The sequence below is a fragment of the Anarhichas minor genome, unplaced genomic scaffold, assembly GCF_050575085.1.
Source record: "Anarhichas minor isolate MPS153535 unplaced genomic scaffold, ASM5057508v1 ptg000025l, whole genome shotgun sequence".
In the NCBI taxonomy this organism is placed as follows: Eukaryota; Metazoa; Chordata; class Actinopteri; order Perciformes; family Anarhichadidae; genus Anarhichas; species Anarhichas minor.
In genome coordinates this window covers 12023033-12162865 of record NW_027466471.1, presented here as the reverse complement: position 1 = coordinate 12162865, position 139833 = coordinate 12023033, and the positions used below count along the sequence as shown (strand labels likewise).

Genomic DNA, 139833 nt, shown 5'->3' with positions numbered 1-139833 from the left:
GAAAAGGAACCTAAAAGTGCAAATAGCAAGAAATGCATCTTTTCTTTCCCCGCTCACCTTCTTCACAGGGGCTGAACCGGCCTCCCTTATTACATTAGTCATGGTTCGTGTTTTCTCAAAGAGCTCGTCTCATCTGGCCTAGATGTGTGTGTGAGAGAGAAATGTATAAATGTGAAAGCCTGTACTTAGAGTTATATAAGCCACCTATGAACCGCCTCAGAGGCACGTGTGTGTGTGTGTGTGTGTGTGTGTGTGTGTGTGTGTGTGTGTGTGTGTGTGTGTGTGTGTGTGTGTGTGTGTGTGTGTGTGTGTGTGTGTGTGTGTGTGTGTGTGTGTGTGTGTGTGTGTGTGAAAGTGTGTGAGCAGCCAGTCAGATGGGTCGTGGCAGCGCTACTGTTGAATCTAGGTTTGCCGTATTGATTTGTGTTCTGTCTGGCCTGGATGTTTTCACTGAACAACACATCTTCTGTGGGTTTGCTCACACATCATGGAATAATCGGCTACATTTCCAGTTCAGATTTTCTCTGTTTGTTTAGATTATAGTGCTTATACAAAGTACACTCTTAGTCTTTGTAAAACATTCTATTCAACTCTGTCCCTTTATGTATCGAGGGAGGTAAACAACAAGTAAACAAAACATTAACAACTCAAATTACCTTTTTTAACTCTTTGTGGGCAGGCCGAACACATCAAGATGTCAGTAGATAGTTAGGGCGTTACTGCATTTTACTATTATAGTTTAGTGAGGGTGTAATCTCAGTGAGATGGGCTTTATTTTAAGATAGAATATTGTGATGTTATGAGTTCTGGATGAGCTTTATATCCGGTCCAATCTCATCTCCTCCTACATCTTTAAAATGATACTGTCAGCCTCATCATTGCCTCCCCTGTTCTCTTTTCATCTCCTCTTTGTTAAGGACACAAATGTCCCAGAGTAACCAGACGCTTCTTTGCCTCTTAAAACAGGAAGCATTGCCCCCCCCCCCCCCCCCCCCCTCTCCCCTCACGATCGGCAAACCCTTAAAGAATCAGGGAGAGGGGGAGGCAAACTCCTGAGAGCAAGTGAGCGAGTTAGCAAACACACAGGAGCAGGGCGAGCCGACGTCTGTTAAGCAGCTGATCGGCCACCCAGATAGAGAGGGAGAGGGTGAGGGGAGGGGAGAGAGGAGTGACTACTGATGCTCCAGTAATCTGTAATGTGTGAGTCAGTGCAGTGGAGAGCAGAGCAGCAACAGCAGCAGCAGCAGCAGCGTGAGACACGTTTCCCCCTCATGAGCGTCAACAGCGCAGAAGGGCAGGATGAGAAAGCAGAGCGGTTAAGCAAGAGGAGGAAGTGAGCAAGAGAAAGCAAGACGGACAGAAGCTGACGTTAGGTGGGAGAGAGGAAAGAAGACAGGTCCACGGCTCCTTTTCGAAGTAGAAAGGACTGTGGAAGATCTTTGAATCTGTCTGACAGCAGCCACAATCGAAACGAGCCCAGAGGAAGAGGAAGTTTTGCTATTTAATCTTGGAGGTGGCAGCAGGTTCAAAGACTCAACGTGCTGCAGGGATGTCCTGGTTGTCTCCGGTCCAGTGGGCCAAATGGACATGGTCAACGGTGACTGGGGGTGCTGGGGACGAGGGGCAGCCCAGATCCAGGGATGACGGAGAGGACAAGTAAGAGAGGCTAGGCCACAGCATTTGTGTATATGTGTGTGAGAGAGAGAGAGAGAGAGAGAGAGAGAGATTATTGGGTCAGTGTAAGAAATAGAAACAGAGAATATCTGTAAAGGAATGGGTGATTCTCTGTATTTGCTTTAATAAACAGCACTAGATTGATTGTGTTCTTGTGCGATGACTGCAGATTCCCCTGAGTCACACTGACAGGTGGTGGATATATACACACAAAGAGAGCAACACACACACACACACACACTGATGTGGTTGTATAATGCTGTGCATCCCAGTGTCTTGGTCATGCTGTCATTGGCTAAAAGCAGATTCTTAGTCAAAATACAGTTACTCCATTTTTGTTTGTCAGCCTCTGCTTTGTGTGTACCATCCTGTTTCTTTATGAGGCACTAAACCGGAGGATATGACTGTGTCCAAGGCTTGTTTTTATACGTGTGTTTATGTGTGATGGCTGTTTGGCAGTTGGGGAACAGTTGCTGAATGTTGGGGGATGGGGGAAAAGCCACAGTTTCCAAAGCTTTTGATTTCTTTTTCTGTCCATCGCTAGTTTCTAAGTAACCATCCAGGGACGTGATTCAGTGTGTGAGTGTGTGTGTGTGTGTGTGTGTGTGTGTGTGTGTGTGTGTGTGTGTGTGTGTGTGCAGGGTGGGGGGTGGGTGGGTATGTATATTAGGATTAGCTCTGGCTCCAGCGTGCGTGAATGTGTTTGTGTGAACTGGTATCAGAGATGGAGTGTGGTTGTGTTTTGGCACTGAGAGCTTTGTTCCTTCTCGTGCTGTTTTTCATTAGAGTGCAGACGTTTTGATGTGTGTTGAAGCGGCTGGGAACGGGTACACACACACACACACTCACACACACACAAAACCACATTAACTCTCACTCCCTGTCTCTCCCTTCCTTTTTGTCTCTCCACAGTTTGGGCATAAATTTAGGCTGGGTGTCTAGGCAGCTGACACAGCAGACCAAAAACTGTGTGTGTGTGTGTGTGTGTGTGTGTGTGTGTGTGTTTGTGTGAATGAGTCGTGTGGGACACAGTGTGTCCTTGTTGAGAGGCAAAGGATGCAGGTGGCCTTGTAGGACTTCACTTCCTCTACCTTCCTCCGACTTCCTTTAAAATCAAAGCAGCTTGTTTATGTTTAGCTGCTTTGAACTCTCACTGTCACTTTAAGAAAACAGAAGATTGATATTTGAATATATGCTTATTTGTGAGAAAGAATTTAAAACTGCAACACACAATCCAGACTTTCACTGTTATATGTCCTTTAGTAGCATTTATATGTCGTTATTCAGACTGATCAACATTTTCAATGCCTCATTGTTCTCAAAGACAGTAGACTGTTCTATATGTAGCTTTAAACCAGACATGACTTGTTTTATCACATGCTTCATGAGAAGACTTCATTTTGTTTTATGGATCATATTTGTCAGTTACAGCACATTTTCTATTTCGAACAGGAGATTTGTTGTATTTTTCTTTCCTTGTGGATGGTGTTTTAAGGTCTTCTTGTCTCTCCTCAGTTCAGACTCGGAGGGGACCTTTGGGACTCCTGACGCAGAGTCTCCAGGTGTTGTGAAGCTGCTGAGCCAACTGGACAACTCCAACCACACAGGTGAGACGGCTCCGTGACCCGGGGCTCTTACTGGTCAAACTCTGTCACACCTAAACGATTGCTTTGGATATATATTCTCAGGCTATAGGCTTGGTTTCAAGCCTCAATACCTTTTGGTACCAACTGAAATGTGTCTGCACCACAGACGATCCACATCTACCGAGTACTGAAGATTGACATTGTTTGTTTATTCTCTGATCAAATAAGTCTATAATGTGTTTCATTTCGGCAAAGTACTCGTATCGCTGCTCGTGTTTAGACTTAACAGAGTAATCTAACATTAGGCTGAAAAGAGCAGCCGAGCTGTAATCACACCCGACACTGGTGTCACAATGTCCAAAAGTCCAATCCAGCAGATTGCTTTAAGCAGATAGCTTTAAGGCACAAAGGTGTGTTCAAGGGCTGGTTCATGCAAATCACAAACTATGTTCTACCTTTAGTCGTACCTGATCGTGGAGATAGTTTTAGTTGTGCAGTATTTGAGATATTTGGCTTTAAGATTCAGGTTAGGGTTGTTTTTTTGGGGGACGTTAAATGTAAATTAAATTAAATGTAACCATCCTGTCAGACACACTCTACGTATTCGGTTGATTGATGAGCAGCAGATTAATCCCCCCCCCCCCCCCCCCCCCCCTCCACTGCCCTGCTTTCACCCACACGTTACCATGGTAATAGATCATGTGGGGTGCATCTTCTCTGCTCAAAGCGATGCTTTTATTTCACTGATGTTTTTTTGTGACCGCTGCTTCTCCGTTGTCATTAAAGTGACTGAATTTGACAGCTACTGTACGTGATGAAGTTGGACTCAGACACGTTTTAACCTCAGCATATGGGAATAACAGGGAGATTAATGTGATTATTAATGAGTCTGGTTTGCAGACAATAACAGTCTCCTTTCAATGCTAAACCAGTCACATGCTCTGTACTAAACATGTGTTGGTTTCATAAATAAAAGATTGACTGTGTGGAGTAATCGATATTCCGGTTGAGTATAATTAGACTGTAACGTCTCAGGGGGAAACCCTCACTGTTAATAATAACAACCACAGGCTACAATTAAACTGTGCTGTTGAACCAGGACATAGCTGAACCCGTAGACCGCTTCTCTCTCTCTCACTTCTCTGTCTGGTTTTCCTCTTTTTCGTAGAGCTGTGTAATAAAGCCTGATGTTGTCTTTGTTGCTAGGCCACGTGGTGGTGTGTACTCTGCATGACTGGGTGTGGTTCCGCTACATCTGTTCCCTTTCTCCAAAGGGTGTGTGTGTGTGTGTCTGAAAGTACCCAGATTTTGAGCAGAAGCTTACATAAACTTGCATCAATCCAATGTATGATGTAATAACACTCTAGACTTCAGTCATGACAAAGGTGTGAGAAGCTGTTACCTGCTCGAAAGTGAAACCACAACGACTTCATCCACGTTTTGAGCAAGTTGAGAAGGATTACAGAAGAATATAGGAGAGTCTCTCTAGTTGTATCATTCTGTGTGAGCTTTACAGTGTGAGTGGGTGTGTTTGTCCCGTGCTTCAGCAGCAGAGTGACTCAACAGAGACCAGCCTGCTGCTGTGGTCGTTAGCTCGCTGTTAACGGGATGTGTGAGGACACAGGATGTGAAGTGCTCTGAGAGGAAGCCAGTCGCCATTTTAAGTGTTCTAACAGGAGAAGAAGAAAGCCATCAATTCAAGTTTAAATCCCTGAATGACAGATACAATCAATAAGTAGCCACAGGATGGGGATGTTGAAGTAAGGATTGAGATCTGCTTGTCACTGGGTCTGCCCTGCTGTGGATCTCCTTCTGACTTTCTGACAAGTGCTTCTCAGTTGCCTCCCTCTGAAACTCAGTATTGTGGTGAGCCCCAAGGTTCTGTCCTGGGTCCTTTTCTGTTTGCTTGGTATAAACTTCCCTTTGGACGGATAATAAGTCATTTCAAAGGTATCTCCCATCACTGCTGTGCAGATAATAGTGCCATTTACGGCCACAGCAGGCAGCTATTTTCCGTCATATTTTTCATCCGAAACCGAGGCGTAATTATGGACAAGGCACCGACTCCTTAAGTGTTTCATTCATTCTGGATGTTTCAAACTGAAAAACATTGCAAAACTCAGGCCCATTGTGTCCTCTAAAAGGTTCTATGTGACACCGATGTTGCTCACTCTCATAGCTCTTCAGTGTGAGGCACCAGCCTAGATCTACTGCAGTCCTATGTCACCAGCAGGTCTCTGATCAGGCTCTGTTGGTTATTCCTCGCTTCAGACTGTTTTTATAAGTCTCTATTATGTGTCTGTTGTCTCATTTCTTTTATTTGTGACCTGCCCTTGAAAGGTTCTATATAAACTTAGTTACAAACTCACATCTCTTCTGTTTTCACAGTTCTTCCTGATGTCACAAACCACTTTCTGGACAAGAACTCCAACCAGGATGTGGGCCCAGTTTCATCCCGAGAGGTTGATTCCCTGAACAACCTCACCGGCTCCTCACCAAACGACCGCAGCTTTGGTTTGGACCAGAACCTCAACCTGACCCTCAGCAGCTATCCCGGTCCTGGAGGGGGCCTCTCGCCATCCAGCCCTCTGCCCCAGCCTCAAGCCCTCCGGCCCCCATCGTTGTCCTTCCTTTCCCCGCTGAACAAACCAGATCCTTCCGAGGTGGACGACCAGGCTCCGGTGACGTCTGACTCCAGCCCGGACTCGAACTTGATCTCCAGTCATGACATTTGTGTGGATCCCGACTTGCTTAATGGCAACATGAACTCCAACACACAAAGCACAAAACTGACCTGTGAGACCAACGGCACAAGTATCACGTGAGTAAAACACAGAAGTACACAAAGACCTCTTCAGCAATCCGTCAGTGGCTGAAACTGAACTAATATGACTCACAGATTTATTTTCAAGCTGAACAAACAGCGCTCTCTCTTTTATGGCCGCAGGGGACATTAATGAATGCTCGCTATTGTGCACAAGGAACCTGAAGGAATCAAAGTGTTCCCGTTACGACCGACTGTGTCGGCCTGTTGTGCATCTTCAGATGTTGTTTGTCTCCTGCACGGCCAAACCATTCCTCACCAGCGTTATTATCGTTTTAAATGTTTTACTTTTAGTTATCATTTTATTTTAGAATTTCACTTTTTTAGTTCAGTTTTCAGGATGATTTGTTTTTGATTTGCTTGCATTATTCCACAGAGGCAGATTTTCAGTGTTCATAGCTGGATGAAGTATTTTTAACAACTATTCTTTGCTTGTGGACAGAAAATGTTCTTTGAATGGTAAAGAGTCAAACAACGCCCTCTTGTGGTGTTTTTCTGTTCAGTTTCCTTTTAAAGAAGAATCACGACCCAAAAAACAACACAATTGTAATTATTGACTTTTTGTGATAAATACAGCAATTAACTACTGACCACATGTTGTTAGAAGAACCGTTGCTTGTTTGGTAATTTTTCAATGTGCACAAAGATTATTTTTATTTTCAAAGTAAATGAGTGGTTTGACACGGACAACATAATACTAAATACAGAAACAGGCTCTTGAATTACATATGTAATGGGTTGCATCTTATAGGCCAATATACTGTGTACAGTATAGTACATTTCCATTACATTACATATTGTCCATATCACAGCTTGATAAAGGTCAATGTCTCGATGCAGTTTATTGTATTGATACTTGTAGCCCATTTGTCTTTTGTTGGAGGGTTTGCCTGCTGTCATTTCCGTGTGATGGCTATCTTTCTTTGCAGCCACAAATATTTCAGATGTTCATCCTTAGTGACAAGTTTGTTCACAATTTTTCCCAGATAATAATCAATCAGATAATAAACAATCAACTTTTGTTCCCAATACTTTCATTATCTCTTCACAAATATCTTGCCAATATAAAATATCAAAGGACAAGCAGGAAATACTTGATTTTTAGTTCAAAGCTCTTATCATAGTACTTACTGTGACCTGTGTACTTTTAGTCTTTTTTTAATTTACCTAACTATAATAACCCTGCACTCCCCTTGTGTTTAACCCCTGTCCCGTCCTCTCCTGTCTTTCCTTCGAACCTGTCATTCTGTCTCCCTTCTCTCTGTGTGGCATCAGGACTGCTGAGCAGGTCCATTTCCTCTGTGTTCTGTTGTAAGTACTGTATAACTGTGTGTTTGTAACCTCAGTCCTTGTTCTTGAAACAAGTCCAGGTCCAGGCACATCTGACCTCAATTTTCCTTCAATCACAAACTGAAGGTGAACAGTTGGAGTAGCTTTAGAAAGTAGAGGAGAGAGAGTGTTAGTGGAAACCCCATAATTCCCTCTAGCGCTCTGAACAACTGCTCTTGCTCTCATTTCAATTTGGCAACAATCTCTTTCATTAATCTGCTTTTTGTTCTGCTTAATTCAGCACTTAAGGCAGATCATGCAAACTCAGCGCACACACAGAGCAGAGCAACGAGGTCTGGCTGTAAGGCTTTCTGTCTCTCCTGCTTCTTTTTACACACATGCAGATTTATGATCAAGATAGTGTTGACGCTGATGTAGTTATTGACTTTCATTCACAGGAACTCCTGTAAAGTGAAGCAGACCGAGCCGATGCAAAAGGACTTCAGCGGACAGGTGAGAACTGATAATGTATGTCCTGTATCGTGTCGTAGTATTGGCTCTAGAACAGCTTCATACAGTCAGCGTGGCTGATTATCTGATTATCTGTTAAAGGAGGACCATCATGGAGACCACGCCACAGACGAGGAGAAGCTGGCGAACAGTACCAGTGTCAAACCAGACAAGGACCAAAGCGGTGAGTAATCAATGAAGATTGATTTGAATGTTGTGCCACCCGGTTACGGTGCTTCACCGAAACAGTAGTGAACAGCTCATTAACAGTTAGATCTCTACAGAGATCAGATAACTGGAAGTTAAAGTTTAGACAGCATTCTTTAGCTTCGCTGTATCAATACCGGACCGTGAGAAGGTTCATCTTTGCCCAACAGTTACACACAACATTAATGTTTAACGAGCACAGTCCAGTTGTTCAGAGCAACAGTACGGTTTGTCTGTTGTTTTGGTGTGATCGGTCAGATTGTACGATCACACAGGTGCCTTCAGGCTGCTTGTGACTCAGCTTTAGTTTCTGAGCGGTCTGATCTGAGCGGGCCGCACTGTTACAGATGGTGCGTAACTGCATCACGTGCAGTAGCTTGAGGTTTCGTTGTTTCTAAACGGGGCGTGATGTTTGTTATTTTTTATTATGAGCATTAGTATTTTTCCAGCATTGTCCAAAGACAAAGATGTACTGAGCTGATATTTGCATGAGTGCCTTGACACTTCTGTTGATGTCTTAACTAGTCATTTAAGCTCATTGTTTGTTCTCACTTAAGTGATTTAAGTGAGTTTATTTTAACGCAAGACTTAAGTAAAACTACACATTGAAAAGATTATATTGTGTTTTGCAAGTCATGGGAATACTTTTTGCAGATCGTACATCATTAATCAGCAGTGTCTATGAGCACGTGGTTATCGAGTGATATTTATAGTGAGAAATACAACTGGAGAACTGTTGTAATACTTCTCATGTACTGCCACCTGTTGACCATGATGATGAACCATATTACATTATCGGCCACAGCATCTCTGAACCTTCATTCTTATTAACATGAGTATCACTTTCTTCCTGTTCAAGACTGCCATGTGACATCAAAACCTGAGGACTCAGACTGCTGCTCAGTGGTAAATAAATACTACAATAAGTCATTCATGTCCTCTCCCCTATATGTGCTGCGTCAGGCCCATATACAGCCTATCTGTTTTCCATAGTGGTACTCGCATATCTGTGACATTTGTCATCTAAGCAAGAAATGCAACTACAGTGTGAACCAGTGACCACTAGATGGAGATGAAGCGCTCTTTTCTTCGTCAAACTAGAGACAGCGCTTTGGTTAAACTAAACTGTTCCATCAGTTGCAGCAGAAAAACAGCTTTGACAAGTCTGGATGTGTCCCAGCATTACATGTCACTGTTGAATTTGGTGATATTTACTCAGTAAATGAAACATTGTGCAGGTAGAGTGTGTTGTGACTGAAATATAAATAGTTTTGTGTTATTATTATTATTATTATTATCTAAAGCTGCAGTATGATCACCAGTCTGATATGATGGCCGCACTGTGCTGTACGACAGCAGGAGGTACTTAGTGTCTGCCACCGTGTTCATGTACTCAGGTGACAGATGGATTTAGATTATCATTCAGTCATAATCCAGGGAAGGACATAATGAGAGAGGAGAGAGACGGGAGAAGAAGGAGAAAGGATTGAGATTTGTAAGAACACTGATTGAAAGGCAAGAGGGTGAAAAATGAGAACGTGAGAAGTTTGAGAGATGATGATGAGTCATAATTTGCATAAATGTTCCTTTTTGTTTGTTTCTCTCATTAGTTGATCATTCGAACTAATTGATGATACAAACTGTAGCTAATAACATGACATTTGCATTGGCTTTTCTTAGCACCTACAGTACAATGGGTTTGTGCATTTTATACTTATAAAAGGAAATATTTGAAGACAATAAATAACACCAAACTAATGATGAGAAAAACTGGATGAAAAGGGGAATTTGTTTTAGTGTAAAAGGCATGGTGTTATGGTAGTATTGTTGAATTCTACATGTGCTTTTGTCATGAATACTCTGTATATTCTTAAAGTTTGGGTGGGCTTTCCCGCCATTAGACTATTGGATGTTCGATAACACTGATTTTCTTCTGCCTTCAGCAGTTTGAAGACCCATGCAAACTGAAGAACAAGCCAGCGGGAAGTGAAATGCAGAAAACAGGAAGTCAGGTCCTGGACTCCATCTGCATCAGTGAGGCAGAAAAACATGCCGTTCTCACCCTCATTAGAGAGGAGGTACACTCATCCAACATGACATATGACATCCGTGTGTTTGTTTTCTTTACATGCACAGTTCTGCTCACAGGAGGCGTCTCTTTTCAGATCATCACTAAAGAGGCGGTAGCCAACAACTGGAAGAAAAAGTACGAGGACAGCAGACAAGAAGTCAGCGAGATGAGGTGAGACAATCTGTTGCTTCATGCTTTTTACTCAGCCGTCACTGATTGATTTTGATGGTGGTCACGTGAGGTTTTGATAGATCGAAACATTCTGTCTACAGCCTGTCGTAAGGTTGAGTAAGGCTTGTGTGTGTTTTGTCTTATTACAGGAAGATTGTTGCAGAATATGAGAAGACAATCGCTCAGATGATCGGTGAGTAGAAATGTTAGAATACAATCTATTTAAAATTGTGTGGTCAGGGCTGCAGAGCAGACATCTATTTTCCATGTAACCGTTTATTTCAATGGTGTCTCTAATGAGTTTAGTGCCACTGTGTGATTTGTGTCATCTTGTACTGTGAGTCTCCTGTTTTACTGAGTTATGTGCAGTAACTTTCATCCACATTCTCTTGTATTGGGAGCGACAAAGCAACAATTTAAAAAAATTATGTTTCACTCAAGTCCTTTCCCTTTGTTTGTGAATGTATCCCTGTTTAACTGCAATGTTTCATGCCGTTACCAGACATAATACCATAAATACTCCGCAATAATGTCTTCTTCTTCGCTCTTCTCAGAGGACGAGCAGCGCAACAACCAGAGTTCCCAGAAGGCTTTGCACACTGTGACGATGGAGAAGGAAGCCGCTCTGGCAGACCTGAACTCCGTGGAGCGCTCTCTCTCTGACGTGTTTCGGCGTTATGAAACCATGAAGAGCACCCTGGAGGGCTTTAAGAAAGTAAGCGGTCATAAGTTCATGTCCAGATAACTGCTCAAGGAAAGTGTCGGTTTCAAGTGCTGAGGTGATCAGCCGATAGTAGCACAAATTGGAGGGCTCTAAAAGGATTACGATCAGAATAAGGTTGGAAGGTTTCCCTCTGATTAGGGCAGTGGTCGCCTAGAGGTGAGAGCAGCTGGGGTTTACATTGACGGTCACTAGATAAACCTGGCCCTCAACTCAACAACTACATTCTCTTACTCAACAGCTGCCGCAGAATTAAACCCCTCGATTGAAGAAGTTAACCCCAAAATCTTGACCCCCCCCCCAGTTGACTCGCAGCTGGATTAGAGCAGCAATAACGCTGTGCTTGTTGTTTCTTTTCCTCGTACAGAATGAGGAGGTGCTGAAGAAGTGTGCTCAGGAGTATCTGGCCAGAGTCAAGCAGGAGGAGCAGAGATACCAGACACTTAAACTCCATGCTGAGGAGAAACTAGACAAGTATGTAGAGATTGAAATGAAGTCTAATTTTCCTGTCAAGTCAGTTATAACAAATCAAAAGCTTTACAGATTTGAGATCATGTTAATTTCCCTCATCCCACGCATCTCTCAGGGCCAATGAGGATATTGCTCAGGTGCGCGCAAAGGCGAGCTCAGAGAACATGGCGATGACCGCCAGTTTGAGGAAGGATCAGATGAAGAACGAGTCTCTGGAACAAGCTCTGCAGCAGAAGGTAACAGTCATCCTCATCTTTCTGCACGCTGATTCTACATGAAACTTTTTACATGAAAGCCCCAATAGAACATATTTACCGTATTTGTACACTATAGCATAGAGAGATGTATTAAATGTACATATGCATCCTTTGTTGTGTTGTCATAGAATCAAGAGATGGAGGAACTCACTAAGATCTGTGATGAGCTGATTGCCAAAATGGGAAGAATAGACTGAGAGACACTCCCTGTGATCAGCCAACTAGCGTCCCTCCGGTCATGCCTAACAGCGACGCCCTGTGCATGCCCCCAGCCATCTGCCAGCCCTGCATCACAGAGACTGCTTCTATACAGATGTCTAAAGTAACTTCATGTATACTAAAATTGCACTACATGTGACCTGAATCAAAAAGGTTCTCTACATGCTAATAATTGTTGTAGTTGGGACTCTGTTATGTGTATGTGGTCACGTTGTTTTGTTTGTATTTTTGCCCAGTATGAGGCATCTGGACCTCTTGTGCTTTCGCCCTTCATGCCAGTGAGCAACAAACTTCTTGTGACTCAATTTAAATTCCCAGCAGCTTAACGGCTAAATTTCCAGCAACTCCTGGGAGGACATCATGCAGGCGGGGGTTGTTTAAGAGTTACATTTAGGCATACAGTATATTTCGCTTTGACAAGGATTGTTTTGTAATAATGCAACGATCCATGAAATGTATTTTTTTATAAAGTGAACAAGGATTTTACTACGAAAGAGCAAAGCTCAGGGGTATTGTGTGGGGCAGAACGAGGTCAGGGTCAAAGTCAGGGCTGCACAAGAACTGTAGGAAAGGATTAAGGATTGTTTGAGGAAACACAGTAGAGCTCAGAGGCCTTGGTTTGTTCAGGAGAGACATTGAAACCAGACTGCGTTTGGACCACATGTCAGTAAAACTAACGCTGCAAATAATTCAAAGCATTTGCTTTATCTGGATTCTGGACAATTCAAGTAGCTGCGGAAAGTGTATCAGTCACAAGTATGATAACTGGACAATCATAGACTTTACTGTAATTATATAACTTAGTGGAATTGTCTTGTCTGAAGTCAGTAAAGACACAACTTTATGCTGAAGAGAAACCAGAACAACTGGAAAACATTAAAGCATAGTGACTCTATATTTTGGTTAAATATATTTGAATCTATTATAAGGAAAGCAAGCACTGCAATATGTCAACAATTATTTTCTTCTTAAATCCTCACTGTGTCACAGAGTGTCCACTGATCACATGTACCTCCAACCAAGAGAACTAGAGTGTTAAAGAGCTTTGTACGAGGTTTCTGTCTGTTGCTCATGTGTGATGAAAATGTGACCTCTCATGCCTGTATTTACAGCACTGCACCAATTATTCAGCAGATAAATCTGTTTCTTTGCATGATTATTTTCATAGCTTCGTATTTCTCAGAATGCAGATTGTTTTCTAAACACACCAGTCAAACTAGTTGTGTAGCTATGACTTAGGAGGCTGTGATTTAGTAACTGGGTATCAGGTATCGGGTATCAGCCACAGTTTCATGTTTCATGTTTCATGCCATTCTAATTTCATGTTGCATCTCGTTACTCAGCTGGTTTGTCTGTGCTTTACAAAGTATTGTTTTGTCACTTTAGCCCCTTTCTTTGATTATTGTTTGTACATTAGAAATGAGGATCTCACACTTGTGTTGACACTTTGAGGACTAACAGTGTGTACATTTGCCTGAATAAACATAAATATAATTTGTTCTACTACAAGTTGTTAATGTTTTCTTTTACTTGTGCTTAAGCAGTTTTCATTATTACCTTTACCACAGACTCAAAGCAGAAAAGTATACATTCTCACAGTGTGTGTGTGTGTCAGTGGGATGTTATCAGTGTGTGTGTCATGGCCTCAACTTTAGCTTCAGCACACACACACACATTCAAACACAAACAAACGCACTCCTACACGTCCCAGCTGAGGCAGTGATGTGAGAGACTGCGTTCTGCATTCACTATTTGAAAACTGTCTGTAGTTACAAAAGCAGTGTTGTAGAATCAACACTCAAAGAAATAAACTCAAAATCCTTACTGACCTGTAACTGTGTCACCCTGTTATAGCTTGCTCGGTTAAGTCCATTAACACAGGCTGCTGGCTGTGCAGCATAGATGGAGATTACAGAGATAAGACCGTAATGCCCTCAGACACCTTCCTGTGCCTAAACCCCCTCAATTCTCCTCCTCCACCTCAACCCCTCAGTGTTCCCTCCATCAGAGACTCCTCTCAGCTCATCCTCTCTTTCTCTGGACTCTAGAAGACACAGTGACAAGCGGCCAGCTGCCATGAAGACTCCTCTGGCCCTGCTGCTGCTCATCTCTCTGGCATGCCACAGTAAGTTTTTACAACACTGATGCCAACATTGGATTTTGGGGTTTCAGTATTGGGGAAAGATTTAGTTAGTTAACAGCAGGCAGACTAATTGCTGAGAGTTTACCGAAGCACCGTGACCCAGGGGATCCAGGATTTGTGGTTCCAAAAAGCAGATACTGGTTGAAGATTGTTGATTTACGCAGCAGCAAAGCAGTTTTAGCTTGAGGTCTGCACAATTTGGGACATTTTCCATACCATACCAATCTATCACAGATTTAAACCTGCGAGGCTCGAACGATGTTCATGTCGTGGCATGGTGGAACAATCTATACACACTACTAGTGCAATGCAACAGGTTGTTGTGACATACAGCAGCTTTCATTGTGTGCAAATGTATCCCTGTCACGAATTTGAGGAAGGGACTGACAGCCTCCACTAACTGTACCTGCAAGTGAGTGTGCCTGTGGCGAAAGCATGTGTGTCTGCATGCTTTCGCCCACCTGTGAACATACATGCTTAGTCTCAAGTCAGGTGGTCTCTCCTGTTCTGTCTGCAAAGGCCACGCCCTCAAATGTCACACATGCGTGGCGTCCAATGAGGACGACTGCAACAGACACGGCTCCGCCTCCTGCCCTCAGTATGCTGATGCCTGCTCCACCATCACAGGACCCAGTGAGTAAACAAACACACGCACACACACATACAAACACACAACCAGGAAAACTTGCAAGGCAAGTATGATTTGGTAAAATAAAGCATCACTAGGGGTCGGCGTAACGCTTACAACCAACTGCATGTGTGTAGAAGCAGTTTAAAGAAGTCAGTAAAGCTTACAGTAGTGCACATCCATTGACAAAGAAGTGGGTTAAAATCAGTATTAAAACCCACAAGGAACCAGTATTATGAACTGTTGAATGCTTTGCAGATACATGGCCTATTTTTTCTTCTGTCGATACTCTGTCTTCTCCTGTTTGTTTATGTGTGTGTGTGTGTGTGTGCGTGTGTGTGCGTTAAGAGCAGAAGAGTGTGGTAGGGAGTTCACCGTGGTCACAGCGTCGTACCAAATTAACACAAGTGGTCAGTCTTCAATCTCTTCAGAGCAACTAAACTGTGAGCGTCTGCCGGCCTCACACATCCCTCGCTCTGTCTCGCTCTCTTTCCAGACACCGTGATGAAGTCGTGCACCTACAAGGCTTTCTGCGACAAGGCTCATGGCGTCGGCTCGGGAGCCAAGATGGAATGCTGTTTTGGCGATGACTGTAACGGGCCCCACCGGAGCCACAGCCATGGGGATCACCACCGCAACAGCGCAGGGGCTCTGGCCTCCAGCCCCGTCCTGCTCATCACGGCCCTGCTGCTGCGTGTGGCCGTCAGTCAGCTGTGATTCATCCGTCAATCCTTCCAGTCATTCGCTAGGTTGTCCATCCACCTTCTCCTCTTTGTCACTGTGCCCCTCGGGGATTTTCAATGCAAGTTGAATCCAATGGATTTGAGTGTCAGAGAAAAGTGTGTTTCTGATGACTGTGTTGGTGCAGGGAAGGTTGTCCGTCAGATAAATACAAGCTTCAGCACCTTTGATTGTGTTATTATTTTATTATCATCAAACACTTGAATAGTAGCCTCATCATCTATGGTATTAGCTTATCTAGAGTGTTCACTTGCAGATGATCCAAAGCTGTAAATGCTAACCTGTGAACCTGAGAGTGTTTGTGGTGAATAAGTCTGCACAAAATAAAGTACGCCTTTTGTGTGATAGCCGCCCAGTGTGGTTTAGCTAGTGTGCAGCTCGCTTGACGCCATTGAACCACATTATTCACATGTGTCAATGCCATGAAAACCAGACAGAAAAGTATGTTAACTCCACAATCTTTAGAATTTTGTAATGATGTATTTGGTACTTTGTGCATGCAAGCTTGTTTGCATAAAGATACAATCACACTCGTATTGTGGTGTGTGTACAGTGTGTGTTTGTTAAGATCATCTTGGTGTGACATTTGATAGAAATCTGTGTTTATGTAAGCGTCCCTGATGTAAAAGCATGCGTACAGACGAGATAAAGTACTCTGTGATATTCAGCAGAAACACATCTGTGGAAACCTCAGGACTTCCTTCTTCAACTGTGTAACTTGAATCCTGTGCAGTCGCCACAGGATATGAAGTCAGTGAGGTAGGTCTCCCTCCTCAGGCAGGTCATATGACGTGCAACCACTTCCTCTTAACAAGAGGGCACAGATTAACCAAAAGAGAGGGGGACAGATTACAGCATCACTCCTGTAAATGCAGACACAGTAATTGTTCAGCAGAGAGGAAGATTCTACATGTAGACCATTTTAGACCATATATATTTCAAATTGTTGTTTTTAGCCACAACTACATACACAGAAATCAACAGGATTTAGTACTTCCTCAACAAAAACACCTGGCAAATGTTGAGGCGGCTTTGGAACAACATTATGCAATGCACATAAAAAATATAATCGCCCAGTAAAAAGGGAATGTTTGTGATTTTTAAAATCTGCTCAGACAATGTCACAGAGTTTGGTTTGGTGACTACAGTCAAGATTTGTAACAGTGTGAGGGGAGATTTCTAAAATCCTGCTGTGGCCCTGCTATTGGTGGAGCATTACATTTTGGTAGTCCTGTTGCTATACTTTTTGCAATTTTAAAAGTACACTGCTTTTGGCACATCATATTGCACCTGTCACACTCACCTCCCATGGTTGGTATGAATGACACTATTCTTCACTGTGTACCTGTTTATCCAGGTTTACACTCCCTTATTTTATAGCTGCTCATTTATAGGCACCAACTGATTCGCTGTATTTGTGGGTGTGTGTGTGGGTGTCTGACAGTTCTCCAGTTGCCACCTGACAGTAGAAGAGATAACATATCGTATGCAGTTGCAGGAAGAAATAAACTGCGCACGTTGATGTATTTTCTAAATAAAAGCCTCTAAAAAGAGCATAAACTGACAAAACTAAAGTACGGATGGGGCCTTTACTGAATCGCTGATGTTAAAATGAAAACGCGCAGAGGTGAGTTGAGCTGTTAGTTCCTCGTCTTATGAGAGATCAGCAGCAGAGGAGAGGAGGAGGACCCGGCCGGAGCTCACAGGACGCATAGATCACATCCGGGGCTGGTTTATTCTAATAACGAAACGTCCAACCCGGAAAAAAAGACAACTCTTCTGTAATCCGATCACTCAAACAAACAGATGAGAGTGTGAGAGCCTGATGCACACCGGACCGGCTTTGACGATGTACGCTGTTTGTAAAAGTTATTAAAACTTTGTTCTGACATGCTCGTTATTTACCAAACGCGGGTGTCTCTGTGCTTGTGAGCCGTGCGGGGCGCTGGCTGTGGCGCAAACTGACTTCACTGCGGGTAAGTAGCCAGCCGACAGTAGCACTTTGTGACTGCGTGTGTCATTGTCTGTGTGTGTCATTGTCTGTGTGTGTGTGTGTGTGTGTGAGTGTGAGTGTGCGGAGGGTTCAGTACTGTAGGTGTGGCAGGCCGTGGAGTCGTTGGATCTGGTGAGTCAGTGCAGGTCATCTGAGCAGAACTAATGTGGCGTCCGTCAGGTGTCGCTGAGTAATTCTGCCAGATCACGTTTAAACGTTTCACTGCGCGCTCATATTCACGTTATAGGCCACGTGCACGCCCATGGTTTTCAGTGGCGTGAATGTCGTTTCTGCACTGTGGTCAATAATGTGAATATCCAGCTGTCATGAGAGAGCAGTGGAGAAAGTTATTAATCCACTACTATTGAAACGTGCCTGTCACAACTTCCCATAAACCTTGTTTTGTTCCACTAACAAATCCAAATATATTCAGTTTTATGTTCAGATTTTATGTATTTTATTTCTATTTCAAGCTACTTTATATGTTTACTCCACCACAGAATTCGGAGGGAAATATTGTACTTTTTACAGCCAGTAGTTACTTGTTACTATTGGGGTGGGGAGGGTGCCCTGTGGTCCTCTTTTTAACAAAGGTTAGGCCCTCTGCAGTTTATTCTTTTTTTTTTTTTTGACAAACTCTCCCCTTGACTTCAAAATACTTTGTCTCCTCACAATAACCAACAATGTTTGTACAGTCCCTAAACATGCGAGGCCTTGTTACAGAACGTATCTCAAGCTGTTAAAATAAGCTTCTACAGCATTTAAGTAACACTCGCATGTGAATGCATCAACCAATAATACTCCATCACTGTCAGTGGGGCTGGGCTTTTAATGGAATCATATCGTATGGAGGTATTGTAACACACAATTACGTTGTCTAATCAATAATAAAAAGCACGTACTAACTCAAATTAACTTAGATTTTGCCCATTCTTTAGAACTTCATAGAAGTACATAACAAAATAGCTCGAGTAGGAGTGACATCAGTTTAAATCAGTTTCTGTTTCAGACAAGAGGTTTAACGTGTCCACGAATAAAGCAGATGTGTAAACTGAGTGGAGGTGGGTTTCACTTCACTGCCCTGGATGTGCTTAAAGACAATGCCGCTGTGATCTGTACACTATGTTCTGCCCTCATACCTAAACTACATTTACATTCCTTGGTATATATATATGTGTGCTATCTTGTTACAATTCAAAGCCAAAGTACTTTAAATGTAACATAGAACTGTGTTAAAGACTGTCCTAATTATATACAGTACAGTGGTCAATTTTTGCCTAAGATGTCCACCTCACCGCTGCTTCTCTCTGTGTTGGTTCAGCCTGATGTTTTCCGATACCCAAAAAGATTTTGGTGTGTGTGTGGGAGTTTGTGGGGTGTGTCAGTCTCAGCCTGGGTGTCTGTGTGCCCTTTGCAGCATCATTTTCTCTTTTCCATTACACCCAGTGTAATGGATGGTTTGTATCTCTGACCTATTTCAGTGGCGAAAGAAATAAAGGTTGTTACGACTGACTCATCAGAAACACAACCCACTAATTTCTCAAAGCATTTTCAGAATGAAGCATTTTTTCTAACTATTACCTTGAGAATAGTGTCACAGAAGTTCAACCAGGCCAGTGAAGATAGATAGTGTGATAGATAGTGTTTATGTTTGCCTGTGCTTTTGTATGACTGTATTCATGGAAATGTTCATGGAAATTCATCCTGTAAAAGTATTGGCGGAGGGCTCAGCCATTCAGTCCTGATCATATATTTTACACGACTGTCACTTACTGTTTGTTCTTCAAATCAGTCACAGATGTGGCCGAGTTAGCCGTCATAATTACCTTTGTGGCCATTCGGTCAAGTCCTTTCAATAAATTCAAGTGTGGGGAAAAGTAAAACCGTATGTGCATAAAATCTGCTTTGCATCTTGTGAATGACTGCACCTAACTGTGTAGAGTATGTAGTGAGATGGTCTGCAGAGATGCAAAAGAGTGGATGGACCGAAGGTTCAAGGATGAGATTATAAAACAGAGCTCTCATGCCAAAAGTCTTCTGGCAAGTCTCTCCAGAAGACAAAATACAAACGTACTTTCATGTACAGATGTTTGCCATGGATAAAGTTCACCTGGAAACCAGACATTTTTGAAATATCAGCATACCTGAGAGAGTGTCTGAGCTGAATGAGTCTTTATTTTGTTGAGAAATCAGTCAGCAGCTCAGTGATTCACATGCATGGCATCATCTTAATGAATACATCTCACCAGACCTCTCTCCTCTTTTTCCCATTCCTCCTTCCCTCCCTCCTCCCTCCCTCCCTCCCTCCCTCCTCTCTCTCTTCCCTGGCCAGTGGAAATGTGCGCGTGTGCAGTTCTTGAGTGCAGTCTGTAATTTTTGGCTGTGGTGGAGGGCCTCAGCTCAGCCTCAGGCTTCGGGGTTTGCTGCTCAGCCTCAATCACGTCACATGAAAAACTGCTGAGTGCGAGCGTGTCTCTTTCTTCCTGTGTGTGTGTGTGTGTGTGTATTTGAACAGTATATGAAAGTTGGGTTTATCCCCCACATCTGTTTGTCTTATTTCTTTCTGACCTATGCGTCCATCTCCTTCTGTTGCTCCCTTTACATGTTTGCCTCTCACTGTCCATCTGACTAGAGTGTCTGTCCGTCTGTGTGTCCCAGTGACATGTGATAGCAGCAGCATGCCGTACGTGGACCGGTTGAAACGTGTATGCGGCTTCCTGGACGTCGAGGAGAAGGAGAACAGCTGCCGCTTCCAGAGGCGATACTTCATCCTGGACACGCAGGAAAATGTTCTGCTGTGGTATATGGACAACCCTCAGGTGCTCCACACTTATATGCATGACACACACTTGCACAAACAGCAAGAGGAAGTGGAATTGACCAATAGGAGGAGTGTAACCTTGGGCTCTGAGCCAATGACGAGTCTGTGTGTTTGTGTTTGTATGCAGAACTTGCCCAGTGGAACCAGTTTTGTTGGCAGCCTGAAACTAACCTACATCTCCAAGGTAAACCTTTTCACTTTGCTGTGGGTTGTAGTGAACTTAATGTGCAGTAGAGGAGACATCTGAGCCCAAATAGAAACATGTAAATGTGGTGCACAGATACACCAGATCGGAGTTATCCAGAGTTAACGGTCACATGCGGAAGAAGACTTTGTAAAGTTTTCCAGATGTCAGAGTGCTCGCTGAGCTAAGCAGAGATAATGACATCTGGCTGCACGGTAGTGCTGACAGCTCCTCCCTGGACACTCTGAGTCAAAGAAATGGCAAATATATGAAATGTTTCTCCTCTTCACTTCTCTCTTCTCTTTTTGTCTCCTTTCCTCTGCTCCCCCCTTCTCTCCTTTTGTCTTATCTCCTATTCTTTCCTTCTGTCTCCCCTATCCTTGCCCTTTGCCTCCTCTTCTCCCCCTTTGTCTCTTCTTCTTACCTCTCTTTCACCTTTGTCTCCTCGTCTCTCCTTTGGTCTCCTTTTGCTTTTCTGTTGTCACCTCTTCTCTCCCTTTGTCTCCTCTCCTCTTGTCTCCACTCCTTTCTTTCCTCTTGTCTCCTCTCCTTTCCCATTGTCTTCTCTTCTCAGGTGAATGAAGCTACAGCGAAGCAAAAGCCAAAGACAGAGTTCTGCTTTGGTGAGTTTTTCAGAGAAACGCCGAGTCATGCTTATGCAGTAGTGCACAATGGCGTTCATTTTCTTTACACATGTGATAAAATCATGTAATGCAGTTATTGTGGACCTTCATCAAAGTGATGTCTATCTCTGTAGTCATCAATGCAGTTTCCCGGAGGTACTTCCTCCAAGCCAACGATGTGACTGACATGAGGGAATGGGTGGCTGCTCTCAATAAGGCCAGCAAGATCACTGTGAGTGCAACACACACACACCTGCACACATACATGATATTAGAACCAGATGCGTTTGTCCTATGTGTGTTTAGAAAAAGGCTGAACTCGGGGATATTGATAAGAGATTTGTTTTCCACCTGAGCGCAGGAAGCGGTGATGTGACTGAAACCAGTTTGGCCCGAGTGGGCTAAAATGCCGTCGCGTTGCGCACAGATACCCTCTCACACACTTGTTGAATGAGGAAATTGTGAATGTGCACAATTATGAGCGATAACACACACACGTCACTGTGGTGGAGGTGTCAAAACACCTTTGTGTGTGTGAGACCATGCACATAATATTTGCATATTATTTGTGCGTGTTCAGCGAGATGACCAGGCCCTTGTTGACTAGCGACATCCAGATGACGGAGAAGAGTGTCTCTCTTTTTCTCTCACCTGCACACTGACACAGGAAGCGCCGTCGCTCACTCTCTCTTTCACTTCCCCTTTGATTGGAGGGCCTCTCTGCCGCCTTTTCTCAGCTTCCACGGCCTCAATGACACCTACAGTAATACTTTTTAAAGCAGAATGGACCTGACGTAAATGCAGTAATGAAAGTAAAGCACAGACGGATGAAGTTCACATATTTATTCGCAAATGATAGATTGATTATAATAAAGCCCTTCACATGATATTTCTATTATTATTTTTGCTTCTCCAGACAGAGGGGTTATATTTGTTTGATGCGGCATTTATTATTTCTTAGGATTTATTTTTCATGTTGCCTTTATAAGGTATTTTATTTTAGTTCTTTAAAGTTTTTTTTATAAACAGCACCTCCAGTTTATACATAACACAACAAATGCACTTAAAATTCTGATGACCTGTAGCTCTTGTTCCTCTTGAATGAACTTATTTAAGTCATTTTGGACAAAATTTATATATTGTACAGTAAATAAAACTAAAGTAATCAAAAAACTAAGTAATAAAACAAAGTTAATAGATTGAACCACAACCCGTCTTTGACTTTCAGTCATACGAGATCTGTTCCCTGGTTTCTGTCAAGTGCCTGGTAAAGAATCATGAAAGTCAAACAACCCTATAGACCGTGTTGGATGTTTTCATGCAGAACATATTACAATTGCACTGTTGCAGCACAGAGACTCCCAGTGGGAATGAAACCATTAACCCCTGGTTATTAGTAGCAAGCTTTACCCATTGAGCTCTGCTTGTTAATGCCATGCTAGTTGATAATATCCTACCGGCTGCTGTGCTGACAGGTTCCTAAGTCTGGCCGTGCTCCTCCGAGGTCCGACGTGACCGCAGCAATCGGCGACACCCAGCGAGGAAGGAGACAGCATGCCTACAAGACTGAGATCATCGGTGGCGTGGTGGTGCACACACCCATCCAGGTAATGAAGAGGAAGCTCAAACCGTTGTGGTTACTATGACGGTATCAAAGGACACTGATTATGCTAGAAGCCAGAATTAGCATTATGGATCATTGTTTTTTTTTTTTCTGTGCTTGCTCTCAGCCTCCATAACCACTGTGTGTGTGTAATCTGGTGTATTTTGAAGATGGCGGTTACACTGACCACGTTCGTTGTAATGATATTGAAGATGGTGGTAATTAAATGTTTCAGAATGAGAGCGAAGAGACAGAAGGGAGGGAGAGGAAGGGCAACAGACCAGGTGTGCTGAGGTGCGGTTACTGTGTCAAACAAGGAAATGTGGTGAGTACACAGCCACTTATGACTGATGAGCTCTGTGTTCAAACAAAGAAATCTGCATGTGGAAACTGTAATGTGTGTGTGTGTGTGTGTGTGTGTGTGTGTGTGTGTGTGTGTGTGTGTGTGTGTGTGTCTTTGTGTGTGTTTCAGAGAAAGAGCTGGAAGAGGAGGTTTTTCCTCCTGGATGACAATGCAGTCAGTTACTACAAGTCTGAGATGGTGAGGAGCCAGACTTTTAGTTTTTCCTTTCTCACATGTTGATGACTGTGGTCTTTGTCTATCCATGTCTGAATTGTGCTTACGTATGTCCCAGGATAAGGATCCTCTCCGAGCTGTCCCACTGAGGGACATTCAGAAGGTCCATGAATGTCTCGTCAAGTCAGGGTGAGTCAAATGTGAATCCCTCAGTCAAAATGTCAGTAGTTTCAGTTTTGTTTTTCAGATATTCAGGGGAGTTTATCCTCAACCCCATCAGTTTTCTTCTGATTGTTTGATCAGTGCAGGATAAAGCTTGGCTGATGGTATACAGGTGTTGTTTTTAGCTCACTTCCAACAACCTTTATTTTCATTTGAACCTTTAACACAAAAAAGTGTCTCAATTAATTATTATGGCAAATTTCTATGGGGCCCATTATTGTAATCCATGTGTGCATAATCACATTTTTAAACGTTTGGACTCCTATCAAATGCATAACCTCCACCTTTTAAAGAGAAATCACACAACATGTCACACTTTTCTGTTTCCTTTAACAGCTACAAAGCTTTTATTTAGACTTTTCCTTTTTTAATGGTTATGGTTAATATTTGATTAGTTTAGGTATGCGGTTAAATACAATTTATTTTGCATATCTTGTGAGCAGTTAAACATAGGAATGAGGAAAAGAAATGATAATAGAAAACAACCTAACAGAAGATGAGGCATCTTAAACATTTCCAGCAATGTCTGGTGAACGCCCGGCCACTTCCTGTAGAATATAAAACTGATAGTAGATTTGTACACTGCTAAATACTATCTAGCCCTCCCCTTGGCCACTGTTTTATTCAGCATGATAATTTTCCACTATGTGTGTCCATCAGGGATCTCCTGCTGAGAGACAACCTGTTTGAGATCATCACCAGCTCCCGAACCTTCTACATTCAGGTACAGCCTTACTGTTCAACCAACCCATCAGAGGCTTAGTTCCTCACAAGTTTTAAATTATGTTGGGAGCTCTCTGGCTCTGGGTGAAAGCATGATTACATACAAATGAATCTGTTAGTCAAAGCAGAGAGGGTCTGTATTCGCAGGTGTATCTTCTGTTGTTTTCTCTAAATGCTCTGCTGCTGATGTGTGGCACTGGCTCTTATTTTAGGAGCATGAGACGTTTGTTTTTGTGAAATGGGCAAAGCCATCTGTTAACATACCATTAATAACATCCTGTCGCCCCCTCCCGGGAGAACAGCTGACTGAGACGGTGGGGTCTGATCAGATGGGAAGTGCTGGAGAGAGAGAGAGGCTGCAAGCATGAGCGCTTTTGTTTTTGTCTGCGCAAAAAAAAAGAAAGCATGACAAACATTTAGTAAACTGAACAAACACATGCATAATAAAAAAAAAACACACATTACAGCGAGATCATGATCATAGTGGAAGTGCAGACAGCAAAGTGGAAAATCATCTTAAACTAAAATTAAATGTGAATTATGGTTAAGAATTAGAGCAGGTCATTGATATCTAAAAGTTTGGAAAACATAATAGCGATTTTAAAAAAACATGTTAAACACAGAGCACTTTTTATTTATCTTTATTTACTATGTAAATGTGACACTTAGGGTCATTTTTGTTGGTTTTTCATGACAGTAAGAAAAATATAGAAAATATCGCCAGTGACACATATAATAGTTTACATATAATAACAAGCGTGAAAATAAGTGCAGATATGCAGTTCTGCAAGGCTTTATCTTCTGATAACGTTTTACTACAGACAGACTCTCCAGAGGAGATGCATGGCTGGATCAGGGACATTGAGATGAAGATCCAGGACTTCAGAGGTCCCCCTAAGGTAACTCTGTCGTCTCTCCTCTTGACACAAACAGATCTTCCATCCTTTCTCACTATACTATACGTTCTTAGAGGAGAAGTGAAAACTCCAGGTTACTGATCATGTTACCGTCTCTCTCATTGCAGGGTTTTCCATCTAAATGTGTTGCTTCTCTCTATCGAATTCAAAATGCCTCCTCGGCGTCTCGAGGTCAACAGAGCGATGAGCGCCGACCTGCACTGGTCAAGTCCTGCTCTGTGGCACCGGGCTGGCAGCCCTGGACGCCTGTCCCTCCGTGTGAGCCCTCCATCCTGGATGCAGAGGATGAAGACAGTGCTTTCAGCTCTGCGCCCACCATGCCTTCGCTCTCCTCCTCATCCACCTCTTCCTCAACCTCGTCCTCCTCCAACTCCCTCTCCGTCGCAACCCCTTGCCCCTGCGCCAATCCAGCAGCTTCAGCCAGCGGACTGGGGATCCTCACAGCGTCTGGAGATGTGACCAGCGGGCGTCGGAGGCACCGCTCGCAGCCTCAGCCTTGCAGCTTCCCCTTCAGCCTGGACGAAGATGGCATCCGCACCACAGACGTCTAAGTTCAGTGAAGTCTGTCCAGACCCCTGTTTGGACTTGAGAGTTGGTACTTGCTTTAAAATGAATGTGACTGGTAATAATAGTGTTCCCTGCTAATGAAGTGACACTGTGTCCATCCGCCTCATCGCCATGATGTGAGATGGGGGGGCCTCCTGCTGGTCTTGCAGCTGCATTGCAGACGAAGGACGCACCCAGCTGGAAGGGGACCAAGAGGCGCAGTGTTTGTCGTTCACAGGACCGTGAAGAAGTAGGATGGAGTGGTTTTAGTGCAACTTCCTCTGAAAACTTGAATAATCTTGTTGTTAATTGTTCTTACAGACTAACAAATTATGGCACATGCTTTCAGTCTGTTGCACTTGGCTCCGTTGTTGATGTAAGTCTGTCATCAAGAACGTGTTTTCACCCCGGCTAGAAGTATTTACCAAGAAGTGTTTAAGGCATTTAAACACATTATTATCTATATTTTTTTATATTCAAGCTCATCTTCACAAAATACTTTTGAGAAATTGGGTCTTTTTGGTTTATTTTAAAGCCAGCAGTAGTTATTTTCTCTTTCTTCCTGAAACACATGTTATGTGACGTCAACTTTTCTTCATTAATAATTAACAAGCATTTGTTTACTCACATCTAATCAGGTGTCTGGTGGAAAGTATAAGTGTAGGTCTCATAAAAAAGGTACAGCTGAATGAGGGCTCTTTTGTTGTCAGCAGCAACGTTTATGTGTTCGCACTATGTTTTAAACAGAAGCTTTTAATACTTCAAAGAAGATCAACTGTCGGTAAACTGTGACTCCTCTCTTAGCTTTTAACAGGGTACCGTAATGATACAGCAGTGTTTTAGATGGTACTTGTCGTAGGATGTACTGCCAACATCGAAGTACAGTTGATCAGCTGATTGACAGCTTTGTAAATGTGATTTTCTTATTCCAGCATTATGTGGGGAAAATGTGCCACTACTTCTGGTAATTGAACTGTAATTCTGCACTTTGCTTTTCTCATTTTTGCTTGTGTTTTTTGTTTTGTTTAAAGCTTTTACAGCCGATATTACAGCTTCCTCTAAGTCGATGCCTCAGATACTTTGTGTTGCTGCACCAGCCCTCCTCAGGTTCACCTCGAGACTTCATTGATGTGGTACCATGTTCCCGACTGTTTCAGTTTTCTGAAGCTGTGTGCACTCGTCTGCCTGCATATAGAGTTAATTTTCTTTCTTGTACATTAAATGATGCTTTTTATTTGTCTTGTTTGGGTTGTTTTTGATCAACTCGAAAGTTCACTGTTTGTTTGAGTTTGACTTTTCTCACTTTCTGCTGTCTCGTGGCTGTTGCTGTGTCAATCCACAAATAGCACAAACTAACTTGACATTTTCTAAATTCGTTTCTGATAGAAGGGGTGGCATTAAGACTTCTAAAGTTTTATCTTTGTTTTCTCTCCCAAGTGCAAAAATGTCCCAACTACCAGGCACGTCAGGGCCAATTTATTTGACCTTTAACACAGCCACCCTTAACACATGCATGCACGCCATACACATGCCAATCTAGTGCCCAGAGGCTGTGTTAAGTGAAGTGTTTCACACGTCCAGTGCAAAGGTCCATTAGGTAAAACGCCTAAAACTCTGTCCTGACCTCGGTCCACTTCCCTCTCTGCCTCCCAGTGCAGCTGTGTCGCTGCAGGACCGACGAGAGCAAAATGTCTCCACTGAACAGTTTAAAATTGTGTCTTTAGGTAAATAAAAAAAGGCCCTGAGTGCCTGTGAAATGTCAGCTGTGTTGAAATGAGTTTTCAGTCTGTTAAAGACGGAGCTCCTCTAGGTCCTGACGGAAATCCAAGCAGAATGTCAGGACGGACCAGTGGTGACGATGAGAGGGATGAAAGTTTATTAAGGAAAGAAAAAGAACGAAAGGGATGGTGTGGAGGTCGGTGTTTATTTGTGTAAAACAGATAATTAAAAACCCTCTTCTTTGCGAGGCCCTTTGACACACTGATTTAAAACCTCCCACCAATATAATCAACTTCTCTGGTGAGCTTCTCATCTCTCCAGAAATACTCTTTCACAGCCTTTAGGTGCAAACTGTTTGAGAGACAATAAAGAGGTAAAGGTCTGAAAAATGGCAACACACAATAAGCCTTCGAGGTTGAATTCATTCTGTGTGTGTGTGTGTGTGTGCACAAACAATGTAAAGGTCACGCTGCACTTCAGTTTGACGCCTGTGAGTGACAGGCAGCTCAGAGGGCAGACTGCCGCCCTAAATGTTAATGTTCCCACATGGATGAATCTGCACCAGACTGCTCCTTCTCTCCCTCCTTCGCTGCCTCTTTCTGATGCCATCACACTGGCGATTTATGTTGCTCCTAAATAAAGTCATTTTCCTGTAGCTGGATTATTATGCGTTGTTGCTATAGTTGTAGTTCAGGTGGTTAATATGTATACGATGAAGTCAAGTGCAATGTTTGTTTCTTTTGGACTTTGTCACATTGATTTATTTGCTTTCCACTGTTCCACTGCTATTTCCCTGTTTGCAGAAGAAAGCCACTAGAGGGAGCTGCAAGACGACACACTTTATTCAGCACACTTTCAAATGAGCAGTTCAAGACGCTACGAGCTCTTAAAGCAGTCCTGCTCGCATTCAAGCACTCGCTTTGAAACCCAATAAATATATTCATAGTGGCCATTAGGCCTTTCTATATCATTCACAATATAAAAACATGACAACAATTATGAATCGAGGATGACGTGTCAGCTGCTAAACAATGACCGAGTACGATAGTTTCCTGCCTATGGTCTTGATGTTACTGCTCCTAGTTTGTCCCCTACAAAATAAAAGTCCCAATAATAATAAAATGAGATCAGATCTTCTTATCTACAGTCAATGATCGGAACACAGCCTGGTGAGAAAAGAAGTATTGCATAAATTGATTGATACATTGATTTACTTTGCTATTTCAGAATAAACACTGTTGACTATATTAAATCAAAATGTACACTTAATTGGCTTCAAAGAAAGACGCACAATCAAGTTATACTGACAAAAGTTGTTATTCAGTGGCAGATAAAAACGTGTGTCAGTTGTTCATGTGTTGTAAAATCATCACACATTTGTTGTAAATGATTGGAGGTATAATGGCGATTGACTTTTTTCAAGAGTTTTTCAAGGTCTACGGAAAGTTCACCCATGCAAGCAAAAAATGGTTGATAGAATTATATGCATTTAATCAATGATAAATAAAAATGATTAAACTGACTAAATATATAACTTTTATAGGTCTCTGAGCAACACTGAACACCGACGTGTGATATGTAAACGTCTTCACTTCTAAACCACTGAGTGATCTGATCTGATCGACATTTACAACAAGACAGATTACACACACGGACTTCAATGAAGAGCGTTACATTTAACTAAGCTGTGCAGAAAGCAGAGTCTCCCTAACACGTGTAATATGAAGTCATATTAATGTAGAACAGGTTTTCCTTCATCTGGACTCGGGGCCCCGTCTGGACCGCTGCCAGACCCCCTCCCTCCTCTGTTCCCACATCAGACCACCTTACAAACTGGAGGTTGAGGGGGGTTGGAATGTATTTTGCCCTGTGTGATGTGATTGTTTGCAGAGAAATGGGTTGACCTTGCCCTCTTATGCCACACACACACGCACACAGTCGCTCTGGCCGAGCTGGAGGTGTGTGAGACAGACCTGCTGAGTGCAGGAGGTCTGGGACCCCGTCACCACTTCCTCCATACAGAGAACAGAGGATCCAGTCAGCTGCAGCCAGGATGGGACAATAATGAGCCGTCCAGCCGCCACCACCACCTCATTTGCCTCTTACTTTCCCTCTGCATAAACCAACCAACTGAGGGATATAAGTTATAAAACCATATGAAGAGTTACAGTCCAAAAAGCAGTACGCAGTTAGAAAATTGCATTAAATACTCAAAAATAGTGCTAAGTAAATATAATACAAAAAAACAACCTGTGACCGTATATGTGTGTTGTAGTGTCATGCACAATATTAGGATACCGTGAAAATATTGAGTTTTCAAATAGGCTAAATATTTCCTTTTGGAAAGGTGATTTACATAATTTAAATTGAATGAAACATTTGAATTAGGTTTCTGATACAAATTACTTAATAACTGTCTACTGTCTACTGATTTAAAAAAAAATGAATATGTTGTTTTTGTCTATATATTTTGTTATTAGCAGACTTTGGACCAAATTGAAAAGTTTTTTTGGGTGCCCACAAAAATTTGTCAGACTATTTTGTGATTTTCTATCCGGAATTAAAAATGTGCATTTATAAACAACAACAGAATAAGTCAGTTAAATTCTGTCGCTTTAAGTCAATTAAACGGATTATATTTAATTATTTCTAACTATTATTAGATTGTGTGATAGTAAACTTCAACAGAGAAAGTTTTACAGAAGTTTTCGGAAATATTTGATGAAACGGTCTTTCAGCAACACGTGAAATGATTTCGGTTTTCAAAATAAATTAACGGATTACAAAGACTTATCTATCACACTGTTGTGCTTGAAGGATCAACAAACAGACGAGTGAGTTTTGCCAAATCTCTCATTTTGACTGGGAAGTTATGACTTATTTAAAGGAGCAGCATTAGTTCCTTACAATGTTCCTCACTAACATTTTGTTTTCACATATACAAAAATCCTCAGAAATATTTATTTAAATTGTACAGTAACAACCCTGTGGCATCAAACGGATAAGTGAACATCTATACCTGTGGCCTGTTGAATTATTATTTAAAACAATGTAGAGGCTAATAATTAATGTAAATCAATATTTTAGTGTATTTGGGATGTAACTACACATAACGGTAATTCTGAGCAAAGTGTGATAATAAATTATGGATCTGTTTAATTTGCTTTTTCACGCAATAGCATTTTTTCTTTCTTTAAAAAATATTTAGGTCTTTTGATTTGCCACGTCTGTTCATTTCTGATTGGTTGGAAAGTCAAATAATTGACCTGTGGGTTATAAAATGGCGCAAACAAAATCCAACTGTAATCCAATATAATGAGTGCGATAAATATGTCATGGTAATCCTTCTTAACTGACAGCAACACACAAATATTTCCGGGTGTGGTCTGATCGACATTGGTTAAATAAGCTATGTATGTTCACTTAACTGATTTTTCAAAATTACTCAAAGTATTTAGGCCTTTTATTCCGGATACTTTTTCAAACTTTTTCATAAAAAGTAATTCCAGCAAAGTCAAGGTTTGTTGCTTGTTGCTTGAATTCGTGTGTATAGGTGACTATTATTATAACTCATAATCAGTAAAAGAAAATAATAATAATAATGTTAATGTTATTAATTTATTTTGACTCTTACTTTACACTTTTTCACTTTTGTGAACTCCTTAATGATATTATCTTAAAAAACGACTCCGCGTGTGTCTGAGCGTGTCTGTGTATTGGTAGGCATCGAGTATCAGAGCAGATCGGAAACTTGATGGGTCTACATTTACACACACGCGCACACACACCGGGCACAAATCCAGACTCTCCCAGTGGCAGCGCGCTTTCACTGCAGCATCCGCTTGTGCAAGAGAGGCAGTGCACCGAGCTGGTGACTGTCACCGGGGAATTTGATATTTAAACACGGTAAGACCTGCAGTTGTGGATACATTTTTGAAACAAAAGATAGCCACGTGCCGATGCGCAAAAACGTGGCACATTTACGCACGAGAATTCCAAACAGGCTGTGATCTGATTTATTTTCATATTTTATTGCATGTTGTACTTATTTTTAAAAAAGCAATACATATATGAACTTAACATATTGATAGGCTCCAGTCTTAGGTTATTTCAGAACACTTGTCAAAAATCTCAAAGCGTTGTAGAGATAAAGTCAACACCACATTCCTGCAGCGTATCCTCATACTAAATGAAATACAAATTAACCACAGCATGTTGGCCTCGCAGTGACCCCTTCAACTTTCAACTCTGGATGCCTCCGGTTATCAGGATCTACAGTAATCCAATCAAAATGTTGCGCGCTCGCGTCAACCCACTGCTGCTGCTGCTGAGGCCTCGTATAATCTGTGAGATCATATGTGAGTGTCTCTCATGTGAGATTAGACCTGGGAATTATTATCATTTCAGGGAATGCAAACCAAATCATCATCAAGGGTGTTATATTAGCAAGTTACAGTTGTGTTTTATTAAACAATATAAGGCATTGCATTGATTAATAGCCTTTTGTGGATTTATTTTAGTAGCCCACTAGTTAAAATAAATCCCGTCATTGATTAGACATATAAGACATATAGGTCTTTCTTTTAGTATGTAGGCTTGGAGATGAATTACCTCATAATTTGGGTTAAAAAATACCTCTTTCAATTCCCATCCTATTGTGGTCTAATAGTAATTTTCACCTCACATCAATGGCCAGAAGGTTTAATTAAAGCACGAGTAAAATATTCCCATTTTCTCTGATTTTAACAATAATAAATTAATCTGATCAATCAGGACAGTTTGACTGATAATCCAGTTTTTCGAGGTAGAAAATGAGTAGTGTGTGTGTGTGTGTGTGTGCGCGTGATGTGAAACCAAATGAGAAAGCTGTAGTAGGCTATAAAGGATTTGTTCTCACAGTGAAAAAATAGACACTGTTAGAATTAATAAAATGCTTTTGAAAAACAGATCGTCCTCAACCGACTGTGTGAATGTGTGTGTGTGTGTGTGTGTGTGTGTGTGTGCGTGTGTGTGTGTGTGTGTGTGTGTGTGTGTGTGTGTGTGTGTGTGTGCGTGTGATTGGCCAGTGTCACAACCGTGATTTGGGCTGCAGATACCGATGCACCGCGCAGACCTATGGGAGCGCAGGGAAGGCAGAAGGGGGAGGGCAGAGTGTCTGAGGCGGACTTGACTCCATTTGTAAAGAAGAATCTGATGAGCGGGGTTCACATCAGGGCTGCCGCTGAGTCCGTGAGGGCAATAAAGAGAGGAGCGATATAAATGAGGAGGAACTTACATCCGCTTTGAACGGATCGCAGCCTTTGTAGCCGGCGGTGACAGGGAGGCATTGGAGCGGACGAGCCGCGGACTGAGCGCAGGGAGACGGACAGCGGAACGAGAAACAACCCGATGATATTTCGGAGCTGCACAGGGCACATGGTGGATTTTTGAGAACCGACGCTCAAGCATTTGAACTGTTGGATTTGAAAGATAATTTAGTGGAAATTAAAGCAAGCCAAAAAAACAAAGCAGGCTGCAGTGCGCGCAGGAGCAGGATGAGCGTGTTTTCTGCAGGGAGAGCAGAGCAGTGCGTTTGAGGTAAAGGCCCTCAGGGACACCACGCAAAATACACACACACACACACACACACACACACACACACACACACACACACACACACACACACACGGGTCAGGCAGACTGTGGTTTGTTTATTTGATGTCAGCAATATGCACTTTAAAAGCTGCTTCCATTTTTAAACAGCATAGGCTGTAAAAAAAATCAGCTGTGGAACTTCAAGCTCCGATACTGTCAATCATTAAGGTTGACATACAAAATAGGAACAATAATGCAAGCAATGTGACCTCTTTAGTTATAATGCAGACATCTGGGTTTTTAATATCACATAAATAGGCATGATCAATAGCAAGCATGTCATGTCATCATTAACATAAACAATGTTAAAGTTGAAGTTCACATTATTTTAAATGGAAACCTGCAGGTTATTGAACCAGTTGCAGTGTAAGTGTGATGTAATGTTAGTCATTACCTGTTTTACCACAATATAATAGGGACCAACGTTGACCGCCTCTTTGTATCCTTTAACAAAAACGGTCTCACCGCCTCCATATTAACTGTCCAACAGTTTTTGTTGCATTAGCCTTCACAGGAGTTAGGACATTAGATTTTTGTCCTATCGATTGCAAAAATATAATACTAAATATGTATTGTTTTCATCATAGATCTTCAGGCTGACTTTAGCCGTCAAAATATCTCGAACAGGTCGCTTGTGTTGTTCACCCTGTTCAAAGCCAAAAGCACATTGAACGTGTGTGTGGGTGTGTTTGTGTGTGTGCGTGTGTGTTTGTGTGTGTGCGTGTTTGTGTGCGTGTCAGTGGGACATGGCAAACGGAGGGGACCAGTTCGGCCTTGCAGAGCGTCCGGACTCTGACTCCATGGATTCCCCAAAAGAGACCAAACAGAAAAATGCCGGCTACACCTTAAACTCACCAGCTTCACCGCAGAAAGCGACCAGTCAGCAAGTACCGGCCTGTAATGCGGACCAGAATGTAAATATAGATTTTTATTAATATTGATCAATTATTGAGTTCAGATAATTAATCCAGAAGTTTCTGCGGTTATTGCTGCAGAAAACAATATTGGTGCATGACCGTAGAACTGTGGACGAAATAGTCACCTAATTTCTTAGTACACCTAATTGATGTGAGTTTATTTACAATGGATTGGTTTATATCATAAACCACTACATCACTATTCCAATACAATTACTATATGTAGGCTTTATATAGGCCTATACTAGATTTAATAAAACAAATTGAAATGGTTTCATTTCATTTCGGGGGCCTGTCTTTAACTTCCAGAAGACTTCCTCTTCAGTTGTAGTGAGCACTGTTTTTATTTTGCTGCAGGGGATGGAAGGAATCAAAGTTTTCCTCCACGACAGGGAACTTTGGACAAAGTTTGATGAAGTGGGAACTGAAATGATCATCACAAAGGCTGGAAGGTAAGAGGAGGAAGAAATAATGATCTGTTGACTATAGTTTTTTGACTTTGGGTATATTTCATTTATCATGTTTTTTTCATGAAGCCATGTCTTTACTAAAACACTGTTTTAATGCATGAGATGGATTTTTATAAGCACCATATCTGTCCCAATTTGGGACAAACTGTACAATGTGAATGCCTCAGGGGACGTTTTGTCTCGGAGGAGGCTGGCTGTTTATTTTACTATCTAACTTCAGGTATTTTATCATCTAAGTCTGTCTGTGTTCGAAAGGAAATTCTAATTTGTTCCTCCTAAACGTGCTCCTTGTAGGAGGATGTTCCCCAGTTACAAGGTGAAGGTCACAGGACTCAACCCTAAAACCAAGTACATACTCCTGATGGACATTGTGCTCGCGGACGACCACCGCTACAAGTTTTCAGACAACAAATGGTTCGTATAGCCTTATAGCAACATGTACGTGTAATGGACGGAATCCAAACTTAGACGATACCACCCAAACTTCTGAGTGTATAGGGTTATCAAATGCACCCATCCGCAGTGTCCCTGTGCACAGGTCAGCTTTGATAGACCCTCTTGTTTATTAATGATGTAACATGTTTAACGTCGTTTACGCAGCGAATAGTGAGTAATACGACAACACACCCACCACTATTCTAAATGACTGAATAAAAAATAACAGCCTACTTCTGGGGGATTTCTTTTTCAAATTCTCTTCCCTGCTTTTTTTTTTTTTTTAGTTATGTGGGCCGCTACACATCTTACATCTTACACCTCAGCCTGAAACCTCTGTGAAACGATATCTGTGCACCGTGTGGTTGTGGGTTTACAATTCACTCCATGCCTCTAAAGGTCGGGTCCTCTTTGCAGGCTGGGGTGACCTAATTCCCGTGTTTTCCCCCGTAATTGCCCGCCGGTGAAATCAGGGTAGAGAGAGAGACTGTGACGGGTTCACCGGGCGGACAGACGACACAGTCCGGATTAAAGTCTCCCATTCAACTGTTTGTCGTGCTGAGGGGGGGATCCGAGCAGAGCACTGACTCTGTGATCCGTCGATGCGCTGCGTCTTCACAGCATCAGACACTCTGTTGTTACAATGTAACAGGAGTCCGTGTGACACAAAGTCCTGCAGCTCAGAGCGGAGCGGAGACGAGCGCTGTTTGTAAAGAGAACTCGGTGCTGGCCTTTAGGCAGTTTGAAGAGATCAAGTTTTTGTCAACTACAACAGGCTGAAAATGTTTTTCTAAATTAATGTTATTTTTCTTTTGTTTCATTTTACTTTCTTTTATTGATTTATTTTAATTTTTGCCAGGTCACGTCATGTGATCTTTAGCATCGGGACTCGAAACATAGGCCAGACTTCATGCAGCTACAGCACTTTTTAATCACAATGACATACAAGTTGGTAAATATTTCTTCGGGGTCTTTATTCTCGGGCTTCATTTGATTATTAGATCACATCCCCCACTAATTAATTTCGGCCCTATTTTTTGCGTGTGACGTGTTAACGTGATGAGAAACAAGACCTCAACCGTTTGACACGTGGATTAAAAATTAATGAACGAAAACCATCTCTCTAACTTTATTTAGTGCCTGCTTCTAGTGCATTGAAAAACAAAATTACCGCACCTTTCTTGTATGTTTTTGGCTCTTGTTTTTTTTCAGTTTAGTGGAGGTTTCCGTGTGTTTCAGCAGATATGTTAACGGTTTCGGTCTTCTCGCTCGGCTCGTCACAACATCTCTCTGGCACAAAATAACAGAGGCTGCAGCAGTTTTGAAGAGGACCGAGTTAATTTGTGTCGACTAAGCTATGGCCCCAGATGTGGATATCTGTGTAAACTCAAGAAGGTGCATTTTGTGTTAGTCTAATTAAAGCACCAGATAGGCCTTCTGCAGCCGGCGGCAGCGCAGGCCTCCTGCGTCGCGCACAGCGGTGCACTGGCGGTCAGAAAAACCACTGTGACCCACTGTGTGTCAATGTCTGACCGGTTTCCGACCTGCTGCACTTTTCTCCTCTGTAAAGGTCGATAACGGGAAAGGCAGAGCCCGCGATGCCCGGGAGGCTCTATGTCCATCCGGACTCTCCCGCCACCGGAGCTCACTGGAGCCGCCAGCTCGTCTCTTTTCAGAAGCTCAAACTCACCAACAACCACCTGGACCCCTTTGGACATGTGAGTCTGTCTTCTTAAATAGTGTTTAGCTAATGTGGTGTGTGCATATTTATTCAGAACAAGACAAATGTTCTTTGTAGCTCTTTGAATGTAGTTGTGCCTGTAATTTGTAGGCTTGATTGTGTCATTAAAAACGTCTTTTAAAAAGACACTGAAGGACACAAATCATTAACTTCCCGGTGAAAATGCTCTATTGGCCATATGAAATAGCCATAATATGCATTTTAAATAATCAACCTTGAGTGATGTTTTTGATTAAGAAGAATGATGACAACAGGTCCAGTTGGGCAGGCAGGTATAACTACATGTAGCTCACTCTCGTGAACATATAACTCAGCAGACATCACAACACAACACAAATCAGCACGAGGACAGAGTGGCCACACTGCAGACTCATTCCCGCCATGCTTAGCTTTAATTGCTCCAGTTGCCCAGTACTCTGAGTCCATACACACTTATTTCTCGTGAGCAAGTATCCTCCTGTTTTTGTGCGTGCGTCTTGGTGCGTGCATGCACATATATTTTTTTCAAGCTTGTTGAATTAGAGGTAATGATTTCAATGACTCGAAAGCCCATTAGCTAATGCATGTCACCGGCGGACACGTCACTGCGATTAAACTGTGCCCCCTTGAATAAACAAACGTGCTTGCGCCCATGCATGCGCATACCGTGATGCAATTTTGTTTTAAAAACTTGTGGAGTTGCCAGTGTCGTGTTAATTTACGATTGTTGGTTGAATGCACTGAGTTGTTTTCACATCTTTGGTATTTGCAAGCCAAATTGAACGATGTTTCAGCCTTTTTTTAATATATAAAAAAGGTTTTAGGTCACCAAGTGCACAAACTTTATACAACACTGAAAAGAGTAGTGGCTGTAAATGTAGCAGTTAAACGTGCATATTAAGAATAAAAAAACAAGTTTGTATCTTTAAGTACATCTAGTTGAAGTTAATCTTAATCTGAAGTTAATTTGTTCAAAACAGAACAGAGATTTCTCCTTAACAAGATATATTTACGTAATCCTAGCCAATCTCCTAAAGTGCACCCTCAGGACAAACGATGATCTTGTCATATCTACTCTGTTCCAATGTAATTGCGAGGTGGGAGGAGCCATGAAGAGTAGCATGAGTAGTAACACCATGAATGTTGTGGGTTGGACTACAATCACTGGCTCCTTCTGGAAAAACTACATGTATTACCTACTTTAAGGTCTGTTTAAATATCGGAGATAAGTTGGAAGAATATCTACACTGCATTAGTGATGTGTGAAGTGGAAGGCTAATAGTAACAATGATACAATCAATTTGATAGAAGTAAAAAGTTCGGTAATTTAGTTTGAAACAATTATCTTCTCAAGCAATACTTACAGAAACATGGCTTCAAATCATGGTGGAACTATAGTTTTCCTTGATCTTCATAATAAAATTAACTTGACTTTACTTGCAAATGTATTTTTTACTTACAAAAAAAAAATAGGTAGTTTAATACAAAGACTAGTCCTGCTTGGTCTACATAATAATATGATGCAAAAAGTTGCCTTCATTTCTTCAAGTAGGATATATATATTTGTATCAGTGTAAATCTCTATTTCAATGAACTAAGTCTGCCAGTTAATGACACATGATTACATTGAATGTATTTTGGAATTTAGGCCTTATTACGAGATAAAATTCACACAGGTCACAGATCAAATTAAATGAACTGCTTCACTGATCACTTTTCTTTAAGGTGACATCATGGTTTTTTGGTAACATTGACATGAATATAAGACTTTTAGAAAAAAAAAAAGCCTCAACATACGTCAGTTACATGATGCTACTGAATCAGGCAAAAACAATTCTTACAGTCATGGCTTCCATCAGTTTCAGCCTGATATGAATGAATCTCTTAAAGATTAATGTCATCCAAGAAATCTTGTACCTTGACATAAGTTGGGTTTACCCTCCACCTGGCCTCCAGTCAGGTCCCAGCATCTGCTGGTGGGAAACATGACAGCTCTGTCAATCTCACCTCCTCAATCTGTCCCCCCCCTGTGCAGATAATACTCAACTCCATGCACAAATACCAGCCTCGCCTTCACATTGTCAAGGCTGACGAGAACAACGGCTTCGGCTCAAAAAACACGGCTTTCTGCACCCACGTCTTCTCTGAGACTGCCTTCATCGCTGTGACGTCCTACCAGAACCACAAGGTACACGCTTTACACAAGACACAGTGCACCAACAACACTGTTAAGATATAGGAACTAAAACTCTACAGGGGGCCATGGGTAAAAATGATAGTAAAAATCGAATACAATACAAAAAGAGACTTTTTTTAGAGGATCTTTTTGGCTTTATTGGTCAGATGAAGAGTGTGGTGGCAGACTGTAAAGGGGAGAGAGAGGGGTATGACGTGCAACAAAGGTCCCACAGTTTGAAACAAACCAGGGGCAGTAACCATTCGGCTAGGCGCTCCACAAAAAGTGACATTTAGACATCACTTGGTGCTTTTTTAGCAGACTGAAGCTATAGGCTACCTCATAATTATCCTAACAATTATGCTTCCCCTGGTTTGTTAATCTCAAAGTCTTATGCGTGCAAATCTGATCTATTCTGCTGTCATATTTGTGACCACTTAGATAAGTGTATGAAGATTTGCCTTTGCTCACTGACAACATTAATACTTCTGTCTCTCACACACAGTATATTCACACACACACACACACACTTTTTCTTTGTTTGTATTACTGTCCGTGTTTTGTATAAAGTCAATTTGCATCTTCTTTGTTTATGTGGCCTTTTTTAGTATTTGTAAATATGTCAAAAAATAAGTTATCCGTGTGTGTGTGTGTGTATGAGAGCATGTGTGAGAGAGTGTGTGTGTGTGCTGGTCTATAATGACCTGTTTCTTTCCCTTGATCTCTGCTGATCCACTTTTCTCAACGTCTATTAGAAAGACAGATTGCTGAAGCTTTAAGCCACTCTGCTGGTTCAGTTTTCACAAGATAGTTTCAATGGGATTACATTTCATAACAAAACTTAAACAACATAAATGGATCAATTTCAACTATATTTTTTTGTCTATTCCTTGTTGGCACATTAATTAATTAAATTTATTTTATATAGCCTAAAATCACAAATCAGAAATTTGCCTCAGAGGGCTTTAAACAATAGAGGCCTAAATTCTGCACACGTGTATCTACAGATTCAATATAGTATTATTTTATTTATTGTGTAATGAAAAGTGTAAAAGTAAACAAACGCATACACGGCTCAGAAAATAGATTTACAACAAGTATTTATGTGCATTCATTTATTTAGAATAGTAGATACAGTTTTTAGTTTATGAAAAAGTTTATACCATTTATACATACCAGTTGGAGTATTGTAGTTTGTAAAAACTTAGTGATGATGACTTAAGGTCAGTGTAATTGTTGTACCGGTAACTGCTATTTTATCAAAATGTCATCATGTATATAAATACATAATTGTCGTGTTAAATTCATATTTTGTACTCTAAACTTCTAATTCATATTATTGTTATTATTAGTGTCGGTAGCAGAAGTTAGTAATTAAATAAGTTTTGAGTATTATTCTAGAAATTATTCTCACTTTTACACAATTTTACAAATTACATTTGTGTGATGAAATGTGGTTACTGTGTAAAAAATAAACTTAAACATTATTTCTGTCATACAAGTGATAACTAATGGTATCACACTGCTAAATCCAACATGCATGTATAAATGTAAGAACTATTTAGCCAGTAGTTTGGTGGCGGTATCAGTATTATCGGCACTTCAAAGTTTATTTAGTTCGAGCTCGTGTCAGATCTCAAGGCCACTTGCCTGCTGTGCGATGGTGGTTTTCCTCCATGACATCACTGAGAAAAGTTTGAAGACTTAAACATCAAAGCTCGCAGCTTTGGACCTCTAAAAGCTTTGGCCTGAAATCCTTAAACCTGGCGACTGTTTGGGTAAACAGTTTATTCTGCGTCAGCTGGCGAGGACACGGTCCGCTCCGTTAGAAACGTCAGCTGCTGAGGAATGTTGGCCGTGCAGAGCTTCGGCGGGGCTGCTTTTAACATCTGTAGGGCCTCTCACTAGTAGTAAGCTATTGAGTTTCAGTCAATGAAAAGAACAGTTGAATGTGCCTTCATGTGTCTGCCTGTACTTGCATAAAAGTATGTTTGTTTGGGCCTGTGCATGTGGTGTAATGCTTGTGTCTGTGCTGAAGATTTTCTATGTTTTGTGCTCAGATTACACAGCTGAAGATAGAGAATAATCCTTTTGCGAAGGGCTTCAGAGGCAGCGATGACAATGAGCTGCACCGCATGGCCAAGCTACAAGGGTGAGTGCAGCTTTGTTGACGTGTGGGTGTGTTTTACCCATCCACATACTGTACATTACATTTTAGGGTGAAGACTTGGTTTAAGGTTAGGATTAGGCTGATCATGGTTATGGTTTGCGTTATGCTAAGTCTCCAGTAAATGAATGTAAGTCAATGTCCCCAAAAGTCATGAAAACTTGACTGTGTGTGTGTATCTGCGTGCTTGTGAGCATTCAAAAGAAACAAAATCTATCACCCTCTCTGAGGGTTGTTATGATGTGGTACATATGGTCTAAGACATGAGTGTGTGTGTGTGTGTTTGTGTGTGTGTGAGCCATTGTCACCTGAAGGTTGATCTCAGCCTGAAATCTCGACCAGAGCGTGCAGCACAAACGCGACACCCCAAGCGTCAGTTCCTGCATTGATAAATAGATAGATGATGATATCACGTTGCTGCTGGTTTGTTCCACTGTCACTGATAATCAGCTGATGGCCCTACATGGTGTCTGTTTGCTTGTTGGACTGATCTCCATTCAAGCGCTGTTGTGTCAGGCAGTGTCGAGATTTTGATGAGCCAATGGGAGAGGCTGTGACAGAGGGCGGAGGAGGGAGAGAGAGGTTGCTACTAAATGCAGCACCCCTGTGTTACTGTGCTGCTGTGGTTGGTGCATGGGGAGCAGAGCAGAGGAGAGCAGAAGAGAGTCTATCTGAAGTGACACACGGATGGATGTTTATTTTTAGAGCGGCGTATTATCTCACAACAGGACTGGCTGTGTGTGTGTGTGTGTGTGCATGCATAAGAGTGTGTCACTATCTCAGCGAGGGTCAGGGCGATGTGGCCCGCTGTCCCTTACATACCACAGAGTTCACCAAGAGGGGAGTGTGTACAAAGAGAGATCAGAGCTGAAAGGATGGAGTACGGCTAAGTAGACTTGAAAGAAGGGTGTGTGTGTGGGGGGGGGGGGGGGCGCAAGACCGCTAATAATACACCCAGTTTGAAATAAATACACGTACAGAGTCAGGAGAGGTTGTTTTAAGCAGCACATCTGAGGCCATGACAACATCAGATGCAAATTGTTGCTTCTGCTGTAATTCTCAAACCACCTCTCTCTCTTTCTCTGTTTCAGTAAGGACTACCCTGTGGTCCCTCGCAGTACCGTCCGTCAGAGAGCCTGTTCCACCGGCAGTCCCTTCAGTGGGGAGGGCCGGGGTCTGCATGGATCTCCCGAAGCTGTCGGGTCCCCCTTCAGCTGCGAGAACGGCTTGAGCAGCGGCAGTCCCCAGGAGCTGCTGAGGGCTCCCCCTGCACACTACACCCTTCCTCATCGTCAGCTGCAGCACGGCCAACAGCCGCAGGTCTACCACTGCACCAAGAGGAAAGGTAGGAGGACGCTGTGCCTCCAGTACACTGTGTGGGAAGACAATTAGCTCAAGCTGTACAAACACAAAGCAATGCCATTAGTCTACTAGTGCAGACACTACCTATTTATTTTCATTTAATTATTGTATTGTATTATTTGTAATAGTGGCAATAATTGTGTGTTTTTCTCACTTTAAAAAGTATTTATGAAAATATCACTGAGCGGCCCTGAAACTTATCTAACTTGTGGCTCTGTGCCAAATTATGAATAGGCTATTAGCACAAAACAGCTTTGTGTAAATGTCATAGTAATTACTTGCAGTGGTTTTACATGTTTTTTTCCAATTGCTGACAATCATATAAAGTTTAATATTGTTTTAAAATTGAATAAGATTTACCCATTTTAAGATTGCAGCCAGTATGGAAATTGGAGACTTGAAGTGTATCTGAGTTATTTGGTTATCTTTATTTATTTATCAGTCACAGCATCCTCTTGGTAATGCAGTTTCTGCCGGGACGATTTTGAAAACTCAGAAATGGTTCCCAAAAATCATTGCATTTATGAGATTTAAATATATGAATGTCTGTCAACTGTAAGTTAATAGGTTAATGATGATCATGTAACTACTGCATATAACGTGGAACTAACAAAAAGAGTTTTTCTTTTTTTTTTACTGCAAATGACCTCAAATTTGAAGTCTTTTCGGGTCGTTTTTTTAAAGCCTTCTGAAATGAATGGCAACCAATGGCTGCCTGGGAAACAGCACATCAACCTCAAGACCAGATTCACTTGTGCTGTGACTGGCATTCAGTCTGTGTTTGCAAACTGTTTAATTATCATCAGATTCCCTGAGGCAGCAGCTGACTGAATGAATATCAGTTATTATGATTATTGGTCATACACACACGCTTGCATGGGTTCATTCAGACATATTAATCGACAGCTAAAGAAAAATCACTAACAATGAAAAAAAATGAAAAGAAGTTTAAAATACTAAATTATTAGTCCAAAATATTTTGTAAGGCTGCAACTTAACTCAAGCTGAGAGACATTATTTAATTAAGCATGGGTGACGAGTAATGTGTGCTTCAGGCTTGATTAAAGAAAAAATAAAAACGTCTCAAAAGGCCTTAAATCTGGACTGGGCTACTTGACAGAATGGTCTGCATTGATGTATAGCTTGTACACTTTGTAGTTAACTGGGCTGGGTATTGTTTTAATTATATTATTGAAATACTGATACTACTGTATGTTTCAATACGTCTGTCTGTGTCTCTCTCTAGTGGAGAACTGCTCTTCAGGAAACCGGCAGCACCCGTACAAGAAATCCTTCACCAGAAGCTCTCCGAGTGAGGGCGAGTCTTACTATCACCCCTCCTCCTATCCTCCTCCTCCAACCGGTCTACCCAACAACCCGCTCACTGACTCCCCCTATAGCTCAGACATGGGACAGCGTCAGGCATGCATGTTTGCCGGCGCCGAGCCCAGACTGGATGAACTCAACTGTACATCCTGGTCATACACCTGCCCGCTCCCCTCTGCCATGACCCCAATGGAAACCTACCCACCTTACACCCCTCATCCCCCCTACAGCTCCAGCCCTCAGGGCTCCCGACTCAGTGCTTTAGCCCACCAGAGCTCTCCGCCGCTGGGAGAACACATCACCCACGACCCCTTTCGGAGCCAGAGCTCTGGACCTTCATCTCAGAGCTCCCAAAACATTCACAGCAGGCAGGTCAGCCCTCCTCTAAGAGAGTATCCCCGCTACACGCCCAACCTGTCTCCTCCTCTCTACCACACACTAGAAACACACACGCGCATCAAATGTGGCGTCCCAGAATGGAGTGCAGCCTCCTAACTGAACCAGAGGACACATGCGAAAGACTGACAGAGATTCCTCGTCTCAAATTCAGCGACCCTTCTTTTCGCTTCGCTGAAAGATGTTGCGCCATATACGGACTGAATATGATATGACCTTTGTAAAATATTTGTGAAAAGTGATTTTGTGCTGTGTGTGGAAGTCTCATCGTTCCTCATGTTTCCCCCCTGTGCTGGATGGAGCAGTGGATTGTTAAAGACTGGATTTGGACATCCATGAAGTGTTAAAAAAAAAAAGAAAAAAAGAATCCGAGCAGCACAATCAAAGTTGTAGTTTATTGTCTTTCCATACCCCAAAGACTTGTGTCATCCACATGTTTGCACTGTGAGCCCTGCTAAGGCCAGACCGTGAACAGCACTAGGCTGTTTCCCTCTCAATGACTCCCACTCTCTCCATTGTGAAGGATGTAAATTGTGACCCACTGTCAGACAGGCAGTAACATTTACTGACCAAAATAATCTCAGCTCTCACAGCAGAGCCCGAGGGAGACATTGTTTCTCTTTAGTGGAGCAAAGCACAGCTCCATGCTCAGTCTCAGTGAAGGAGAAAAGGCATGAGTTGTCTGTGCGTGTGTGTTTGTATGTAAAGCCTATGTCAGTTCAGCTCAAGGATGCTATGAGTTAATTTCCAATGAGACAGGCAGTAGTAGCTGCAGGCGCTGCACCATAGAAATAAACAGTTTGTTTAGACCACGCTACAGGCTGAAGGACCTGTAAACACGGCTTCCACTGCATTCTGGGTAAATGCACAACTCAGCGTCACCCAACTGTCACCGCTGTCCTTTCAGTCACCCCCAGCTGACCAATCGGCTTTCTCCGTTCACTGAGAGCCAGCCAATGAACAAGCGCCTCTCTTTTATCCCCAGCTGACCAGTCAGAGCTGGAGCGCAGCATGTTTCATGTGTGCCTGTGTGCTGGCCCATTTTAGTTTGTTTCTGAATTAATCACGAGTCCAGTGTTGATCCTTGACATGTGAGGATTGCTCAGCAAATGTAGAGAATCACAGTGCTGTAAATGGGCTAATGTTGATTCACCAACTCTTTAAAATATTCTTTTTTTACTTTGAATCGAAATGCTCCCTGTCGCGTCCATACAGAATGTTTCCATTAATTGCTGTGACAAGATTGGGTTAAATGCATTTCCCTGTAAAGAAACATGTGTGTCACCCACTGTGCAAGATTTTGGTTTATTGTGTAATGAAGCAGTTTTTATGTTTATGTCCAGGTGTTTTACATGCAGTAACATGTGAGAAGGTGCTCTAACATTACAAACCATCAGTATGCAGAGAGCAGATCCTCATCATTCCTTGATGTGTATGTGTGTGTGTGTGAGTATATGGGTGCGTCACAATGAGATTTTTTATAGCGTTGTTCCTGCTAATAGTATTTATTACTCTAGATTTGTAAAGATTAGTTTGTTGTTAACTTGTGAAACAAGACGGTATTGTTCAAAGATATTTGTTTCTCTTTGAAGGTTTGTTTCTGGTTTCACCCTCCATCTCCAAGTGGTGATAAATAGTTGTGATAAACAAACAAAATGTGCTGTTCAATGGAAATAAAGACAGATTTATATACAATGGAGTACATTTTAGAGAATTGTGCGTAAGTCAAGTGGTTGTAGTGTTCTTCTTTGTGATTGGACAAGAAACGCAGCAGAGACGAACTATTAACATTCCCAGTGGGTTATTTAAAGTACGTTCAGCACCTTGGGTGTGGAAACTCTTTTAAGTGGGGTGCAGTTTATCAGTTTCAATGCATGATTCAGTATGAAGGACCTGATAACAACAGCAGCCTGCTCCTTCTCTCAAATGCTGTGTGGAAGAATCTCATTCAAAAATGTCGAGAGTATTGTTTAAAGTGGAACAGTGCATGTGCTATGTCGTCTTATCACATATAAAGGACCCCAGTGTCTCTAATTCTTCCACTCAGCAACGAACCCTTGTCCGCGTCCTGTTATCTCTGACAGGTTGTTTGGCATCTGCAGTCTCCACCAGCTGGACCCCCTCACCGATACCCAGAGAGGGGCCGGGTCTGCCGGGATGCAGGACAAAGAAAGGTGGGGGTGTGTTGGTGGTCCCCCCCCCCTCCCTTTTCTTAGACTCCCCTCCTCTCTCTCCTCCTGACATTTCATGTTTCTGTGTCTCTCACAGCAAAGTTAACCTCTTACACCTTACACCTGCTCAGAGTTTACAGCACACTTGTTTTGAAAGAACAAATGGACGTAACATGAAGAGATTTATTTAGAAAAGGCTGCTAAATCATTAAACGTCCTGGTGTATTTACATTCAATTGCATAGTTATATGTCAGTTGTCAGACCTCCCTCTTTCTCTTTCTTCCTTTCTCTCTCTCTCCAACACCATAAGGTCAGAGGTTAAGCAGGCAGCTCTTCAGAGGGTCTGTTCCTCCTTAACCCTTCGTCTCCAGACAAACTCGGGCCAGGATGAGGAAAGGGGGAGAGGGAGGTCCCATGCATGGGCCTCCGACTCTGAAGATGGATTGCGTCGCTTCATGTGTGCTTGTACAGTAACGGAGCTCTGCGATGACTTCTGTGTGGCTGGAAGTTAGCTGGGAGAATAAAGCTTTGGATAAAGTGGTAAAGTAATATCAAACACAGAGTGTGTGTTTGTGCGTGTGTGAAGGATCTTAATCCATCTGTGGAGGACTTTCTCAGACACACTGGTCAGACAGTAGATTGATGAACCTCTGCGATCAAAGAGCCTAAGTGGTGCTTATCATTATCTCCCAGACGAACCCCCCAACACACACACACACACACATACACCACTAACCCCTCCGTCTGCCCTCAACATATTCTACTTTTCTCATCCTTATCCAAATGTACCATGATGGTTTCTAACAGACGCAGACACACATCTTTTTTTCATCTTGTGTGACGAGACACCGCATGTAAAAACAGAAAAAGACTGACATTTGAAAATGTCACACATTTGGCCTGCAGACCTAACATTCTGTAACACAACTAAACTGGGAGGGTTGCTGAGAAGGGCTTATGTTTCTGCTGTATGAATGTTAAAGCTGCTGCTTTCTCGGCTACCAAGACCCATTTCTCTAGCCAAGAAAGCCTTTTTAAAAGGCATCAAAGACTTATTTAAGCTTATTTCATTACAGTCTGAACTATTGGTTTGAATCTATAAATGTGTAGCCGGAGTCTCTTGCAGGACACTGAGAGGCATTTGTGTGATGTCTGGCATTAGTGATGCCATTTTGTGTAGAATAAGTGGTCTGAGATGGAGTGTAATTGGTAAAGTTGATTACGGTTCATCTCTATGGGTCGGATGGTGCTCCGTCTCTGTGGCAGTAAAGGGAAACAGCTCAGTCCTCCCTGACTAGCATGGCACTAGTTCAGCAGCTGTTACACTGAGATGTCATAGAAAATAGAGAAAGCTTGGATCGATTTTCACGTTTCAAAAGTTTAGAGTTAAATATTAAAATTGTTTTTGTATTATTTTTTCTTTTCCCAATGGCTTTGCAGAAACTTGAGAACAACAATCACACCAAAGCTTGTTCAGGTGTCTTTAGAGAGGGAATTGAAAGTTGAGAGAGCATAGTTGTAAAATGGGTTGACGGACACATCAGACATATCTCTTTGAGCGTATTATGTTAATATCCTGAGCCATACGTAACTGTAATTAGAATCAGTAAGCACTGTATGGCACTAAGAGGACAGCACAATGGCAGTACAATAATGTAAAACAATGAATGCTTGGCCATTACATGTGGTGCAACAAAGTAGGATGGTGGAGGTTTATTTGAATGATACTATCCATCCTTGTTATTTAAAAGCCACAAGAATGGTCTAATGCTGTTAAGCACAGTATGGAAACAAGACTGAGACTCAAAGCTAATTTCCCCCTAAATGAGAGTTTATGGCTGATACGGCCCTGAAATCACTGAAGTAGATCTTAATATGAGCATAAGGGCTGTCAAGGATAAGAGGCCGAGTAGGAGTGTGTGTGGGGGGGGGGGGGGGGGGGGGTGTGCTTGGGTTGTCCTGCTTGTTGCGTCTAAAAGACAAAGGAAGAGGTTAAGGGTCAAACTAACAGCAGACAGGCCAATCCAGGGTTAGAGTGCTCAGGCTAACCTGATCAGTAATGGTTGTTTATCTGGCCATCCTCGAACCATCACCCTGATGGAGCTGCCTGATCCTTCTCTCTCATGCTGGACTCTCACTTTTAGACCAGATCAACTACTAAGTGCCAGTTTTAAAAAACTGCCAATCCCCGTAAAAAATACAAACATGCAAATGTCATGAAAAATCAGATTCAGGATATCTTGTTGTCATGTGGCCGTCACGTCCCAGGATCGGGTCCAAAGGGATAACTTTGTCTCCCCAATTTTCCTGTCACTCTCCCCATTGGAAGCAACGTTTTTAAAAAGGACACTGTGATGTGAGCAAGAATAATTGTTTTAACTCCTAACATACCGCCAAGGTCCCAAGACCAGCAGCCAAACACACATGACAGGGTGAAAGGGATAGAGGCGCTCCCGCAGTGGGTGGTGAGGGGGGTTGTGAGACGTCATGGAGCCAATGTCTTGTCTGATTATAGCCAGAGGACTGGAGAGGCACGCTAATCCCCCACACACACATACACACAAATAAAGATACACAAAAACACTCTATTTGAGACAAAGCCCCACAACCAGCAAGGCACACAAACACATACACACACAAAACCCATACAGTCAGTATTAACCCCATACCCCCTGACCTCACTTGTCCAGACAAGACACACATAATGATATCACTACCAGCAGGACTTCACTTTGCCGCTCCTTTTGTTTGCTCACTGTACAGACCGGCTGTGGCCCCTCACCGTCCCCCAATTTTGATTAAAGGAACATTGTCGGGTCATTATTGTGCATGTGCCCGGGACCGTAGCCAGGATTTCAAAAAAACTCAACTCATGAGTCCAAGTTCTCGCAATGCAACCCCCCCCCCCCCCCTTCTCAAAAATTCGATGTGACTTTCACAAAGAAAGTCTCGATTTGTTTAACTAATTATTTGGATGTTTACAATTCATTAAAAAAAAATCTTGTCCACAATGTTAGGAATAAAATCTGGTGGGGAAACTCCCACTTGTATCCTTTTCTTTCTTTCTTTTGCCTTAATGACTCTAACGCAGTAGTGAGTTTTTCAGCTCATTGTTTACCTGTCTCACCCCAACTTTATTGTTTTGGTACACTCATATCACTCTCATAGTGAAAAAGCTCCAAAACCCCACAGTCCACTTCCTGCTCAGCACCAAACCGCAGACAAACACATTTAGCGACTTGCTGCTGAAGTTAGTAGAGCACAACAGCTAAAGAGACCAGTCAAGTCAACTTTATTTATATTGCACAATTAATACATAATAAAATGCAACACAGTGTGTTTTACATAGCAATGGTGTACCACATGGTAGCATGGTTGAAGGCTGGTCCATATTGGGTATACCTTATTTCAGTAGTTTACGACCTCATCCACACTGTGGCCTTATATTGTCGATATAAATTGTGAGCAATTCAACCAAACAAGAGATTTCCCTTCATGAATAGTTTCATTTGAAAGATGTTTAGTGGCTTGAAGAGGTGAAAGTATTCTGTATGTCACAAGAAAAATGAAAAACTTGGATGGAATCAGAAGGAATAGACATACTTTTGTGTATCAGATGTATATCAGGTAAATTGTTCGTAGGATACCTCAAGCAGTCCTTAATCCAGTTTGGGAGACATTGTCTTATTAGTTTAAAAGATGTCCCAGCTAGAATTATTAAGGAAGAATAGTTTTTAAATCTGTAAAATATATTTAACACATGTCGTTGTATTCAGAAATGAGAAAATACTATGCTTTCAGTTGCGTTTTGTAGAGGTCCCATGTGCCTCAGTGTCCCCTCAGAGGCCTCCCTCTCCGCTTTTTGGTCGATCGTGCTTCCCATGCAGACTTGTTGACACTTGTGTACAGGCATGTTTGCAAACAGGCCAGACAAGACCACTGCTGTGAGACAAACACAAAACACAAACATCAATAAACAAACAAATCCATTCACACACCCCATTCCCTCCAAACACTGCGTGCACACGCAGCCCAATTTCAAAGCACTCACTCAGCTCGCTGTCAGATGCCATTGTTTGCCAGCAGCGCAGCATTGTTTGGTTCATACTCAGTGCATTTCTGCGACCTTGTCTCATTATTAATAGATGGTGTCAGAGAGTCGCTGCCCTCTCTGTCTGACAAGGCATTAGCATAAACACAGACTTCCTCTCAATATCTGTTTGCGCCACACTGTTGACCTTTAATTATGTATGTCTAAATGTTTGTTACCTGTCCACTCAAGTGTGTGTGTGTGTGTGTGTGTGTTTGTGTGCAAGCTACAGTGAAAGTAAAGGCCTTTTAGAATTATGCTTTTTTAGATTTTAAATTTTAAGAATTTAAACCGAGGCTTGACGAGAGTAAAATAAAATGTAATCTCCTAAAATACCATTTTGGTAAGGTACTAAAAGGCAATCAGAGCAGTTAAGCAGAATATGCAGGGAGTAGGCATAAACCAAAACCAGAAAAACAACTTGACAACACACACACACACACACACACACACACACACACACACACACACACACACTCACACACACACACACAGAGAGAGACACACAAAGAGAGTTATGTGAGTTTTCAAAGCATCATGGGGCAACAGTTTCAGAAAACAGCCAACATACGAAGAAGCATCAGTCACAAACACTGAATGGTTAGAAAAACTGTCCAGAGAAATATACACATCAAACATTAGTTCTCAAATAGACACATTGCAAGGTGCTTTACCATGGCCTCGTAAGATCACAGAATTTAATCAACAGTTTCATGATATTTATGACTCGTATCCAATACCTGTTCTAATATACACAGCCTAGTGTCAAGAGCACAAACCTGAAGTCTTGGCAAATTATAAACAAGTTCTCCACCTTATTGCATAGCATCAAGAACGAAGGATGCATACAACCCAGATGTGTGTGTTACAACATGTTCTATCATGTGATTCAACATTGTAAAACTAAAGAGGAATTGTTCATTAAATGGCTTGACAAAGGTTCAGATGTGATGTGCATAATGTGACTAGAGGAAGAGAGAGGAGCTGATTAACAGACAAGAAGTTCAAACCAAACTTTGATTTAGATGTTACCTAAGATCCAGTGGTCTCCAATTATGTCAAATATGAACACTAAACCACAGACAAATGTTGTTACACATCCTAAAATGAAAAGAGTATCTCTGCAACTTCAAGGTCTATTTGAATAATCTTGGTATCACAATAAATGTAACACTAGTGAGATTCATTCAGAGGTGTAAGCATCAGTATATATATGTTATTGGTAAATGTAAGTGAAGATGTAACACAACATAATTGTGTGTTACCGGCGCATGTACATGCTGCGGCCCGTAGCTCCCATGAATTTGATGATTTATTGTCTTAATTTGTTGTTTTTTCGTGTTCATTACTGGAGCACAAATGGCATATGACAAAAATTACATTCATCAACAAGTGCTTTGAGACGACGCCCGCCCACGGCCGACCAACCAGCCAGACCTGCCGGACCAAACGCCACCAAACCGCCCCAGGGTGGAGGCTCTGATGGAAGCTAAGCTAACCCAGCTAGGACCTAATGCTACTCCACTACCCGAAGGACAGAGCGCAGGACGAGACGAGGTGGACTCCGTGTTTACATGATGATGCATGGTGCTCAAACATTGTCAAAGTTAATGGACAATGTTGTCCTGATGTGGGATTTTTAATGTTGAGATGTTGGCTGTATTATCTGCACAGAGAATTGTTTTTGTTGCTGCTGTTTACATTCCTTATGATGCAAATTAAAAGAAAAACACTAGAGGAATGCATTACTGTTTTTGTTTTGTTTTGTTTGTCATGTTTTTCTTGTGTTACAAATGGGCTACAACTGCATTTCTTTGTGCATCCCTGTGTTGCATAATGACAACAAATGATCCTTGAATCCTTGTATACATGATAAAGACAGATATTATTTTCCATTTGATGTATTAGGGCATTCATTTAAGAAAGATACTGGACTTAGATTGAATATGCCACTTAGAGTAGGGTAATTTGGCTTTTCTGACACATTTAAATAATGTATGTGGGACTTAAGAGGACATTTAGGAGGGAAATGGGAATCATAAGTTTTTTTTTTTAATGAGCAGTGCTACCAGTATTCTTCATTGTCCTCATGGGCTTCATGCCTGACATTAAAGATTCTGACCTATTCATCTTCTTCTCCTCGTCCTCCTCAGCTGTTAAAAGGTCTCCTGGTGCTTACATGGGTGTTATGTCTCCATCTCCTCAGCCTCACACTGTGCCCATCACCTGACACAACATGCTTTTATTATAATAGCATCCTTCCATTAGTATTAATAAAGTACTATGTGTGTGTGTGTGTGTGTGTGTGTGTGTGTGTGTGTGTGTGTGCAGCAAGCCATCCATTCATCAAAAATGGATACAGCGGCATCTCTGCCTGCAGCTATCTGTGTTGTTGTTTTTCCTCTTCACTGCCTTTCAGTCATGCCTTCTCTCTTTCTTTATCTCCCTCTTTCTGTGTGTGAGTGTGCATATGTGTGTGTATGTGTGACACACATTTACAGCAGATGCATTTATCTGGTTCTGTTGCTTTTACTGTAAGCACATCTACGCCACACCTGCCAATTATTATGCAAAAATAGCTGCACACAGCATTTCCATTAAGCGTGCTAATGCCAACATCCTCTGTCACCTCGCTGCAGTGTGCTCCCAGTATGAACATGTAATGTCAAATTACCATTAACTCAATCCTATACGTGGCTCCTACTCACTGTAAAGGTGATAACAAGTCTTTGAAGATATTTTAGGCGTGCATTAAGCCATGAATGTCCTGGTAATATTCATCATTTGATGATGAATATTACTGAAGGCAAAAGAGACTATCAGCGATTGCCTTTTTTCACAGAACAATCTCACCATAAAGTGTATTTCAGTGGCTGTTTTGGAGCTTTTGATCACTTCACATGATCTTCATCAGCAGGCGGCATTGTAGATGTTTAAATTTCCTTTTCTTCCTCAGCACTTGAAGGACCTCTCATCCATGTCGGCTGAAAATGTTAGGCTCAAAGTTTGTTCTTGTCATCAGAAACAGCACTTAATAAAGCAATCTGACCACAAGGTCCATTTAGTAGTTGCTTTTGGAGCTTTTCATTGTGATCATTGAGCTGCGTGAACTGCTGTTTATGATGTTGGGCACTGTGACGGCCCAGGGCCTCTGCCGGGGATTGTATATCTTTCAGTGTCCCTGGGTCCTGGACCGTTGGAGAGCAACATCAAGAAGATTGGAGGCAGCTGGCCACTGCCTTCGCCTTATAAGACACGCCCCATCCGGAGGAAAGGCTGGCTTCTTCCCCTCTGACACACCTGGTGTGCTGCAAGGAGCGTCTGGCAGCAGTTGAACCTTCTGGCATTCACGACGAGAATGCTCATTTTTGTTGCACATTTGAAATGTCCTGGCCTTTTGTTCATTAAAAGTATTTGTTTGGTTAGCTCCTTGCCTGAGTTTTCGTGACATTTGCTATGGTTCTAGAGCCGGACCATAACAGCACAAACTTTGAACCGCATGTCTCACAAGATCAGTTCTCAATAACTGTGTCTTCGGGGACTTTTATTGACCATACAACCAGATTATACTATATTATTCATTTATACTTGAATGCATATTGCAGTGAGTGAAAGACTGTGGCCCTAAAATGGGATCTCTGCCACAAAGCACCAGATAAACACATAAAGGTATTATCAAGCTTCGTGTGTTGCAAGGAAACACATTGTTACGTTTTAAAGCCTCTGACAACTTACACCTAAGAAGTTGACACTTAAAACCCCTTAACATTCAGTTTCCCAATTTGATTTCCTCTCGGATAGATTGTTAAAATCATTTCATTCCAAATAAGTTGATGGTATATATCTTGTATCAACTTATTCCAGCCTGTCATTGAAGCTATATTTACACAAATTGAAATATTTGAATCCATGGCTCCGTATGGAAATATTTTATATCCATTTTACACATTTCTCAAGATGTCTGCCAGACTTAAAGAAACTTTCGGCCAGGGTCTAGTGGTTTACGAAGCATATCATGTTATGCCACATCCCTGGTTCGATTGAGGATATTTGCCCGGATATTTGCCCGTCTCTCCCCCCGTACACATTCCCAGTGTCTCGTCAGACTCAAATACATCTTTGCATAAATTAGGTCTACATCTTGTGATCCAGAGTAGCCTTAACAACTTCACACAACTGATCTTGTTTCTGACATGTTTAAAGCCAAGTGTCATCATGTGTGCCTGTGTCTGTCAGTCTAGTGTGTGGTGTGTAACCACGTGCTTGCATGAACTGTCCAGCATCATTCAAAACGTCAGCAGAAGAAAGGTGTGATATTAAGTGTGATTTTTGAGCTTAAAGTGAAAAAAATCACACGTCCCCCTTTGGTAACACCTGTCAATCAAGCGTCTGAAACTCATGTTTCAGGGGTCACATCACTGAGGTCCATCACTGTACACACATTGTCAGTTGTTTTTTAATATAATACTTTTCAAAAGTTTGGAATCACCTGTGATATTGATATTCTTCTTACCTTCAATAATAGACTAATGAAGATTGAGTGGTTAGATTGAGTAAATTTGAACTGTCAGTCTACAGATGTTCAGCTGATATTTCCTGATCCAAGTTTATTTTCAAAAAACGCTATGCATATAGGGGCATGTATTGTCTAGCACTGTCACCTCACAGCAAGAGGGGCCTGGGTTCGATTCCCGGGCTCGACGGCCCCTCTGTGTGGAGTTTGCATGTTCTCCCCGTGACATTGTGGGTTCTCTCCGGCTTCCTCCCACAGTCCAAAGAGATGTAGCTTAGGTTAACTGATATCTCTAATTTGCCCATAGGTGTGACATTTTAGCGTGAACGGTTGTCTGTCTCTTTGTGTCAGCCCTGCATAGTCTGGTGACTTGTCCAGGGTGAACCCTGTGTTTGCCTAATGTCAGCTGGGATCGGCTCCAGCCCCGCCGCAACCCTGAACAGGATAAGAGGTTAAAGATACTGAATGGATGGACTATGCATATAATAGTGGAAGTTGACACTGCGCGCCGGCCGGCTTTCGCTAGTCGATTCGTCCATGAATGAGAAAGACTTCTTACTGGAACTGAAACGACATACTGGGATTAAACTCTTTGTCAACAAAGAAAGGAGGATTAAGAGAACAGCATTCGGTAAGTGACAAACTGCGTTTGTTTTTTTTACATCTGCAGTAACTGTTCATTTGTCCATCGTGTCGTTTTTATGAATAATATGAATGGCTCACGCTCTAGTGCTGCTGTGTTGCTGGATTGATTTGTCATGCTTGACATTTTATGTGACTGGTTCTTGTCATTGTGTTAATTACATTGATTCTGACTTGTCCGTTAATGACTAAGCATCCCGTCATCGCGGGGTTATTTCGGACATTTGATTCTCTGTTTGAATCAGTAGGGAACAGCTGTTTCCCGCTAAATTAGCTTAGCCTCCCTGAACACACGCGGGGCCTCAGCTGTTTTTTGTTATTGTTCCGGGTTCAAAAGGTCACACATCCCGTTGTCTGTTACGTGAGCGCAGTCCACCGAAAACATTATATTTCCCACAATTTAAGCTTCTGCATTTTCCAAATGCACTAGTATTAATCAAACGTATTGTTCGGTTCGTAAGCCTCGTACCAAACGGTTTAATACGAATATGTGTATTATTACACCAATAGAAACAAATAACCGTAGCTCAGTAGGACAGCACAGAAGGCCCAGGTATAAAAATGCACGGCCCGCCACTGGTCTTTACACTGTGCCCATTTTGACACACAGAACAAACAAATGAAAAGTTGTTGGACATTGTTCAAACTAAATTCTCATTTGGGCCCCATATGATACAAGCCCCCTGCAGGTAACGCTGTTTCTCGTAGTAGTTTTGAGCAGGTTAACCATGTTTGAAAACTGCATGTAAACTCCAGTATTTTGTTGTGACTAATTATATTTCAAAGCCACAGATGATCTATCTCTACAGACATAAAAGTAGCCTACGGGACACTAAACATTTTAAGAAACAAAGCAAACATGTCACAAGGGAGTCACAAAGCAACAGAGCACAACTACTCAGCAGTTGAATGCTTGTACCAGTAAGTAGGCGAAGTAGTTGTAACAGTACAGTAGTTCAGTATGTAGAATCAGTTTGGACTGTGCTGCTATCAAGTGGGAATAATTAACGAAAATGAAAGATGAAAATGAAGATCATAGTATAGTTGGTCAGATAGATTAGACTTGGAAGCAAAAAAAATGGAAGGCTGTGGCTTTGGGGCCCACAACCCTTTGCCTGTTTTGCCTGCTCAATAATCCATTGGTGATGGTGTATTGATATTAGGGCTGGAGGGGATCTTTAAAAAGCTAGAACCAATAAATGTTTGGTGTGTTTGCTTGAAGACTACCTTAAACGACTAATTGGTTGTCAAAATAGTTGGCAATAATTGATTGATTAATTAACTTTTGTTTACGTGTATATAGAGTTGTTTTGATGGAGCTGCTACAATGTTAGCAAAGCTTAGCACCGGTCGATCCGAGCTCCATTGAGAGAACAAGCATTTTGAAAGGCAACAAAATATGAATTCAGACTTCTTACAAATCTGCATTATTATGTAGTTATTTCGTCAACTTTTATCCGTTTATTGCAATGAAATCACAGCAACATTGTTTATTTTGGGTTCATACAGCTGTAGTAAACCAGCCGACTCTTGCTAGACACAGTGAATACAGCTCAATGAAATCCACGGAGCTCCTCCGGACTATGTTATGAACCCAGACCAGACGGCCTTTAGTTTCCCGGCACATGTGGGACTTTCATAACAGCAGAAATAGAGGTTATTCCCTCCATGGTTGATGGTGGAAGTAAACGGCTTGGTTGATAACGGTTTTCATGGAGATAAGCCACGCCCCCTCTCCGAGTAAATTGCCGCGAGTAAACTCCTGCGCGCGAGTAAACTCCCCCAAGTAAACAGTAAACTGTAGCGAGTAACACGACAATTCACTTCGCGTTTGGTGTGAACGTAGCATAATAAAGCTTGAGTAAAAATTAAGGAAGTTGATTTTCTTTGTACTGAAATGTCGGATTGTGCCTTTAAAAGTTCCTGGTTTGCGTTACCATAGAAACGAGGGGGGCAAAGTTTGAAATGTAGCTAACGTTTACCAACCACAGCAAGATAGACCAACTTGACTTGACTCTGAAAAGGATGACAACAAACAGTAATGAAGTCCAGGAGCGTCCGTGAGGAGCCGTATCCACAGTGAGTTCATGTGGAGCGGTGCTCCGTGGTGGTGGAGCGTGTGGAGCTCAGCCAGAGTCCTCCCGAGCGGTCGATGTTAATAACTCCCCCACTATGCTCGTGTGTGAACAGGAGATTGAGCGGTGTGATGGCAGGAGGACCCTTGCGTGACTGCAGCTTTGACCTCTTTGATATGCAGAAGAAACGCCGGGAAGAGGGAGAGCTGGTAACAAAGATCAAGGAGCGCAGTCAGGTACTAGTTAGTTACCTCCCAACGTTACTTATCACGGTGTCACGTGTAGCAGCTAAGTAGCTACTCAACTCTTCACGTTATTTCAGGTAGTTTGGCCTAATGTGAGAAAGCTCTTCTTTATACTATGTAGTAATATTATAAAGTTAATTATTTTGACCAACTTCAGTCCTGATCATAACTAACGTTGCCAAATATTCATTGTTTCAGAATTTTAACTTAATTGCTCGTTTGTTTACACAATTCTTCCATTGTTCTTATGGGAAAACAACAACACAAACATTTAATTATATTTTGTATACTAAATGCTTAGTATTTTTTTTTTTTCACAGTCTAGCATGCGTCAATAGCAACAACATTGATTTTGATGTGTTGCATCAAACACACCAGAAAAATAGCATATATTTGACCAGTAGGGACAACATTAGAAAATGGTTCAATCTGCTGCAAACTTATAAAAACTACTATTTTGAAGCCAGGGCTCTAGATTGAAAGCCTATAATAGAATGCACAATGTTATGCTGTAACGCTAATGGCCAAGGATCAAAAAGTGTGGTTTCAAAGGGATGTGTATGTTTCATATGCATTTACACAGCTAAAATGATTTTAAAAAAGACAGATTAAAAAGCCCGAAATGGCCCTAATGAGGCGAAACTGTCTACAAGTTACCAAGCACTAATGTTACTTCTCGAGGTGTAACGTCCTGTCTTAATCTGTGAGAATTAATACAGACTGCTACATCGTGAGGAGTAATTTTAACTGACTGAGCATGCGTCATACATATTCTGAAGTCATTTTTGCCTGCTGTGTGTTTTTATGTAGATATTCGAGAGTTTGCAACAGCGCAGAGATGAGTTGCATGTGGAGATCAAGAAAGCGAGGGATTTACACTCAAGCTTTGATATGTTTCTGAAGGTACAGTAGAGGACCATTTCACTCAAGACTCCTGTACAAGACTGTACGTAACCTTATTGGATTTCAGTTTCATGGCTGAAACTGGACAAAAGCAGCAACACTAAGCCCCTCTTATCTCCTTCCCTGCAGGACGAAGTCGCTGATCAAGCTGCTGAGAAAGCAGAGAAGGAGAAGGAAGAGGTGCTTCAATTGGAGGCAGAGCTAGAGAGGCTAAAGCTGGTGTATCCCGAGCTGATGGAGAGGAAACAGGAGCAGCAGCGTCAGATACAAAGACACAGTGTATATAAGGACTTCATGGTGCGGGTGGTCACGATGACTAAGGTACTGCAGGGACGTCTTTACATGCAGCGAAACTAAATCTAAATTCGTTTGTCGTACATTTATTAATGTACAACATGTAGTCTATCATCAAAAGAGCCATTTACTTAAACAGAGGTTCCCAGAATTTGAAGATTGTACGACTATGTAACGAGCCACATTTTAAAACCTGACGGTAAATCTTAGATTGATGCAGCTCATTTTCTAAAGTTTCTCATTTAGTTAGAAGTGGCACAAGAAGTGTTAAGTGATGGCGGTAAGCCTCCTAAAATCTTGATGGATCTTGTCTCTCGATGATGGCCTTAACAGTAGACATACTCTGGCCCTGTCTCTTTACAGTTCATGTCTTATTCCAGACAAGTGCAGTCATTTCTAAGGTGTTTGTAGAGGTGGTCATGGACTTATTTTAAATAGATAATGAGCTACACCTTTTAACGTTTGCGTGTTTTACAGTTTGACGATGTGCAGGAGCTCACGGGTCGACTAGAGAGTCTTCTCCACTTTGAAGACCATTTCTACAAGAGAGAAATGAAGTCGCACGAGCAGGTCGACCAGCTGAAAGAATCCCTGCTGACACTGGAGGACGATCATCGTTTGCTGCGGCTGCAGAAGAACAACCAGCTGTCCCAGCTCCAGACCGAGATGGAGAAGACGTGCTCTGAAGCTCTGTCATGGGTATCAGACATGATCCTGATTACAAGTCGGGCATCAGAGCTTACACCACATCAAATGTTGCCTAAATATACAGCTGCCGTCTTGTGTGAAATGCAGTTGTCCCTGTCTTCACACAGGAAAGGAAGTGGAACCACATTCAGGAAACAGCAGCAAAGAAAACACTCTTGCTGGCACGGATTAAGGTGGCGACCCTTAACCTCTATGAAATGACAGGTGGCATGGTAGAACGAGACGAACCTGTGAATCTGAATGACACAGAGAAACAGCTTGATAAGGTGTGTACCCTGACAGAGCAGAGATGGTGATGAACCGCAGAGAGATAGAAAACAAACAACTTACGGTTTTCTACTGTTTCCTCTTTAGGTCAAGATGTTCATCCAGGACCATGAGGGCATACTAAAACAATATCAAACTCCCTCACAGAAACATCACGGACAGGAAAAAGACAAGTCAAAGCCCACAAAGCACATTTCAACTTGCGCATCGCAAGATGCTTCAATTTAAGCGTAAGCATATGTTTTCATGCTGCTTTAAAACTGAATTCACTGAACTATAGCATTGACTAATTTACTAGTTGTTCTCATGTAGAACTAAACCTGCACTTGAAGATAATTAACTTAAATAAACTTAAGACACTGAAGCAATCAACAACTTTTGTTCATTTAGCTCCTCTTTGTAATTTACAAGGCTTGATTATGAGTTGTGAAATGTTGCTGATAGTAACAGTACATTTGAGGTTGACTTGTTTAAACTTGATAAATACTGTATATCTATTAGGAATATCAGATGACTTGTACTGTTGGTGGTTCAATTCCCAGCTCCTCTTGTTCACAAGACAAATGAATGATATGTAATGTAGACAAGTGATCATTGTGAACATAAGGTCCTATACTGCCACCCTGTGGCCATTAAAGAACAAAGCAACTGGTACACCCGATCAATTAGTCCCTGTTGAATCTTATTTTAGCTGATCAGATCTGTTTTCAGTTTATAGTCAAGAGCTATGCTGGAGATTTGCTGAGGTCATTAAAATCAATGTACTTATATGAATTATAAAGCTGCTCACTCAAAACATGTGCAACAAATCCAAAGGCCAGAACATTTGTGCGGGTGTCCAATAGTAAAACATGTTCATTATCTGCAGCTGTTCCAACATTCATGATTAGTTTGATATTGTCGGCAGCAAGAAGGTATCTGTATATTAAATGTTGATCACAAAAAAGTTAGAAAGTGCTGCAATCCTTTATAATGTGTTCTTCACAAAAATAGTAAATACTAGTTTAAAAGAAGAAGTACTTTATTAAAAACAACACATAAATATGGAATATGGACTGTATGGGTTTTTGTTGTAAAAGATGTTCGACAGCTACGGTGTTTATCTGTGTAGCACCAGAGTAAGACACCATGAGGTTACTTAATTAGTTTGGTCTTCTTTTTGCCTTTTTTGGCCTTCTTGCTTTTGCCCTTGTTCTTTAAGGACTTGCGAGTGATGTAGCCTCTCCACACGGCTTGGACTAAAATAGCAGCTTTGGTCTTCAACTCCAGCTCCCGCATCTCCTCCCTTCTCTTCTCATCTGCTAGCCGACGCTTCTCCTGGATCTCGTTGCACTCCAGCTCCAGGGCAGAAAAGGGTTTCTCCAGCTTCCTCAGCAGCTCCTCCTCCCTTTCATAATCCATTGCATTCATCTCCAGGTCGGCCTGAGACAGGTGACGGTGGCAGTGATGGTGTCGAGGTGCGAAAGGATGAGAAAGAGTGAGAGATGGTGGTGGATAGAATGAGTACTGAATGTAAACATAGACAGGCCTTATTTATAGGCCTACTTGATCATTTCATAGCAGGTATAAATACTCTAATGCCTTGCTGATTAAATAGGTCACTGAAGGCATCTGTCCTGGATTTCAAACCAGAGACAGCCTGAAGGCGATGTGTGAAATGACCGATCACCACTGAACTAGAAAACATTTGTTAAATTGATTAGTTGATCAACAGGAAATAAATTGGCAACTATTTTGATAATTCATCGTTACAGTTGTCTAATAAAGTAAAAATGGAAAACATCCGCTTCTTTTATGTGAAGATTGAGTTTTAAATTATATCTTTTGAGCAGTATGACATAAACTCATATAGTTTGAAAAAGCATGCATAGACAGACCAAACTCATCAGGTAATAGGGACTGTGAGATGCGGGCGAAGAACAGACGGCCCTGTTAAACACCCTGAATATAGTGAACCAGTGACCACAGGATACACACTTAATTATTGTTTCTAGATACTTTTGTCTCTTTGTGGGGGATGAGTTTGTACCTGTTTTTTTCCCATGTCATCGTCAAAGATTTGGAGCATGTATTCAATTTCTTCCACCAACTTTTCATTTTTCTGCCAAGGAAAAGAAAACAGTAATAGTGACATAGGTTTTAATGAAAATGAAACATGATACATTTACTGTGAAACGTTGATAAAATGATACACTAAACTCACCTCTTGGATTTCTCTCTCTGCCTGCCTGTTTTTAGGGGTCAAATCGTTGAGCTGACTGTTCAGTTGATCAATCTCCTGTTGTATACCGGTTTGCTTCATCTTTGCCGACTTCATATGTGACTGGTACTGCTTGTCGGCAAGAAGTGACATACCCGGTTCTTCTTCGATCCCTTTCAGAGAACGCTGGCATTTGTTTAGCTTATCATTATCGCAAGAAATCTGTGATACAAACAGAAAGATAAGGGAGGTAAGATAGGGAAACGTTCAAGAGTAGAATATATAATGGCTTAAAAAATAACAAAGTCTTTGTTTTTTCTTATAGCCACATTGAAGCAAGTTATACGTGTGGTAGACTAGACTGTAAGTGAGGGTATGTTTTAACATCCAATTTGGTACGTCACCTTTGCATCTAGTTGCTTAATGGCTGCGGCTACTTCTTCCAGTGAAACAGCAATGGCATTGTGGTCAGGCGATAAAGACACCTGCTTGTGGAGAACCTGCTGTAGCTCCTCATCATCCAGACCAGTCAGCAACTTTTCAACCACATGGCTGTGAAACCTCTCAAGTCCTTTAATGAGCATGTACTCACTTTCCCCTACTTTCATACCTAGCTCTGCCCTCAAACCACAAATGGCATCTGGATGGACTCGGGCAACCCTGAGCAGATCCCTGACAGAGTTCTTGATGTCCTTCTCAAGCTGAGCCCTTGCTTCCCCAGCTTCTCCCTCTTGTTCCCCATCTGACTCCTGCTTGAGACCTTCAAGTGTCTCCAGTCTTCCAATTAATATTTGATGCTCTTTGATTGCCCCTCTCAATTCCTTGTCCACAACATCGGACACACTGTGGAGAGCAGGCAGAGTAGCTGCGATCTCCACTTGACCGATGCAGTTTTCCAGTAAGCTTGAGATGCACTGAGCCTCATGAGAGAGCAGCTTCTTCTGTGACACTTTGTGGTTCTTTTGTGAATCTTCTGATTGGGTCTTTGTCAGCACTGTTGCCTCCTTTGCAGACATAATGTCACTGGATGGTAGGAAAACAATTAAACATAAAACATTAATGTTGTAACATTTGTATAGGTTAAATACACAGTGTTTTTCCGATATCGCCTTGCAATAGTATCCACTTACTTAGCTAACTTTGTAAAGATAGTTCAGTTCAATATAGATTTAGTGCTTCCTCAACCCTTTTCCTCTTTTGCCCAATCAGCTAAAACATTCAGTGAGGCCTGAAGGAGTAAATCTACCCAGTATTTTACAAAAATAGCAAAGATGAGGGAAAAGTTTTAAGAAACACAGGTTCATCATTACCCCGAGTGTCCCCGTATGAAGGTATTATTGTAGAAATGGGCTATTTGCAACCACTGTAACGTTATGGTGTGTGGCATGTAGCCTACTGTAGGTTCGTGATAGTTACTTTAGCTTGTGTTGAATTAGATGTGAGTTATACAACGTTGATAAGCTACGTAGTTACCTGTCGAGGTGAAAGTTAGCCACAAGCAGAAGATGTTTGTTTCGCTCTGTTGCTAAGATACCACTAACGGGGATCAGGGTTACAAATCACTGGCACATAATTCAGTTATCTTATAATGCATTGTATAAATGGATGCATGCATGAGTATCTTCATTGACTAATTGAATGAATAAATACATTAATGTGACATGCGTTTTACAACATTACCTTAGATCCATTGAGTTTTATTTTGAAACTCTGGCAACGTTCACTCAGCATGCCGTAAGTTGCTTCAGTGTCGTGAATGTTTGTTGATCCAGCTGTAAACACAGTATCTGTAGAGCTTTTGTAGTATCTTTTTGTAAGTCTCGGGTATTGTTGCTTACGGAACGATTAACCAAGATATAAAATTGGTGTATTTAGTTACTGGTTAAATATAATCAGAACACGCATAACATCTGTTATCCTGCAGAAAGCTGCGTGTGCGGCGATGATGCCATAATGGACACACACCGGCGGCAGTCTCGGCTTGTTAGCCTGAGTGACAGTGAGCCAGTCGAGTCGGGGATCAATGTTTGTGACAGGACTAAGAACAGCTCTGCACCCGGCAGACCTCGTCTGCTTCACGTCACTTGAAAACTGTTAGTTCCTGTTTTGCACGTCTCACCAGAGTGTCGTTAGTTAGCTCTCACCTCAGTTAGCACAGCCCCCAAAAAGTACCCGGGTTGTTTGCTAATAACTAACGTGTTAGCGTCAGCTACAAGCGCCCAAGATGTGCAGTTATCTTGCAGTTTGCGGAACAAACCGCGCACTTATTTAGCTCGTGAGTAGCTTAGATTAACTCCAATTGAACATAATTAAATCAAGGCTGGTTGCAGCCTGTTTGTCTGCTGTTATGGAGTCTGACGACGATGTGCCACTCATCTTAACCTGGGACGAAGCAAACAGCGGTCTACTCAACGAGGAGACTGAGCGAGGAGACGAAAGTAAGTCCTTACTGTCATGCTCAGCCACAGTGGAGCTGTGCAAACTACCATGTGTTTACATTGGTTTTGATTCGCATGGTACTAGATGTACAATTAAAGCACAAATCAATGTGAGCAAATGCACTCAGTCAATCACATCTAAAACGAATGTAACAGCATTGCAATATATCCAGCCTCATGAAGGTTATAATGTACGTTTCTTGTTTTCAGCGTTAAAGTCATTATGGAAGATGTGGTTTGTGGTGCTGTTGCATTGTATTCTATTAATAGATGTTTCTAATTCTTAGTACACCCTCATTCACGTAGAGGTGGACAACGTCACAGCAAACTACAGCCTCCAACATGGCATACATTTGAATCAACCCCTTTCTGAAACACTTTCCACTGAAGTTGTTAACTAAACTGGTGACTGTGTACAGGCTGGTTGGTTGAGTTCTTCTGTATGATGGGTCCTTTCTGATCCTTTGGCTCCATAATGCACTGTTTTTGTATTTATAGAACTTTATAGTGTTGTTTATTGACGAGTGTTTAGTATTGTTGTATATTATATCATATCAATGTATTTTGCGATATGAAGTTAATGCTTGTCTACTTACCAGATGTGCACTAGCGCAGTCTGAAGATGCTGAATGTTGTTGACTGTAAGCTGCATACATGCTGCACGTCTAGGCCACACTGCATTAATGGAGAGCAGAGATTGTCCATGAGGCTCTGATATCACGTGTGTGTGTGTGCTCTACGTATGGGTATCCATGCATCCACTAAACATAGTAATCCTGCTGCCATTGTATATAAGCTACAAAATGACCCATGAGAAACTGCTGCCTCAGCAGACTGGTGCACCCCTGAGCCCCTCCCTGGTGCTCATGTGTGTGTGTACCGTGTGTGAATGTCTGCAGCCTGTGTGTAAGTGTGTCTGTGTTCGTGAGCGTACGGGATCATTTTCTCTGGCTCTCGAGATGAACAGGAAGAGGAGAGGAGGTTTTTTTCCACTGGATATTTGGGAATGGTGGACAAGGAGGAAGTATCGTACTGTTCTTGCTGATTGCTGTTGGAGCGTTCTGGAAAGAGAGGGAGTTTGAACCTGGGACACTGGGAAAGAAGGTTGCATTGTATCACCTCAGTGACAAACCACTCGCTTGGATAGAAGTGTGGAGTTCAGTTTTACTGCTAGTGGTCAGGACCCTTCAGATCACCACAAAACTACATTTTATTTGTCCTGGGGGAAACGGTCATGACTGCTGAGCCTGTTTGTGGTCCCGTGAGCCTGACCCCGCCGTGATTTTAACCGGGAGCTCCGAACATGTTATTGTTCTCAAACAAATGAGGAGTTGGAGTGGCACATGACAGACGAGGGGTGTACTCTTGTCAGGATAACAGCCAGGCTGCCGCTGGACTGGAATTTGATCTTCGCACTTCAGCTCAATCGGCTGCCGTCACCGTGGACAGGAACAATCTGTGACTGCCTTTCAGAGAGTCATCTAGTCTCCACAACGTGTTATTCCAAGGAGTCCTGCTTGAAGCAGAAACAGTTTGTGGGAAGAGCACCTAGATAGACTCACACAGGACGACATTATAGACACATAGAAAGGAAACTGTGACTTATATTTGAGAGATCCTGCTTGAATCTGTAATTCAAGGTTGTTTGAAAATACTGAGTTAATCTGGATTGAATATTTTCAGTTTTAACTTTTGAGTTCATTTTGCAGACAGTTATTTGTTCTTAAACCTACAGTATCTGTGTCATTTAATGATAGTCCATAATTCTCCATTAGGTCTTGCAATGGTATACTTCTTCCTCAGTGTTCTTGGATATCTAGATGTCCTCCCTGTCTTTTGAAGTTAGTCACTCTCCCTCTTGTAGCGCAGGATTAATTCCTCCTGTGGTTCATCTCTCTCGTGTCTGTATCCTGTCTGTGGAAGGAAGGCGACGTAATAGACAATGTGATATCATTGCAAACACTGCATTTTCTCACTGACTGGCTCCACTGGATTCAAAGTTCAAACTCTGTGGCTAAGGCAGGAGGCTAATGTTTGTAGGTCACATTTCACTCTCGCTGGTGGCGGTATCTCTCTTTAACAGATGTTCTTTTCCAAAAGAAGAAACCAATTGTCAAAGAAGTACTGCGCTTCATAAGCATTGTCAATTGTTTTGAGCGGTGTTCCGTCTCCAGTGTCACTTCGATCCCGCAGCTTGGCCTGAATACTTTTGAATCTGTGAGGACTCGCCTCTGGACTGAGTTTCTGGAGTTTGCATCAGGCCGGAGTGGAATGTTTGGCCATCTGTATCTCCAGATGTGTGTAGGAGTTGGAACAACACCAGGGCACTGTGGATGACACCAACACACACACACACACTGCTGTGGACTTCAGTGGCCTTGATTCATTGTCACAGCTGGTGCACAAATCCATACTGATCAATGGAGTGTATATGCGTACAGGCAGCTGGTTCCCATGAAGATCAGACCCACAACGGGAGTCCAGTAGTGATCTCCTCCTATGCCTTAGAACTAGACTGCATTGGTAGGCCCATACCTCTCTATGTACTGTGTGTGTGTGTGTGTGTGTTACCCATATACAAAAAGATGAATATGGAAAGTGAAGTTCAAATGTTTTGTTCTTATCCACATAAAGGCTGTATCAAAACATTGAAACCTTCGTGTTGAACGTGTTGTCTTCCAGATGGACGAGGAGGCAATTATGACATAGTGAACGACGCTGTGATCTCGACACCCGGGCCACAAAACCACAGAGCCCAAAATGTGTCCTTACGCCAAAGCTGGGAGATGAACTACCAAGAGGCAGCCATCTACCTGCAGGTAGTTACAAGCAGTGGACTGTGGCATTTGTTAGTTACTGAGTGTACAGGGCAGCTGAGTTTCTATGGTCATGTAATGGTTTTTATTACACCCTCCACACTGTATTCCCTGTAGATGGTTAAACTTTGGAGTCTTTCAATGTCTCTATACTTGCGTCATGAACAGCTGCTAGAAGTAATAAATCAATAAGGACACAAAGAACTTCAAAATAAAGTAGGGAAGCACAAATATTACATTTTCTAATAGTTGTCCTCTTATCATTTAATTTTTTTCTTTATTTAAACATATTAACGTTATACATAGAACTCAAAAATTAGGTTTCACAGTAATAAAAAAAAAAAAAAAAATACATATCAATAAATTGAACACTTAACTTCAAGGCAGCTACAAGGACCAACGTCCCATAAAACGTGTCACTGCTTCATCATACCAGTATGTCAGATTTAAGTTAAGCCAATGCATTGTGTTTACTGAAATCAGCATCTTTCAGAATCAATAAATAAGCTACAAAAGGGTTACATTGTGTGGTTTAAATGGATCATTTAAATTCCACATACAGGAGGGAGAGAACAATGATAAGTTCTTCACCCATCCTCGAAACCCAAAGGCGCTGGCAGCGTACCTGTTTGCCCACAACCACCTGTTCTACATGATGGAGCTGCTGACAGGCCTGCTGCTGATGATGCTGTCGCTGTGTGAAGCTCCAGCTGTGCCGTCACTGCGCCTGGACGTCTACGTGAGTAAACGTATACACACAAACACAAGCTCGTACGCACAGTTTGCTGTAAAGGTTCCCGTGTATTTCATACCTCTGCAGGTCCACGCCACTCTGGAGCTGCTTGCTTTGGTTATGGTGGCATTTGAGCTATGCATGAAACTCCGCTGGCTAGGCTTCCACACCTTCATACGACACAAGAGGACCATGGTGAAGGTAACTGATCCATGACGGGTACTTTCCCTTCAGCATGCTGGATGCTTGCTCTCATAGCTCTCCAATGAGGGAGGGCAGTCAACCCTGCAGGCTGCACGTCACAGGTTGGGATTCGGCTTCCACTGCTGCATATTGTTCACGTTGTCTCTTCTCCTTGTTTAGACGTGTGTGTTGCTGCTGCAGTTCGTGGAGGCCATAGTGGTTCTGATCAGACAGACGTCTCACGTGAGAGTGACCAGAGCTCTCAGACCAATTTTCCTGGTGGATTGTCGATACTGTGGTGCTGTGCGCAGGTACATAATGACTGAAACAAACGCACTCAGACTCCCAATCGGGTCAAAGTTTTGGTTTGGAATTGGTTAATTTCCCTTTTTCATGTTTATTCATGATTTTTATACCACCCCTTGAACATACAGACACCACTGATTTCACTGTCAAACGCAGTCATCACTGATGAGGTTTCTTTCATCCAATCAGAAACTTGCGTCAGATCTTCCAGTCCCTTCCTCCTTTTATTGACATCCTCCTACTGCTACTCTTCTTCATGGTTATATTTGCTATCTTGGGTAAGAATGCTTATTATTTTTCAAGTATATTAAAGGCTGTTGGTTCTTTTCTGCCCCCTTTTTACAGAACATTATAGAATAGTTCAGGGTAAACCATCTACTGTTTTTAGAAGGAACAGGGTTTCCTGTTACTATGTGCGCTTGTTGTCTCGTCCCAGGTTTCTGCCTCTTCTCTCCGAACAATGCTGACCCGGTACGTTGAATCTTTAGTGCCTGGCATTAATTTGTGTGAGTTACAAAAATTTTGGGGGAGTTTTGTGTCTGTGGTGGTCAGATTTCGTGACACAAACCATCTCCTCTCGTCACAGTACTTCAGCACCCTGGAGAACAGCCTCGTCAGTCTGTTTGTGCTGCTGACCACAGCAAAGTAAGCACATCGTTACACACAGTAATGTTCAGTTTCGTATTCACACACACGGCACACAAGCACTACTTCCTACTTTCAGATCTTATCATAAATGTAGGCTTTTTTTCCGGCCAATTCCACATTTTTGACTTTGTATCTCATGACTTGTGTATGTCATGCGTCCCTCTTTCTTGTAGTTTTCCTGATGTGATGATGCCAGCGTACTCCAAGAACCGCTGGTCCTGTATTTTCTTCATTGTTTACCTCTCCATAGAGCTCTACTTCGTCATGAACCTGGTAAAAATAGGGTTAGGGTTCGGCTTGTTTTCATCACTTCTGACATTTCCTTCCTTATTAAAACTAGACATGCAGTAAGGCCTTTCATGTGATCACTCATCAGCTTCACTTCTCTGTCCCCCTCCAGCTCTTGGCAGTGGTGTTTGATACGTTCAATGACGTTGAGAAGATGAAGTTTAAATCTCTTTTACTTCACAAGCGCTCTGCTATCGACCACGCCTTTCAGCTGTTAGTTAGCCGGCAGGTACGGCCTCACTGTTCTATGTATTGTGATGCTTGTTTGGTATTAATTATTCATTTTATATGAAGCGCTCACAGCCATGGTGTTTTATCTGTGTTGCTGCTTTTTTTTTTTTTTTTCCAGAGGCCGATGGGTGTGACGCTGAAACAGTTTGATGGTCTGATGCGTTTTTACAGACCACGGATGTCTGCAAGAGACCGCTTCCTCACATATAAAGCTCTCAACACCTCCGGGGCTCCGATGCTCAGGTATCAGCCTGATGCACACTTTTCTGTTAAAATCCTTCTGCATACAATTGCGTTGTTACATTTTCTGTTCATTCTGTTACAGTCTACAGGACTTTTACAAGTTCTATGAGGTCACTGGCCTTAAATGGAAGGTGCGTAGCCTTACTGTATATTTCTACTGTGCAGTTATAATTTACTCTATTTTGTGTCCCTTTAGTGAACATGAACTGAATATGTGTGTGTGTGTGTGTGTTGCTTAGGCACGACGCAGTGGAGAACATTGGTTTGATGATCTTCCTCACACAACCTTCCTCATTTTCAAAGGCAAGTTCTCTTTTTCTCTTCTTCTGTTTATCAGACTAAACAAATCTGTTTCTTGTCGCCATATTCTCAGCGCATTCTTCTCTACTTTATTAGGCATCAACCTGCTTGTGACGTCAAAGGCCTTCCAATATGCCATGTGTAAGTGTAACCATCTACATTCTCCTCAGACGTACCGAGCCTAAGTCTCTAAAAACCTTTTTAACCCTTTCTCTTGGCTGCAGGTGTGGTGGTTGCCATCAACGGTGTGTGGATTCTCGTGGAGACGTACACGCTAAATAGTAAGATCCTTCCCGTTGACGTTAAGCCATGTGACAGAAGGAAAGTGTTTTGCACTACAGATCTCTCACCTTTCTGTCCTCATGCAGGTGGATTTTCCTGGTCCAGATTTGTACCCTGGAGTTACATTGTTTTTCTGACCAGTGAGTCTCCCACTCACATAGAAATGATCAAATACTTTAAAAGTAGTCAAGGAGGGCGTCAAGAACTACAGTTGGTTTTTATGCACGTTTGCCAATACTAACTCTGCCTCTGTCCTTCCACTTTTAGTTTATGGTGTAGAGGTGTTATTGAAAATCACTGGTTTGGGGCCGATGGCTTATTTCAGCTCTGGGTGGAATCTGTGAGTAATAACTTGGATCCTGAGTTGATTGATTGACATATTGAATGAGTACTGAAATCAAAACGTCAGACTTGTAGTGGAGCACACAGTGAACATCAGACTGCATGTATCCATAGACCCTGTTCCAGTCTGTGCGTTTGGATTCAGTACTCTAGTCCTAAAGGCAGGGTTGGTAATCTTCTTCAAAAACATTCATGATATTTTCGTTGAAATTCCCGTGACATCCTGATAGCAATCGATGAATCAAATGGTCTGACAAAAAAAAGAAAATAGTCGGCCGTCATTGTTGCCGACTTGGCGACTCTCTCTCGCTAGATTTAGCAACGTTTGGAGCTGAAGCTATTTTTATCGTCCTTTTCTTGCTAGTTTGTCAAGATTACCAACCCTAGCTTTAATGTGGCTATTTTGTGAAAACTTCAACTACAACTAACATTAATTTTAACATGTACCAAAGGCTGGTTCTGTTTTGGGTGTTGATGTTCACTGTGCTCGTCTGTCCAGGTTTGATTTCACAGTGACGGTGTTTGCCTTCCTGGGCCTGATTGCTCTTGCCTTCGATATGGAGCCGTTCTACTTTATCGTGGTGCTCAGACCACTCCAGCTGCTCCGGTACACTGTCATTTCTTACTCTTAATAATGTACGTGTACTTATATTTGACTTTTGAAGTTAAAATTGTGATCTATTGTCTTTCACAGGTTGTTTAAGATAAAGCAGCGATATCGTAACGTGTTGGACACCATGTTTGAGCTCTTCCCCAGGATGGCAAGTCTGGGGTTGACCTTAATCATCTTCTACTACTCCTTTGCAATTGTTGGGATGGAGTTTTTTGCAGATGTGGTTTATCCCAACTGCTGCAAGTGAGTCAAGCAATTACATTTTCTTTTTGTATTCTCTTTATTGGTTGATTGAAGTATTGTCATTAACTCTGGTCCTCTGCAATTTCTTGTAGCTTGGGCACAAGATGATAAACCATGTTCCCTGAACTCTATCTTCTTCTCATTCTCAGCACCAGTACAGTGGCAGACTCCTACAGACAGATCAACGTCACCATTGGCAACAAAACGGTGTTGGAAGAAGGCTACTATTATCTCAATAACTTCAACAACATTCTCAGCAGCTTTGGTAATTACTCAAATCTTTTCGTTTAAAGATATGGCAGGAAATATTCTATATTGTTGCTTTGTCAACCAATCCCATGAAGAGACCAAAATCTAATATGTGTTAGTCGGTGTCTCAGTAAGTTCCAACTTCCTGAGCTTGTCTGTGGTTCTCAGCAGCTCATTTGTTCTTACTGAAGATGTAAAACAGTTCTCAAATATATAGTTTCATTTAAAGAGCCTGAATAATTTCCACTTATTACCAGCCGTGTTGTTTTCATCTTGGTAGTCGGTGTGTAAGTCATCTTGGCATATGTGGTCCTGAAGATGCTGCAGTGAGGGAACTTTACAGTTGTGTAGGTCAAATGAAGATTGTGGTCAGAGCATAACATACTATACTAAGACATTTTATTAAAATACTGGACTTTGACTTTCTAAGACTTTGTATGACATACTATAGTAAGACTTTTTCTCATCTTTAAAACTTTATACTATTACTTTTTGATATGATGCTATGATTTTTGATGACATACTGTACTATGACTTTTTTATGACTTTTAATAAAGTGCTATACTATGACGTTTTATCACTATGTATTTATAAAATGGTATATTTTTACACTTTTTTAACATACTATACGATCAATTATTATGACTTTATGTAATACTATACTATGACATTTTTAGGACTTTTGATGACATGTTATACTATTACTTTTTTATGACTTTTTAGGTATTACTGTACTATAAGTTTTTTGAATTATCTTTGTACATAGTATACTATGAATGTTTTTACTTTGACATACTAAACTATGACATTTATCATTTTTTTTGTGACTTTTTCAGCATACTATACTCTCACTTTTTTATGACTATGACCTACTGTACTATGCAATACTTTACTTTTTTTTGGGGGGGACTTTTTCTGACATAATGAACTATTATATAGAACCTACTGTATTATTACATTTTTCAATTTTTTTCGACATACAATATTCTGACTTTATTCAACATACTTTACTTTGAATCATTTGACTTTTTTCGTAATACTATGTTGTGATTTTGTGTGACTTTTTAATGACTTTGATGAATTGCTATACTTTTAGTATGACTATAGTATGACTTTTCCTGACGATGAACTATTACCCTTTTCTCTTCTTTTTTCACATACTATACTATGATTTATTTTGTCCTTTTTTTGTGACTATTTCCAACATTCTATTCCATGACTTTTTATGACATGCTGTACATTACCAGCCCACCACATTGAGTTGTTGTGAGTCCGTTTTTGAGTCATTAAGGCAAAATGTGGTCCTGGAGACTCGCTACTACATCTTCTCCAGCAGGAACTACCACAGAGGGCCATGACCAGCTAGTACCTTAATAGCTCTTATATTACCTTAATAGCTGGTCATTGTTGTTTTGAGTGTTCATTTCTCTTCCTTTTTACCCCCAGTGACTCTGTTTGAACTGACTGTGGTCAATAACTGGTACATTACCATGGTAAGAGTCACATATCCCTCGTCTTTCATCAGTCACTACATTTATCCGTGGTATGTTGCTGTTTCACTGATGCTGTGTTTACTGTCCTTCAGGAAGGGGTAACTTCCATGACGACCCACTGGAGCCGGCTCTACTTCATGACCTTTTACATCGTCACCATGGTGAGGCCTGTGCGGTCATGTGTGTTGTTGATGTGTCTCTTGGAGTATGCGCTGCATTTCCGCTTCAATCTGTGCATTAATGTTGTTAATGTTACTGTGCATGTGTGTGATATGTGATCTCTCCAGGTGGTGATGACCATCATTGTGGCGTTCATTCTGGATGCTTTTGTGTTCCGCATGAACTACAGCCGCAAGAACCGGGAACCAGTGGAAAACCCAGAGGGTGAGTTTGAGTGTGTGTGTGTGTGTGTGTGTGTATTGTGCATACATTTACAGAATGTATAGCTCGTCAGAACAAAAGCTTTTATGAATTCTTAAATCTTTGCAGTATTTCTAGAACAGACACTCGGATAAAATTATTATTTGATTATTATTTAGCTGCCAGTGCTGTGTGAAGTTTAAATTGGCTGTTCAGTGAGTCGTTCTAATGTCTGCATGTGTCTAGATGAGAACGGGATAGTGTTTGAAGTAGAGGTGAGTCGGGATGAAGCTCTGGCCACTCTGGAGCTGTACAAACAGACCTGCCCAGGACTGTCTTCTCTCAGCTCTTTACAGGGAGTCCTACAGACTATGGACAGGGGAGGGGTAAGACAACACACAGACAATAAACTCTTACTCCTCTGCTCTTGACATGAAATCTCACTAATCCCCTTTCCCTCGTGCTTTGGTGTGTACAGCACCCGTCTCTTGTGTACTTAGGTCGCAGGTCTAGGACGAAGAGTGACCTCAGCATGAAGATGTACGAGGAGGAGATACAGGTAAGAAACTTAAGACATTATTTTGAGTACCGTGTCGGTTGTTGGTCGATCGTAACCTCCTCACTTTCTCTACGTCTCGTTTCAGCTCGAGTGGTATACAGAGTATTCAAGGGAAAACCTGCCGGAGCAAGACCAAAGCCTGGAGCAGGATCTGGACAGTCCGGTCTCTGACCCGTCTTCCTTCCCAGAGCCTCAGCTCAACTCACAGACTGGACCTCACAGTGTCAACTAACGCACAGAGTGCAAGCAGTACTTGCCCATCAACATCTCAGCATTTTTAAATGCAAATAAACCCCGTTACTCCAGGTCTTCCCCACGCTCCAAGTTTACCACTGAGGAAAACTAGTCCGGGAGAACGTGAGAGGAGTTGATGACGACTCCCTCCTGGAACCTTCTCAACAGACAATAGGACCGCAGTGCAGGTCTGTCGCTCGAACCAGTGAAGCTAAGCTTTTTTTGGGCCAATATTACTTGGGAGCCTGTACTACTACTACTACTACGGTATGTTGTGTATGTATTCTGCTGTAGGCCTTTTGTGACCTCCTGTAAAACTTGTAGTACTTTAACCTGATGCCTTAGTTGATCGGCTCATCTGATTAGTATTAACAGACACTACATCTAAGTTATCTAAAACCAAAAGTAGAAACACTTACACTCCTTTTAGCTCAACCCAACAAAACGATTACAGTGCATCTCCTAACGAATGTCTCAACAGACGCGAAGTATTTCACTTTTATATCATTTCTTATTCTGTAATGTATTCCGGTGAGTTAAGAAGGGATTCTAATAAACTTTTTGAATTGTCAAGTGCATATATGTATTTTTGCTGTACCGTCATACTGCAGGTAACTGCTTATTCACAATGTATCAGTCAACACAGACCAGCATACCATCACCACGACCTGTAAAAACAAATACCAAAATGATTTAATGCCTTTAGAAGCAGCTTTGTACAAGGTCATTTTAACATGTTTTACAGTACATTTACAATGTTTAAAAGTATACATTTCTTCACAAAGTGCCATGTCAGCTCCAGTCAGCACAAAGAAGAAGTTGAATAAAGGCACAGTGTAAAGGTTTTAGCTCTCCCTGAGCAGAAAAGTCTGTTCGTCATTCATTTGCCTGCTTGGTTTCGGATGGCCTTTGCTAAAAGGCAAGTGCACAAAGTGCTGTTGATTGTTGTATAAATAGTATATTAAAATTATGCATAGAGGGTGAAGTTCTGTTCCACTGTGTCATTTTGCTTCATAAGAGGACTTCCTTCATCTCAGACGGGCCTGAGATTCAAATCTACACAAAGTGGATCTGACCAAACTCCGTGAGCAGTGCAATGAGAAGGAAGATGGCGTAGAAGACGAGGAGGAAGATCCCATATCGCCGATCCAAGTGGAACCGGCACAGTGGAACAATGACGAAGGACAGGACCAAAGACAAACCCAGAGATCCCGCAAGAACCCACGTCAACGAACCCTCCGATTCAAACTGAGGAGGAGAAAGAGACAAAGATGCGTCAATGTTCATGGGTTTCAAAACAGTCGTGTATTTGCCACTTCTCTGAACCTTTAACCAGAATATTGAACTCTTGATCTGTGTATTGGAGAACACTTACCTGCACATCAGAGTCTGTGCTAACCATCTGCACCAGACATCCTATACCCACTCCAAACAGCATGTCTAAAGAAAATGCAGTCAAGGACAATTCAATAACTGCCACTGTTTTACATGTCTTCAATTAGTTTTTGTACTGAAACATGTTCTCTTATGAAAATAAGGATACTGAAAATGATGCCTCCAAAGCAGGCAGCTATGGCCATTCGTGGGTAACCCTGCCGGGCTATGGTGATGTCAGAGAAACAGTCTGAAAAAGAGATGTGCAGAGATATTCAATTACAAGCATATATTCACCAGTAAATACATCTTACTGTACTGACTTTTTTATGATTTCTCAACATACAATACTTTTTTGTGACTTTTTATGACAAACTATACTGTGACTTAAAAAAAAAGAAAATTAAACTTTCTTCGATATATATAATTTTGTTTGATATACTATGACTATTTTTTTTACGAAATACTATACTATGATTAAGTGAATTTTTGTGACTTTTTTCAACATGCTTAATAATACTAAGACATAATATACTATAACGTTCTTTAAAAAAAAATACTAAACTATGACATACTATGATTTTATTCGACATACTATACTATGACTTTTTGGTGACTTTTTTTGACATACTAATGATTTTTGACATACTATACTGTGACTTTTTTTTAAAATACTAAACTATGACTTATTGTGACTTTTTAATGACATTTCTGACATGCCATAGTATTTTTTTCGTCACACTATATTATGACTATTTGGCACTTGTTTTGTTGAAATACTACACTGATTTTTTTGTGACTTTCTTCGACATATACTATGACTTTGTTTGATATACTGTACTATGACTTTTCTTGGAACATTTTACAACGTATTACATTATGACTTATTGACATACTATGATGTTTTTATGACTTTCCTAACAACCTAACTAGGACTTTTTCATGACTTTTTATGCTACACTATACTGTGACTTTTTACTACATATACTGACTATTTTATGACTTCTTTACATACCATACTTTGACCTTTTATGACATACTATGACTTCTTTATGACATACATAATAGTCTACCCATTGCGAGATGGTCTGTAGTGGTATGTTTTTTTTTTTTAAAGAATCAGGTTCACAAATATCACCTCCTATGCTGTTGCCCCAGGCCAACAAAGTCAGCCCCAGCACAGTGTTGCTGAGACGCAGCACCACACCGAGCATGTGCAGAAGACTGACCACTTCAGAGGCCGCTGCACTGATCAACACTGCACTCACCACAAAGCCCAACAGAGCAAACAGCTGGAGAGGGGAAAGACACATTTAGAATCAGCAGCGAGTATGACTAATATATACAGTAAATATTTTTCAGGCTGTAGGGAGTCTACCAGTTTGGTCCAGACTGAAATATCTCAATAAGTATTGGAGTGATTGCCCTAAAAAAAGACATTTTTGGTCCTCAGAGGATGAATCCCACTTTGGTGATCCTCTGACTTTTCCTCCAGCACCCACATCAGTCATATTCTCTATTTGTCCAATACTTAGTTCTTTTAATATACACAAATACTTACTGGATGATATCTGGGAGGAGAGTCATTAGTGGTAGTGCAGAACACAATAGCAGACAGGAAAAGTCCCAGCAGAAGCATCAGCAGCCAGAGGGGAAACTGCCCTTGGATCATATAATTTCCATCTAGACATTGGTTAAGGAAAAAAAAAGATGGAGATTAAAAAAACAACAAAGCAGGGTGATGTTTTAACCATTTACTTAATCTGATTATGGCTGCTGCAGTATGCCATGCTGCACTTACATATTCCTGACTGAAAGGTGAGCACACACACCAGAGGAGCAGTGATCAGATGAAAACAGTTCAGTGGGCGTCTCCAGTTCCTGTCTTCTTTATCAGGGTCGACCACAGGGATGCAGAGCAGCAGCAGGAACTCTAGAGGTGTCTGATGGGTTTCAGGAGAGTTTAAAAAAAAGCTTGTCACTCTTTTGACTTGGTGTACCAATCAGATTCATTCAGACATCGAGCTTTTTCCACTGCCCCCTTGGATCTGTTTAACTTCTCACACACACACACACACACACACACCTTCAGTACTTTGAGGACTCTCCAGCTCCATGATTTCCTCCTCCACTTCCTGTTGTCCACCGGGTTCAGAGAGTTTAGCAGGATCTGACTTGTGGACTCAGAGTAAGGTAGAAGTGGCCTGTACTCTGACTCTGAAACACACACACACACATACACACACACACACACACACACACACACGTGTATGTTATGGTCCTGATCATGCAGAAAAATCCTGCTGTTTATTAACTTATATAGTGGTAAATAGAAGGCTGCTGCATTCCCACCATACTCCTGTTGGATGCTCCCTCCAGTCGGGCAGGGGACGTCTTCATCATCCGACGATTCGGACGAGTGAAGCTCTGGTGCAAAGACAAAAATATCACGCCTGGCAATTAGGACATTTGTATTTTCTATTTTTCTGTGTGTACACGTTTTAGTGTTTCTAACCTGGATTATGTGCAGCGCTCCGGACACTGGAAGTCCTCGAATGTTTCTGCCGGTTGTAGATGTACGCACTGATAATAACAGTCAATACATACACCACATAGAGACCTAGGTACCCTAGAAAAAGAAAAATGAAACACAGTGAAGCTAAAAATGTCTCAGTGTGTGTGTAAAGTACTGAGAGCTTGGAGTAAAACTGCTCTTAAAACTTTATACATACACAGTATGTCCTACAGTATACAGTACAGTTTGTATGGAAATATTAAAAAATGTGCCAGAGAGTAGGTGATTCACAGAAAAGCATGGCTGTGATTCTTTGAACTGCATTCTGGGATTGATTTTGGTCAGAAAATACATGAGATTGCAGCTTTAGGCCGTAGATGTTAGCACCAAAACAAGAAAGCGCTTATACATACACCGACATGCGAGGCTGCAAAGTCCTCTACATTCCCATGTAAGTAAAATAAAATGGCATTTTCAATTATTTAAGTCGTACAAAATCAAGGAATACATGTCAGATCTATAGATATACCCAGTATTTCTCCAAGTGTCGTGGTTCCTCTGTACAACATGAGGAAAGTCCAAAACACTGCCACCATGTAGAAGATGACGTCACGCAGAAATGGACGGGAGGCCACAGCGAAAGGCTTCACCAGCGCCACGCTGCCTGCAACTACTGTGGTGACAAATATACCAGCTCCTGTGTTCAGAGGGAGGGAGACAGAGATAGAACATGATTAGGAGAAAGGGCAACCAGGTTTTCATATTAAAAAGCTTGAGGTGTTCATGGCGGGTCTGTGTGTGTGTGCGAGACTGTGCCTACCAAACAAGGCTCCGACAGCCAGCCCAGCGGTGTGTGGGTGGGAGAAAGCTGCGATGGCACTGAAGACGTCAGGAGCTCCATTACCAAGAGCCAGAAACGTCACACCCTCAACACAAACACCAGTCAAGGAACACGTTCTTCACAAAAAAAATGATCCAACATCGTCGAAAGGGAAATGGCAAAAATCCCTCAGAGAGAGGAACTTTCTGATTGCTTTACGTACATAAATATCACAGAGTCAGGGACGCACAGCGTATGTAGATAAAGGATACAGCCACATTGTGAGTGAGGTGCAGACTGGTAGAGATGGCTGACAGGTTGGGACAGAAACTGGGGAGAAAAAGTGGAAAAAAAGTGAGTATGCTCACACACACATGAAAAAAAAAAAGCAAAGAGCAATGAAAAACATCTCTGAATCACTTTATATAAAACAGTATACAGTAATATAAAACACTGCAGCTTCTTTACCATTCAGCTGGTGTAGTAGGTTGGGTAGTGGTTGGGGGTAAAAGAGCAGAACAAACTGTCCTTCCTTTGAGGAAATCTCACAATCTCGCAACTCAAGCGCAACAATAACGAAAAACTCTCCAGTCATGTGACTCTGCTTCATGTGACTATTAAGCTGACCGCACTGAGGGCATGATCGTGTGTGTAGTCTGCACATGTGGGCTTGTCATCGTAGCGTAACACACTCCATAGCTGAATCAAATCAATGAAAATGAGTGATTTGGGCTTGCTGGCATGACACACATAAAGGGGAACTTGTGGGACGCACATTTTGACACTGGCAACACGAGAGACACTTACAACTTAGACGCTGTGAGTCCGAGAATGATAAACAGAAAGAGCAGCCATATGATCTGTGGAGAAGCAGAACAAAGTTAAGGTGAGAAAGGTTTTCTTAACACACACTCGGAGAAGACAGAAGTTCAGCTTGAGTCGTACGCAGATACATGTTCTTTAAACTTACTTGGTTGGTCAAGTTGACCCTGATAAACATGGCCTTGTTTGACCACACTGATCCTATTGTTCCTAATCCCCCACAACGTGTTTAATGCTATTTTCTGTGTAACAGTTTGATTTGTTATGTTGCAAAGAGGGCAATTCAGGAAGTTGTACATTCTTACAAAAATCCTTTATTTAGCAAAAAGTGAAATGACTGAGCGCGGAGATTCACATATTTGATAAGTCCTGATTCTCCCGCAGCAAAGTCATCTTCCTCAAAAGATCAGCTGGTGCTGATCTGCAGTTTCACGCTGTCCACACACACACACACACACACACACAGGTCTTACACAGAGGGTCATGGTGAGAGGTGTGAGGTTGGGAGGAAGCAGACAGAAGGCCACATGAAGGTAGTTGATGAAGCCATCTTCCATGTTACAGTCCGGTGTGTTCTTCACAAATGCACATCGGTCTGCAGCACTGAGGTTCATCACAAGGTCGCACTGAACACACACACAAAGAAAGAAAGAAAAAAAGAAAGATAGCAGTGTTTTAATGCTGACATGTGTGAATGTCTCAAATTATAATTGTTTTAAAACAAATTTGACAAGGTAAAAATCAAGATGAATACAACAAATACTTTATTGTTGAATATTCTTAAACTCAAAGTGTTGTGAAAGAGCAGGGCCAGATTAAAGCTTTAGTATGCAGCAGGGACACATTCCTCACTGGGCGCCAGTTCTCCCTTCTTTCATTGTGTTTACCTTGTTGTGTTAAGCACCGTTCAAGTACAACACACACTACAGGCTACATGTGGCAGCTTTCTAATATTTTGCCCAGAAACCAAGCCGTTGCAGTATTTCAATCAAACATTAAAAGTATTGAGGGGTATCCAATATTGCTATAAAGCAGTCGTACAACATTGCTTACAATGATCTTATATACCAAGATGTACTGAAGACATTGCTTCCACAATGACCAATAAACATGGTGTCACGGTGTAAACGCTCAGGGGTAACTTTACTATCAGGTACCTCTGAATTCTACCTTCACAAAGATAATCATGTTTAATTTGGATTCAGGCTGGCAGAGAGGTATTTATTTGTTGATTATAGTTTGCAATGGTGTTGAACTGGACTGCTTTAAATAGCTGTTCTAATGTTTTACATCATCAGAAACACATTTAGCAACATAATAAAACACCATCAACACATCTTTAAAATAGACTTAAAGTCAAGGCTGCTCTATAGGACATCCAATCAGTGCATGTAGATTTGTGGATACAACACAAAAATTGCAAGAATATCCAAATGAATTTGATCAAATGTGCTGAACTGACTCAACTGCTACATTTAGAAACAATAAGTCGCAAAGAAAGAGTCTTTAGGTTTGTTTTTTTCATTTCAGCTCATGTTGCTTTAGTGGTGCATATTACCAAATGTGCAGTCAATCAAATGACCACAAACTAACTGCTAGACCGTTGGCCTGGTTTGTAGTCCAGTGTTGTTGAGGTCCCTTAAATTGTGAGAGGAATTTATTTTCTTTATTGATTTTTTGTATTTGTATTGATACTGGATTTTGTTTTGTTTTTTAAAAAGGAGGAACTAGTTACATCATCTTCAGTCCCACTATCACACTGTGCATCTCTCCCAGCATAACAATACACTTATATCTATCCACCTGGATCTAATCCAAACATCTGCCCTGATGTGAACATGCGCGTGTCACAATTAATAGAGCAGCACAACTTAATTTATCACTTGCTGTAATCACGTGACAGCCGGAAAAACCAGCTGACAACCTGCCAGCTTCAAATCAAACTGCACACACATTTTAAACCAGTCAACAGTTAGCACACATACACACACATGACAACACGGTAGCCCGCTTTCACACGAATGACAGCTGACATGTAAATGTGGTAGTTGTCGAACATCACCGACCTCATCGTTGCTGCCTTGAAACATCATGGTTTGTGTGTTGTTTGAAGAATATCGCCCGGTTAATCCAACAACAGGCTGCTTCCTGCGGACATGGGAGCCCGAGGTGACCTGCTGGTGACACGACCACACCAGCAGAAGAGACAGGTAAACAACAGGAGACATGGTTCACTTTATCCTGCAGACGCGTTCATTCTGGTGGACGGGACCGTGGTGGGTTGTTTCACTCCTGCAACCCGGACCGTTCAGTTTAAAGGAAACCGTAAAAAAAACGGAATAAAAACCCTTAAAATCCACGTCGTTATTGTGGCTGTAGCTTCATGGTTTGTTTCTTTGCGTCTCTTTTAAAGACTGCTCGCCCAGTTTCAATGTCCGTGTACATGTTGTACGTTCTCGCCTGAAACCCCACCTACTGTTTTTCCAACCAACGCGCGCCGCATTCACGGACTCCTCGTAAACTCAAGACTCCAAAGAGGATGCTGAAATATAAGATATAAACAAAAAACAAAAAATAATCGAGTGAATATTGTATAGATTCTTTATTAATATATTTCCAAAAAAGCTGCTGTACATCACTTTTTAGCAGTGTTGGCATGCTTTGCCCTTATTTCATTTCAGATATAATTTGGCACAGTACAACAACACAGTGAACTAACAATATAATAAATCATAGTGCCATTTAAAATAATTAGCTGATGTATCAATTGTGTAAAACTGCAAAGTTCATATCTTTTTTAATAGATGCTACTAAAAGATACTCTCATGTACCATACTCCTATAGAATAGATAGGAATTCACACATTGATTTTTTACAATAGCAAATAATGCATCATGTACTGTATGTAAAACTCCCTCCTGTTCCTGTACTTCTGACCTGTGCTCTAGTTAATTTGTGGTTCGTTGATCTTTGCTTAATCTTGCCCTAAACGTGTAATTAATGCAGGAGTAGTTATGACTTTGAAAGTGAAAAGTCTGGGGCCATGTTTAATTCATCCACTTCACACTGTGTAAACTATAAATCAGACAAAAATAGATATTGTAGATACTTCATATACAGAAGTAAATGCCAAAATCACATTAGACAGGACTATATTTTATTAGATACTCATTTTTCAGTTTGATTTCTGTGCTGTTACAGAAGTAGTTTTTATTTGTTATTTGTTGTAAAACATGGTCTCAGAACTACGGTGAGGTTAATCAGTTATGAGTGAAGCTTCAACCTTGGATGGGCCAGTCATACACAAGTGCAGCATCAAGTGGTGCTGTGCTGAGCTCATAGCAGCCTCTCGCCTGTTTAGTCGTCACAGGGCACAAGTCGTGTTCACACCACCTGATAAAAGGAAAATAAAAATTGTGTTTGTCTTTTTTTTTTTGTTTTACCTAAAAGAAGTGTTAATGTAACTTTCCTTTGCTTTTTTGTTTTTGTTTTACCTGAGCGCTGCATAGGTGTCAGATGAAGAGGCTCCCTCCCAACATGCATGGTCAATGAGAAGGGCACCTGTAAACATCCATCATGTTAAAGGGGAACTCCTCCGATTTTACATATCAAAGTCTGTTTACAGGGCGTGGGGAGCACTAGTGCATGTGTGTAAAAAAAAAAAAAAGAAGAAGAAAAAAATATGAAGCCTTTTGTGGCTTTGGGAGGAGCTGTGTGAAGTCTTATAAATGGCCTTAAGTCATGTCACTTGAGTCCAAACACTACAAGTGGAGTTAGAAAGAAGTGAGTGTACCAGACGCATCTCTGCTTGAGGCTAGCAGCTCGAGGCTAAATCAGCAGCTACTAACATAATACAACCAAATCTGTGACCAAACTGTTAGTGATGGAGTTGCCTTGTGGGTAATGTAGGCGCCATGTTTTGAAAGGAAAGAAGAATGAATGGAATCATTTCTGGTGTTAATTTAGAGTCTGATAATGTTACAGAAAGATAAATGGGCGATGTGCTCTTCTAAGGGAGAAGAGTGTATGTGTGATCGTGATAGCTACCCGTGTAGATGCGAGCCAGGCTGTAGGCCAGGTCTCTGGCTGCTAGTTCTAGGTAGCCAGGCGCTCTTGTAGCTGCTACCTGAACAAAGTCCTCCAGTTCAGAGAGAGCACCGTCTACTGCTCTCACCGCCGGCGCCAATGTGGAAATACTTGATGCACCTGCAAGCAGGGACTACAAGGAGAAGAAAACAAGTGCATATCACATTCCTGTTCAGCTCTGTCACAGATTAGTGACTGAAGTCGTTTGACAGGATTATTCCCTGACTCTGCACCTTGGCATGGGTGAAGTAAGCGTGAAGAACCATTCCTGAGCTGCGAGCCACACAGCGCAGCACGTCCAGAGACAGAACATTTGTGGTTCCTTCCCATATACTCAAAACCTGAGAGAGTAAAGAGACAGGTAAGCTTCAGTATTGCAAAAACTGTTTGACACTGTAGGTTTGTATGTATTGACCTTACCTGTGCATCCCGAAGTAGTCCAGGCAACCCTGTATCCTCAATGTAGCCCTGTCCACCGAAGCTTTCCAAACCCTCCGACACCACAGCCACCGCCTGACACAAAACACAACAGACAGTGAGGTTGCCATCAAAACAGAGAGTTTACCAACACATTTGCACAAGCTGGTCACCTGCTTCCCAGTGTACAGTTTGGCCACAGGAGTGAGCAAACGCAGCAGGTGTGCGTCATGCTGGGTCGCCATGCCGCTTTCTTCTCGGCCCAACAGACGACACACATCCATCACCAGAAGGAAAGCTCCACGAGTCTCCACCTGTCCATTTTAGAAGCAAGCATGAGTGAGGCATGATGGGAAACTTTGCGTCGAGTTTGTGTAATTTGTTCAGCCCCTCACCAGCTCACCTCCATCCTAGCGAGAGTCTGTATGTGCAGCGGGTGGTCTTTAAGAAGCTTTCCAAAGGCAGTGCGGCGAGTGGCATAGTCACGAGCTAACTGGACCACCCTGTGAACACACACAAACGCACGGATAATTAATCAGCTCATTTATAGCATGTTTTTAGAAATGAGTGCAGGATTCAGTGCGGTGGTACGAGCAGTATCCCACCTTCTCATCGCAGCTGCTGCAGAGACGCTGTTGTGTATCCGGGTTATGGTCAGCATGTTTGCTATGGAGGCCACACCTCTCCCTTTCTCTGACAGCTGTAAATGAAGAGGGGAAAAAGACATTGACGTTCACTTAATGCCAAAACAAATCAGCTGGCATTGCCTCAATAAAAGGATTAAATCACAAGTAAAAGGCATTTCACTGGTGTCTAGTTTCCTTCTTATGTAGTGTTGTATTTCCAAATATAAATAGTATTTGTAATGGAGCATGAAAAAAACGTGCTTTAGTATAAACAAAGTGAGCTGTGCCTGAACCCGGTGTGGCTTCACAGGCATTAATCATATCTGCATAGACCGTAGATGGAATCTACAGTTTTTAAATGCTTCAATAACCGATGATGTGTAACTGACCCTGTGTGCCGGCAGGCCGTCCAGCAGCAACTCAGCAGTTGGCATCTGTCTTGTGCCCAGCTTGTCCTTCAGTCTCTGAACCTCTATACCCTTCAGCCGGCCATCCTCATCTCTACTCACCTCTGCATAGAACAAAGACAAACCCCTGCTGCCCTGTGGGAGAGAGACAAGCACACATTCAGTGCAGTGAAACCACTTTGTAAGTCATTCAAGAGGAGTGATGCTGTCGGATGTCTGCAGCACCGGTGTGGTTGCTCCGGTTCTCTCCTGCACTCTGGCCAGCGTAAGAGTCATGTCTGCGTCTGTAGCAGAGGTGAACCACTTGAAGCCGTGTAGTTTGTACGAACCGTCTGTCTGGGGAACAGCCACCGTCTCTGTGCCACTGGCTGAGGGGATGCAAGACAGGGAGAGGCAACTCATGACGCAATAGTCAAGTCTTGTATTTAATTGAAGTATTTAATCACATTTCCTCAACAGATAATTAAAATAACAACAATTAAGTATCGCTGGAACATAAATAACAATTTCTGAAGTTTTTCTTTATGACACCGAAACAACTTTCACAACTCTTTCAAATACAGACGGTGATCGATGATGCACTGTAACCTGTTGGGTGAAGCTGATACTGGTTAATGCAAGACAACTGGGAGCGTCACTACTGACCCACGTCAGATCCTCCCTGTCTTTCGGTCATCCACTGTCCAGATGTCCAGAAATGCTCAGGATGACGGGTGGTCAGGCGGCTGTAGGCTTCGTCTACTGGCCATGAAGCACCTATGGACTTTACATATACAGCCAAACAATCAAACGCTCTGTTAATAAGCTAAAAACAACAACAGTCAAACAGTCCTCTGTTCAGCTGTGGAAATGAGGCTTACGGCTCATTTATTTCAGTCGTAGTCCAATCGGATATAGCTAAAACAAAGGACCTTTCACCTCATCCTGCTGCACCCTTTACTGTCTCCGTCACGTTAGGGTTAGAACGTGCTCTTGTAAAAACATGAAAAACAGGCTTCCTGTTGTCTTTTGTTAGTTTTCTGACACACCTGGATGACTTTAGCAGCTCCGTCGGTCATGGCCAGAGGACAGGTGTAGAGACCAGAGGACGGAGAGAAGATGTACAACTTGCTCATTTGATACACACGACTGGAAAACACACACACACACACACACACACACACACACAATTACACTTAGTTTCTCCTTTAGAACAACTTATCCTATTAGAAACTCCTAGAAGTGTTATTGAACTAAAATATGACATATGACTGAAACCGTAAAAGGAAGTATAACTCTGTCTCCTAACCTCCACTCCCCAAATGACCTCTCATAGCCAATGGCAACCAGCCCTTCCTGTGCCGACAGGTCTTTCATGCGTTTCCAGGCAGGGGAGGTCACGATGTGGTCCACTCGGCGACCCCAGGGGTCAAAGTGCTCCAACCGTGGAGGAGTAACCTCACACTCTCGACCCCAGACGTCCACCTCATTTGCCACTCGCTCTCCAAACGCACGCAAGTCGGATAAAGCTGCCTGTGAACAAGCGTATACACATACATAGTAACACAGATTATGAACAAGACCTCAGTTTACGTGTAGTTTATTTCCATCACAGCTGATGGCGCAGCTGTGCTCCCTCCTCACCTCCTGGGGCAGGTGTCTCCTCAGGTATCCTCTTAGCAAGGCATCCTCTAGAAATGGGTTCTTCAGAACTGGTCTTTCCTGAAAGAAAGATCCTATTTTGGCTCTAGAGAACTGAAGGTACCCCGCTGCATCCCAGAGTTGTTCTTCATCAGCTCCTCTAGTGCCTGGCTCTGCTACACTGGCTAATCTGATGTGGACCAGCGGTGGAGGAACACCACACAAGCCCCTGCAGCAGCCTCCAGCTACATGGCGGGTCAGTAGGGCTGAGCACACAGACATGGCTCAGGACCTGCAGTCTGACGGCAGACACGTGAAGTAACTGTGCGGGAGAGAAACATGACTGGGTTTCATTCATTGAGCAATTAACAGGATTATCTAGACTCCAAAAAACACATTTAACACTAAATACTAATAACACCACAAGTATGCAGTTTGTTTTGTTCACCCACAAGTGATGTTACTTTGAAGTAGGTTATATTTGCAATAGAAAATTTTCAAACATAAACAGCCATTTCTTCCATTGACAGGACTTTGTTCACACTATTACACCCCTAGAAGTCGGTCAGTAACAAAGCACTCTACTCCTGGAGAGATTTAATGACTTGTTTTCAGGAAGGTCAGAGTGCATTTACCCATTGACTTGTTTACTCTTGCGAAGACATATTTTTGGCATTTTGCCTAACGTTATTCAAAAAAAGAAGTGCTGAAATGTCCACATGACATAGCGCCTTTAGAAATATGTAGCTAACGTCACTATAATCAATCTTGTAGATTAGTAACGTAACGTGATCTGTGATAACGGAAAAGGCCCGGTTAATTGCCCATTTCAAATGAAAACTACTCTTACCACATAAAAGTAAATTATACTATTTGTAGTTAACTACGCATGCTTTAATAATGTCCATGCAGCATTTAAATACAACATAACTGAGCTGAGAAGTAAGTTAACCTGGGGATCACCGAAGTGGGTCAAAGTTCATTCCGCTGTCATTTCATGCAGTTGTTTGGTATCGTTTGATTTAATTGTAGTCTAATGGTTAATGCAGGTAACAAGTAGCCAGCCTGAGCAGCTCAACCTGTTAACTAATCCCTTTTCAAACTGCGAGTAACGTTATATGTCACTGCAACCTGAAAGTACCCACTCTCAACAATCAAGTTTTCTACACGATTGACAATCACTTTTAGACAGTTTACATTTCTAATTGCTTTAATAACATTGAATTCTCATGTCAAACGTATGACTTTCCTGGATGTAAGAGAAGATTACCGTTTGCAACTTTACCTGAAGTTAGCCCAGCACTGTTCACGTTCACCACAGCTGCAAACTCTTGACTTCAAAATAAAAGTCCAGTTCCTTCTAAATGGGTCTGTTCACTCATACAACATAAAAAGCCTGGCAACATGAAGTTGCATGGAGATAGTTTTTCTCGCAGCTTTTAAGACGTCTTTCTGAGATTTATGCCTTTACAATTTAGTTAAATGGAAATTTGTTTATAGTGCTCACAACATTGAACATTTTCATCTCATGCAAGCTAGGCGGTGTCCCTATCACTCTGGATCATCCATATACTGTCAACAGTTTTCATAAAATAAACATTACTGTTGCATTGAACAACTAAAATTATGTATTTCAGATCTCTGAGCATAAAAAAAAATCTGTTCGATCTAAAATGTCATAAATTTCCCACAACCAATATTTAGTTGTTCAGCATATACAGGCAATGACAGACATTCATCAAAAAGTGTTGCTGAACCTGTTTTATTGTTCCAAGTAAAGATTTGTCAAAAATACAGAATCCTTTGCTCTAATCAGAACAAACAGACTGAACGCATGCACCGTTTAATAAAACATTTCCATGACATGTTAAAAATCTGTTCAAAAGGAAGGACACAGGCACTGAATACTTATGAAAACACAACTTTTGCATCTGAATGAGATTTTTTTTTCCTTCGAAAAATAAACACAAAACAGTCATATCTTAAATGCAGGAGGGATCTGTGGGAATAATCATACTGATAAAACCCAGTAAGTAGTTCTCGTTTGTGGGCGTGGCACACCACCCAACCGTAAAATATGAACCTGGTTTGCTCCTCAGACCAGGATGGAGGAAGGTAATAGCTGTAACACTGATGTGTTTTTAGTGTATAAAAATAAAAGTTAATGTTTTAGTACAGGCTGCAATGCAGAGCACAGCCCAGTCACTTGGTGTGACCAATTCTCACCAGACAATGGACCAAAACAGGGGAACAAATGTAGTCTGTAGTTTGTCACAGCGTTAGCCGACTATATAAATGGACCTACACAAAGTATTTAAAAAGGTCAAGCAGGATAGCATGTCTTAAACAAAGATTAACATATATAAGCAGGTGTATAAACAGAACCAATGAGAAAACCCACCAGCTACCCAACAATGTAGAAACACCAGAGAACCTGGCAAAACTCAAAGATTAAACGCTGGACAGATCAAAATCAAAAATTCATACCCATGACATTCTGATTAAACATCCAACTCTGCACATAAAGAGGAGTCCTTTGGGAGCCGTCAACAAATAATGGCTGGAATGAAAACTGCCAGTCTGTTTAATGTGCACGTACTCTTCTCGGCCTTCTTTAATCCCCCTTGGTAAGGAGGTCCTCTATGTATGCGTCAAGCTCGTCATCTGTGTTGATGTCAATGTCCTAAAAGTGGAAAAAAGCAACATGGCTTAATGCAAACAATGACGATTCTATAACAAAGAGTCCATTTGATAGACAGGTAAGGGGGATGGGTAATATGTTGTCTGTGGTGTCCTGTCTTGGACCATCAATAGGTACAGATAAAGCAATCGAACCTCTTGTACTTTTTGTAGGAGTGCGACAATGTTTGTTCGTAGTTTCTGTAGTTTCTCGTCTGCCTCCTTCAGTTTCACCTCATTGCTGTTGCTCTTCTCCTCCACAGCTTTGGCCCTGGCATCAGCTCTGCTCTGGTACGAGTTACACAAAGACTGAAGACCTGATTCATATTGCTGGAAATACTCTCTCTAAAAAGGAGAAGGAAAAACACAATACACTGGCACTCAATACTCTGGACAACACAACAGTTTACTAGATATTCCAATGTGTAGTATTGCCGGACACAACCAAGTTCCCGGTAGACACAGTCGTCCATTCTCTAATCATGGTATTGCTTTCAACGTCTTCAACACTCAGCATCTCAATTTATTGATCATACTAACGTTTTGGTCCTTCACGAGTGTTTTTTGGTTGTTTGTCTTTGTTTTTTAAATTTCTATTCTAACCTAAGGATCAGTCTATTGAACCACATATTATTTATCTCACCAAAGGAAAGGCCACCAACTCCTCAGCCGTCATGCTGTTAACATCATCCTTTGGGATTTGAAAAGCAGGAGGGAAAAAGTAACCCAACATTGTCCTGGAAGCACAAATTGCACAGTGAACACCCCACAGCATTATGCAACAATGTGCCCTGGCTGTCATCATTTACACAGTGTATTAACAACACCGGTCCATCGTCATCAGCTCACCTCAACATGGTGACGAGACTATCGGTCACCTCTCGACTGGTTCCTGGTTGAGTAGTGTCGGGCTCCATGGGTGCTGGACCCTTCTCAGTCTCCTGCTGGGTGTCGGGTGTCTGAGAGATTGGAGATGGCGGCCGCATCAACCGGACTTCATCACTACCCTTGAACACCCTTCACAAACACAATTATAGGATATTAATTATCTGGCAAAGTCAACAAAATGTGCCCCGAATGCAGCGAAACAGACCAATTATCTCACCATCTGTCTTTAGGGGTGGATCTAGGCACATAGTCAAACTTCACTTTCCAGCGAACACTCTGTTTATTTGCCTCAACAGCAATGACTTTGCCGGTGTACCACTCCTTGTTGACACGTACTTCAACCAGCAGACCCTTATCTGTGGAAAAGAATACAAAAAAGGTAGAAATTATTATATTAGAGCTTTTGATTTCCAGCTGTATGTGTGATACATGTTAGTGTAGAGAAGTCCATCATCTCACCTTTCTGAGGATTCTTAGTGTCGTTCTCTGTATCCTCCTGAGGGGACTTCTCAGATGCCTGCAAAAACAAAAACAATCATAACTCTCACTGCAGTGAGAGAAACACCGTTTACTGGAAAGAGTGAGGTGAAAAGAAAGGAAGAAGTGAAAGTCCCAATGTGATCTCACGCATTGGGAGGGACTGTCATGCTCGATTGCAGCGGTTAGAAGAATACGAAAACTTTAGTTTCAAGAGAAGATTGTTAGAAGAAAGAATATAATCTGACAGTACACCCAGATTAGATAAAAGGTTCAATTATCGTGATTGTCAGAGGTTGTGAGAGAAGATGCAGCCCAGCTATCTATTTAAATATTTAAAGGTAGTAGAGAGAGGGACTGAGTAAAGCTACCTTTGCTTTAGTTCCATGCTGTTGAATGGAAATGGGTTTAGGGAGAGAGGTTGGTGTAGTTGGTGTCTGCTTTATAAGAGTAGGAACTCCTTTCTTCTGGGTCTTAACCTGCAAGGTCAAGAGTAGAGGAGCTCTGATTGGAGGTTTAGTAGCCTACTGAGCCAACCTGGAATGCCTGCACTTCATCCTCTTCCTCAATATATGAACCGCACCCTAAATTCAGTGTCACCATCTCGCCAGCCATCCAAATACTGTAGGAATGTAATCAAGCTGTGCTCGCTGCAGTTTAGTTCAAAGTGTCCTGCTAAAAAGATCCATAACCTGTTGTTGCTGAGTAACTATTGGAGTTAGGTTTGGGATGAGACATTTCATCTGTAATGGATGAAGACTTTTATGGTGCTGTAAACAAACAACTGTTCAGCTCATTTCATCGTGTCCCCTTCATTTACTCACTTCCTAGAAGGGAGGTGTTCACAAAAGGAGGCAACAAGCAGCAGAAAAGACACAGCAGCAGCACTGACACACAAGAGTACGGTGAACACTTGAATGGTTTATGCAGCATTGCTAATGCAGTCATTTTATTCTATACATATTAGTGGGTTAATGGACCACTGACGATCCGTGATCCGTACGGATCCCCCCTCGCGGTGTGAGGTGCGATTACTTACACAGTTTAACGTTAAACATCACAGTGTGAAATAAAGTTTTACTGATGGTCGTTATCTGCCGATGTTCAGTAAATCTATATGCAGTCAGGACATTGGCATTTATGCTTTTCTAGTCGTCGATCTCTGCTAAGGTTCGGTTACATTGCGATGCGTTCAGGCTCTGTTCAGTGAAAATGAGTATTGGGCGAAGGTAAATTATAACGTTATGTGTTCACGTGTAATCCTGTAAAATGTAGTGTTGTTGATAAACTTGAATAAATCCAGTTGTTTTAAAGAGATGTTTTCACAACAACACAGATATTAGAGATGAATTATTATGAGTTTAACTTCCTAACGTTATACATCATTAAAACTACAAATGACTAGATTTGTTTTAAATCAATAGAAATACAATCGCTTATTTCCTTATGATTGTAATTGTGTGTTTTTATGTAGAATAAAAACACTATAGATGACTATTACAAAGTAAAAGGATAACATTTAGAATTGTTGCTGGTTTAACTGACTTCAGAGCGGTTGAAATGATTTTTGGGACGGTGGCAAAAGAAAATAGTCTGGAGCCTTGTAGACCAGCTGTCTACTCGAACAACAAAGGGATATGTTGGCATTTTAGTATCGGCTGCAAAAAAAACGTGATCAGGGATCTCTAAAAGTTATATATTTACTCCTTTTTTTGTGCTGATCCGATCCGTGATCCAATCCAAACCACGACTTTTATGATGCGTTGCACCACTAATACATATGTACGTTTTGTAGTATTGACATTTTTACAAGTTGTACAATTAAACCAAAGGAAAGTCTGGTCTAATTCTGTCAATTCTGTGTGTTTACCTCGTCCAACTTGCCACGTTTGGCAGGTAAGGCCTTATCTATCACTTTCCCACGGTTACCAGCTGCTGCGGCCATCTTGGATTTCTTTGTCTGTGGTTCTTCCTCATCACTCTCCTCCTCCTCCTCCGCATCTTTTTCTTCTTCCTCTTCCTCCTCCTCCTCTTCCTCCTCGCTGTCGTCCAGGTCTATAATTCTCTTGCGTTGTCCCGCTGGTTTGGTCGGTGATGCTTTGGCAGGCGTCTATGGCAGGAGACAGAAATCACTACGTCACACTATCTTGTACATGCAGCCTATTAAATACTTTCACCAACAAAGCCTTCCATTGGTACTTTTTGGTGTTAGTGAAGCATTTCCTGAAACCTGTAACTTACCCGAGAGCTGCGGCCGGGTGGGGGTGTTTTGGCTGTAGCTTTGGGTACAGGCTTTGCTGCAGGTGGACAAGGCTTTGCTGCACCTCTGGACCTGGATGGGTCGACTTTGGGTGGCGGCGGAGCGACAGGTGTTCGTGTAGGGCGCTGAGAAGTTGCACGAGATGGAAGGGTGCTTTTTAGGAGAGCAAGGAGCGGTGGGGAGCGGGGGCGTGTGATGGACCTGTCAGAAGACCGAGTTGCCTGAACCAACGACATGTGAAACACACAACAGATAAACATTTGAGTGAGATAAAGAATGAAAAACAAGATCACCAAGTCATTATGAACAAACCAGTAGCACAGGCGCTACTTTATCTGTATTGAATAGCGTTCGCAGTACAATCAAATGTTGGCCAGCAGGGTACTGGTCATATAAACCTTTTGATTTCTTTATTGTTTTGTAAAAATCTGTGAAATTAGCAGTGATTCCCTTTCACTTCTTTTGAGGTTTGCCTTTTTACAAGTAGACATTTGTTTCCAGGTGTGAACAATAAAACAGGAAACAATGTTTCCAAAGTCCTAAAATAGAAGCAAATCACTTCTGTTTTCACCTGCATGTTATTACCAGCAAGGACTTTCCTGTTAATGCTCATAGTTCCAGGGATATTACCAGAATCAACAATAAATTAAGTTTAAGAGCTAAAGAGCAACTGAACTGAGAATAATCTGACAGGAGTATTAACAAAAAATGAGCCAGCGTTAGAAACCCACAAGAAGCACAGCATGGGGAGGTTTTACCTGAGAGGAGCTCTCTGTTGGTTTCATGCTGACATCTAGTGGTAGCTTCTTCACATCTGCTGCCGATTTGACGGTGCTGGTTTTCTGATCAGAGAAAATACAACTCGTCATGTGCTGTGTACACATGAGAGAGAGCGACAGAAAGAGAGAGCGGAGGGTGAGGTACCTGCAAGGCATCTAGTTTCCCCTGCTGCTGTTTGATCTTCTCTGCCAGTTCTTTCTGCTTGTCGTCAGCTGTCTGCTTGTCTTTCTTCAGAACACCACACGGCACATTTTGTTTCTGTTCAGAAGCGTCGCACCTAAAACACAAAATACACACTGTATATAGCATGTAGAACACTACATCGGCATTCAGTACATATGTTACACAAATAATAAAACTAATACCATATTGCATCTTTAAAGACATATCCTAAAAAATAGAATTCAGTGTGTACCTGTCCTGGGAGCTGTCGGGGTTCATGAGACACACCCAACTGTCTGGGTAGCGTTTGTCCACCGCATCCATCTGGAATGGCAGCGTTCTCCACTTTAAACACTTATCTGAAAATACACCGCAGATCCAGAGAGTCGGCGTAAGTTAGTTTGTCGGGATACAGTTTGTGTGTTTTGCGTGTGTCTGGATCTGTAACTCACCACACTGGATAGTAAGTGGGATCTCCATGCCACGACGCCTCTTGTATCTCGACTCTGATGACGGAGGAGCAGACCAGCTGGCAGACAGATATCCAAACTCATCCCAGAACTTCACTATGCCTTTCTGAGCTGCAAAACACACACACGCACACACACACTCTTAGCATTTCATACAGCAATACGGCATTCATTTAAATAAAAAGTTATTCATGCAAATGCTTAAAGTGGCCATTTTTGAGGTGAGCACTTCCCTCATAGTTCCTTACTGCAGCTTTGCAAGTGTGTGCACACTGGAGGGAGATTGGGAGGGCAGTGTAATGCAACCAGGACGCGGCTTCGACTTTCAGCCCGTCTTGCAACCATTCTTTAAATATGCTGACACATTATTTAATTATATCTTTACTGACCTTTTTATGGTTTCAACTTGAAACTTTTTACCGCAAGTGTAACAGATTGATGTAAATCCCTTGATAGTTTTACTAAAAATATGCGACAAATGGAAATACAGCAATTGAGAGAAACTCACCAATGTTGGAGTCCTTCCAGTACTGAGCTAAATGTTCCCCCATGGATTTCAGTAAATGTCGATACTCCTTAGCATCTGCAAAGTCCTGTTTGTTGTGAGTAGGCTCTAGAATTAAATACGGGACATCCACTACTCCAACCACACCTCCACAGGCCCTGAAACACAAATCATAGAACTGTAAAATATTTCTCTTAATCATTCAAACACCATCACCTTCCAATCTCTACGTTCATTTTACTCACATGCCTCCCTCCAGCTGGGGCCCTGCCTTCTCGTACATCTTGATGAGACGAGAACAGTTGTACACAAACATCCCGTCCAGGTCCCTCTGTCCGATGTTCACTCCGAATATAAAATTCAACTCCTTTGGCTCCTTTAATGCTCTGAGGAACAAGAAAGTGTTGGAGACTGACGGGATATATACAAAGCCCAGCAAAACAAAGCGATTGTGTTGTGTTTTCAAGTTAATATTCTATATTACTTCCATGGGGTTGAAACAAAAACTGTACTTTAACTGTTTGTAAATCCACGAATAGGAGAAATAATGTTTTACAATGTTGACGGTCATACTTCTGTTTGACTTCGAGAATCCTTTTCTTCATGTCACAATCCCGCCGAAGCATCATGGCTGAATCTTGAACCTTTCTCAGAATGGCCTAGAGGAAGAGAGGGCGGAGGGAGAGTCAGTCGAGACACTATAACAACCTTAAATTAAAGTCGACTGTTTCAGATTAGAAGCTTGTTTACAAAACTAAACTATATTTGCATTTGAAAAATTAAAACAATAAGTCGTACCCGTGAATCTTTTGACAGGTCATCTCCTAATCTGGCCTCCAAAGCTATTTGCTTACTCTCCGCCTCTCTGGCTTTCTCTTCCGCTGAAATAAACAAGCAAATTGTTGCTGATGAGCACGAGGGAGTCACAACACAAAAGCAAAATGTAAATGAAAACACCCCTTTCCCCACCGACTCACCAATCTTAGCAAGGTGATCTGCCTTCTTCACTTCTTGCTCAGCACGGGTTTTGAAGCGAGTTGATGTGTATTTATAAACCCTATGAACAAAACAAGTATGCTACTCAAAGTATTGTCACTGGACTACAGTAGTTACAGACACAGTATAAGTGAGTAATCACATTACCGTGGTTTATATAAACAGCAGGACAGTCTCTTGGTCCTGACTTTATGTCCCTGGATGAAAATCCTCATGCGTGGGTCGATGTACAGAACAGCAGCGTACGCCCTGAACGACCGCTTCTCTGGCTTCCTATGAGAGAGGGAAGGGCACAGCCATCAACAATCAAAATATGACCGATCAATACAATCAACAACCTTCCACCGAGGGTTAGTGATCCCATGGTTAAATGGTTTAATGGAGTCACTCACACTCCTTCAACAGGTGTCCCAGCCATCAGTATGTCCTGGTGATCCGTGTCTACATCCAGCTCTGGTTCTCTGGTGTCCATCAGCTTCAGATTATAGATGACCACAAGAGTGCCTTTTAATAAAACACAACACAAAAGCAAGCATTGCAATCATTATCAATCATGTCATCCCAAAACTAAACAGTAACTAGAATTACTGCCTCGTGGTTTACATCCATGTCTGTAAAAAAAAGTCATCACTTCATCGTTTTATTCTATTAAAGATTTGTGTGAAATTGTAATAATCTGCATAATCTTGATTTATGGCTGGAATCGTGTTTTGTGAGGTCTCAGTGACCTTTGACCACCAAATTCTAATCTTTTATTTTTGAGTCCAAGGCTGCGGCGAAAAGTCCAAAAATGACCTCCTATCCCCTCTATTCCTAACCACTGTGAAGGAGAATTCATGAGTTAGGAAAAGACACAGTATAAGTGTTGTTTAGAGAATCCGACTCCACTTTCAATAAGCTACGTCATTGTGATGCGACGGCGGATGTCACTGACGTAGGTTCGTAGTAGTGAATATGAACTTTTATTGCCATTGCAAAATGAATCTCTTCACACGGAGACAAACATTCATATGCTTACCACTGCTACTTTCTATTTTGTTGAACTGCTCCATCAGCTGCTGTTCATTTTTAAAAGGCGAGTATTTGAAGATCAGCTCTGTCTCTATGGCGTACTTCTCTGGGTCAGAGGTCAGTGGCTCCCTGGTTCTCAGATCCCAGGAGGGAAGGGGCACGATCACCTGAGGAGAGAGGATCAAAATCCTTAAGTACACAAGTTTAGAGTTCTTTGAGCAGTCAAACATAATAAAAGGAGTTGCACTTCCACACTATCAATTAGGCACAATTAGTAATCAAGTTAGTTTTAAACATCCCTAACAACAATGACGAGCTCTATCCAGCTTTTGACTCTGACCTCATCCAGTCCCTCCTCTTCATGGAAAGTCCTCGACATGAAAAGGCAAGTGAGCGTGTTGCCCTTTTTTGTGAACAAGATGAAGTCTTTCCCGATACGCATGGAGCCGCTGTGAAAAACAAACACATTTTTGATGATGAAAAATGATTCAAACACTAGTGCACCAAATGCCAAATGTCATCATACACAAGTTAGGTGAGGGTCTTACGATTTCAGTCCGTTTCCATACTGGCCAATCTGAGTGGACTCAGGGGACCGCTTGTTTGACTTTCCAAACTGAATCACATGCGTTGACTCATCTAGTGACAGAAAGGCGGTCATCATCATGTTTCACACATTACAACAAAGTTTAATCATGAAATAAAAATAACTAAAAACTAGCTTTAAGTGATGTAATAAAGGAGCACTTACTAGGGTCCATTCCAATGCCATCATCCAGAAAACAGAGCATGTAGCCGCCCCGCAGCTCTGGCCTTTTTTCTGTGAGCAAAGCAGGAAGGTGAAGAAGACGTGTTAGGAGAAACGAATGAATGCTTTATTGGGTGAAACTGGGTGAGTTATTCTGAGGTGTACCTGTGTAGATGTCTATTCGTGTGGCACTGGCATCTCTGTGACAGAAATAAACCAAGTGTGAGACAACGAGAAAGATATCCGGCTAACGATGAAGCTTTCATCAGTTATATGCCCTGTTGCAAATCATTATGAGTACCTGGAATTGTCCACAAGCTCCGCCAAGGCTCCAAATAAGAACTCGTGGGTTGTCCTGAAAGTAGACCACTCATGTAATTTAGTCAATATACTTGAATGTTAAAGAAGAGTTTAACTTGAGTTAACGGGGCAAGCCGGTTAGAGAAAGGGGATTAGAGGAGATACTTGTTGCCAGCATCGGATCATCACATTAATATTCTGCGTGGGATTGTTATTCAGTTATACAACTTGTATTTCCTCAAGTCCATTGAGAGATATGTGTCAATGCTAACAGAACAGCGGACAAAGCCCGGGATGTAATATCGTCTCTGTTAAATGTGTTGACTGGTACACCACCACCTATTCAAACATGGACCAGATTGTTCAGTCAGGCTACATCACAAGAAAATATTGTAGCATTGACAAGATAAACAAGCCATGGTTCCATCTTCACTTCTGCAGTGTACAGACAGAAATGTAACTGCCTTTTAAATCCCTGACAGGGAATGTGATGAACCACGATGATCCACAGTTGTCTATGCTGCTCAATGAATTAAGTGTCAGACAAATTTCAAAATTGCCAGCGACAACCACTTACATGATCCCATCACATTTAAAAGTCCCAATACATCACAGACATATATATAGTGGTGAATTGAAAGCCATAACGCAAAAGTGAATGCTTTCTGACATGGACTAATATTTGAGGCTTTTGATGACGGCAGCTCTAGAAATGAAGATATATACCTGACAAAGCTGGCTCAGATGACATGAGCTCTGAAAGCAACAACGGTCAACATACCGTCCAAGTAGCATTCTAACTTTGGTGCTTTTAAGCAGGCAAGTAGTTTTCCATGTCAAATGTCCACTTGGGGACAAAGAAGATGTCACGAGCTAAGCACTTTCCTGGAAAACCGTGGCCTCTGGCTTGTATGGCCGTGGCTGGAGAAAGGGAAAGAAGCATCACGGCTTCCAAAAGCTGTCTGATGCTTAAAAAGTTTTTTTTTTTTTTTTTTTCGAAAACAGAGCTGCATGCACAACCACATAGCGGTGCGCACAGTAGCGTTATGTACAACCGTGTTGCAATGACCACAAACAGGTGACCGTGATTACTGTGCTGAATAAGTTAGGTTTGGTAGGTGTCATGCTACAGTAGGCAATGTGTAAGACAAAACATATAAAGAAGAAATATAGCAGGCAACCCTGACATACATGAATGAATAAAAATGGTTGTATTTATTCAGTGCAAACTGACATATAATTAATTAAGAGCATATTCGCCTCATTTTTGAGCAGATGATCAGGTTCAAACTGATTTAACCCGTTCATCTATTCACGTACCCTCTTAGGTTGGTTTAAGGGATTTTTCTAGAGGTAGACGTAGGGCGTATCTCAATGACGTTGTTGGACATTGATCAGTTGTAAAGCTTTCAGCCATTTGAGTGCATTGCAAAAAAAATAAAATCACATGGATGAGCTGGTGAATTTTAGTTAGTATCTGTCTAGTTTGTTGTGTGTGTAATATTTGCTGTCACAAGTATGTGTAGTACCAAGTTCATAAGCACATGAAGCAAGCCGGTACTTACGAATTTGTGTGCAGGTACTCAAAGGTGAGCTGAGCCCTGCTCAGGTTGCTGTAGTTAGAGTAGGCCATGGTCACACAGTTATTTCCAGTTTCTTTCCTACTCTTATGATGGCCTTCTTCCTTTCCAACCAAGCTCTAGTCGAGAATTTTCATCCTGAAAAGGAAAAGAATCACAGATCTTGTATATTCAACGTTACCTACAAGGTGCCATACTCCATTAATTGACACCATAGCCACGATGTGACAGCAGTTGATGTGGACGGTTTGTTTACATCAAGTGAAAGGGGACACGTTAACACCCACACCTTACTAAGTATGAAGGTTACCACGTGGGAGGCCTGATTGGGAACACAATTAGGTCACAGTATTACCAATGAAGACGTTCACGTTTATGTATTTATGCAGAAGGCAGTTATTGGTCTAGGCCTAATCATGTTTGATATGATATGATATAACAATTCCAGACGTTATGCAGCAACTGATACCAACGGTTAATGTTCGGCTACCATACGTTACGTTAGCTAGCGGACATTTGCCTGTTCTAAAGTGTTTATTAGCTAACGGTAGCTAGCTAGCTAGCTTCACACTGTGGATGCATGTACTAGCTGACGTTAGCCACCCTATCGAGTCGTTTTCACCGACTTTGCAGACCGTTTGACATGCCGGAGACTCTGTAGTGGCTTCGCGCTAGTGTAATACTCCGTCCAAGGAAGAATACATACTTTGCATCGTTACGTTTCCTTTTCCCTAACATAAAACAATCCGCCAGGCCTCGAAGAATCCGACCACTTCGACGTTGGTTACTTGGTTTCCCTCTAGTCTGCAGAAATCCCGCCTCTATTTTCCTATAATCAACCAATGGGAAAGGCTCCTGTAGAGATTCGTTACGATGATTGGAGGAGACACCTCGTTACATAGACAACTGCACATACCGGTACATATCCGTCTCTGGCTCTTCTAATCAGTGGCATAACATAGAGTGAATTTGTACATGCATTTAAATACGTAAAACACTGATTTACAGGAGAACATTTTGTTTATTGTGTGTTTGACAACTGACAATACAGACACATTTGGCAGTGGGTTGACTCTGTTGTGTATTTCTACACAATAAGGACGTTTTGACAAAGATGAAGCTGGCACATGTTAACAGATGTAAAGCAAAGTAAGTCTCAGCTGGTTGATATTCATACTGCATTAAAAAGAAACCAATACCATCCGGAATAAAAATAAATAAAAATAACAATCCCTAAATAAAAATGCTAAACAGTAATGAAACATTAAAACCATAAATTTAAATTCAGATTTCCTCCCTATTCCATTGCTGCTCCTGAGCTCCACAAATCATAAACCTTTATTAATCCCAAGAGGGGACATTCAGAAATGTAGCCAAGTTTGTGAGGTTTTTGACTTCATTGTAATTTAGATGAGTCCCTGCAAAAGTGTATAATAACCAATACTGTGTGTGCATCGATCAAGCCTAAAGGGTTACATTAATAGCTTTCCTTCATTTGGCAGAACAACAAATGAAACAGGTGTTGTGTACTTGTAAAAACACACTCAATGTAAAGTTCCTTAACTTCCCGGTCAGATTCGTAACCTGTTATATATATTTTTACTATTAATGTTTCACTCTGATAAAGCTGTGAAAATTATGTTTGAAAACAGGATACCTTCTTGGCCAGTTATCTGTTTCTGAGCTCCTGGACAGACCGAGTTACTCACAGAGTCTAGATGACATGTCAGTTCATAACACTGGTTCTTATTAACAATACAAATGGCCTGTATTGCCCATTTACTTAATATACTATATAACTCCTCTATCACAACCATGTTTCTCACTTGAATGTTGTATAATATTCCAATATAACAGGGATGCACCACTGATTAAGCATTGCACTTTCATAAAGTTGAGAAACTTGTGAGACGTATTAGAAATGTTCAGAATTGATTCAGCAGAAGCTGAAATATTTTCACTTCGCTGGATGCTACATAAATATCTAGTCTTCAAACCCAGGCGGAGATAACGCTCATGACATTCCCAGGGTTCATTTCCCAGGCTTTGACAAGCTGCCTCCAGAGCTACAGAAGACGTTAGGCTGAGTAGTACTTACTCCTCATGACGTGTAAACAGTTTTTTATGTAAAATGGGTGGGGTGCCCCATTAAAAGAAATGAAACAAATCGCCCTTATCTCTCCACCACCAAGTGATTTCTTTAGGACGCAGCGGATGAAAAATGTTCAGGTACCAATCAAGGGCTCCTGTAAATAATATAAAACATTAAGGTTAGGTTAAAACAGTATTTGCAGAAATATGCAGAGACTTAGATATCTAGATGCTGCCAATATATCTAGATGTTCAATCAAAATGCCTAATCTTTACCATTGTCAGAGATAAAAAGAAATTACTTTATTTTGCGGATCCATTCCACTCCAGTGGTAGCGGCGTATTAGTGAATGTGTCGAACTAGCAGCTACACAGAGTATCAAGCAAACTCCGAGGAGACACACACTGAATTCCAACAGATGTCGCACTGCAACGCTCTGCTCCTCCTAAAGAATGAAAGCAGAGAATGACAGACACGATGACAAGCTGGTATTACGGCTGAGCCAGCTATGTTGTGCATGTGTGACGTGCTGTACCTGTGTTAACATGACAGTGAGAGTAGGGTCATTCATTGAGTGCAGACTGTAGCAGGTTTGTGATGCTGTAGGCCGCTGGTTGCCCGCTTCCACATGGATGGGTGAAAGGTTTTTCTCAAATACAGGGCACTCTGGCGGAAGTCTTCATTTAGGTAAACAGTACATGCATAAAAACACACACAAAAAATATACTGATTCATGAGTTGACAGATGTTGTGTTTATGTAGCTCAGTAGTTGGTGATTTAAATGATGGAATCTTAGAAACACACTTAAGACTTTGAACAAACTTACAGACTCATGGGCAGGAGGTGCGCTGGAGCACTTATGGTGAGACAAGTGTAGGTATCATTTCCAGACAAAAACTCCAGAGTCACATTAACAATCTCCTTGCCTGGGGAGTAAAACAATTGATGCAGGATTATACAAACACTATACTTCATTTTACAACCAAACCAATGCACCCCAATACCAACCTCCAAGATGTAGTTGACTGGCTCTCAAGGCAGTGTGTAAAGCAAGGTCTTTCAGAGAGCCACTGTTTGAGCTAGTAGTCACAGCCAGAGCAACCTTGACACGCAGAGTGGTGAGAGAGGGAGTCTTTGTAGAGTTAACCGAAGTGTCTCTATCCATCAGAGCAGGGGGGACTGGCAACACACGCTCAGATGAACTTGCATTGGCTTTCACACACAGCTGGAACTGAGACAATGAGGACAGGAGATGGTTCCAGTCCTAAAAGAGGAATAACATGTATGATTTGCACATCAGTGTCAGCTCAGGACACATGCAGTCACATGTCATTATGTTTTATTTGCACACAAGAACTTGTACTCTAATAAGGACCGAGAACATTGAATAAGCGTCCTTACCGTTGCTGTGTCAGGGTTAGGCAGAGTGCGTGTGTAGCTGTAAGAGCTGAGGCAGATAAAGGAGATAGCCAGAGTCAACAGACACAGGAAAAATGTAACTCCCGGAGGATTCTGGGATACATAATCCCGAAGGTTGGTCACCGGCTGCCAGAAACCCATCATCAGACTCCACATACACCTGCCCCGAGCTGTAAGCAGAAATCAGTCACTTCAGTTTTCACAGCTTTTGTCCACAGTCACTTCGGTAGTGCTAATGAGTCCGTTTCATGAACTTTGGTCAGTTGTTGGAACTAGGTCAATACATTTGTTCAACCTAACGCAAGATGTTCAGGATTCAGGGTTTAAAGATCCCCACTGGACTTTCTTTCAGAGATGTCTTTGGGTGATTGTACCTTTTCCAGCATCGTGGCGTTCAAAACATGATCAAACAAACTGTTGGTTTTGGCATTAAATTACCATATGCCTCGTGACTATAGATCTACAAAAACAAGGCACTAACGGTGCATTTCTATTATTCTTATTATCTTATTGACGCGGAAAACCACCTTTCTACTGATGTTTGCAGTACGAAGGATAACATGAACTAGTCCAGACTACATCTGGAGACGTGAAACCAGCTCCATTGACAAGTAACGGCAACGTTAGCTTACGTTCAATGTTATGTTGCTAACCAACTAGCTCAAACATAAATCCATACCTTGAGTTGCTTGACAGTAAGTAAACCGGAGCTCAACATTGCAAAGGTCCCGCTGCTATCACGGCACAGAGATAAACTACACGACAGTTACGTCAATTTACGAGAGTGAACCGTCATGACGACCATGACGCGAACCACGTGACACGACCACGGTACTCTGTAGGCACGCTGGTGTTGAACACACCTATGAGAAGCCCTTTTAACATACTAGATATTCATTACCGATATCTGCAACGTCATTTTTTTGCCTAGTCAAAACTAATTCGAGACATCTGTAATTATATTTTGACGAGTAAAAACTTGAATATGCTTGGGCTGTGACCATCTACTCAGTTTAGAAGATGGCACTAGCTTATTTAGCTAAAGCAAAATGTCTTGCATGTTTTTCACAGAACCACATGGAGAGAAATTGCAATTTTATTGAGAAAAAATAAAAATAAAATCATACAATGCATTATATCAGAAATGATTTAACTCATGATTAAAATAAGTAGAATTTACATGTTCACATATTTAGCAAACAAAATCAGGATATATATATATATATATATATATATATATATATATATTCCACTTTACAACAGCAAGGTTGTGAAGTGTTTTTTCATGTTGCCTTACATTCAAAGCCCTCTTCAACCATGGGTGCTTTAATTATACAAATAGTTGCATTACTGTAATACATCCTGAATATTATTGCCACTTTCCCGAGAATCAATATTACTATTTTATGGCTTTCCTGGACCAAAGGAATCCTTAGTCGACTAACGCTCATATGGTTTAGTTTAGATATTTGTTGATTTAATCAACAGATCTGTAAAACTGAGTTTCTCCAAAGAATCAAACAAAAGCTACACTTGTGTTGACCAGAGATGGGTTCATAAGTTTCTTAGAAATAAGTAATTCAGCATGATAAAAGCATAACTAACATGACTAATCAACTAAAGAAATCTTAGTCTAGAATAGTCTTGGACCAAAATGACAGATGAGTCGACTAATCGACTAAGGAGGGCAGCCTTGGACGTAAATAAAAGGCGTGTCACACTGATTAAAAGTACCGTTTCCCTTTATCAAAACTTCAAACAGCTGGTAGTATTTATACTGATCATGCTACTTGTATATACAGCGTAAAAACAATTATGGGGTCCAGGTGACTTTTATAGGCTTGAATGCCCAAGTATCGGGGTGACCCATGTGCATCAGGTCTTTGTAAGGGGATGTGCTCCACTGGAAGGGTGGAACCTGGTCCCATGTTGGCCCACTCACTGCCAGCATACCATAGTCACGAAACATCCCGAAGGAGGTCATCTGCACAGAAACGCGCATAACGCATCAGATTTAGCAAACATCTCTTTAACGTGCTACAGTCAGATTCAAACACGGAAAAGATTTGGGGATCATGATGGATCGTAGTATGGGCAGAAAAAGGAGTGACGGCAAGAAATTAAATGATAAACATTGAAACCTTCATGTCTGTTCCTCCATGTGACCTCTGCCGCAAGGCGCCAAACGGATAAGTGCCATTAGCTGGGTTCAGGTCTGAACGGGCTGAGATAGCATTCTCTCCATTCGCATGTGGATTACAGCTGTCACACTTTGACAATGGGTCTTCCTTAAAGTTATTATACCTGAGGAGAGACACTGCATCTCATAAATAAAACATGTTTTGCGTCATTAGCATAAAGAAATATAAAATCTACCGTTTTAAGTTAGTTTGTACCTCATTAGGCGGACCATTGAGTCCATATCTGTGACAGCTGTCTGGTTTCTCTTGAATATCTGAGCCCGAGGACTATGGTCCAGGGAGAACCACGGGCCAAACTTCTCAACCAGCTCATTGCAGCCGCTGGCATTGAATACGTTTTCGTAGTACCTACACATTAACAGAGGACAAGTTTACGTACAACACAATTAAAACACACGTAATCTATAGTATGTATTAACATTAAACTTCTTATTTGGATACTTACGGTATGTTGTAACTTGCCCAGTACCCTTTCTCCAGCAGTTCCTGAGTTTTATCAGAGTACACAACTAGTCCCCTGCAGCATAAAAAGATTAGAAAAGCATGTTTTAGCAGACAGGTTTAGAAGTCATAAACACTGAAATAATCTTGTGTTTTGATTAAAGATTTGGTGCAAAGACTTACGGAATCTGCTCCAGTACAACAAAGAGATCCTCTTTAATGTCAGTCCTTCCTGGAGTGAAGTGGTTATAGTCAACAATCATCCACTGGTTGTTATACCTACAAAGCACACATATATACACAAACAGCATACAAACTTTACCCTACCAGAGTTTACTGATTTGTATTAATTTATTTACTGTGTTGATTTCATTTCACAACAAAAACTCAGCCTGGTGACCCCATTAGGCATTTGACCCAACTGAGTTCAGAGTTGACCCAACGGACTTTTCATGTAACTCCTGATTATGAACGCCGTTTCTCTGCTTCACATCCACATTGCAGTCTAAGGTCACTCAAAGCCTTATCTAATCACGTCATTTGTTGGAATTTTGAACACAGAACAAATAGCAGAAGACAACACAGCCTGGATTTCATCCAGACAAAGTGGTGATAATGTTGATTAAAAAGTGATGAGAGACTCACGTTCCACTGTTGTACATGCTGAATATCTCGGCCCACTCTTTGCCAGTAGCAGCCAGTCGATTGGCCACAACGTTCCTCAACCACTCCATGACGGTTCCCGTGGGATGAACAAACTTCCAGAGAGCAGGGTTATTGTTGCCAATGGTGGTTTCCAAAGTAACCTGGACACAGGAGATAGATTAAGAACAAGAAACTCTAGCTAGCAATACTCAATTTGTAGCCAGTAGATAAAGACACATTGAAATACTGGAGTTTATTCCCAACACTCAGTTCTATAATGCCAAGTACAAACAGTTCTCACCAAGCCACTACTTAGGATATAAAAGTCATCTCCAGAGAAGATCGATCCAGGATAAGAGGAGAACGCCTGAGTTCCTCCAGGAAGAAAACCCTCTGACAAGAAAATAAATCAATCAAGCACATACTGAAGTTAGACAAATCTGTATTCACATAATAGACAGCAACAACACGACCAGTCTTATTATTGGAGCTTCAAACATGGAAACTAATTTTTCTTTTTGAAAAAAGGGGCTTTAAACATTAGGCTAGAGCCCGTAGCCATTTAGTTTAGCTTAGCATGAAGACTGGAAATAGGGGGCAATAGCTAGCCTGGCTATGTCCCAACAGTGACAACTATCACCTCTGAAAACCACCAATAGACACATTATATCTCAATTGTCCAAACCTAACAAAACCCAAAGTGTAGTTTGTGTATTCCCTGTAATCTCGTTGTCACCACAAGGTGCCAGGCAACCAGCTGAGGCCCCTTGTAAATCAAGACTGTGTCGTCTTTGGACAGGAATGTTAATCTTTTCAATCAACTCTCGCAAAGTAAATAAGTTTATTTGCCAAATGTTCAACCAATCCCTTAATGTAAGTAATGAGGGACTCTAGAGCAGGAGCAATGAGTAACAGAAGACACACTTGCATAAGTACACTACCTGAAGGAGAAACTTTAAAGGCAAACATGTATTTCTTCATGATGCGCAGCATGGACTGGTAGCCGTTCCAGGTGTCATGCGACACCAGCAGCTCCTTGTTGTTTGGCAGCAGCTTAATGAGAGCAGAACAGGAGCCAGATCCAAGAGGTCTAGTTTGGCTGGATTTGTTCAGAGCAGATTCCAAGTCCTCCAGATCCCCGCCTAGTTGAAAAAGTCTGGTTGGACAGAGAAGAGGCAGAGAGTGTGAGACAACAGCAAGAAACAAGGTTTAGAATCTCAGGAACAGCAAAGAAACATGTGTGATTAATAATGAGAAATGTAGATAACCACTCACAGGAAGCCGAACGGGTTGAGGGAGAACGACCCTATTGGCAATGACAGCTGGTCATTATAGCTGTCCTCCAGACCTTTCAGCTGCAGCAGCGTCAGACGCACCTGACAAGAAGAAACTGATTATAAAATATATTTGAGGCCTTTAACATTCTTGTATCCATGAAAGGGATATTATTCATCCTACAAATGTTCATTGTGTACCTGGTACCAGTAGGGTGAACTGGGCTGCTTCTCCATTTGCTCCTGAACCCACTGCATGTTGGTTGTGATGAAAGCCTTCAGGCGCTCACAGTAACCAGACACAGACGTGAAGGGCCCGCAGTAACTTAAAAGAGTGTTCATCCAGTGCTTATAGATGAGCTAAAACAAACAGACACCAAATCACTACATTAAGTTAAATGTAAAGTCAGTAAATAAAACGGACTGCTTTGCACGTGGAGCACAAACAGGACTGTATAAACTAACCTGAGCTGTGACTGCAGCCTCCACTGCACCGGCTGCATAGGCCTGGACACTGTCATTGTACCGACTGCTGGTAGTGATCTCCAAGAAAGACCAGCTGAAAACAATCAAGGTGATGGTTTGGGTGCTTTAGGTTTTTCATATTGTTTGCACTAATATAAGGAATAATCGCCTGTACTGTGGGTACTTAGGCTGGACTAAGAATTATTCAGAAAAACACAAGTAGTGAACTCACCCCGATGTGTTAATGTCATCAGTGAAGTTCGCCCAAGCCACGAAATCTTCTCGATATCCCTCGAGAACAGACAGCTGTCCGGTGTGTTTGTCAATAACAGCGGTTCGTATTTCAGCTCGAACACACGCGCACAAAAAACACAACGCGCACAAAAGCGCTTTAAAACTTCCAAGACCAAACATCTTGTTTGGCCTGAACGCCATGTTAACATCACCAAGTCACATGACAAAGCGGGTGATTAGTCACCTGATGTACCAGGAAACGTACTTTCAAAATAAAAGACCGACCATTATGTCACGTGCGCGCACACAAGCACACACAATTTGATAATTTATTTAGGTGATCCTTTCTTTTGATTTATGAATTTACGTTAAATTAACATTTTGAGAAATTATTTTTGGATCTATTGTGATTAGTCGGATGATAATCTGCTGTCACAGAGGGAACTGGTGGGACTGAGTCTTGTGTTTTTTTCCATCAAAATGTAGGAAGCATGTGTAGAACGGGGCATCTTAGACCTCACGATGATTAGAAGAAGTACAACAGGCCACGACATGAGACACAAGACTTTAAAAGCATGGAATAAAATTTTATAGAAAAACTAACATCGGTCCAATCATATTTCTTTGAGGCATCATTCTATACAACCCATTACAAATCATGTAAGAAATCCAGAAGTTCCACAAAGTTGATAAATTCAGTATAATTAGTTCCTTCTGCACACGGTACTCAGGTCCTTATTTTGTTCATACAGAAACACACAGGAGCGCTGGTCGGAGTCGAGGCTTCGAAAGAGATAATAGCGTTCAGGGAACTCAGTCTTCCCCACCTCCAGTTTCCATCGTCTCCATAATTCCCTCCATAACGTCTGATTTTCGCTGCTTTTTGGCGCCCACTGTCATGGAGGATAAATAATATAGAGGAAATAAATCAATAAACAGCGCAGCGTTGATTTCATTTCTTCATGTTGTTACAAAAGTTTGTTGATTTACCATGAAAATGTTCGGCTGTTTTCCGTCTCAATGTCTCTACTGTTTCCTCAGCATCAGCCCACTCCAGCACGAGGCGTCTCCCGTACAGATGGGTGCTGTGGCACAGAGCAGCAAATGCTTTCTATGGAGATAACAGGGGCATAGTATCCATGATCAGCACTAGAGGACAGTAGATGTCCTAAATACATGTCTCAAAGCTCACATAACACAAACCTTAGCGTCCTGTTTGGTGATGAAGTCAATAAAGCCAAAGCCTCTATGATTCCCTGAACCAGCTGCTTTCTTTGGAAGACGGACTGTCTTCAGCTCTCCAAATGTACTGAAAGGACGGAGGGAGTAAATCATATTATTGTTAAATGATCTCGCTCCAAACATTCTCCACACACAGTGTGAATAAAAAAAACAGTTGCGTGCATGTGACGCCTACCAGAAGAGTTCCCGAATTTCCCTGACAGTCGCTTGGAAGGGGACGTTTCGCACAAGGATTTTGGATCCTGTCTGTTTCTTCTCATCTTGCTTCTTCTTCCGTGACACTTCAGTAGACCTGCACAAAGGGGAAACGACTGAGTGAGTAGTGACAACAGAAGTAAGGTATACATGCAACGCTTCTAGCTAAAGTCTGCCCCACAGACTATTAGAGTCGATATTAGAAATATGGAAAAAAAATAAACACGTGGTGATATTCTCAAGCACATTTCACACTAAAAGCCTTCTGGTGCACATCTTACCTTGTGGCTCTCTCAGAAATCTTCAGCTCTAGCTGGTGATCATCTACAGTACAGTGCTGGTGGAGGGTTGAGACAAAGAACACACTTTAGTCAAGGACCAGGTTGTAGAGGAAGGTTGTCAGAAGGAGCATGGTATGGTACCTGTAGTTGCCTCAGGGCTTTCTGTGCTGCCTCTGCTGACTGATACTGGACAAAACCGTAGCCCATGGACAACATGTTGCCTGGAAATCAAACCAACATTGTAAAGTAGTGTGAACTCTGATTCAGAGGTTTAAAAAAATAAATTACAGACTGCTCTTGCAAAGCCTGAGGAAACACACAGATATTGTCTTCTAATGTTATGTTGCATGTGAAAGATCCTACTTTTAATGATTGGTACCTGTTTTATCTTTCTTCTTGGAGATGGTGCAGGATGTGATCTTGCCACATTTGGAAAACGTCTGCAACAAACAGAGAAAATAATATTAAACATGCTTTGATTAAACCCTCATTCAGTATTACCAAACGCTACTGAGGGTTGAATTTATGAATTGACCCACCTCCTGTAGTTTCTCCTCTCTCGTGCTGAAATTAAGATTTTTAATGAAAAGTGTTGAACCAGGAGCAGATTGCTCTTCCTCCTCCTCCTCCTCCTCATCTTCTTCATCCTTCTTCTGCTCTTTCATTGCATCCTCTTTTTGTGCTACTTGGGAGGACAAATGAAAAGACATTTTGGTTATTCCAATTAGTACATTTGTGTCCACAAAACTTCAAAAAGATTGTGTAGCATTGTATGTTCATGAGTGTGTTTAAGTGATTTTACCTGGTTCTGGTTTGGCTGCCAAAAACACCCCCACAGGTGCCCACTCCAAATACAGCGGGATGTGATGGAACTACGGGTTTCAGAGATACAGTCAGCACATTAAAAGCTTTTAAAGTGCCTCAAACATATGCTGCTGCTGCAGGTCTTGCTGGAATAAAGCTATACACACCTTGCTGTAGGCCAGCCGAGTGAAAGCTCGTTTCGCCTCAGTTGGCTCGAGGAACTCGATGACGGCGGTGAGGCCTGAGGGCGGCAGCAGCACTCGGCCCAAAGAGCCATGAGGTGAGAAAAGCTCCTCCAACTCGGACGCCGTCACTCCAGCTGGAAGGTTTTTCACCAGGATCACAGCTGTACTCCTCGCTGCTGCCGCCTGTACGCCAGGGCAAACGACACACGCGGGAAACAATCTTAACCAAGGTAACTGCATTATGGGCACGGTAAAATGTTTATGGACAATTTAGCAACATGATAATGGGAGTGTGTATTCAGCATACCTGACTAAAGGAATCCAGACTGACACCGTTGTCTAGTAGGAACTGCCGAGTCTCTTGAACAATCTGCGTCTCACCCAGAGCCATCCTCACTGCAAGGCTTCCCTTTGACTCCTGGACCAGAGAAATATAAAGACACTTTAAACACTGCTGCTCAGTTTGCCTAATGATTCACATGTTGATGTAGCAGCAACAGATGAAAAAAAGATGCAATCACACAGACAAACAGCCCCCTCTTTCATTTGAATGGGAAGGCTGCATTGGCCTCGTGAAAGGCTGCTACAGCAGAGGACCGCAGCAAAAACACACACACAGAGTCGTCCAGCAAAAAGGTGGAACCTGGCTCAACATTTGCCCTCAAGCAATGCGATGTCATCCAGCAACGTCCTGCTTTGACCAGTTGAATACATGCAAGCATGCATTCTTGGTAGATACGGTTATAACATAAATGGCATATTTTTACTGTTTATCTTCAAAGATAAAAAATGTCCGTCATGATGACTTATCAGAGCAGTAAAATCCTTCCTCTTAACTTTATAAATCCCTTTGGAGTGTTTTGGCAACTGAAAAAAACCTTCAAACTCATGGATCTGATACTCAAACTGCACTCGAGATAGTACTTCATCCTCTCACTGGTACCTCAAGCATTTACATTTCCCATGCATTGTTTTAATGCAGGAATGCTCACCGTCTGAACACCCACTAATGCTGGAGTTGAGGACCATTCATGTTGTAGAAGAACAGGATATAGCATTACTCACATGGTCCAGGACTTGGCTTTTTGTGGTGTTGTATTTTTCAGCAATGGCATCTGCCACTGCACTTGTGCCCAGAAACAAGGCGTTCCAGTTGTGGGAGCTAGAAGGTGACATTAAATGAATAAGAGGAATAAGGGACGGCTCATGTAATTGATCTTTATGAGTAAATTCAGAGAAACCAAAAACGCAGAAGCAGAGGGTTAATGTGAATAAATATACTGCATATACCTGGAACTAGAAGCTTTATTTTTAGCATCTTTTTGCCGTTTGTAAGCCGACGAGCCAGGACCACCAGCATCTGAAGACTCGGTCTTTTCCTTCTTCAGTGTGGAGGGAAGCAGGTGAAGCATCCGGCCCTAAAAGCACGTGAGAATGAATGTAATCAGCATCAACTTAAGTTGTACTACTGAATCCAGACGCCATTACAGGTGCTGTGGCGTACAGATGTATGTCAAACATCAGTTGGAGATCAAATACCTGAAATACATGTCCGTCCAGCTGAGCCAGAGCGGTCACAGCATTCTCTGGTATCATGTACGTCACGAAAGCGAATCCTTTAGGTTTCTTGGTTAGATTGTCAATAGGGAAGAGCATCTCAGCGACAGGACCTGTAAAGATTGTAAAGTTATGATCACCTCTGAGAAGAGTGAAAGCCTGTGTGAACTTGTGTGCGTGTATGAAAGTTGTATTTTTGAATTCACCATGTTTGTCAAATAGCTCTTTGATCTCTTCCTCAGTGCAGGTGTAAGGAAGGTTCCTGATGAAGAGTCGACCCGACTCTGCAACATCTTCCTCTTCCTCATCCTCCTTCAGCTTCCTGGTGAAGTTCCTGTCAATTTCCTTGTCCTTCTTGTCTCTCTTGCCTTTACCCCCAGAGGCATCCACACGGAAGACCTCAATGTAACGCCCGCCTGCAACACACAGGCAGAAGGTTTGTCACCGTTAGCCAGGAGCAGTCATCATATACACCTCGGGGTACATATTTAACATGGGACATATTATTTCTCACCTATGTAGTCTTTATTCTTCTTCAAAGCCTTTTCCACCTCTTCATCAGAGTGCAAGTCCGCATATACATAACCTGAAACGCACGCTCATACAGTCAACATGGACACATACATCTATCTACCCACCAGACACGTGGTATACAGGACAATACATCTATAAAAACATTACAATTATTGAAAAAAGCTTTCAATAACATACCTGTTCTATTTCCGCTTTCGTTCTTCCCAATCCTGATAGCTACAGGTTTCAGCGGCGTCATGAACTCTCGGATTTGTTGCTATTGATGTAACACGTAAAAAAAATGTTTGAGTCGTAGATGCAGACGCTGAAATATAAAGTGTGCAATATCATCACTGCTCCTCTGAAACCCGGAGGCTCTTGTTCGCTCACCTCTTTCACATTGAACGGGGCTCCTCTGAGCTTCACCGTGAACTCGGTCGTCGGCTCCATCTGCAACAAACGGTATTTGTAAAAGCGGAAAACAAATACTGTGCTGCACTGAACAGCAGAGTTTAATGTGTAGATTTAAACAGTCACCTCTTGCTTGGCAGTTTTCTTCGCTTTGCTCTGCTTCTTATCCTCAGAAGAAACTGAGGTTTTGGTCTTTGACACGTTGTCTCTGTCACCGCTCTCGTAGGCGCTGTCCGTGTGCTGCACGGGACCGCAATCCTCATTTTCGTCACCATCATGCTTCTCTTCACTCTCCTCCATTGTGTCGTCTGTCTGCGCCACCTTTGAGCGCAGGTACTCCATATCTGACAAGCCAGACTTCAGTGCTTCTTTAGTGGAACCTGAAAGCAACAACAATACGGAGACCGGTCAATCATGCACTTCTTTCTTTCCTTTTCTATTCATACTGTGTAATTCTAAGCTTGTGATGTGAAGCATTTGTAACACAGTGATAAATGTATTCATTGCTCTTCATTGACTGTAACCAGTACCCCACACAGGACAGACTGAACCAACTGCTCCTCTAGAGACTGTTAAGTCAAACACATTTCCAGGTTTAGAACTACAAAGTTGCATTAAAATGTCAGAAAAGGTGACTAGTGCACCTGGTTTATGATGAAGACATTTGACACTGTGTAAATCAAGTCTTCAGAGGATCCAGGCTCTAAATTGGGAAACAGCTTTCATCTACAGGGCCTACACTAAAAAGGGACCGCCGTTACCAACCTTCATCTTCGTCATCTACGTCTTCCTCTTCCTCTTTCTCATCCTCATCCTCATCCTCGGACTGTTCTGAATCAAAGTTGAGGTAATCATCCGAAGCTGGCTTCTTCTTCTTGCCCGGAGCCTTCGTCCGTCCAGCGTCGGGATCGGTAGTTTGCTGCACGGTGTCATTGGCCCAGGTCGGGACTTGGCTTCGATTCTGATGCACTGACAGGAACTCCTTGAATCCCTGATCCTCTTCCAGCTGAGACACACGACAAGTGGACACGCCACGATTAGAGCTTACATAGACTAAGAATTAAATATATTAAAAACACTGTTTGTCATAAAACACATAATAAAAAAATGAATCATCAAATATCACAGGTAGACATTAATACATGTGAGAGTATCAAGTACATGACATAATTACAATACAATAAACGATTACAAGATCAGAACTGGGGTGATGTAGAGGGAACACTGTCATGAGTAATGACAAATCTACGAGATGAAAATGTAAATTATGTCCATATTTAACTATTTTCATGAGGCTGATTAAGAGCCGGTTGCCTCTCATTCACATTCAGATCTCATATAATTAACTTTTAACAAACATAGTTGCTGAATGTCACATGTACTCACATCTCCAAGAGCGCCGTCGGTTTCCTTTTTCTGAAAGCAGAAACAAAATAAATCACTTTTATAGACGGGACAGTGCTGCAGAGCTTCACTACACCATTCTCCACTAAGATCAGGAACGGTTTTAGTAAGAGTTTCATGTAACTTCTCATCATTTAGTGTCTGCAGGTACCTTTTTGCTGTCAGTACCAGCAGGAGACGAGGGTTTGTCCGGGCCTGAGCTCTGGGTATGTTTGCTCCAGGCTTTTGCTTTGGTGGGGTCTCCAAAAGCCTTACACATCTCCACCTGGAATACATGACAACCACGGGGTTCACATGTGGAGAAACAACAACGTTAACAACGCGCATGCTCAGCTGTGCAGCCGTGACTGCCCTACCGTCACTCTGGATGTGTCCACGAAGCTCTTGTTGAAATGTTTCAGAGCTCCGTTCGCATCTTCCTCCGCTTTAAAACCCACGAAGCCGAACTTGCGGAACTTGCCGTCCTTGGTAAACTTCAGAGAGCAGTCTGTCACTGTGCCAAAGGCGGCAAACATCGACCTGAACCTCTCCTCTTTCATCTGCACACAAGACACACAGTAGTGTTACATCTTCACATGGGCCGAAACAAAACAAAACGTCTGCTCACATCCGGGAGGGTTACTTACCCCATTAGGGAGATTTTTAACGATGAGTCTCGACATAGTTATAGTAGTTGTAAATCCACAAATACAGCATAAGCTTGATTTCTAAATATATGTCAACAAACAAGCGTGGATGCTGCTCTAGGACGCCATGTTTGAGTGGGAGGAGCCTTCTTCTTCTTCTCTTTCTCCGTATAAGCGCATTTCTGACATCTGCTGGACTGGAGAGTGGAGTGTGGATAAGAATACATCTGCAGGAAAATTAATTCATCCTGCTAAACCTGTTTCTTTTTAAACATGTAAATTAAATTACTGTCTATTGTTCTTGATCAGTGATGAATGTAAAAGCATTGTTAGTAATAATAAAGTACTTTGCTTAAGTGCATGACTTGTGTAATGGAGTATTTTTATGTTGCAATATTGCTAGTTTTTTTCTTAAGTAAAGCATCTCAATACTTCTTCCACTACTCTCCATCACCTGATGCATCGGGGTAAGTGGTAAAACAAAGTTATCCAAAGCCTCATACAGTCATTTGAATTATATAGAAATCTCAGGAGCAAAATACAAAGCTGAACTTAAATAATGTATGGTTGATTTTGGACATTTGGATAGTTTCACTGAAGAGACATTTATAATCCTAACAAATTATAGGATTTTATTATTATGTGGCCTCACAAATACCTACAAGTAGAAAGGCACAAAAAACCTTATGGTAAGACATACATGTGCCATAAAGTGTCTGCAGATCTTAAACACGTCATATTGGCAGTTGACTGTATATATAAGTCGTTATTGACTGTACATACAATAGGCTAAATTAATGTGGGGAACTGGAAATCCCAGGTTGACTATATGTCTTTTTTCATTTTATTGCAAATTTGAATATATGCACCACTAAGGTCCAATATCATCTGAAATGATAAGCAGCTTAAGCCCTACATTATTACTTTATCTCGAGGCCCTGTGTGAAAACCATATTTTTATAATTGTTGTTTATGTTGTGCACAGTGTGTGACCTGGGGCCAATACTGCAGCACAAGCTCACTGTTTCTGCTAAGAGAAATATAATTCTGGGAAGTTTGCTATGAATACTTGGAAGAAAGCAGGGTGGACAGTGCAGTACAGTAAAGCTTATTTGTGTCCTGTTTTAATCTGGTCATGCATGGTCTATGCTCCTGACTGAGACAACAAGAACTTGCTGCAACTCTGTAACGTATTGGTTAAAACCGGGAATGTGTAACTCTTTGCCATCATTCATTTCACAGAAGGACATAAATATGAGACTATAATGGGCCACTAAGGCACATACAGTATATCGATAGGCGGTTTCAGATAAATGTACAACTCAACATTATTCTTTTCATTTCCATTTGATCATCACAAAGCATAAGTTTCTTCAAGTAGATTTTCTTCTAACAGCCAAAGAAAGGAATATATTCTGAATCAACTTTCCTCATGGCTACCATGCTTCATTTTAATCCTTTTATATTTTAAGAGAAGGTACTTGGTAAGATTACTGTAATTAAATAGCCTCCTTTGCTGTGTGTTTACTTTTAAACCAGGCAACAATGACAGAGCAGCCTACATTTATGCTGTTATAGTAAAATTAAGAGGATGGTGCAGTTAAGTTTGTGTCAATCCTCTTTAACGTTTGACTTACTTAGAGAAGTTGGTTGCCACACATATTCACACTGAAATAGTTACTGTTGGGAGGTCACATGAACTATTTTGAAGTAACCATGTGAAATGAAAACAACTATATCTATTCTCCAATAACTACCAAAGTTATTTTCTGCCCCTGTAAATACATACTTGACACACACTTCAATGAACACTTTGTTCTCCAGGTCACACGGCACACTGAGGTCAGAACAATGTCAGGCTGCCTAAAAGGCACAAAAAGTACATTTTGAGATTGTTCACACTGAAAGCTTTTTTCTCAATTTATTTTTATTGAAAAAAATCATGGTTAATACTTCATGTAGACGTTAATAACAGCGTCGGCCCTGCTCTGTCAGCATTGTGGGCCTTTTTGTGGCTGAACGTCTTGAACTCATTCTGGATTTCGACAAAGGTTTTGTTCTTGGTTTCAGGAATGACAAGGTAAATGTATATCGCCATTAAGGAGCAGACGACCAAGAACACCAGGAAACAGTACTGCTGCAGCCCGATCTGTGCAAATAAAAACAGAATACAACCAGAGTGAGTCCAACTCTCTGTGTTGCAAATGTAGCAGGTAATGATAAAACATTTGAAAATGAAGATACACTCTTTGGATACCTACCACAATAAAAGGGAAGACCAGGCCGATGAAGAAGAAGCTCAACCAGTTCAATGATCCAGCAATCATGTAAGCTGCCGGGCGAGCAGTTTGTGTGAAAAGCTCAGTGGTCAAAATGATTGTCACGCCACCTTCACAGAAGAAGAAATCTCTGTTAGTTATAACCGTTCAGCAACAGCAGCTGCTAAAGAATAACTTCAATGGAGGAGGAAAAGGTTATTACCTGGTCCTAATCCAAAACTCAGGATGAAAGCCAATAAACACGCCATGCTCAAGTATGGTATTACTGGACTAGCATCCTGAGAGAAAGATAATCACACAAAAGGAATGTTAGCACAAAGTAGAAGTCAAATGCAACAAATTGCATAGAATAATAGTTTAAATATTTATTTTTACAATGTCTGGTCTTGAGGTTAATTACTTGAAAAGAGAGCGTCAGCGTGAATAAAATGCAGCAGATACTCATCAGTATGTATCCTCCCGTGATGAGCACTTTCCTCCCCAGACGGTCAATGAGCAAACCCTGTGAGATACACAGCATATCATAAGACCAAAAAGACTGCAGGCAAACACTTTCCTTGAATTGTACTTTGACCTTTCATGGGATATTGTCAGTTCTATCAAATCCTGCTCCACCAAACATTAGTTTATGCTTTACCATCTTAAGACTTTTGTGTCACATGTTCTTGTGCTGTTCTTATTTTTATACAAGACAATTTGGTGTTTGACTCTATTTCAAATATGTTTTAACTATTCAAACTTTTGTCCAATGTTTGACATTATTTTTAGAAAGGTACTGACTGTTTTGTCCTTATTTAACTTTTCGGAGCTTCTATTTGCAATCTTTTTGATGTAATAGTAGTAGTAATAGTAGTAGTAATAGTAGTAGTAGTATTATATAAAGCAACAAGGTATATGAACAGGGTGGGTTGTGGTGGATGAATGTGTCAAACTCACACACTTTCACTCAGGAAACTGGGGTTTGAGTCCTGTGAGAAGCTTATTTTTACATTTAGTTGATTATTTTCAGAATTCAGTTGCAGTTTAGTTAATTTTAGGCAACAAAACTACTTTGTTGGGTTTATGAAAAATATACACAGCCTACAGTAGGCTACTTATACATGTACAGCATTTAATGTTTGTCTGGGTCGTGTGCAAATATTATTGCTGTCTTCTGACACCTGAGCGTTAATAACATCTGCCTAATATTGTGATGTAACATCATCTGAATTATAAGAAATTAATGCACACAAAAATAAAATGTTGAACTCATACTTACACACGTTAAAGCCGTGATGCATTCACAGGCACCAGTGCCAACGGTCACATATGGTATTTTATCAGCGGGAATACCAGATTGTCTGAACAAGTAATCTGCGTAGAAGTAAATCTACAGGAAATACAGACAAAAAACATATTTTAGTAATCTTTAGTGGTGTTTTTACGTCTTAAAGGTTGGCAGTGCGGTCACTGAGGAATAGACTGAACTTTGCGAGAGACAGCAGGACAGAGGATATTGGAAGACAACAGGTATACCATCATGTACTCACAGCATTGATGCCGTTCAGCTGTTGTGCAGCATTGAGCAGCAAGACGGAAAGAAGCTGCCAGCGGACACTACGATCAGTGAAGATCTCCCAGGGTTTCTTGGCTTGGAAATCCACTAAATCATTCCTCTCCTTCTCAATATCCTCCCGTTCGCCATCACAGCCAGCTATACCGTGCAGTTGCTTCAGGGCTGCCGACAAGAAAACACATGACCAGCGTGGTGATTGTAGTTTTCTCCAAATACACCATTGTCATCAACTGATCAGGCTACACTACAGGGTGTCTTTGAAATCTGAGCAAAAGGTTTCCTGTGTCAAATCATTTATTTAATCCCCATTCATTGTATTTCATCTCATTATTGTAGCGTTACCAGAATGATGTCACATGCTCGCTGCCTCTAGTGATTTGACACAAAGGAAGTCCTCAACCTTTTAAACCATGTTGTCATGTGCACAACATCAATCTTTGCAGGCAAAAGATCAAATCACACAGATTTTGAAAATGAAATAAATGTTCAGCAGCTGCAGTGTAAATTTACCTTTGTTACATCCCTCATCATCTCCTTTGTCGATGAGCAGGTAGCGCGGGCTCTCTGGGAACCAGGGCAGGATGAGAAGCTGCAGGAAGGCTGGGATACATGTGGTGGAGAGCAGGATGGGCCAGTACTCTTCTTTGCCCAGGAGCTCTCTGTGAAATCACACAGATATGTTTGAACAAAATCACGATGTAGCAACTCAATCATGCAAACACAGATTCTGTGGATTTTTTTTGTGTGGAAATCAAATATACCCAGTGTTTACTTACTTCAGGCCCATCACTTGTCCAGCCAAGATCCCGACAGTAATGAAAATAGAAGTTCCCATGCCCATGCTACCACGAAGTGCAGTTGGAGCTATTTCCCCCAAATACAGAGGTTGAACACAAAGGCCAATCCCTGTAAAAAATAAAAAAGGCCACATTTGAGTGAAGCAACGTTATTTTTATTATTTCAAATATGATACAAAAAGGTTTTTCACTGGGATGTTTAAATGTATTTCTATTTCTATTTATACCTGCATTCATTCCAATGAGAAGACGTCCAATGATGAGTAATTCAAACAATCCTGTCGGGTAACTCAGACCCATCAGCAGAGCAGCCGTTAATGCAAATATATTATTGGCCAACAGCGTCCCTTTCCTGGAAAAGCAACATTACATTATAACTTTAGAACTGAAATACAATCTGGAAAATAGGATAATTTTGCCAAAATATACCATCATATTTTGTTGTCCATACCTCCCCAGCTTCACAGACAATGTCCCACCGATTGTCACTCCTAGAAGTCCTCCTATTGTGAATATAGACACAATAGTGGACCAGAGCAGAGTGAGAGCATCGACTGATATGTCAGTTTGGTAACGCTCCCTCCAGGTTTGGTTGATGAAATTCTGCACATGCTAGAGATAAAAGAAAAACACAATATGCACATTCATCAGGTGAAATAAAAATGACTAGTTAAAAAGATTGGTCTGGGTGAATACTTGGTTCTGATTGGCTGCAGGTACACCATTCATTCCTGATAATGGACAATTACTATAGTTCCAGTGAAACTGTCTGTTCACCGTTCTTAATTAATGTGCTGGCTTCAAAAAACAACAACACCCAGAAACCTTATTTACAACACTGAGGGGCCAATTCACATTAGGATTGAGCAGCTTTTTAAACTTTAATCCTCCCTGCAGACCCAGAGGTGTCACATTTTACAGGTGCTTAAGTCTATCATTCCAATTTCCATACATTTTTTGTCAATCAATATGTTCATAATGACTTCATGTTTTCAGTTTCTGTTGTAATTAGTGACTTTTAAAAGTCAAAAGCGCCCAATTGCAGCCAATGCAGTTGTATTAGATACAATATAATAGATCAAATGTTTGCCATGAGTCCTAATTCAAAGTATCGCACACACTATCAGGGGGGTTGGGGCACTCTGTCTGTCTTTTATTTTGTTCAGATAACATTAATAAATAATTAATACTGTTGAGAGAAGAAACACATTACATTTATGATAGTTGTTTCTAAAAGTAGTCATTGTATGGTAAATAGGTTGGCAAGGTCAGAGTTAAACCTGTGCGAATAAAACAAAAACACATCGTATAATTCTCAAAGAACCTGCAAATAGTGCAATGCTCCCCTAACTGCACTGCAAAGCAAATCGCATCTTGGTGCACTTGTGCTAATAAAGCCTATTTAAATGAGCCTCATTGCAAAAACATTCAAATTTATTCAGAGCAGCGCTAAAAGCCACATGAGCCAAAATCTGATCTGGCAACAAACACGTTCAAGCACCGGAGCAGGACACAACTTTTCAGTGGAACACAGCCCGGCCTCATCCCCCGGTCATCAAATACTGACGTTTTGTCACGGCCCTCAGGATTGTAAATTCTGAGGGTGATGCAGTCATTTAGAGGCACCCAGAGCAACTCATCCGGCCGTTCATTCACTCTGTCCATAGGCAGGAGCAAAGCGCACACCGCTGTTAAAGGGGCATAGCAAACACAAGAGTGCTGCCATAAGAATATCATTTAAAGGAGTTGTTGCTCATTCCTCAGTTTTGTTTGGAATGACAATCAACTGTTACGTGTATGTACCATATATATTTATGTTTTAGCCTGTTATAGAATATTAATGCTTTAAAGGTTTTCATGGCATAAAAACATTATGAGAGGGTAATGAAGGTATTAGCAAACCTTAAAGCTTTACAAGGGAAACAGTTATGGCTTGTGAAAAACTTTATGTTTTCTTTTCAAAACGCATGGAAATATTAATTAAAGGTCTTATTGTTTTTTTCCTTTGGCAAGTGACCATGCTGGCATAAGCAGGACAAAGCCCTTCGAGGTGTTCATTACCACAAAAAAAAAAGGACGTTGCCTGGCTTCACTGTCGTCTATTAATTCCTGATGATAGGACATCTTATTGGGATTTATCCCTTACATATTTGTGCATTTACCAGACATCACTAGGTGTGTGGATCTGTAGGCCTATTGTGATATAAATGTAATTTGATGATGTAATTTATGTGCAATACTGACTGCAATATTTGGTTTGTAACAGTTCTAAACAAAAACATAGACAGTAGTGTTGTTACCGTTGTGGGAGCGTTGATGACAGATATATTATATCCATACTGAAAGGTTCCCCCTATACATGCAGCACAGGCAGCCAGCAGAAGTGATTTGTTGGGAAACTGCAATAAAACAGACACAAAACAATTATTTACATTTCATTACTGATAGAAAACTGCGTCCCAACGCTTCTACAGATACAGATTTCTCATCTAAAACTCTTATTTTATTATAATTCACATACCTTTGGTTGCTTATCTTTGGTTTCTTTAATAAGCAGAGGTTGATATTCCTCCGCAAATTCTGTTGGCATTTTGTCGCTGATGTTTTGCTCAAAGTCCAATATTGTTTGTCGTATTGAGTAGCCTATCCTTCATGTAAAGAGTTTGCTCTCAACAGGAGACTTAAATGATGGTGGGAGGATGATTTCATCCCTTATCCTGAGGAAATACAAGTGATCTATTGTCATAATGTGACACGAGGTGAAGATAATCGGCGCCATTATTCCGTGTCTATCAAGATTTCGCGGCATTACACTGTAGCCGCATCAAAATAGAAGATTCAATTTGCATTTATAATTCTCCGAAAGAGAGAAGGAGCTACATCTATCCGAGCGAAGAGAAGCTGTTACGCAAAACTGACTGTTTCCCAAAAAACATAAAATAGGATGAAAAGTTTTGAATGTAGGTTCATTCTGTGTAGATAACATAACAGCATCAGAGGTTTCCTATCAGCTATAGAGGAGGCCAGGGAGATAAAAAAGACTAATGTTAACTCAATATATACATTTATTATTATTATTATGAACTTGTGTTTTAACCATACATCTTAAATATCATGAAAGTGCAACACAGGCCTATAGGATGTTGGATACAGACGTACATGTTGTGGCCTAATTCAGAGCAGTAAACATGATGTGTTGACTCCCCCTACATCAGAAGAGCAGAAGAGCAGTCAGTGAAGTGAGCATTCAGACAAGCTGTCAAAGGTCATGAAATGCACCGTGATATTTTTTGTTATTATTGTCTGATTTATCTTTTTCATCATGAAGACACCTCTGATGGACCTGCTGGGGAAATTAGCATACATTCTGGAAAATCTAATTATTAACTGCTTATTAACATTAATAACTGAATACATGAATAATTTGAATGTGAGAAACCAATAAGCACTAACCAATATGTACACCTGCATTATTACCAAATACAAAGGATCTGATCTCGAAGCAAAGGGATTTTTCACAGCCTATAGCGACCAAGACTAATTACTGGATCTTCACAACATGAATACAAATGATATATTAACCATTACTAAAGTTTTACAACTTATAATCCCTTTATAAAGAGTGTCTCATTAAGAAGAGGTACCACATAGATTTTAGAATACATTTGATTCTTCTTTACACTAACTTTGGCACCGACTACTATTCATTTGAGCATCACCCAACAAGAATAACAATACAAAATGTATGAAGAAATAAAAAATAAACCCCAACACCTGCTTTTCTGCAGCAAACCCTCCCACTGCTCCACATACATGTCATCGCAGTGATAAAATGATGACTTCGGATGTCCGGATGGCAAAAATATTTACTGACTACAAGTCAAAACAAAGTAACACCTCCTAAGATGTTAACAGGGTTTTCGAGGGTTGATTCAAACTCACCTCTCTCTTTGGTTGCACAGACTCCTCATCGAAGTTAATTTCTGGGAAGCTCCGGTATAATGTTTGAATGGACCATTTATAATGGATGTTCCACTTCAGTCGAAGCACGAATATAAAGGCAGCCTATTGTAAGGTGAAGCGTATGATCTCAGCTGCAGGGGGGAGACTCATTAACTGGTTAAAGCACATTCCTGAATGGGTTTGAGGCTTAAACCCATTAGACGGGTCTGCTGACACAAATACAGAAATAATATTTAGCCCTTGTTGTCTAAATGAATTGAATGGGACACTTTATGTGAGATACCTAGTTTTAATCCATTCCTACAAAACAGTCTTGATTCCAATGTTCTCCATTCATGTGCCAGAAAACATTATGATCAGCAGAAGACTGTAGACTACTAGAGTACACCACAAGTCATACAACTGCCTGGAAATAGTATTTTCAGTATTACATATTAAAATATTTAGAAATTACTGTTATTATCTTATTAAAAATGTATAAATATGGCCTGCTTTAAGTGCTTTCATCCCAAGTTTATTGTCAAGTCAGTAGAACATAAAAGAATAAATTCAATTTGATTCCGCTATAAAAGATGAATGCATTTTTCTGTTTCAGGCCTAATGTGCAATCACATCAATGGTTGTCACACGTGTTGATTAACTTTAGGTCTATGACAGAACAACTCATTTATAAACTCAAGTACAAGTCAACATCAGTTGCTCTTAATTGATGCCAATATCAGCTCATAATCACTCTGAGGGGCATGCTGTTCTGTACGTAACACCCAAAGGGTTCACCGGCCAAAAACTTTTGATCCTGCAAGAATTGGGTCACACCAGAGTCTGGCCATTTAAACCAGAAAGTGAAAATCCACCACAAAATAGAACCGACACATTCCCTACTACTCCCACTCCTGTTATTCCCTGAAAATGTACAATTCAGTTGTGTGAGCGGCAGACAGTGTGCAGTGATTATGTCACCCTCAGACCGATCCTGGAGCTGCTCCACACACAGCATATAAAAGAAACATACGACGAGAAGCTCTAGGAACACCATGTGATTCACAGCTAGAAGCCCTCCTTCCAAACAAAACCTAATTTGTGTGTAATATAAAACAAAAACATGTTTGAGCTACTAGACTCCATTATCATTGAAATCAGATCTCTGTGTGCGCAGCAACAGGAAGTATTAATGGTCTCACCCAAAGGGAATGGGCTTTATTTTGTATATGATGTAGATGAAATTGTAAATAGAAATGTATGTGTTATTGACCATTATATGTAAAATGTTCTTAATCTCTGCATTTCTTCTTCTGGTTAATTATAAAAGACTAGTGTTAAGTTTTAGAAAGGAAGCAAGAGGGTAAATGTTTGTCTGTTTAAAATGTAATGCTTATATGTTTTATAAATATTGTTTCACTACTGCAACGTTATTTTTGGTGTCTTTTATGTAGCCTAAGTTCATGTGGGCCGGGCACTTGTATGTTCACAACACAAATAAACAACAAAAACAATAACAAATAACAATATCTTTTGGGGTTTTGGGTGGACTTTCTCTTTAATCGAGCCATTACTTGAGTTAATCCCTCATTTGCTCCTGACCAAAAATGACCGTAATAAAGCTTTGATGTCACAAGTGGGTAGCTGACATTACAATAGCAGAGTAGGATGAAAATAATTACGCACAGACGACGTTTAATGTCCCCGACAACCTCCATAGTCTCATTTAGGTTTGCATCTTTAACTCTAATCCAGGCACGTTTGTTTGATTGTATGAATTTAGTGCTCTTTCTTATGGTCAAGATACAAAATGTTTGTGAAATGTTATGAAATTGAAGGGAAAGAAAATAGGGTCGTGTGTTTTCTTTCTCACTCATAATTAGCATTGTTTTGGTGTGTGTTCTCTCTCTCTCTCTCTGTTTTCTGTTACGTAAAGGCTTGAGTGCTTGTGGGCAGAAAATCTCAGTGAAAATTGGTTTGAGAGTGAAGAGTGAAAATCAATTTCATCCGTAACTGATGAGTCACATTTATCCTTCCGCTGAGATGTAGCGGAGGGATTTACATTACTCAGAGGCAGAAAGGTGTTGATCTGTGTTTCGAATGTCACCCCTTTTTCTCCCCCGCTCTGGCCAGATGCAGCAAGCGTGTCTCCGTTTCCTGCACCTTGTGTTGTAAGATACAGCTGTGGAACTGAAGCCCCGTCAGGATGTCTATACCATCTCACCTGCTGCGACACTAATCACTGGAGGGAAGAGAAAGAAAGAAGAAAGAAGTCTGAGAACAATATTTCTAGGCAACTGCAACTACATTTGCATTGTGAAGACCTATTTAATATTAAATGTGTATTCACAGTCTATTCCATTTAGTCTTAATTTCAAGTATTCAGTTTTTTATGTTTTTCAACCACACTATATCCTGAGCAGCTACAACGATCTAATCTCCCACAGGAACAAATTAAAACCCAATAAGTGAGTCAGTTGAAGCCTAACAGTAATGAAAAACACAACAGAAGGTCAGATGCTGCAAACCCTCAAGCCAGAGAGTCCATTTTTGTTGCATCATCATTTTTCATATAATACTTAAATAATAACACATAGACTGACTGCTTCACTTACCTAGCATCACACCAGCAGCAGATGTAATGGCTCCCAGTCTGTCTGCACTGGTCTCTGCCAGCTCCTCTAAACGTCTATCTGGACAGTTTGAGGAGAAGACTGGTCAACAACTGTCCTTACAGGAAGAAACAAAAGTAATTTGCAGCAAACTGAATTAATGTCAACTTTAACTGTTGATGTATTTATTATACTCCAAAACATCTGGTCGTCGTCATTGGAAATCTGCTCGATGACAAAGACATCATGGAAAATACATGATCTTCTAAATCCACACTCAGTTGTGGTGATTAATGCACCTATAAGATGGTGAAGACATCATGATGTTGATTTAAAATTAAATCAGAGGAATCAGCAAGCTAGCTAGCTAACTCACCATTTAATGTTTCATGCGCACACTCACAGCGTAGTGAAAGCACATTGCTGTCATCAGATTTATGACAACTTTGTACGGCTCATTTTCTGCAAGGAACCTATAAAAGAAGGAGAGGTCATGACGTCATCCTGACGGCAAATCTAGTTTTGCATTGGAGCCAGTTCTATGAAAGTAAATGTGGCGGGCATGGCAAGTCCCACTATAACCCATCATATCTGTGTTGTAAATGCTTCTACAAACTATTGTTATGTTGACTGATGATGTTGGTTTACCTTGTTAGTGGTCTCCAAACAGACCATGGCTCTGTCAACAAATGCATAACTCCAGATAGCTCCATCATACATGACCAAACCAGGCAGGTCCAAACCATTATCGCTGACCAGACTGCAATTGTAACCAGATCAATGTTGATGGCCCTGATTATAACTGGCTGGACTTAATAATATAGTCTGTCAGAGTTAGGAAGGAGAAAGTACTTTTTTGATCCATCAACAACATCATTTGATTTCCATCTGCAGACATCTTAGTCCTGGTCATGTTTCCAATAAAAACAATAAACCGGCAGACAAACATTTGAGGCAGGTCCACGGTTCAAGTCCTTGAAAAGTAACCTGTTGCCTGTTCATGATGAGTCTGTCCTCGCTGTCGTGTCACTGTTTGACCGCAAGAAGGCGCTTCATCCGCACACGGGGAGCCCTTGTGCAACACTGAAACCCTTCCGCTGATGGCTTAAGAAACAGCAGCGAGGCGGCTGGTGGCTGTGGTCGTAATGTCGGGCAGAAAGCCCCGGTCTGTGGCAAACCCTCTGGAGTCTGCGATCACCACACCGAGTGAGAGGATACTGAAAGAATGCCACAGTTTATATGTCGACAGCGAGAACGGTAAATAATCAATAACGCGGATTAATATGAGTCAACGTTATAGCGAAGTTAGGACCGTAAAGCAGATCCAACTTAGCACGCATAGTCGTGCTGTTATGTAAGTCAGGGCTTCGTAGGACTGAAGTTTGTACTGAACGTAAAACTAAAACGCTGCTCGGTTAATGAGTGAAGCAGCTGTCTGTCAGAGTAAAACACGTGACATTGAACACTGGTGTGGCTCCTCCGGAGGACGGCGCCTATCTGACTGTGTGCAGCCAATAAACTGACAGGTTCCATTACGCACAATGTTACATACACATGAGGGGAACGGGCGTAAACAGAGCCTTCTGTAATATACTGTATAATAAGCAGTTCAGCCCAGGGGAGTTGATTTACAAATGAGACAAATAGTTTTATAGTTCTGGTAAATATTTGCAGAAATGTGTTGTCTTCAATAATAACAATAATGCTGTTACACTGTGTAGTGCACTCTGTTTGTGCAGACCTGGCTCTCACAGCACGTTGAGGTGGTGTGTTGCTACAGTATGTCTTGTTTTAGTTATTACAGTATAATAGTCTACTCTGGTGTAATAGAGGAGACAGAAACAGGAACATGCCTCTCTGACTGAATTATAAGCAGGTTCATTAATAATGAATTGTTTCATTATAGATTCTTAGTGAATAATGAGGGATTGTGCATAACCAGAGTATAGAGCATAGACCAGGTTATACATTTGAGCTCCATTTATAATCTTTCTATTTTTAAAAAACTTAATTCTCAAATAAATTCCAAAGTAATTTATTAATGATTAAAGGAATGTCTTTTTTTTTTTTCTTTTTTTTCAACAATTTATGATTCGTCATCGATTAACCTGCTGATTTCCTTTCTAATTAATCAGTTGGTTTTTAGTCTAATAAATGAACAAAAATGGTGAAAAAAATGCCCATCTCAACTCCCCGGAGACCAAGACGTCATCTTAAATGTCTTGTTTTGTTTGACCAACGGTTTAAAACTCAAATATGTTCAGTTTATGATGATACATGTCAAATGGAAAGCACCAGAGAATATCTGGCTTTTTTCACTATTATTGACTAAAGAATTATTACAATTAGCCTAATCCATCATCAAAATAGTCTATTGTTCAACAAATCCAGTAATTATTTCAGCCCTAATTAGTTTGAAAGAAAAATGTAATCTATACCCATGTAATTTCTTATATATATAAATATTATATTGACAAAAGTTCAGCTAACCTGCCCTACCGTGACTAGAAAACGTTCAGGGTTACAAGAGCGATTAATTGGAATTAATTAATTTAAAATGTACCATCTGAACTCTGTCTTAATTTCCCCTTCAAATAGTAGATTATTCTTTCAAGGAAACCTCTTTGGAAATTATTTTAAGTCACTTGTAAAATAAAGTTACCCTTTTTTTTTGGGCTGTCCTCAACAAAATAAATGTCTTAGTCGACTAACTAATTTTGTCGACTTATTGGATACTTTATTTACAGATCTGGAAAATTAGTTAAATACAAAGAATCACACAAAAGCACCTTTGTACATCGTGTGTTTACAGGGATGTGCTCATATGTTTCATAAGTCATTCAGCATAAAACAACATTGAAAAATGACTTTTTGCTGAAAGAAATCTTAGTCGGCTAAGACCAAAATCTGAAGAAGTTATCGCTATTTCAAAACCACATTGTTCACACTCACACATATACACACACTTTACATGATTGTGATGATGCCTCTGTAGTTGCTACATGCCCTGCTTACTTTGTGTGTGTGTGTGTGTGTGTGTGTGTGTGTGTGTGTGTGTGTGTGTACATGTGTACATGTGTGTGTTCAGGCCTGGTGAAGATTGCCAGCAGCCTCGGAGTCCGACTCCTTCCTCCCAGAAAGAAGATCATTGTGATGATAATGGGTAACCACTCTGCAGGGAAGAGCTCCTTCATTAACTGGTAATACATCTGTAGGTTGATGGGATCTACAGTTTACCGTTCAGCTTCTCATGCTCTGTTCCAGAAAACTAAAACAGAAGAAAATATGACCTTATTCCACAGTTTTATTCCTTTTTATCCTTTATGAGCTTTTACAAGTAAGCGATACATTTTATTTACCCATTTGGAGGTAAAATAATCAAATATCTATTTTTGGCTTATACAACTGATAAAGTCAGGTACTTTATGGCAATAATCCAAAAATGTTGATAGCAACATTGCCCACAACAGTCTCATACAACCCAATACATATTGGGATAGGGACCACCACCCACTTAAAACGCCACAGCAAAATATCTATGGTCTTATAGTTTTCTATTGAAAACTAATTACTTTAATTTACATTTTAAATAGATTTTTCCTATTTGACATTGTGTAGCTTATTGTCTGACCAGGTGAGGTGTTAATAAATTAAAACACCAAAGATCACCTTTAACCGATCCTCTAACATATAAACTGCCCTTTGACACAGGCTCCAGACTTGGTGCTGAAGTGATCAAACAATTAATTGATTTGTTGATAGACAGAAAATGAATTGACAAAATGCCAAACATTCACTTGTTCAAGCCTCTAAAAATGTGAGGATTTTTGGCTTTACCTGCTGTATGTAATATAAAAGGAATCTCTTTGAGTTTTGGACAAAATAAGAAATATAAAGACATCGCTTTGTGCACTGATAAATAACGATTTTCATTATTTTCTGACATTTAAAATTATTAATGATTAGCTGTAAAAGCAATCGATACAATAATTATTACAATAGTTGCAGCCCTATAACGTAGAGGTACGGTGTTGTTGCTTTAGATCTTGTGCACTTACGAATGCAATATCAAAGATAAGAAGAGTATTTGATGCCTTTGATGCCTCTTGCTGTCATTTTAGGTATGCGGAGGAGCACATACAGAAAGCAGGTGTCGCCATTGAAACACAGGGGTTCACGTTCATCACAAGTGGTCGCAAAAGAGAATCACTGACGGTAAGAACGGCATGAAGACGGCCAGCGTTTCAGCACTCATACTGAAGAACTTAGTGTGTGTAAGATCTGATGAAGAGCCCTTCAACAGAAGTACCAACTAACGCTTGAAAAGAGAAACACGATAAATACAACCAGCTTTGTGCGGCATGCTTCATTTGAATGCTTTTATAATTCACTTCCAGATCAGTTTTTAATTATCAGTAGTTCATATTCAGACGGTACTTCTCAGTTTTGTGGATGAGAGATTTTTGAATTTCTAACTTCAGTAATGAGAACGGAAGCTGCATCCGGTCATAAAGGTTGATGAAGCAATGCGTTGGATGTCAGCCTGTATGGAGGGGCACTCCCTCAGTCTGTGGCGATCTCTCATTCTGTATGCTGCTCCAATGAGGGGCTTTGTTGTATTGACACACACATGCACACACACACACACACACACAGACAGAGGATGCCTCTTTGCAGCATATAAACAGGCTCGGGAGACGTCTGCCTCTCAGTCTTCGCTCATCCTCTTCCTCTGCCTCTCCGTGCATATATACTGCTGGGATGAAGGTGACGAAGATGAATAATATATTTGCAGTGCAGGACTGCAGAGTGGAAGGATTATCTCTTATGTACAGGAAAAGCTTAAAGCCAGCACAGTGAGCTGCAGCCCGGCAGCTTCTGGATGACTGAGTGCAAAGTACTGAGAAGAGAGAGAACTCTGTTGCAGCGGACGGGAGCTCAGGCGAACTGCAGATTAGTATTTGTCTCACTGGGTTATTTCTCACATTGTCTGTTTAACTCTTTCACAGGGGAATGCAACGCTACATCTCTATCCTCACTTTCGACCACTCCTTGAGTTCAAAGGTGAGCCTGTTCTTCTTGTTTTAGCATCAGTATGAAGTCATAATGTCTCTCTGAAAAGTACACGTATGGTTGTTCTGATAATGTAGTGGTACCCTTATCCTCAACTGAAATCCATTTTATGTTCTTATATTAACCATCATGTGTACATTTTGCATCGCATTTCTAAATATCTCACATAAAAGAACATGTTTTATGTGATCCGAGTGGTGTTGCGTCTCCCTGCAATTGATAATGAAACTAGCGTGACATGTTGCTTCCTTTTGTGCGATGTTGAGCTCAGCGCTGCAGTCTTAGTGCTCAACACATGCTCATTAACGTCTCCCAATACCTAATTATTGTCATCACTTTTGTGCAATTGAGAAATGCAAATGATTGTGTTTTTTATTGATCCCCCCCCTCTGCTGGGAATCATGATGGAAAACATCAAAGAGAGGGTAAAGTGTTAAAATTAGCTGGAACAGCAGGGAGAAGCAGCATTAGGGACAGTAAGCAGGAGTTGAATGTAATCATGAGCTGCAGCCACAGATTGGTTCCTCTGAGGTTTAAGATAGAGCTCTGCTGTCTGGCCCGTTTCCTAATGGGAGCTGTTGAAGTTAATCTAAGCGTATCTTACAGACTCGGTTCAAGTTCAGAAGTTGGAAATGTTGCTATTTTAGATAAACCGATTCAACTGAAATCCTGTTTTAATCCTCTGTGTCGCTCATGATTGTATGTTTCAGTTATCAGTTCAGGTGCTTCACCTTGATGATTCAGCGCTGAGTCACATCTTTGACGTATTACATTTTATTTATAAATCAGACCAGGCTCCTGTTCCCATCTCATCACATTTGTGCCGTTTGTTTCTGAGATATGGGAGTCCAGATAGCTGTCACATGAAAGAAAGAGACGCATATTTTCTTTTTTAAGACGATAGGTCTCAGCTCTCTGTGCGTCAGCAGTGGTCTGAAGCTTCTGGATGTTGAGGTGGTCGTGCAGAGAGTCTGGGTGTGCCTGCTTGTCTGAGTGGGAGCATCAGTGTGGAGGGGGGGGAGGGCGGTAATGTATGTGCATGCGTTTGACAGTGAGCGTGTAGAGAGTGAGGGTTCACTGGGTGCGGACCGGAGCGCTCACGGTATGGCTCGTGAGGCACACGCCCCATCGACAGCAGTGCAGTGGAGTCAGGAGGAGCTGCTGAGAAATGTCACAGCCATTAGAGACGGCACAGCCCGGCAGCAGCTCCACTCTGCGGGCCCCGAGCAGCACCAACGATCTGCTGCTGGAATACAAGCAGGCTTTTCATTGGAAATTCAACGCCGCCTCTGGAAATGCACTTTATCAGGCGTTTGTTTACCTGTCATAGGGACTGAGGATGACTCATCAGAAAAGCACCATACATCCTGATGTGGGAGAAGCTGCCGACTATACAGTTTGACCTCCTTTGGGAAATGCTTGGAGATACCTCTTAATATTGTTTTAGACTTACATAACGGATGTTCTTGTATTTATCTTATCAACCTGTTGTCAGTTTAGACTCTATGCTGCATGGGGGTCAACTGATTTCAAATGGCTCAATATTGTTAAACAACAAAGATTTGTGGGCGTGTTGTTTAGTAATTTCCTTAAGATGTATTTGCACTGCGTCTGGTTTCACCTGTTTTGTCCAACTAGTTCTTTTTTAGTCTTGGTCGATGCAGCATTATCGCAGCCTTTGCCCTTTTCCCTCGTGCACAGGATCTCCAGTATAGCCTTCTCAGTTACAGTCCCTTGAGGAACTTGGCACCCATCGGCAAGTATCGCTCTCGTTTCCTTTTCACCGTCAGAGGACTTTCTTCAAATAGAGTGGAAGAATATGTCTGAATCAAGGCTATTTGATTCACTTGCTATTAAATGGGCTTACATAATTGCTGTTTTTGTATTTTTAGTAATGCAAAGATGCATGCATGTGTAAGGGAAGTATAGACCGGCCGCCTGATCGAACAAGAAGCTGCTTGATAACATCTGCATATATATATGATGCTTGTCCTACCGTAGCAACAGTCATCCTGTCACCTCAGGGCGAGACAATCGTGGCTCGATCTTGCGAGACTGTGGGAATACACTTCTAAGATGTGTGATAGGAGGCAGATGCATCGATACTGTGGCCATGCCGATGTAAGAGAAACATAAGGGAATGCTAATGTGCCGAAGCAGCAGTGGCCCCGCTCGCTGCAGCACAAGGATGGGATTTGTGCTGGCTGTTAACACCTGCCTCTTCCTATGAAACAGCCTCAGTGTCACCCCAGGCCTCTGTGTGTGTGTGTGTGTGTGTGTCAATAGTGTCTAAATAGTGATGCTGTTCTGGTGCTCAGAGTCGGGGGTTGTGGAGGAGACTTGTAGTAACCTCGCAGCGCGTTGCCTCACAGTCGTTCTTCACTGGCTAGCTTTATGTCCGACGCCGCGCGCTAAAGCTGCCAGTTGAAGAGCTGTTGTGTGTAACCATGACAACAGACGATGAGAAAACCGACACCTGACAAATGTTTCCTGCGTTGAAAGTGATGACGTTTCTATCTGTGAGGGTGTGTCTGCTGTTTGAGTTCAATCTGAATTTATTGATGCTTTTTTCTCATGTGTGTTAGTGCGTGTAGACGGCTAACACACATCTTTAACCAGATGAACGTTTTTTTAATGAAATTAAATGTATTCCAAATGCAAACCCACAAGCACAAAACGTTGACTGCGTTCCTGATCTTTCGTGTCACCGGCCTCCCTCAGGTTTCCAAGTATTGACCGCACTGCAGTTTGCACTGGCTCATAAGAATTATGTAGCCATTAGAGGAAACGGCTTTCATCGGGACTAAACTCTTAATTATTTACAAGGAATTTGTCTTTGTGAAGGAAGCACCTACAGTATGCGCACTCAGCGTTTGTATATTCCAGGTGTTACGGACTATCTGTCTGCTGAGATCTCCACCTCCAAGCAGAAGAAGTTCAGTCTGGTGACATTTGTGGACACACCGGGTTTGGTGGACGGAGACATGGTCTACCCTTTTGATGTCAACAGCGCCATCACATGGTTGGGTATGTCTTTGCAGCTGTACGTTTTACCGTCTTCTCTGCATCTGTTGCGTTTCACTAATGGATGTTTGTTTTGTGCAGGAGAACAGGCCGACTTGGTATTTGTGTTCTTTGACCCAATGGGCCAGGCGCTCTGCAAACGCACACTCAACATCGTAGAGAAGCTGAGTGAGAAATGCGGAGACAAACTGTTGTTCTACCTCAGCAAGGCAGATGAAGCTGGGAAGGAAACAGACAGACAGGTAGTTCACTTAATATGTGGCTTATTTTTCATTTCGATAGATTTGCAGCCAAAGAAGTCCTAAAAATATGACCTATATTTATTTACTTCTGCAGAGGGTGATGATGCAGATAGTCCAGGAGCTGTGTCGTCGTCCAGGTCTCAACAAATGTGGTTTTGATATGCCTACAATATACATCCCCAACCCACAGAGGGTAAGACTGTGAGCCGGCTTTATGTGTTCCCCTGATGGCCATTTAACACGATGTAGTTTTGGTCATTTTTCCTTCATCAGATCTCAGGTCCAGGTCTGATCTTGGGTCTGGATTTAAAGCTCTCTGCTATCCTCAGGGGCTGAACTGCCATTTATTATCCTTGAATGTACTCCACTCTCCACTCCAGGTTTCCTGGTGGCTCTTGATGGCTGGAACAGGATGATTCATTTTGCAATATGATGACTGGTGGAGTTATCCACTCTAGGGGTGGGGGGGTGGGGGGGGCAGGCCTCTGATAAGTCACCTTTGACAATGGCAGCCCCAGTCCTGAGTTATTGCTGCACCATCTGGTGATCTACAACCACAAAGCTCTTCTCTGCACGGTAGATTTGTGCACACCTCCCGAGCTCCATTTTATTTTCGCTGAGCAAGTGTAGCTTCACTTCCTGCTAAGTGCACATGGCTGTCAGTCAAAATACCCTCAGGACAGTCGTCCAGACCGACCCTCTTCATCTTTGTACAATTATTCAAAAACGGATGCACTTATGAGCCTTTGTCTTGTTTAGCCGAGCCGCTGTGTGAACCAGATCGATGGGGTGTGTCGGACCATCGAGAAGACCATCAACCAGGCCGTTCAGAAGACTTTGGATCAGCTGGAGAAAGACTGTGACCTCATGTGTTCTACCATCAGCAGCAGACTAGAGCAGGACAGGTTTGACCTCTCAACCTACAGCATAGCACGTGTTACTGTGTTCAAATCTAATTTATCCTGATACAAAATGACAGGCGTCATCTCAGAGCAAATAAACCATATTGTGTGTATACGGAGATAAGAGTCACCCGATATTATTATATGCTGCGGAAAATGTGATATTAAATCGGATTTCTTGCGTGTGCACGCAGGGCTGATGTGGCTCACAACAAAAGCGTCCGTCTTCACTCGTTCTTGTGTGGCGCTCAGGGCATTTTCCTCCCGGTCCTCTTTATCCTCAGTTTCATTGTGAACACCTTGTCCAAAGATCAGCTAGATGAGCTGCTGGGTGAAGGACCGGCCCGGACCCTCTCCATCTTCACAGTGAGTCCAGAGAGTCACACTGGGGATAACATCGCAATAAATTATAATTTCATTTCATATTTTGCACATTTGCCTTTTCAACGTGTTTCTCACAGGGCATGGTGATTTATTTATGGGACTGCATACCAGAAGATGGACAAGTTGTGTTTGTCATCATTTTTGGAGCTTTTTGCTACCTCCTGCTGTTCCTAGCAAAGTATTTTGCAGGGTGAGTGCTACAAATGTACAATACAAACATAAACACATGTGGAGCCGGAAAAAAAAAATTGATTCATAAATCAAATGATCAACAGAAAATGAATCTGTAACTATTTTGATAACCGATTAATTATTTAAGTAATTTCCTTTTTGTTAGAAAGGGAAAAAAATTATCATGGATTTGGATTTTGGACTATTTATCGGACAAGACAAAGACATTTTGGGGTTTAGGAAGTTCTAATGGACATTTTATTATACGACAGTATTTTCAGATTTTTTTTTGTCGAACAAATGATTAACTGAGAATGAATTAGTTGTAAATTGCAGCCTTACACACATGCACATGACCATTTGGTCCATATGTGAACCAAGGTACTAAAACTAAACACTTAACATCAATAACCTAAACCCTCAGAGAAATGTCTAAATGAAGTAGAGCTTTTTCTATTTTGTCAAGGAGGGTGTGTGTTTTATATTGAAGTAGCTTCACATCAAACATATACACACTCTCTCTCACACACACACACACACACACACCCAGAGGACGTGATTATTGTTGTGATGTTCTTCATTCTCAGCCGAGGGAATAAGACTCTGACGAAGAAAGAGAAGAGGACGATGGCAGAGTACAGTGATTATATCCACGATATCATCAAAACCAAGAAGGTTAGATTCTATTTTGTGCCATTATGCCACGTCTAGTACAGAAGTTAAAGCCGCAGTAATAACATGTATAATAACGTTGTTTAATGCAGAAGGTGTCCTTAGAAACACACAGAGGAAAATGATTACTTGACTCTGCTGCTCTTTCATTTCAGTTAATTGTTTTGGTTTTACGAAACCACAACTTTACTGCTAACTGCTAACACGTTTACACAACAACTATACAAAAGTAGTAATATGTCAGTAGATATCAATTTTAAATACAATTACAAAGTGTAAAGCTGGATTCCATGCAGCGTCACTTCCTGTGAATCCCTCATGCATAAGAAGTCTTTTGAAGAAGAATTTGAACACATTGAATTTGCAACAAAAAAAGCAGACCATAACTTATCCCAATATTTCATAAATATCTAAATGATTATAACTTCAGTGCCGTTTTAAATGAACTAACTACATTTCATTTGTCAAATCTGAAACATCAGAATTGTGAATTTTCTCACACAATTGATTTTCCTCCGCAGGGGAAACTGTATGAGTGGTACCTCCAGCAGTGTGCAGCAGAATATGACCTCTGACCCCGGGTCAGCTGAAGATAGTTTACCCGCGTGTTTGGGTGTTTTCAGGAATCAGTGGGACTTTTTAAGCAGATGACGATCCACCAAATGATCAGGTTTCTCTCCTCTCAGTCGGGGATGTGTAACCTCAAAATGCAGCAGATATCTCTGCCAACGTGTATCATCTCAAGTGCTTCTTAAAGATCAAGTGCCTTTATTAGTTAGTACAGGAGAAGCAGTCATTGTTAGTTGTTTGATGAAAACAATTTCATAATGTGAATCTTTTTTTTTTCAGTTTTTGTAGTACATAAACGTTGATGCCAGAATTTTTTCCCCTTAATTTCTTCATATAGTCGAAGTCCTCAAATGTCACAGCACCGTCCTGAAGTCATGTTGTCTTTACAAGGTGCTAGAATGTCCTCTTGTGTTTCACTGTTAGCTGTGATAACACTTAGGCATTATGGACGGACATTTTGTCAAATCTTCATACCAATAAGAAGCTTTCTCCTGCCTCCAAAGAGTCTCTGTCCATGTTTGTTTTGTTGTGTGATTTGTGCAGCCATCAGATATTATCATTGATAAATCATCATCATGTGATAGTACTTACAAAAACGACTTTATCACAACAGTATAGTGAAACTGGTGAGCAGTGGAGTCTGTCCCTGCATTCATGTGCATCTCCTAGTTAATGAACGCTGAACCCTTCATGCTGTCTATAGATCTGTGTAACTCAAATCTAGTTTGATGACTACAACACCATGTAATGCCTTTAGTCCACTTTTTATAGATATATTTATAAGTCTTCAAGGTGCTTTTTACCCAAATAATGTAGAAAAACCTCAACGGGTCGTTTGCAATATCATTGTGAACACTGTGTCAGTTTGCACTGTGTGTGTTAGATGCCTCGTGGTGTTGTCCTCATTAGGAAACATCTTTGTTTTATGAGATATTTCATTTATAAATTTGTGAAACTTGTACGTGTGTGAATTTATCTATTCTGTGTAATTTTACCCAGAATATTTTTATTGTATGAAAGCGAGGCTCAACTGACTAGATGTTTTTTAGTAATCCCGACTCAAAGAATGAAACTCCTGCAAACTATGCTATGTCACTTGAAAATCATTAAACATTTTCTACTGACTTTCACTCTGCTCACTATCTACTGTTCTCCTGGTTTTAATAAAGTGAAGAATGCACACACAAACAACAGGTGGAGTAACATGAGAATGAGACGTGATGTAAAGCAGTGAGTAGTTATTGTTGGAAGACTTTTATTTAAAAGTTTAGTTATAAAAATGCCCTTCCGGGCTTCTCTGCAGGACGAACGATGCTTTTTAAAACGCTGAGTTGACTTGTGTGTCAGGGTTTACATCGGCACACCAGGATGTAATCAAGCATCCGCTTTATACCCATTACAAGCAATTCAGAATGAACATAAGAGAACCGGTGAAATTACAATA

General features: G+C 41.5%; 14 protein-coding genes across 19 annotated transcripts; 6 read left to right on the top strand and 8 right to left on the bottom strand.

Moving 5' to 3' along the window:
* The first annotated feature begins 1200 nt into the window (after positions 1–1200).
* LOC142957297 (transforming acidic coiled-coil-containing protein 1-like) lies at positions 1201–13489 on the top strand. Of its 2 annotated transcripts, none has more exons than XM_076099013.1 (13): positions 1201–1656; positions 3190–3281; positions 5649–6081; positions 7812–7866; positions 7966–8047; positions 8930–8976; positions 10017–10148; positions 10236–10312; positions 10462–10505; positions 10867–11027; positions 11401–11507; positions 11620–11740; positions 11890–13489. In XM_076099013.1, exons 1-13 carry the CDS (start codon positions 1550–1552, stop codon positions 11956–11958), a joined length of 1527 nt encoding a protein of 508 aa, XP_075955128.1. In that variant the 5' UTR covers positions 1201–1549; the 3' UTR covers positions 11959–13489. The 2 variants fall into 2 exon arrangements, with proteins under 2 accessions (XP_075955128.1, XP_075955127.1); XM_076099012.1 differs by having other exon boundaries at positions 1202–1656; positions 10014–10148.
* Positions 13490–16978: 3489 nt separating this feature from the next.
* Positions 16979–26875, top strand: plekha2 (pleckstrin homology domain containing A2). Its single transcript, XM_076099180.1, has 12 exons — positions 16979–17468; positions 20144–20304; positions 20434–20490; positions 21065–21113; positions 21248–21345; positions 22589–22720; positions 22952–23041; positions 23189–23257; positions 23352–23422; positions 24116–24179; positions 25000–25077; positions 25203–26875. The coding sequence occupies exons 2-12, from the start codon at positions 20164–20166 to the stop codon at positions 25644–25646; spliced, it is 1293 nt and encodes a 430-aa protein (XP_075955295.1). The 5' UTR covers positions 16979–17468; positions 20144–20163; the 3' UTR covers positions 25647–26875.
* Positions 26876–33740: 6865 nt separating this feature from the next.
* Positions 33741–44664, top strand: tbx5b (T-box transcription factor 5b). Its single transcript, XM_076099357.1, has 8 exons — positions 33741–33908; positions 34269–34363; positions 34676–34795; positions 36387–36534; positions 38572–38724; positions 40773–40864; positions 41971–42224; positions 43488–44664. Exons 1-8 carry the CDS (start codon positions 33741–33743, stop codon positions 44060–44062), a joined length of 1605 nt encoding a protein of 534 aa, XP_075955472.1. The 3' UTR covers positions 44063–44664.
* A 12919-nt stretch (positions 44665–57583) lies between these two features.
* cfap73 (cilia and flagella associated protein 73) lies at positions 57584–60190 on the top strand. The gene is given in 8 exon segments (XM_076099645.1): positions 57584–57691; positions 58511–58603; positions 58733–58924; positions 59375–59596; positions 59713–59871; positions 59960–60032; positions 60035–60102; positions 60185–60190. Coding segments are annotated over 8 exon segments (918 nt in total). The 5' UTR covers positions 57584–57586.
* Positions 60191–60920: 730 nt separating this feature from the next.
* Positions 60921–63845, bottom strand: drc10 (dynein regulatory complex subunit 10). The gene is made up of 5 exons (XM_076099124.1): positions 63753–63845; positions 62477–63095; positions 62076–62294; positions 61902–61973; positions 60921–61294 (listed from the first exon to the last, which is right to left on the bottom strand). Exons 1-5 carry the CDS (start codon positions 63761–63763, stop codon positions 61007–61009), a joined length of 1209 nt encoding a protein of 402 aa, XP_075955239.1. The 5' UTR covers positions 63764–63845; the 3' UTR covers positions 60921–61006.
* On the top strand, positions 63826–75206 carry tpcn1 (two pore segment channel 1). 2 transcript variants are annotated; one of them, XM_076099119.1, is made up of 26 exons: positions 63827–64510; positions 67193–67329; positions 67889–68065; positions 68147–68260; positions 68423–68553; positions 68738–68826; positions 68985–69019; positions 69135–69193; positions 69370–69469; positions 69597–69713; positions 69834–69958; positions 70041–70089; positions 70198–70261; positions 70355–70399; positions 70483–70539; positions 70627–70680; positions 70808–70880; positions 71382–71489; positions 71577–71738; positions 71888–72003; positions 73434–73480; positions 73573–73641; positions 73768–73864; positions 74087–74226; positions 74319–74399; positions 74485–75206. In XM_076099119.1, exons 1-26 carry the CDS (start codon positions 64420–64422, stop codon positions 74629–74631), a joined length of 2484 nt encoding a protein of 827 aa, XP_075955234.1. In that variant the 5' UTR covers positions 63827–64419; the 3' UTR covers positions 74632–75206. The 2 variants fall into 2 exon arrangements, with proteins under 2 accessions (XP_075955233.1, XP_075955234.1); XM_076099118.1 differs by having other exon boundaries at positions 63826–64510; positions 70483–70680.
* Positions 75207–75304: 98 nt separating this feature from the next.
* Positions 75305–82573, bottom strand: slc8b1 (solute carrier family 8 member B1). Its single transcript, XM_076099120.1, has 15 exons — positions 82231–82573; positions 80638–80790; positions 80150–80202; positions 79615–79672; positions 79343–79448; positions 79052–79219; positions 78523–78636; positions 78360–78434; positions 78094–78224; positions 77809–77950; positions 77569–77690; positions 77146–77299; positions 76177–76257; positions 76009–76073; positions 75305–75881 (listed from the first exon to the last, which is right to left on the bottom strand). The coding sequence occupies exons 1-15, from the start codon at positions 82390–82392 to the stop codon at positions 75690–75692; spliced, it is 1776 nt and encodes a 591-aa protein (XP_075955235.1). The 5' UTR covers positions 82393–82573; the 3' UTR covers positions 75305–75689.
* Positions 82574–82724: 151 nt separating this feature from the next.
* Positions 82725–87630, bottom strand: LOC142957357 (acyl-CoA dehydrogenase family member 11). Its single transcript, XM_076099123.1, has 14 exons — positions 87324–87630; positions 86989–87212; positions 86729–86828; positions 86346–86463; positions 85926–86068; positions 85683–85835; positions 85273–85367; positions 85071–85170; positions 84841–84981; positions 84671–84763; positions 84484–84591; positions 84212–84383; positions 83659–83725; positions 82725–83557 (listed from the first exon to the last, which is right to left on the bottom strand). The coding sequence occupies exons 1-14, from the start codon at positions 87600–87602 to the stop codon at positions 83443–83445; spliced, it is 1908 nt and encodes a 635-aa protein (XP_075955238.1). The 5' UTR covers positions 87603–87630; the 3' UTR covers positions 82725–83442.
* A 1436-nt stretch (positions 87631–89066) lies between these two features.
* On the bottom strand, positions 89067–100975 carry morc2 (MORC family CW-type zinc finger 2). Of its 3 annotated transcripts, none has more exons than XM_076098926.1 (28): positions 100883–100975; positions 100162–100314; positions 98598–98651; positions 98462–98496; positions 98300–98368; positions 98097–98187; positions 97889–97997; positions 97556–97715; positions 96930–97041; positions 96685–96810; positions 96519–96598; positions 96340–96422; positions 96115–96200; positions 95787–95927; positions 95545–95699; positions 95019–95147; positions 94820–94925; positions 94549–94681; positions 94383–94466; positions 93606–93845; positions 93235–93474; positions 91736–91843; positions 91347–91404; positions 91105–91243; positions 90849–91016; positions 90643–90736; positions 90156–90344; positions 89067–90003 (listed from the first exon to the last, which is right to left on the bottom strand). In XM_076098926.1, the coding sequence occupies exons 2-28, from the start codon at positions 100227–100229 to the stop codon at positions 89935–89937; spliced, it is 3126 nt and encodes a 1041-aa protein (XP_075955041.1). In that variant the 5' UTR covers positions 100230–100314; positions 100883–100975; the 3' UTR covers positions 89067–89934. The 3 variants fall into 3 exon arrangements, with proteins under 3 accessions (XP_075955041.1, XP_075955042.1, XP_075955043.1); XM_076098927.1 differs by having other exon boundaries at positions 90234–90344; XM_076098928.1 differs by lacking the exon at positions 91736–91843.
* A 202-nt stretch (positions 100976–101177) lies between these two features.
* On the bottom strand, positions 101178–104656 carry LOC142957255 (transmembrane protein 248). The gene is made up of 7 exons (XM_076098930.1): positions 104368–104656; positions 103671–103858; positions 103278–103533; positions 103096–103195; positions 102804–102945; positions 102570–102713; positions 101178–102422 (listed from the first exon to the last, which is right to left on the bottom strand). The coding sequence occupies exons 2-7, from the start codon at positions 103842–103844 to the stop codon at positions 102402–102404; spliced, it is 837 nt and encodes a 278-aa protein (XP_075955045.1). The 5' UTR covers positions 103845–103858; positions 104368–104656; the 3' UTR covers positions 101178–102401.
* Positions 104657–104771: 115 nt separating this feature from the next.
* Positions 104772–109163, bottom strand: plbd2 (phospholipase B domain containing 2). Its single transcript, XM_076098929.1, has 12 exons — positions 108947–109163; positions 108715–108808; positions 108451–108609; positions 108251–108351; positions 107917–108131; positions 107277–107368; positions 106976–107136; positions 106514–106609; positions 106335–106406; positions 106085–106237; positions 105830–105992; positions 104772–105672 (listed from the first exon to the last, which is right to left on the bottom strand). Exons 1-12 carry the CDS (start codon positions 109147–109149, stop codon positions 105502–105504), a joined length of 1680 nt encoding a protein of 559 aa, XP_075955044.1. The 5' UTR covers positions 109150–109163; the 3' UTR covers positions 104772–105501.
* Positions 109164–109514: 351 nt separating this feature from the next.
* rbm19 (RNA binding motif protein 19) lies at positions 109515–116306 on the bottom strand. 2 transcript variants are annotated; one of them, XM_076099433.1, is made up of 24 exons: positions 116167–116306; positions 115897–116079; positions 115692–115805; positions 115523–115552; positions 114902–115142; positions 114263–114516; positions 114116–114175; positions 113924–114002; positions 113727–113798; positions 113419–113628; positions 113195–113325; positions 112946–113073; positions 112721–112817; positions 111963–112073; positions 111638–111838; positions 111469–111538; positions 111206–111351; positions 111046–111106; positions 110808–110887; positions 110667–110722; positions 110366–110482; positions 110152–110257; positions 109939–110059; positions 109515–109841 (listed from the first exon to the last, which is right to left on the bottom strand). In XM_076099433.1, the coding sequence occupies exons 1-24, from the start codon at positions 116200–116202 to the stop codon at positions 109762–109764; spliced, it is 2784 nt and encodes a 927-aa protein (XP_075955548.1). In that variant the 5' UTR covers positions 116203–116306; the 3' UTR covers positions 109515–109761. The 2 variants fall into 2 exon arrangements, with proteins under 2 accessions (XP_075955548.1, XP_075955549.1); XM_076099434.1 differs by having other exon boundaries at positions 111206–111348.
* Positions 116307–118112: 1806 nt separating this feature from the next.
* On the bottom strand, positions 118113–123558 carry slc2a11b (solute carrier family 2 member 11b). Its single transcript, XM_076099435.1, has 12 exons — positions 123319–123558; positions 123098–123196; positions 121249–121409; positions 121025–121149; positions 120777–120906; positions 120511–120659; positions 119975–120162; positions 119704–119814; positions 118846–118947; positions 118648–118723; positions 118428–118555; positions 118113–118315 (listed from the first exon to the last, which is right to left on the bottom strand). The coding sequence occupies exons 1-12, from the start codon at positions 123385–123387 to the stop codon at positions 118121–118123; spliced, it is 1533 nt and encodes a 510-aa protein (XP_075955550.1). The 5' UTR covers positions 123388–123558; the 3' UTR covers positions 118113–118120.
* Positions 123559–128440: 4882 nt separating this feature from the next.
* On the top strand, positions 128441–139519 carry LOC142957499 (uncharacterized). Its single transcript, XM_076099375.1, has 12 exons — positions 128441–128608; positions 130440–130551; positions 131473–131566; positions 132361–132415; positions 135311–135451; positions 135530–135690; positions 135785–135883; positions 136450–136595; positions 136787–136958; positions 137054–137166; positions 137735–137822; positions 138341–139519. Exons 1-12 carry the CDS (start codon positions 128497–128499, stop codon positions 138392–138394), a joined length of 1347 nt encoding a protein of 448 aa, XP_075955490.1. The 5' UTR covers positions 128441–128496; the 3' UTR covers positions 138395–139519.
* Positions 139520–139833: the final 314 nt, after the last annotated feature.

Coding starts and splice junctions, on each gene's coding strand:
- drc10 (XM_076099124.1), bottom strand. Junction 62,295..62,476: donor TTAAGCAACTAGATGCAAAG/GTGACGTACCAA, acceptor TTTGTATCACAG/ATTTCTTGCGATAATGATAA. Junction 61,295..61,901: donor ATGACATGGGAAAAAAACAG/GTACAAACTCAT, acceptor CACCTGTCTCAG/GCCGACCTGGAGATGAATGC.
- LOC142957499 (XM_076099375.1), top strand. CDS start 128,497: ATGTCGGGCAGAAAGCCCCGGTCTGTGGCAAACCCTCTGGAGTCTGCG. Junction 135,691..135,784: donor GGAAGGAAACAGACAGACAG/GTAGTTCACTTA, acceptor TTACTTCTGCAG/AGGGTGATGATGCAGATAGT. Junction 136,596..136,786: donor AGCAGACTAGAGCAGGACAG/GTTTGACCTCTC, acceptor GTGTGCACGCAG/GGCTGATGTGGCTCACAACA.
- rbm19 (XM_076099433.1), bottom strand. CDS start 116,202: ATGTCGAGACTCATCGTTAAAAATCTCCCTAATGGG. Junction 113,799..113,923: donor CGAAAGCGGAAATAGAACAG/GTATGTTATTGA, acceptor CGTGCGTTTCAG/GTTATGTATATGCGGACTTG. Junction 110,060..110,151: donor TCACCAAACAGGACGCTAAG/GTTTGTGTTATG, acceptor TTATCTCCATAG/AAAGCATTTGCTGCTCTGTG.
- tbx5b (XM_076099357.1), top strand. CDS start 33,741: ATGGCAAACGGAGGGGACCAGTTCGGCCTTGCAGAGCGTCCGGACTCT. Junction 33,909..34,268: donor CCTGTAATGCGGACCAGAAT/GTAAATATAGAT, acceptor ATTTTGCTGCAG/GGGATGGAAGGAATCAAAGT. Junction 38,725..40,772: donor CGTCCTACCAGAACCACAAG/GTACACGCTTTA, acceptor TTTTGTGCTCAG/ATTACACAGCTGAAGATAGA.
- LOC142957297 (XM_076099012.1), top strand. CDS start 1,550: ATGTCCTGGTTGTCTCCGGTCCAGTGGGCCAAATGGACATGGTCAACG. Junction 7,867..7,965: donor AAAAGGACTTCAGCGGACAG/GTGAGAACTGAT, acceptor TATCTGTTAAAG/GAGGACCATCATGGAGACCA. Junction 11,028..11,400: donor CCCTGGAGGGCTTTAAGAAA/GTAAGCGGTCAT, acceptor TTCCTCGTACAG/AATGAGGAGGTGCTGAAGAA.
- LOC142957255 (XM_076098930.1), bottom strand. CDS start 103,844: ATGTGGAGTCTGATGATGGGTTTCTGGCAGCCGGTGACCAACCTTCGG. Junction 103,196..103,277: donor CAGTCAACTACATCTTGGAG/GTTGGTATTGGG, acceptor TTTACTCCCCAG/GCAAGGAGATTGTTAATGTG. Junction 102,714..102,803: donor TCACTGTCATGTTAACACAG/GTACAGCACGTC, acceptor TTCATTCTTTAG/GAGGAGCAGAGCGTTGCAGT.
- slc2a11b (XM_076099435.1), bottom strand. CDS start 123,387: ATGCCAACAGAATTTGCGGAGGAATATCAACCTCTGCTTATTAAAGAA. Junction 120,907..121,024: donor TCTCATTGGAATGAATGCAG/GTATAAATAGAA, acceptor TATTTTTTACAG/GGATTGGCCTTTGTGTTCAA. Junction 118,724..118,845: donor CGCTGACGCTCTCTTTTCAA/GTAATTAACCTC, acceptor TCTTTCTCTCAG/GATGCTAGTCCAGTAATACC.
- slc8b1 (XM_076099120.1), bottom strand. CDS start 82,392: ATGTCTCCTGTTGTTTACCTGTCTCTTCTGCTGGTGTGGTCGTGTCAC. Junction 79,220..79,342: donor GGCTGTCGGAGCCTTGTTTG/GTAGGCACAGTC, acceptor CTCTGAACACAG/GAGCTGGTATATTTGTCACC. Junction 77,951..78,093: donor GAGTCCTCAAAGTACTGAAG/GTGTGTGTGTGT, acceptor GAAACCCATCAG/ACACCTCTAGAGTTCCTGCT.
- plekha2 (XM_076099180.1), top strand. CDS start 20,164: ATGCCGTACGTGGACCGGTTGAAACGTGTATGCGGCTTCCTGGACGTC. Junction 20,491..21,064: donor AACTAACCTACATCTCCAAG/GTAAACCTTTTC, acceptor TTCTCTTCTCAG/GTGAATGAAGCTACAGCGAA. Junction 22,721..22,951: donor TGGTGCACACACCCATCCAG/GTAATGAAGAGG, acceptor TAAATGTTTCAG/AATGAGAGCGAAGAGACAGA.
- LOC142957357 (XM_076099123.1), bottom strand. CDS start 87,602: ATGTCTGTGTGCTCAGCCCTACTGACCCGCCATGTAGCTGGAGGCTGC. Junction 86,069..86,345: donor ACAGGGAGGATCTGACGTGG/GTCAGTAGTGAC, acceptor GCATCCCCTCAG/CCAGTGGCACAGAGACGGTG. Junction 84,982..85,070: donor AGACTCTCGCTAGGATGGAG/GTGAGCTGGTGA, acceptor TAAAATGGACAG/GTGGAGACTCGTGGAGCTTT.
- morc2 (XM_076098926.1), bottom strand. CDS start 100,229: ATGGCCTACTCTAACTACAGCAACCTGAGCAGGGCTCAGCTCACCTTT. Junction 94,926..95,018: donor CCCACTTACTATCCAGTGTG/GTGAGTTACAGA, acceptor GTGTATTTTCAG/ATAAGTGTTTAAAGTGGAGA. Junction 93,846..94,382: donor CAACAGAGAGCTCCTCTCAG/GTAAAACCTCCC, acceptor TCGTTGGTTCAG/GCAACTCGGTCTTCTGACAG.
- plbd2 (XM_076098929.1), bottom strand. CDS start 109,149: ATGGCGTTCAGGCCAAACAAGATGTTTGGTCTTGGAAGTTTTAAAGCG. Junction 108,352..108,450: donor GTTCACCCTACTGGTACCAG/GTACACAATGAA, acceptor TCTTCTTGTCAG/GTGCGTCTGACGCTGCTGCA. Junction 106,610..106,975: donor AGCATGTACAACAGTGGAAC/GTGAGTCTCTCA, acceptor TGTGCTTTGTAG/GTATAACAACCAGTGGATGA.
- tpcn1 (XM_076099118.1), top strand. CDS start 64,420: ATGGAGTCTGACGACGATGTGCCACTCATCTTAACCTGGGACGAAGCA. Junction 71,490..71,576: donor AGACCACTCCAGCTGCTCCG/GTACACTGTCAT, acceptor TGTCTTTCACAG/GTTGTTTAAGATAAAGCAGC. Junction 71,739..71,887: donor GTTTATCCCAACTGCTGCAA/GTGAGTCAAGCA, acceptor TCTCATTCTCAG/CACCAGTACAGTGGCAGACT.